The sequence below is a fragment of the Balearica regulorum genome, chromosome 27, assembly GCF_011004875.1.
Source record: "Balearica regulorum gibbericeps isolate bBalReg1 chromosome 27, bBalReg1.pri, whole genome shotgun sequence".
Taxonomy (NCBI): Eukaryota; Metazoa; Chordata; class Aves; order Gruiformes; family Gruidae; genus Balearica; species Balearica regulorum.
In genome coordinates this window covers 252,833-363,429 of record NC_046210.1, presented here as the reverse complement: position 1 = coordinate 363,429, position 110,597 = coordinate 252,833, and the positions used below count along the sequence as shown (strand labels likewise).

The 110,597-nt window shown below is 63.0% G+C and overlaps 13 protein-coding genes and 3 long non-coding RNA genes across 29 annotated transcripts; 7 read left to right on the top strand and 9 right to left on the bottom strand.

Annotated features, from left to right (window-relative positions):
* Positions 1-5,656: 5,656 nt before the first annotated feature.
* On the bottom strand, positions 5,657-6,866 carry PURB (purine rich element binding protein B). The gene has a single exon (XM_075736415.1). It carries the CDS (start codon positions 6,842-6,844, stop codon positions 5,801-5,803), a length of 1,044 nt encoding a protein of 347 aa, XP_075592530.1. The 5' UTR covers positions 6,845-6,866; the 3' UTR covers positions 5,657-5,800.
* Positions 6,867-8,400: 1,534 nt separating this feature from the next.
* Positions 8,401-9,533, bottom strand: COX5B (cytochrome c oxidase subunit 5B). Its single transcript, XM_075736633.1, has 4 exons — positions 9,368-9,533; positions 9,180-9,253; positions 8,783-8,882; positions 8,401-8,672 (listed from the first exon to the last, which is right to left on the bottom strand). The coding sequence occupies exons 1-4, from the start codon at positions 9,459-9,461 to the stop codon at positions 8,560-8,562; spliced, it is 381 nt and encodes a 126-aa protein (XP_075592748.1). The 5' UTR covers positions 9,462-9,533; the 3' UTR covers positions 8,401-8,559.
* A 1,020-nt stretch (positions 9,534-10,553) lies between these two features.
* KCNIP3 (potassium voltage-gated channel interacting protein 3) lies at positions 10,554-13,770 on the top strand. 3 transcript variants are annotated; one of them, XM_075736621.1, is made up of 8 exons: positions 10,554-10,725; positions 11,877-12,001; positions 12,105-12,174; positions 12,298-12,368; positions 12,839-12,946; positions 13,115-13,219; positions 13,342-13,404; positions 13,644-13,770. In XM_075736621.1, the coding sequence occupies exons 1-8, from the start codon at positions 10,623-10,625 to the stop codon at positions 13,689-13,691; spliced, it is 693 nt and encodes a 230-aa protein (XP_075592736.1). In that variant the 5' UTR covers positions 10,554-10,622; the 3' UTR covers positions 13,692-13,770. The 3 variants fall into 3 exon arrangements, with proteins under 3 accessions (XP_075592736.1, XP_075592734.1, XP_075592735.1); XM_075736619.1 differs by having other exon boundaries at positions 12,105-12,368; XM_075736620.1 differs by lacking the exon at positions 13,644-13,770 and having other exon boundaries at positions 13,342-13,491.
* Positions 11,508-14,650, bottom strand: LOC142598324 (uncharacterized). 3 transcript variants are annotated; one of them, XR_012832583.1, is made up of 2 exons: positions 14,501-14,650; positions 11,508-14,193 (listed from the first exon to the last, which is right to left on the bottom strand). It is a non-coding gene; the product is annotated as an uncharacterized LOC142598324 (long non-coding RNA). The 3 variants fall into 3 exon arrangements; XR_012832584.1 differs by having other exon boundaries at positions 14,505-14,636; XR_012832585.1 differs by lacking the exon at positions 14,501-14,650 and adding an exon at positions 14,340-14,448.
* Positions 14,651-14,762: 112 nt separating this feature from the next.
* On the top strand, positions 14,763-17,653 carry LOC142598322 (oxaloacetate tautomerase fahd2, mitochondrial-like). The gene is made up of 8 exons (XM_075736618.1): positions 14,763-14,840; positions 15,992-16,183; positions 16,264-16,480; positions 16,558-16,617; positions 16,721-16,880; positions 17,088-17,196; positions 17,308-17,395; positions 17,479-17,653. Exons 2-8 carry the CDS (start codon positions 15,999-16,001, stop codon positions 17,539-17,541), a joined length of 882 nt encoding a protein of 293 aa, XP_075592733.1. The 5' UTR covers positions 14,763-14,840; positions 15,992-15,998; the 3' UTR covers positions 17,542-17,653.
* LOC142598321 (glycerol-3-phosphate acyltransferase 2, mitochondrial-like) lies at positions 17,647-25,945 on the bottom strand. 4 transcript variants are annotated; one of them, XM_075736615.1, is made up of 21 exons: positions 25,851-25,945; positions 24,776-24,889; positions 24,552-24,625; positions 23,243-23,353; positions 22,639-22,767; positions 21,531-21,630; positions 21,319-21,455; positions 21,080-21,179; positions 20,688-20,894; positions 20,498-20,602; positions 20,150-20,235; positions 19,938-20,056; positions 19,589-19,722; positions 19,229-19,493; positions 18,979-19,127; positions 18,817-18,894; positions 18,544-18,672; positions 18,337-18,457; positions 18,065-18,118; positions 17,905-17,960; positions 17,647-17,816 (listed from the first exon to the last, which is right to left on the bottom strand). In XM_075736615.1, exons 2-21 carry the CDS (start codon positions 24,887-24,889, stop codon positions 17,700-17,702), a joined length of 2,385 nt encoding a protein of 794 aa, XP_075592730.1. In that variant the 5' UTR covers positions 25,851-25,945; the 3' UTR covers positions 17,647-17,699. The 4 variants fall into 4 exon arrangements, with proteins under 4 accessions (XP_075592730.1, XP_075592731.1, XP_075592728.1 ...); XM_075736616.1 differs by having other exon boundaries at positions 19,589-19,659; XM_075736613.1 differs by having other exon boundaries at positions 21,319-21,630.
* Positions 25,946-29,509: 3,564 nt separating this feature from the next.
* On the bottom strand, positions 29,510-31,214 carry ADRA2B (adrenoceptor alpha 2B). The gene has a single exon (XM_075736609.1). It carries the CDS (start codon positions 30,951-30,953, stop codon positions 29,808-29,810), a length of 1,146 nt encoding a protein of 381 aa, XP_075592724.1. The 5' UTR covers positions 30,954-31,214; the 3' UTR covers positions 29,510-29,807.
* Positions 31,215-31,643: 429 nt separating this feature from the next.
* ELMOD3 (ELMO domain containing 3) lies at positions 31,644-57,638 on the bottom strand. 3 transcript variants are annotated; one of them, XM_075736610.1, is made up of 12 exons: positions 57,635-57,638; positions 37,706-37,728; positions 37,418-37,495; positions 37,017-37,086; positions 36,652-36,714; positions 36,280-36,419; positions 35,976-36,099; positions 35,630-35,752; positions 34,638-34,768; positions 33,953-34,029; positions 33,682-33,809; positions 31,644-32,938 (listed from the first exon to the last, which is right to left on the bottom strand). In XM_075736610.1, the coding sequence occupies exons 3-12, from the start codon at positions 37,490-37,492 to the stop codon at positions 32,739-32,741; spliced, it is 1,131 nt and encodes a 376-aa protein (XP_075592725.1). In that variant the 5' UTR covers positions 37,493-37,495; positions 37,706-37,728; positions 57,635-57,638; the 3' UTR covers positions 31,644-32,738. The 3 variants fall into 3 exon arrangements, with proteins under 3 accessions (XP_075592725.1, XP_075592726.1, XP_075592727.1); XM_075736611.1 differs by having other exon boundaries at positions 36,328-36,419; XM_075736612.1 differs by lacking the exons at positions 31,644-32,938; positions 33,682-33,809; positions 33,953-34,029; positions 37,706-37,728; positions 57,635-57,638 and having other exon boundaries at positions 34,373-34,768; positions 37,418-37,544.
* Positions 37,884-45,785, top strand: RETSAT (retinol saturase). Of its 2 annotated transcripts, XR_012832582.1 has the most exons (12): positions 37,884-38,163; positions 38,494-38,676; positions 39,348-39,589; positions 39,915-40,116; positions 40,675-40,872; positions 40,971-41,090; positions 42,656-42,794; positions 42,969-43,078; positions 43,356-43,522; positions 43,856-44,015; positions 44,448-45,131; positions 45,173-45,785. XR_012832582.1 is itself a non-coding variant. In XM_075736608.1 (11 exons), the coding sequence occupies exons 1-11, from the start codon at positions 37,998-38,000 to the stop codon at positions 44,591-44,593; spliced, it is 1,833 nt and encodes a 610-aa protein (XP_075592723.1). In that variant the 5' UTR covers positions 37,884-37,997; the 3' UTR covers positions 44,594-45,785. The 2 variants fall into 2 exon arrangements, 1 of the variants encoding a protein (XP_075592723.1); XM_075736608.1 differs by having other exon boundaries at positions 44,448-45,785.
* LOC104639624 (caspase-8) lies at positions 46,547-47,097 on the top strand. Its single transcript, XM_010307756.2, has 2 exons — positions 46,547-46,784; positions 46,907-47,097. Exons 1-2 carry the CDS (start codon positions 46,583-46,585, stop codon positions 47,095-47,097), a joined length of 393 nt encoding a protein of 130 aa, XP_010306058.2. The 5' UTR covers positions 46,547-46,582.
* TGOLN2 (trans-golgi network protein 2) lies at positions 51,666-57,689 on the bottom strand. Its single transcript, XM_075736752.1, has 3 exons — positions 56,394-57,689; positions 55,600-55,683; positions 51,666-54,699 (listed from the first exon to the last, which is right to left on the bottom strand). The coding sequence occupies exons 1-3, from the start codon at positions 57,687-57,689 to the stop codon at positions 54,694-54,696; spliced, it is 1,386 nt and encodes a 461-aa protein (XP_075592867.1). The 3' UTR covers positions 51,666-54,693.
* A 911-nt stretch (positions 57,690-58,600) lies between these two features.
* On the top strand, positions 58,601-65,546 carry LOC142598282 (uncharacterized). The gene is made up of 2 exons (XR_012832557.1): positions 58,601-59,175; positions 59,976-65,546. It is a non-coding gene; the product is annotated as an uncharacterized LOC142598282 (long non-coding RNA).
* Positions 65,040-82,376, bottom strand: TCF7L1 (transcription factor 7 like 1). Of its 3 annotated transcripts, none has more exons than XM_075736452.1 (12): positions 82,089-82,376; positions 81,949-82,009; positions 80,972-81,102; positions 69,496-69,579; positions 69,155-69,326; positions 68,662-68,764; positions 67,847-67,930; positions 67,249-67,392; positions 66,998-67,157; positions 66,672-66,779; positions 66,275-66,335; positions 65,040-66,201 (listed from the first exon to the last, which is right to left on the bottom strand). In XM_075736452.1, the coding sequence occupies exons 1-12, from the start codon at positions 82,290-82,292 to the stop codon at positions 65,729-65,731; spliced, it is 1,785 nt and encodes a 594-aa protein (XP_075592567.1). In that variant the 5' UTR covers positions 82,293-82,376; the 3' UTR covers positions 65,040-65,728. The 3 variants fall into 3 exon arrangements, with proteins under 3 accessions (XP_075592567.1, XP_075592568.1, XP_075592569.1); XM_075736453.1 differs by having other exon boundaries at positions 69,194-69,326; XM_075736454.1 differs by lacking the exons at positions 80,972-81,102; positions 81,949-82,009; positions 82,089-82,376 and adding an exon at positions 70,058-70,472.
* Positions 76,032-77,353, top strand: LOC142598281 (uncharacterized). Its single transcript, XR_012832556.1, has 2 exons — positions 76,032-76,071; positions 77,248-77,353. It is a non-coding gene; the product is annotated as an uncharacterized LOC142598281 (long non-coding RNA).
* A 5,527-nt stretch (positions 82,377-87,903) lies between the features above and the next one.
* DBNL (drebrin like) lies at positions 87,904-102,294 on the top strand. Of its 2 annotated transcripts, XM_075736433.1 has the most exons (14): positions 87,904-88,032; positions 88,631-88,686; positions 91,042-91,154; positions 91,631-91,705; positions 92,110-92,256; positions 94,066-94,143; positions 94,742-94,893; positions 95,991-96,045; positions 96,685-96,759; positions 96,920-97,022; positions 98,363-98,512; positions 99,971-100,077; positions 101,434-101,539; positions 102,077-102,294. In XM_075736433.1, the coding sequence occupies exons 1-14, from the start codon at positions 87,950-87,952 to the stop codon at positions 102,214-102,216; spliced, it is 1,440 nt and encodes a 479-aa protein (XP_075592548.1). In that variant the 5' UTR covers positions 87,904-87,949; the 3' UTR covers positions 102,217-102,294. The 2 variants fall into 2 exon arrangements, with proteins under 2 accessions (XP_075592548.1, XP_075592549.1); XM_075736434.1 differs by lacking the exon at positions 98,363-98,512.
* Positions 102,295-104,212: 1,918 nt separating this feature from the next.
* Positions 104,213-108,492, bottom strand: CAPG (capping actin protein, gelsolin like). The gene is made up of 10 exons (XM_075736435.1): positions 108,359-108,492; positions 107,801-107,860; positions 107,553-107,725; positions 107,313-107,467; positions 106,886-107,047; positions 106,068-106,217; positions 105,879-105,971; positions 105,488-105,620; positions 105,322-105,410; positions 104,213-105,229 (listed from the first exon to the last, which is right to left on the bottom strand). Exons 2-10 carry the CDS (start codon positions 107,821-107,823, stop codon positions 105,164-105,166), a joined length of 1,044 nt encoding a protein of 347 aa, XP_075592550.1. The 5' UTR covers positions 107,824-107,860; positions 108,359-108,492; the 3' UTR covers positions 104,213-105,163.
* Between the last annotated feature and the right edge of the window lie 2,105 nt (positions 108,493-110,597).

The window sequence follows — 110,597 nt, the reverse complement described above, 5'->3', positions numbered from 1 at the left end:
TGCAGCTGCTGGGGGGGGGGCCCTCAGGGGGGGCCCTGCTGCGGGTGAGGAGCTGAGGGGGCCCCCAAGCCGCACCCCCCTCCCTGGCCCCACAGCTGCTCCCAGCTCCCCCCCGGAGGGAACGCTGCCTGCACCTGCCCCGCAGGCAGCAACTGCCACAGGTGCCGGCTGCGTATCTGGGGCCCCCCCAGCTGTCCCCAGTGCTCCCCCCACAGCCCCCCGGCTCCACCCGGGGGGAGCTGGAGCAGCTGCCCACCCCGGCATCCGGGGGACGTGCAGGACGGGGTCCCCGGGGACGCTGCCAGCTGCTCCCTGCGGGGCGAGGGGCCCCGGTCGGAGGGATGCAGCCCCCCCCCCCCCCGGGGACGGGGTCACGCCAGGCCCCGGCTGCCTGCAGCAGCGGCGGTGGTGCCGTGGTGCCGCGGTAAGCGGCTGCGGCTCATGCGCAGGCAGCTCCCGCTCGTGTCCTCAGATGAGCCCGTGCCCGCAGGGAGCCGCAGAGCTAAATGCGGCGCGGGCTGCGGCGCCTGCGTCACCGCACGCCGGCCGGGAGCGGGCTGCCTCGCTGCCAGGGCCGGCGTGGGACTGCCAATCCCCTGCCCGGCACGGGCCGCGCGCCACGCACACGGCTGGGAACACGCCGTGCAGCCGTGTGTGTGGTGCGCGCACCTTACACACGCCTGTGCACACACGTTACACCCGCGAACGCGCCACGCAGCCCCGTGCGTGGTGCACGCGCCTTCCCCGCGCGGCTTGCCGGACCTGTCTGCGCACGCTGGCGTGCCTGCGTGAGCCGTGACACACGCAACACGCGTGTGCCGTGCCAAACCCTCCTCCCTCCCCACAGTGCCGATCCCTTGCGCCCCCCAGGTGCTCCCCCAGCTCTGTGGCCCCCTCTGCGCCATCTGCGTGTCACCCCAGAGCCCCAGGGGGTCCCCAAGATGCCACCCCTACCACCCCGGTGCCACCGGTGAGACCCCCAGGGACGGTTGGGGACCCCCCCCCCCCAATCCCCCCGCAAGGAGCGAGACAGGGCCAGGCTGGGGGTTTTTTTTCATTCACTTTTCCGCATACTTTTTATTTGTTACAAACATACAATTCTTTAAATATAGACTTGTAAAACTCCATTTGCAAAAATCTGCTACGGTAAGGAGTGCTCGCTAGCATGAGGAGTTCGTCACGTCGGGCGTCGTCTTTGCTAGTGGTAAAATCCAGGACCTGCCTTCGGCAACCGCCGGCCGCTCCCCGGCGTCTCCCGAAGCCGCCCCGCCGGCCGCAGAGGAAGGGAGAGGGGGGGACGGAACCCCCCCCGGGCGCCGGCAGCCCCGCGCTGGGCCGCCTAAAGTGCATGGTTTGCTTTATTTTTTGTTTTTCTTTCATTAAAAAAATAAGAGGAATAAAACTTTCTTCTTTCGTCAAGGTACTTCGGGGTGAACGTTTTGGTCTCTCAGCAGACGCCGGCCGAAGCTGGTCCCAGCCCCGGCGGCTCTCGGTGGAGGATCCGGCTTTCTCCCACGCCGATGTTTACCAACCGTCCGGCACGTTTCCACCAGGCGCCGGGGACGGGTGAGCCGCCTGTGCCGGACCTGCTCTCGGCCGTTGCGTCGGCGCTGCTCCGAGGCCCCCTGCCCGCCGGTGACGCCGTGGTTTTGAGGCCTCGACACAGCCGACAAACCCCAAACGCCTACGACCGCTGGTCGCCACCACCGCGGTGAGAAGCCACCGACGCCGGTGCCGCGCTCTTCACCGGCCGGCTCGGCTCGATCTCAGATCTGTTCCGGCGCCTGGATCTCACGCCGACGCACCAACCACCAGCTCCGCTTGGCACAGGCGCCGCTGGCTCGACCGGCTCCGTGAGGAAGAGGAGGGCGACGGCGCCCGCGGCCGAGCCTCGCCCTACCAGGAACATCTCTCCGAGCATCCGCGGAGACTCCGGCGAGCCGCCGCCACGGTTCAGATTTCCCACCGGGAACCCTCTCCCGGCGAGTGCGGCGGCAAATATCTGCTGAGAGATTCCTTGTGCATCAGCTCAAGTACCGTCATCGCTCGCTCACGCTTCTTTTTTTTCTTTTTTTTTTCTACTTTTTTCTTTTTTTTCTTTTTTTTTCCAACTTTTTTCTTTTTTAAAAGAGAAGCCGGCGAGGGTTTGGTTTGGTGGGTGGTTGGTTGTTTTTTTTTCTTTTTTTCACCAACAAGAGAAACCACCGCTCTCCCCGGCACGACAGCCCCGGGAACCGGTCCCCTCCCCCCCCAGTCGTCCTCCGCCGACAGCGAGGGACCACGAGGGGATTCTCGTGCCCGTGACACCAAAATGGCTGGAAACAAGGCAGGATAATTCCAATTTTCTTCCATATTTTTCTCTTGGGGGGAAAAAAATTGAAGCGGTTTTAACTTTTAACGGAGCTGCCGACGGCTCCCGGCTCTCGGCCCGGATGTTTTGGGTATTTACATTGATTTTAGGGCGCTATACAAGATTTACAAGATTTTTTTTTTTTTTTTTTTTTTTACAGCGATAGTCGCGCTCTCAAACCGTCCCTTCTGGGGCAACAGAAATCTGGAAGCTCCAAGAATTTAGGGTATTTTTTTCCCCCCTTCTGGTTTTTTAAAAAAAAAAAAAAAAAAAAAGCAATTTGCCCGTTTTCTACAGAATCCAAACCAAAAAAAAAAAAAAAACCACAAAACCCCAACCAAATCTCATATATACACACACACACATGTGTATATACATATATATAAGGGAACAACCAAACCCGCCGCCTCAACGCCGAATTCCCCGCGCCCCGGCTGCGGGCAGGCGTTTTCGGTGACGACGAGGTCCGGGTTCCGCGGAGAGCTGCCGGCGCAGGCAGGAGCCCGGTTTCGGCGTCACCGTCATCCCGCTTTCCTCGGGAGATGCTCCGTGGCGCGAGGGGGGGGGCTCCCCGCCGGCTCCCCCCTCTCAGCAGCCCCAGCGGGCTGAACCAAAACCCCCAAAACTCACCAAAAAAAAACCCCCATCTCCCCCCTCGCAGAAACCACCCGAGCCCTCGCTCGGCCGCCCGCCTCTCCGTATCGCTCTCGCCGGCAGCTAAAACCCCCATTTTTTTTTTTCCCCGATTTTTATCTTCTTTTTCAGATGGTTTTGTGTTTTTGCTGCGAGATTTCTTCCTCCGACGCGCTCTGCTCTTCTCGCCCGTTTGCTGGAAGGTGAAACGGAGCCGCGGAAGGTTTCCGTACGGACGCATCGCTTCTCCGGCGGGAGAAAGCCTTCTAGTTGCCAAAGCAAAACGTCGTCTGCCGCAGCGGGTCCTGGTTTTAATGGTGGGTTGTTGGGTTGGTTTTTTTTTTTTTTGGCCTTATTTGCCTTTTTTTCCCTCTTCCACGTATTTCCTAGGAGGCTACCGAGAGGTGAGCCGGGCCGGCGGCGACCGCGCCGCTACCCTAGAGTAGAAAGGTAAGGCTAAATTACTGCAATTCAGCCAAAAAAAAAAAGAATATATATATATTTTGTTTTTTTATATATATATATATATATACGATCCTCTTCAAAAATAAAAGGAGAGGTACCGCCTGCGTCTTCGCAACCGGCTCCCGGCAGCCGAACGCCGGCAAGTCCATCGCCGCCGAGACGCGGGGCCGAGCGGTGGCCGCCGTCTTGCCTCCCCCCCTCCCACCCCGGCCCGATCCGGAGCCGTCCGCGGCGTTTCGTCGGTTTTTCTCCGCGGCGTTTCGTCGGTTTTTCTCCGCGGCAAAGAAGGGAAGGCGCGCCAACGCGAAACCAGAACGATGGGTGGATACAGCAGGACGTCACTGGAAAGAGCTGCCTTAGGGTACAAAATACAGTACGGACGCGGTTCGGACATCGAGATAAAAGACTATTGCTCCCGTGTGAGTGAGGAAACCCAGTCCTTTGCGACGGAGAAGAATTAAAAACGGGATAAACGGAAGAAATTCACGTTAAAAATCCCTTTAAAAAGAGCTACGGAGGCGACAAAGGGTTCGGAGGACGGACGGACGGATGGACAGACGACGTCCCCCGGGGCTCTGCTGGGTTTTGGGGGGACGGAGTCGGCGTCCCCTCGCCGAGCGAAGATGAGTCGCTGCCGGCCGTTCCTCGCTTCCCAGTAAATACGGAGCGAGCGGAGAGACGCCGGGATCCGCGACAATAAATTAAGGAGGCAGCTGAGATCGGAGGGCGGGCGTGCGCAGGCTTCCAAAAAATATAGCAGAAAAAAATTAATTTAAAGGAAAAAAAAAAAAAAAGAGTCCTAAACCTGGAGAAGCCGTTGGACAGAAAAAAAAAATAAAAGACCTGAAACTTTGGAATGGAGAGCGATGAACTCTGGTCAGTTCAGAGTTCCTGGGATAAGGTGGTTAAAAAAAAAACACCCCAAAACCTTTCTGGAAAGGGCAGGATTGACCCGATTTAGCTAAAAAAAAAACCAACCCCAAAACCCCAAAAATACCATTTGAGAGTGGAAAAATCCATTTAATATGAGAGGTGATGGCTGGAGCGACCCCGCTGGCTCCAGCGCGGCAGAGCCAGTGTGGCCAGGTGGTTAAAAAAAAAAAAAGGAAGAAAAAAAAAAAGAGGAACACCCCCCCCTTCCCAAAAAATCCCAAAAAAACCCAAGAGCCGAGGCCCCGGCTGCGGGGTGCGCAGTCCCGCCGGTGCTACCGACCCGCCGGCGCCGGTGTGAGGTACTGAGGAAAGGCGGCGCGTTGGTTTTACTAAAGAAAAACAACCAACAAAAAAAACCAACCAACCAACCAAAAAAAAAAAAAAAAAAAAAAAAAAGAGGCCAAAGGGCGGATTTTGGTGCCCAGGGGTCCCGGCCGTGCCGCTTTCGGTGCCGGCAAAACGGTAAACGGGAAGGAAACCTGGCCGGGCCTTCCCGGTACGGAGCCGGCGCTCGCCGGAGGCCGCCTTATTTGGAGAGAAGGGGAAGATCTTGCGCCCCGTCGAGTTTTCCTTGTGCTTTGTGCCCGCGTGAACCTGCCTCTCCCTGCGACCCCCCGGCTTCAGGGGCAAAAGGGGGGAAAAAAGAGTCGTAAATCATCAAAATGGAGAAAGTCCGCCTGAATTTGTAGGAACCTGCCAGCTTTGCGCCGGCTCGGGTGTGGGTTCCAGTTTGGGCGCCCGGAGTTTAGCAGTTTGCATCCCAAAAAAAAAAAAAAAACAAAACAAAAAAATAATTTGGAAAAGGGGGAAAAAAAATTTAAAAAGGGAAAATAAAGGGAAAATAAAAGAAGAGAGAACGGACGTTGGTCCAAAATGCCCCCCCGGCTCCCGACAGCTCCCGCTTGCCGACTCCGTCGCTCCCCCCCCCCCCCTCGCCCGGCTCCTCTTCTGCTGGCGAAGGTTTCGGCGCGTGGCGGCCGGCCCGGTGAGCCGCGGTGGCTACACCTCCGCGTGCGGCGTGGGCGCCGGGATGCTGGTTTCGACGGTGGTGGTGGGCACCGTGTCGGCACGGGCCGGGCTTTGGGAGAGGAGAGAGAATCCGTGCGGTGCCCCCCCCCCCACCACCCCGAAAAACGGGGAGTTCTCGGGGCTGCGCGTCCCCCACGGCGGGGGGACGGTGCTGGCGGGAGGGGGGGAGCGTGAGTGCGGAGGAGGGAGGGCCGGAGGCCGGCGGCGTCGCGGTCGGGCCGGTTTCTCTCTCTCTCTCTCTCCGGCGGCGGGGGCAGGGGGGGAACGACGGGGACTCGGGGACCCCTTCGCCCCGTTGCAAGGTGGGGGGGGGGGAGAGAGGGGGCCGGGGGGGGGGGGAAACGGGAGGGGGGAGGGGGGGCCGGCGGCGGGGTTCAGGTCGGGGGAGGCTCAGTCGTCGTCCACGTCGTCGCCGTCGGAGTCGTCGCCGGCGCCGCTGCCGCTGCCGGGACCGGGCGGTCCGGCGCGTCGGTCGTAGAGCTTGTCCCGCTGACGTTCCTGGATGTCGCGCATCTCCTCGGCGTAGCGGCAGAAGGCGCCGCCGAACTTGGCCCAGGCCTTGTAGGGGACGGTGATGGCGTTGCGGTAGGACGGCTTCACCTCGCTCACCCGCAGGAAGACGCCGTACTTGTTGCAGCCCACGTCGAAGAAGAAGCGCTTGGAGTCCACGGTGATGGAGGTGCCCTCGGGCAGCTCCCCGTAGAGCCCCCCGCCGCCCGGCCCGCCGCCCCCGGGGCCGCCCAGCTCGTCCTCCTCGCCCCCGTAGTCGTCGATCAGCTTGGCCAGGGCGTCGCGGAACTCGATCAGCCCCTGGGCCGGCAGGGCGATGGTCTGGCCGCTCTGCAGCCCGGGGGGGCCGCCCGGGAACCCCCCCGGCCCGCCGGGCCCGCGGTTGACGGTCTGGCGGATGCGGAGGAAGCGCCCGCGCTGGTTCTCCTTCAGGTCCAGGTAGTACTTGCGGTTCTCCCGCACCAGGAACTCGCTCTTGAGGGCGCGGCGGGGGCCCGGACCGGCGCCGTCCTCGCCGGGGGGGCCGGCGGCCTGGGCCAGCTGCTCGGGGCTGGAGGGCCCCAGCTGGGCGTAGTGCTCGATGAAGTCGCCCAGGTAGTCGCGGAACTCGGCGGCCACCGCCATGGAGAGCGTGAGGCGGCTCTTGGAACCGCCCGCCCCCACCTCGGCGATCTTGAGGAAGCGGCCCTTGGCGTTCTGCTTCACGTCCAGGTAGAACCGCTTGTTCTGGATGTCCAGCCGCTTCGAGGCCAGCTCCTGCGTCTCCTGCTCCGGGCCCGCCCCGCCGCCGCCGCCGCCGCTGCCGGACCCCCCGCCGGACCCGGTCCCGCCGCCGCCGCCGCCGCCTCCTCCGCGGGCGGTCGCGAACCCTCCGCTGCCGCTGCCGCTGCCGCCGCGCTCGCTGCCGCTGTCCCCGTCCGCCATCTTGTCCGCCCGCCCGCCCCGCGCCGGCCCTTCCGCGCGCGCCGCCCCGCTTCCGGCGCGCGGCCCCGCGCCCCGCCCCGCCCCTCTGCGACAGGGGTGACGTCACCGCCGCACTCCGCCGCGCCGCCGCGGGCGCCCTCCCCCCCCTCCCCCCCCCGCGTCCTCGCCGCGTCACGTGGTGCCGGGAAAGGCCCCGCCCGCCGCGTCCTCGCGCGCCCTCTGCCGCCGCCGCAGCCCCGCCCCGCGGGGATAAGCCCCGCCCACCCCCGCGCGCCGCAGCGCGGAGCCGCTCCCGGCTGTCAGTCACGGCCGCCGGCTGCTCCCATTGGCCGCGCCCGCGGAGGGGGGTGGGGGGGTGGGCGGGAGGCCCAGAGCCCCGCCCCTCCGGCCGGGGGGGTGTATGACGTCACGGCTGGCCTGGCGTCATCGATAACGTCAGCGGTGGGAGGGCACAGAGCAGGGATCAGGCAGCCCCCAGGGACCCCCCCCCCCCCCCCGGGGCCGGGCCGGGGAAGCTCCGGCTGCTCCCAGCACCTGGGGGGGCCGATGTGCCGCACGCGCGCGTGTGTGTGGGGGCACACGTGTGTGTGTGGGGGGGGGCACGTGTGTGTGGGCACACGTGTGTGTGGGGGGGCACGTGTGTGTGTGGACGTGTGTCTGTGGGCACGTGTGTGTGTCTGTGGGCACATGTGTGTGGGGGCACACGTGTGTGTGGGGGCACACGTGTGTGCCTGTGGTCACACGTGTGTGTGCGCGCACACGTGCATGTGGGCGTGGGCACGTGTGTGTGCGCACGTGTGTATGTCTGTGTGCACACATGTGTGCGGACATGTCTGTGTGGACACGTGTGTGTGCACATGCACGTCTGCGTGCTCCGAGTGCTGCTGACATCACCTGGGCAGCGTCAGAAGCCCCCAGGGAGGCGCGGGGGTGACGCGGCCGACGTCCCCAGCAGCGGGACCGCTCCCGTCATGGCGGGGGGGGGGACGGGACCCAACCCCCCCCGAGCAGCAGCGCCTGCGGGGGGTGGGACGAGGGAACCGGCGGCCGCTCGGCCTCGCCCCGACCCTGGAAGGTGCCGGAGGAGCCGGGACTGTTCCCAGGGGAGGGGGGTGACCACGGGAGGTCACGGCAGCGAGAGGCGGGGGGGGGCGCGGCCACGGGCCTGTGACAGCGCGGCGGTCACCACCTCGGCCACGCGGTGAGGCCCCCCGGGGGGACTGTGTGCGGTTGTGCCCCCCGGTGCAGACAGGCAGGCGGGTGCACAACCCCCCCCCCCCGGGCAGGGGTTTTGGTTCTGGAACCACCCAGGGGGACGCCAAGGCCCCCCCGGCTGCACCCCAGCACCCCCCAGGGCAGAAGGACGTGAAGGTGGGGTCCCCCCACCCCAAATACCGCTCCAAGGTCACGAGCACCTCCCCTCCTGCCCCCCCCCCCCCGTCCCTTCCCTGCTCATGACGACAGGAAGAGCTTTAACCTCACCCCCCGCCCCGTCCCCTCCCCTGCTGCACCCATGGGTGCTGCCCCACCCCCCCGGCGCAGACAGACTCCGGGTCTCCACACACAAACTCTTTATAGGGGACACACACAGCGGGGCGAGGGGGGGCGGCTCAGCTCGGCCCAGGGGGTGCTGGGGGGTGTCGGCGGGACCCCCGGGGGGTGCTGGGGGGGTGCTGGGGGGTCCGCGCGGTCCCGGCCCCCCCCCCCCCCCCCCCTCAGTGGGGCAACTCGTGGGGGATGAGCTTGTAGTGGGCGCCGCAGGAGGGGCAGCGCTGGGCCTCCCCCTGGTGCAGCCAGAACCAGACGACGCAGCTGTTGTCCTCTTCGCCTGGGGGGGAAGGAGGAAGAGGAGGGTGGGAGGAAGGGGGGGGGGGAAGGGGGGGGGAGGAAGAGGAGGGGGGGACACGGACACAGACGGGGGGGGCGGGGGGCACTTACAGACGCAGCCCACGATGCGCTTGGTGTTGATGGAGGGGACGAGGTTGGGGTCCTCCTTGGTCCCCGCGTAGCGCTTCGGCCGGAGGATGCTGTAGGGGTCCTGGGGGGGCGGGGGGGGACACGGGGTGAGCGGGGGGGAGGGCACGCCCCCGGAGCCGGACACCCCCCAGACCCGGACACCCCCAGACCCGGGACACCCCCAGACCCGGGACACCCCCCAGACCCGGGACACCCCCCAGACCCGGGACACCCCCCAGACCCGGGACACCCCCCAGACCCGGGACGCCCCCCAGACCCGGACACCCCCCAGACCCGGACACCCCCCAGACCCGGGACGCCCCCCAGACCCGGGACACCCCCCAGACCCGGACGCCCCCAGAGCCCGCCCCGCACTCACCAGTCCCTTGTTCATGGCCTCCAGCACCTTCCGCTCCAGCCCCGTCGCCTGCTCCTCGTCGCTGGCGAGGCCGCCTGCGGGGCACCGCGGTCAGACCGGGAGGCCTCGGCCCCGCCCCGTTCCCCGTGTGCCGCCACCACCGCCGCCCCCCTCCCCCGGTTCCCCCCCCCGGTTCCTCCCCGGCTCACCGGGCACGGCGAGGCGGCGGGCGGGCGGGGCGCGGGCGGAGGCGGCGGGCAGCAGCCGCAGGGCCGCGCTCACCCGCAGTAACCTTGAGGCCATGGCGGCGGCGGTGGCGGCGAACAGCACTTCCGGTCGCGGCGGCGGAAGCGGAAGTGTCGGCGGGGCGGGGGCGGGGCGTGCGGGTGAGCCACGCCCCTTGGGCAGTGGGCGCGCCTCGCCCCCAGCGACCAGAGCCCCGCCCTTAGCAACAGGCCCCGCCCCGGGCTGTGGAAGCCCCGCCCCTTGGCGGCTGGCCCCGCCCCTCCGAGCGGCCCCGGGGGTCCCCGGGAGCTGGGGGGGGGGGGGGGGGGGGCACCCGGGGGACACCGGGGGGGGCGGGACAGCTGGGGGTCACCCCAGAGCCAGTCACCCCCGGGTGGGACACCCCGGGGACAGGGACACCCCCCCCCCCCGGCGCAGGGACGACGTCCCCAGGGGGCTGCAGGGATGGGACCCCCGGATGTCCCTGGGGCCACCGGGACAGGGCGGCCCTGGGGGGCTGGGGACGGACGGCCCTGGGGCCTTGGGGACGAGGCCCCCCCAGGGCGGGGGGACAGGGACAGCCCCCCCCCCCCCGTCCCCTGCCTCAGTTTCCCCCAGAGCGCCCTTCCCTGAGCTGCTTACTCATGCCCGGTGACACCCCCCCGTCAGCTCGTTACCCGCCCCGGCGCTAATTGCGTCCCAGGGCCGGTTCCAAACACCCCGCACGGGGCAAGGGGGTGGGGGGGGATGGGGGGGGCCACCCCAACCAACCTATTTGTACCCCATTTTTATGTCCCACGCTGGTTTGGGCCCCCCCGTTTTTGCAGTGGAGGGAGCACCCATGGGTGGTGGTGGCTGGTGGGGAAGAGGGGCAGCGCTTTATCGGCGGGGGGGGGGGGGGGAATCTAAAAAAAAAAAAAGAGAAAATATGGGGAAAAAAAAAAAAAAATAGCACTAAGGGGGCCGGAGCGCGGGGGGGCCGTGGGCGCGTGCCAAGGGAGGAGGGCAGGACGGACGGACGGACGGACGGCGCAGGCCGGCCCCGCAGCAGCCGCCCCAGCGCTCACCGGGACGGCACCTGCCCTCCGGCACCCTCACCCCCACCCCGGGGTGCCCCGCTCTGCTTTTTTGGTTTTTTTTTGTTTTTTTTTTTCAGGGGGGGCCGGGGGGGGGGGGGTTACACACCACGACACCCAGGACACCCCGACGCTGGCTCCCCCCCCGCTCCCCGCACCGGCCATGGGCATCCAGGGCATGGAGCTGTGCGCCGTGGCCGTGGTCATCCTCCTCTTCATCGCCGTCCTCAAGCAGTTCGGCATCCTGGAGCCCATCTCCGTGGAAGGTAACCCCGCGTGCCCCCCTCCCCTTAATGTTAATTAATTGATTTATTAATTTTCAGACACCCCCCCCGCCGCATCTCAGGGTGTCCCCCCGGGGTTAAAGGACCTGTTGGGCCCGTCAATGGTCCTTGTGGGGTAAAATCTGCTCGTTTTGGGGTCGCCCCCCCTTCCCCAGGGAGGGTCTGGGGGTGCAGCCCGAGGGTTTGGGGTCGCAGCCCCCCCGCCCTTGCCGCGTCATGGCCCAGCCTTGCTCTGACCTTCCCCGAGGGGCCGGGCCGGCTCCAGCCCCCCCCCAGACACGACGCTGAGGGATGCTGGGGACCCCCCAGGCCACGTCGGGCCTGAGGGGCGACGCCGGGGGCCCCCGGGCCCCTCTTAACCTCCGAGACCCCCAAGACAGGAAGACGTGACCCCCACAGTGACCCCCAAACCTCCCCGAGGTGGGACGGCGGGGGCCTCGGAGCCTGCAATAACCCCCCCAAACGCTCCCGAGGTGGCTGCCGGGGGCCTCCGTGCCCCCAAACCCCCCGGGGACGGGACCCCGGGGCCCCCCGATCCCAACCCCGCCCCAGCCGGGCGCAAGGGGCTCGGCGCTGCCCCGGCACACCTCGGCAAAGCTGGCTTACAGGAGACGGGGGGGGTTAAACACCCCCTCCCCCAGCAGCACCCCGGGGTTCTCCCCGGCACGACGGAGCCTCTCCCCAACCCCAGCCCGGTTTTCCCGGCCTGAAGTTCCCGCTATCCCCGTCTCAGCGCTGAACGGGTCCGCGGGGGCTTCCCAAGCTGGAATTATTAATGAGCCATCATTTATTAATTACCTTCCGCCAGGCCGGGCGCGGGCGGGCGGGAGCATTAGCGGGGTCGGGGTGAGAGGTGCCTCCGGGATGCTCCGCGCCCCGGGAACGTGCTGCCGGAGGCGGGCAGGGATCCGGCGGCTCCTGGGGAAACCCTCCGGGTCGGCCGGTTTCTCCCTCAGGACGTTCGACCCAGAGCTCCCCGGTTTTCCTCCCGGCATGAAGGGAATTTGGGGTCCGGGTGGGGAAGGGGAGGGGGGTTTGGTTTTAAGCAGGGATGGATCCGGGTGGGATCAAGCGCGGGGTGATGCGGAGAGGCCGCTGGACCCACGGGGGTCTTTGCCGACGTCTCCCGGCAGACGGCGGTGATGCCGAGGTGGAGCTCTCGACCGTACGGCACCAACCCGAGGGGCTGGAGCAGCTGCTGGCGCAGACCAAGTTCACCAAGAAGGAGCTGCAATCCCTCTACCGCGGCTTCAAGAACGTGAGTGGCGGGGGGACCCTCGCCCCGGCCCCCCCACCGCGAGGGCCAGGGGGGCGGATTTCGGCAGAGCCGGGGTTCACCGAGCGCCCGCTCTCCTCCCCAGGAGTGTCCCAGCGGCCTTGTGGATGAGGACACCTTCAAGCTCATCTACTCGCAGTTCTTCCCCCAAGGCGGTGAGTCGGGGACCCCCGAGGTCGGCTTTGGGGTGCCGCATCCGGAGAAAACGCCAAATCCCGATCCGGGTGCGTGCCGGGGTGGGGGGGGGTTCACCGGCTCTCGCCTTCCTCCCCTCACAGACGCCAGCACCTACGCGCACTTCTTGTTCGACGCCTTCGACGCCGACCGCAACGGGGCTCTCTGCTTCCAGGTGAGCGTCCCGGCATCGCTTCCGCGCCCGGCTTCTCGCCGGGAAAAGCCGTGCCGGCGCCGCGCTCCTCGAGCCGCCGCCGGCTGTAAGCGTGCCCAGCAGCGTGATTCATCAGATCTTCCTCCTCACCCGCGTGCGGTCGGGGATAAAAGCTCGGCACAGCAGCGACGGCCAAAATCTCGGTCTCCTCGACGGCCGGGAGAGTTCTAGGCACTGCGGCAGGGGCGGCTGGCGGGGGGGGCCGGCGCCGGTTTTACCGTGGTGATTAAAAATAGCTACGAGCGAGAATAGAAATGGGATCAATAGGAAAAAAAATCCCACGGGCATCCCACGATCGATGGCAGTGCCGCGGCACCGTTGGAGGGGGGCAAACGGCTGAGCCGGGCAGGACACGGGTCCGTCCCCGGGGTCTGGGCGCGCCGACGATGCCCACGGGACGTCCCTGCTCACGGCCGTGGTTCTTCCGGCAGGATTTTGTCGTCGGCCTTTCCGTCCTGCTGCGGGGGACGGTGCACCAGAAGCTGAAGTGGGCTTTCAACCTCTACGATATTAATAAAGACGGCTACATCACCAAGGAGGTGACAAGGGGGGGGCGCACACGAGGACCGGGGGGAGCCGGGCAGGGTGGGAGCATCGCGGGAGACACCCAGAGAGGGCCGGTGACGGTGGAAATGGGTGCTGGGGGAGGAAGGTGCCCTCGTTGGGAGGGCTCTGTCAGCCTGCCCCCCCCTGCTGTCCCCTGCCAGGAAATGCTGGAGATCATGAAGTCCATCTACGACATGATGGGGCGCTGCACCCACCCCACCCTGAGGGACAGCGCGCCCGCCGAGCACGTGGAGCTGTTCTTCCAGGTGAGACCGTCCCGCCTTGTCCCCTCCCCGCGGCCACCAAACCCCCCCCCCGCGTGTCACGGGCCGGGGCTGTCACCGCTGTCGGGGACGTCCCCCGCTGAGCCCCTGCGGTTCCCTTGCAGAAGATGGACAGGAACGGTGACGGCGTGGTGACCTTCGAGGAGTTCCTGGAGACGTGCCAGAAGGTGAGCAGCTCCACGGGGTGGGGGGGGGGCCTTCGGCAGCACCGCCATCCTCCTCCTCACTGCCCGGCCTCCGAGTCCGAGACGTAACCCCCTGTTCCTCCTCCCGTCCCAAAACGATGTGCTGGGGGCGGGGGGAAACGAGAGAGACGGGGGGTGACAGCTCCGGTCACGCCGCGGCCAACGGAGGGAGGGGAAGAGGGCGACGGGGGGCTCTGACCTCGCTCTCCTCCCCCCCGCAGGATGATGACATCATGAGCTCCATGCAGATCTTTGAGAACGTGATCTAGAACTCAGGACTCGGCCCCGCCGGCACCTCTGCGAGCAGTCGAGGGGAACATTTTTTCTACTATTTCAGACAAAACGAGCGGTTAAAAGAAGTAAATAATCCACCTGGCTCCCGGCACTCCAGTTACAAGAGACAAGAAGAGATACGGGACGACCTTACCGGCTCGTCTGCCTGAGCCCTCCCCGGCACCGTGCCTGGCGATGCCGCCCCGCCAGCCGGACCCATTTTGGGGGGGGGGGGGGTGTGCAGAGCCCCCCCTGCAGCGAGGATCCGTCTGCCCCGGGTGGTGCAGGAGACCTCGCCGCAGCAGCACAAACCCGGAGCCTTTTTCCCGGGAAAGGGAGGGGGGTTTTTCCCGTATCGCAGCCGGGAAACGGCAGCTCCCGAAGGCCGACTGAACGCACACGAACCTCCTCCCCCGCCAGGACACACGCGTCGCTTCAGGGGACCCACAGCCACGAGAGAGGCCGCTCCCCGCAGTACGAGAAGAGAGGGTTTATTTTCTAAATAAAACAAATGGCAATGATTTAGGGATGAAACGTGCCGCCTGGGGAGCCGAGGGGGAAGCAATGGCCACGCACGGCCCAGGGGAGCCGGGGAGGGTGACCCCGAGCCCCGGGGTGGCGGCAGCAGAAGTGGCTTTGCTCACCGAAGCGGCGGGGCGCGGCCGGGAGGGTTATTTGGGTTATTTCTGCTTTTTTTCTCCTCACAAACGGGCTGGGGAGACCAGGCCGCACCTCAGCCAGGCCCCTGCCCCAGCCCCCTTCCTCCTCAGCCACCTGTCGCTCGCTCGCTCGCTCGCTCGCTCACTCACTGCGTGTTTCCGTGAAATAAAGGTGAGAAACACCCGCCTCAGCCCGGCTCGCTCCCGGCCAGGGGCTCCGCCGGCCCCGGCCTCGGCGCCGTCATGGCGGCGCTGTCATGGCGGCCGCTGCCCGTATCCTAGCAACGCCGCTGCCCCTCCCCTTCGGCGGAGGGGAGGTGTGGTCGAGCGTTCTCGGCTGCCATTGGCGGCGCCGTCGGCGAGGCCCCGCCTCCGCCGCGCTGGCATTGGTCGGCCCGAGTGAGGGGCGGGGATTCGGCGAGGGGACCTTCACGCGGGAGGCGCGCGGTCGGCGCGTGCCCGGAGGGGAGTGACGCGGCACGTGACGTAGGTGACACCGGGATCCCCCGGGACCCCCCCCCTCCCCCCCGGGATCGGGGAATCCCCCGTGTGTGTCCCCGGGAGCGGGGAGCGGATCCCCCGGGATCCCCCGGGGCTGGGGCGGAGCGGGGGGGGGGGGGGAGATAGCGGGGAGCGGGGGGGATCGGGGGGTGGCAGGGGTCAGGGGGATGGCAGGGGTCGGGGGGATCAGGGGGGTGGCAGGGGTCGGGGGGGATCACAGGGATCGGGGGATGGCAGGGATCGGGGGGATCGGGGGGATGGCAGGGGTCGGGGGGGGATCGGGGTGTCGCAGGGATTGTGGGGATCGCAGGGGTTGGGGGGGTCGCAGGGATCAGGGGGATCACAGGGATCAGGGAGTCACAGGGATCGGGGGGATTGCGGCGATCGGGGGATCGCAGGGGTGGGGGGGATTGCAGGGATCGGGGGGATCACAGGGATTGGGGGGATGGCAGGGATCGGGGGGATCATGGGGATCGCAGGGATCAGGGGGTCGCAGGGATCGGGGGGATCGGGGGGGTGGCAGGGGTCGGGGGGGATCACAGGGATCAGGGGGTCGCAGGGATCGGGGGGATTGCGGCGATCAGGGGATCGCAGGGATTGAGGGGATCACGGGGATCGGGGGATCACAGGGATCATGGGGATCGCAGGGATCGGGGGGATCATGGGGATCGCAGGGTCAGGGTGTCACAGGGATCGGGGGATCACAGGGATCGGGGGGGACTGCAGGGGTCGGGGGGGGGATCGCAGGGGTGGGGGCTGTGCAGCATTGTGGGATCCCCCGGGATCCGGCCCGCGTGGGAATTGGAGATCCGCTGCCCCCGGCCTGGGGTGCTGGGAGATCCCACCTGCCCTGGGAGCCACGCCGGGGGGCTGCTGTGTGCTGGGCTCTGCCCCCCCCGGGGGATCCGCCGTCCCTCTCCTCACCAGGGCCCGGCCCCCTCTCCCCTCCCCTCAGGATCCCTCCTGTGCCGGGATCCGGCCGCCGCGGGGTGTCAGCCCCCGGGGACCCCACCCCACGCGGGAGGGATCCAGCCCTGGGGGGAGAAGTCCCCGACCCCGAGCACCCTGGGGCGGGGGGGGCCGCGGCCGACGCCGGGATCCGCTCGAGGCGGGATCCCCGGGATCTGGTCCCGCAGGTGACAGATGCGCCTGCCGAGGGCCATGCGGCTGGTGCGGTTCCGGGGGGCCGGGGGCGGCGAGACCCGGCTGGGGCTGGAAGAGGCGGCCGGGGGGAACGTGGTGGACCTGAGCGCGGCGGAGCCGGCGCTGCCCCGCTCCATGCGCGCCTTCCTGGAGAGCGGCCAGAGCGGCCTGGCCGCCGCGCAGAGGTGGGTGTCCTCGCCTTGGCGGCACCGGCACCGCCGCCGGATCCGGCCCCCGCCGGCGCTGAGCCCCACGGGTCCCGCAGGGCGCTGGACTCGGGTCGGCACCGGCTGCCACGGGAGACCGTGCGGCTCCTGGCGCCGGTCGGGGACCCGGAGAAGGTGATCTGCGTGGGGCTCAACTACCGCGACCACTGCCTGGAGCAGGACGTCAAGATCCCCAAGGAGCCCATCATCTTCAGCAAGTTCCCCAGCGCCATCATCGGGCCCTTCGATGACATCGTGCACCCCGAGGAGAGCAGCGTGAGTACCCCCACGATCCCCCCCGTGGGGCGCAGCCCCTCCCGGCCCCCCCCCGGCACCCCGTTTTCTCCCCCCAGGAGGTGGACTGGGAGGTGGAGCTGGCCGCCGTCATCGGGAAGAAGGGGCGGCACATCGAGGTAACCCCCCCACCGACCCCCTTCTCCTTTCGGTGGGGTCTCTGCGTGTCCCCGCACCCCGGATTAACGAGCCTCTTTCCCCCCCCCTCCCCGCCCCGGCAAGGAGTCGTCGGCGCTGGATCACATCGTGGGCTTCACGGTGGCCAACGACATCAGCGCCCGGGACTGGCAGAAGAGGAACGGGAGGCAGTGGCTGCTGGGGAAAACCTTCGACACCTTCTGTCCCCTGGGGCCGGCTCTGGTCACCAAGGAGGCGGTGGCAGGTGGGGACGGGACGGGGACGGGACGGGGATGGGATGGGGGGTCTTTCCTGGCCCCCCAGGAGGCAGCAAGCGCCGAATTTGCCCAGAACCATCCGTGTTTTTCCCCCGAGGTGTGTGTGTGGGGGGTACTCACAGCAGTGGGGGTCCCACCTATCCCCCCCCCACCCCTGCCACCTGCGGCGTGACACGTCCCCTCTGTCCCCGCAGACGTCCACAACCTGAGCATCCGCTGCAGCGTCAACGGGCGGCTGATGCAGGACAGCAGCACCAGCCAGCTCATCTTCAGACTGCCCAAACTCATCGCCTGGCTCTCCCGGTACGCGGCGGGGGGGGGGGGGGGGTCTGTGACGGTGGCACTGCTCCCCAGGGGATGGGGGGGCAGGGGGGGCACGGCTGACACGTCCCGTCCCCCCACATCCCCGCTCAGGTTCGTCACTCTGGTCCCTGGGGACGTCTTGCTGACGGGAACGCCTCCTGGCGTGGGGGCCTTTCAGAAGCCCCCCGTGTTTCTTAAGGTGAGGAAAAGGGGGGGGCTGGGGTGGCAGAGCGGGGACGAGGCGAGCGGGGGGCTGCCAGCATCTCCCTGCCCCCCCCGCAGAGAGGAGACGTGGTGCAGTGCGAGATCCAGGAGCTGGGCACCATCCGCAACAAGGTGGTGTGACGACGGAGACGCCAAATCTCGCCCCGATTCGGCTGCCTTACCCCCCCCATTCCCTCCCCGCCCCCCCTCCCCCCACCGTGGGGTTCAATAAATCCACGAGCCGGGTCAGGTACCTGCTCCCCCCCCGTTTATCGGCACGGCGGCGACCCTGCCGGCGGCTATGGCTGGGCGAACTGCTGGATGAAGGCTTCCAGCTTCCTCCGGCTCGCGCCGGAGCGGAAAGGCTGGGCGAGGTGGAGCAGGGGGCCGGCGGGGGTCCGCACCTCCTCCAGCACCTGGGCAGGGGGGACACAGGATTGTCACCGGGGCGGGGGGGGAAGAGCTCGGGGCCGGCGGGGGCTGGCAGAGCCCGGCCACGCTTACCCCCATCTCCTTGAAGGTCTGGAGTGAGCTCAGGGCCAGGCTCCGGTTCGGCTGCTCTGCAGGGAGAGAAATCCCGGCGGGAGCACCCACAGCACGGTTCGGGGGGGGTGCTGCCCCCAAAGCAGGGCGGACGCCCCGTCCTTCCCCCACTCTGACTCACCGAAACCGTCCTCCTCGGCCAGGAATTGCAGCAGGGCCTCCACGTAGGCTGCCTCTGCGGGGGAAGGAGGGGGGGGGTCAAACCCCAATGCCCCCCGGCTCCTGGCGGGGGCACAGCCCCTCCCTGGTCTGGGTGCAGAGCCAGGGCTGCCAAGGAGCTTCGGCCGTGCCTCAGTTTCCCCAAAAGCCAAGCCGAGGGGGGCCTGGGGTGGCTGGAGAAGCGGTTGCACACCCTGGGGGTGGGGGGACGGGGCGGGGGTGGGGGGGTCCTACCGTGCTGGGGCCAGCCGGGTCGCTCCAGGAACGCCGCGGCTCTGGCGTACGTCCTCAGCACGGGGCTCAGGAGCCGGCAGAGGAAGAGGAGGAAGCCGGGCGAGCCCTGGGGCTCACTGAGCTGCACAAGGGAAGCCGGAGTTTGGTGAGACCCTCCTCAGCCCGGCGCGGGGGCGGCGGGGACGCGGCGGGGGCCACCGCGCGTACCTTGAAGCAGCGCTTGGGGACCTCGTCCTCGCTGCCGCTGTCGCTGTCGGTGAAGTCCACACCGGCCCAGGGCCGGCCCTTGCAGAAGGGCCGTGGGGCCAAGTCGCAGACCCAGCGCTCGCTCTCCGGCTGCGGGGACAAGCCGGGTGCCGCGTCACCTTTGACGTCACCCGCACGGGGACCCCGCTCCCTCATCCCCTTCCCGTCCAGGATCGGAGGTCACAGTAAGGGCTGAGCCACCCCGAGGGGGTCCCGGGGTGGGGGGGCACCCACCTCTTCAGCCTCCAGCAGCCCGCACAGGAGGAGCTTGTCCACGATGTCCCGGCTCCGGCAGTCGAGGGGCTGGCAGGGCTGGGAAGAGGAGGATCGGGGCAGGCAGCGGCGACGGGCCACCTCCACGCGACGGCAGTGCCACGCCGTGCCACCCGCCCCTACCTGGAGCCCCAGCAGGTTTGGGGGCAGCAGCCGGAGCAGCTCCAGGGTCTTGCGGTGCAGCTCGTCCTGACTGAGCACGATGCCGGAGGGTCCGACGGTCGCCCCCAGGAAGGGCAGCATCTCCATCAGCAAGGCACGGATGGCGCAGGCTGCCGGGAAGAGCCGTCACCGATCCCCTCCAGTGTCACCGATCCCCTCCAGTGTCACCGATCCCCTCCAGTGTCACCGATCCCCATGTTTTGCTCCTCACCTCCCACTGCCTCGCTGGCAAAGACGGGCAGGATGGCAGCGCTGTGGTGGTCCAGCTCCCTCAGAGCCTCCGCCGAGGCCTCGGGGACCACCAGGACGTCACCGACGGGCGAGAGGCGGTAGAGGGTGAGGCGAGCGCCGAGCAGGACGAGGCTGTGCTGCACCAGGGCACGCAGCTGCCCGGAGAAGCCGACGTCGCGCTGGCGCAGCAGGATCTCCTCCAGCAGCCAGGCAAAGTCCAGCATCAGCCGGGAGAGGAAGACGCCCTGGAGGAAGAGGAAGATGAGCCGATTGCGGGGCGGGGGAAGCTCTGGAGGCCTTGCTCCAAAGGAACAGAAACCTGGACACCCCCGTGTCTCACCTCCCGGTGCTTGTGCAGCAGCAATGCGGACGTGATCCCCACGGCCATGACGGCAGAGCAGGCGACGCCGTCTGCGAGAGAGGGGGAGGCGCTCGTTCGCCGTCGGGGGTGCTCGCCCCCCGCCCCGAGCCCCTCTGCACGAGATGGGGCTGGGGGGGGGGGGGAAGGCAGCAGCGGTGACATCCCAAGGGACGTCACACAGCGGGTGCTTCGCCCACCCCCCCACCCCCCAGCACGCCAAAATAACCGGTAACGGCACACGGGGGGAGCGCGGGCGGCCCACAGCCCCACATGGACGGGCAGAGGGATGGCGGGAGGACGGATCCCCCCTGCCCCGCAGCCCCCTCACCGCTCAGGCAGTGCAGGCCCAGCGCGGTCACCAGCATCTCCTCCTCCTCCTCTGCACCGGCGGCCGTGGCGGGGCCGGGCCCCCAAACCTCCGCCCTGTCGCTGCCCGGCTGAACGGGGCTGGAGGGAAACGGGGCGAAACGGGTGAGACGGCGCGGCCGGGGGGCAGGCGTCGGAGGCGAGACGCTGCCCCGGGGCTCGGTGCCTCCTTACCACGTGCCGAGGATGGCGGGCAGCAGCAGCTCCTCCGGCCGTTTCCCCATGCGGCTCTGCCTGACGAGGGTTTTGGCCGCAAATTCCTGGGAAGGACAAAGGGTGCTCGCGGCCCTCGGGTGCCCAGGGCCCACACGTGCCACCCCATTGCCCCAGCGACCCCCCTGGCTTCCCCTAGAGACGGGTTCACCGGATCTCCTGGAGAACACCAGATCCCCGCCGCCACCCCAAACCCCTCCGTCCCGCCCGCAGGGGTTTGCGCGGCCGCGAACGTCACGGCAATAACCCCCCCCCAGGGCCGGGCCGGATCCCCAGAGAGCCCCTGGCTAGACCCCCCCGCCGCCGTACCTGTAAGGAGAAGGGCTGGGCGAAGTCCACGCGGGCGCAGCCGAGGTTTTGGCGTACGGCCCGGCACGCCGCCCAGAGACAGGCGCCGAGGGTCCGAGCCCCGCGCTGGGAGGAGAGGGGATCGAGGCGGTTAACGGGGCGACGGAGGCGAGGGACGCGCCCGGCGATTTGGGTGCTGCTGCGTCCTCACCGTTCCTTCCCGGTGCGAACCGCCGGGGACCAGGTCGTAGGCGATGCCCACGGGGACCAGGAGCACGTCGGGGACGGCGCCGTCCCGCACGGCTCGGTACACCAGGGTCAGCCACTGCCGGGCAGGGGCAGAGAGGCGCAGGGCGACGGGGGGCTCTTCCAGGAAGATGAGCAGAGGCTGCCGGCTCCTCAGCACCTCCTCGACGTACTGCTGGGACAGACGGGGTCGGGCTGGGGGGACCCGGGGATGCACGGGAGCCGCCGGCACCCATCACGCAACCGAAAGGCTCGGCCAGCCCGTGGTCGAGACCAGCCCCACACACCGTTGCCGAGCACTTTCGGGGGGGTGGGGGGGATGTTTCATCCCTCCCGACACCCCGGGCTGGACCTTACCGCGGCCAGGACAGCCCCTGGGAGCCCTTCAGCCCGGCTGCTTGGCGTTTGCTCCGTCCTCGAAGGCAGGAAAATCCCTCCCAGGCGGCCGAGCAAGGCTCTGCGGGGGAGAGAAGACACCACGGGCGCCCACCTTGCGTGGGGCCACGTCCCGTGTGTGTGTCCCCCCACTTCCCCGGTTCCCCGCCACGGCTCAGGGGCTTTGCGAGTGCCCCGGGCCAGCGTGCGCTGCGCCTTACCGGAGGCGAGGGCTGCAGGGCTGGTCGCCCACCGTCACCCTGGGCACCCCCAGCCCCTGGGAGAAGAGGAGGAAGGACAGGAGCAGCCCATCCAGCTGGGATTTGTGCATCGAGAGGAAAACCAGCGGCACGCCGGACTGCAAGGAAAGCGGCCGGGGCTGAGCCGGCGGCGAGGCGCGGGGGGGGCCCAGAGCGGCCGCTGGGTTCCCTACCGTCCTGGCAGCCCCCAGCACCGTCTCCAGCTGCCCTCGGTGGAGCTGCACGCTGAGGAAGAGGCGGCCGAGGAGCTTGAGCAGAGCCCAGTTGCACAGCCTGCGGGAAAAGCAGCAAGTTAGCAATGCCGCGGGGGCCGGGGTGCCCCCAAAGCTCCCCCCCCACCCCCCCAGGAGACCTCAGCCAAGCCACCCTTCCCTGCCTCAGTTTCCCCAGCCAAAGCAGCAAAAGGGGGTTGCGTGAGAGCTCGACTCAAAATGTCACTTCTCAGCTCCCGTAAAGCAAATAAACAGCTTTAGTATAACTTAAGTTAAGGCATTAAAGGCTGGATGTGACAAGCCCACCTCCGTCTCCCCCCCACCACCCCGGCAACAAAAGCCGGAGTCAATTAGCCCTCCATCTCTCCATCTCCCCGTCCTCCCGCACACGCTGTTTACGGGAAGGATCCGAAGGCTTTTATCCCCTGGGTAATTTCTTCCCTTTAAATACTTCAGAGTGCTCAGAGGGTTCTTTTATTACAGCTCAATCAGACGAGCAATTAGGCTACGATGCAACCTTTAATTGCCAATTTCTCAATGACAGGAGGGGGGAAAAAAAAATGAGAAGAAGGGGGAGAGAGAGAGAAAGGAAAAAGTTCCCTTTTGCTTCGCTTTGCTTTCCACCCTCCCAGGTGGGGTTTTTTGGGGGTTTGGGTTTTTTTCCTCCCTCTCTTCTCTGCTCCCGTGTCAGATTCCAGCTCCCTGGAAGAAACTGGGGGGGAAAATCCATCCCCCGGGAGCTGCGCGGGACCCCAAGGGTGCAGCCCCGGGCTCTCCGCACACGTGTCCCCCAAAAGATCCCTGTGCACCCCCGAAGGGATCCTGTGCACCCCCCAAAAGATCCCTGTGCACCCCCCAAGGGATCCCTCGTGGGAGCCAGGCACGGAGCCTCCGCTCAAATCCCACCCGAAGGGGCCGAACGCCTAAATTATGAGCGCGAGAGACCCGGAGCGGAGGAGAGGGACTGGGAATCCCCCAGCCAGGACCCGGGATCCCTCACGGAGGAGGGGGGGGATGCCCGTGCGGGGGGTGCGCACCCCCAAACCCGCCCCGCAGCGGGAGCGCGGACCTGAGCAGGAGAAGGGAGAGCGGCGCCTGGATCTCTGACAGGACCTCGAGCGCTTTCTCCTTCCACCGCCGGTGGGATTCGCCGTCCCCCCTCGAGCCGCGGGACCGGCCGGTGGCGACACCCCGTACCCTGCGAGGGGGGTGGGAAGCGCAAGGCAGAGCGAGGGGTTAAAAAAAACCCCCAACCAAACCCCCAAACCCCACCGTTCTGTGGGAGACCGACTGCGATGCACCGGCCGCCAGCCTCGCGCTGGGTAATTAACGGTGACGACGATTTCGGTGACGGTTGCCTGACGAGGCCACGTCACCCCGGCCGCCGCGTGCTCGGGATGGGGGCGAAGCCGGAGAGCCGGGACAGAGCCCGCAGCCGGGAGAGCCGGTTCCCCGCCGAACCGCGGCACCGGCCCCTTTCCGGTGGCTGGTTTTTGGGAAAAGCGCGGCAGCGAGGGGAAGCCGACACCTTTCCGTCACGGACCAGCGCGTCCCTCGCTCCGACCACGGGCGGAATCCCGCGGGATGGGCAAACGATGACACGGGTCCTGCCGGGGAGGGTCAGGGTGTGGGGGGGGGGAGCCCCGGAGAGCCCCTCGGCTGCTCCCACCTACCTCCTGCTGCAGCAGATCCTCGCCGGGAGATCTCCGGGGGTGTCGGCGGGAACTTTCCAGCCCCAGACGGCGAGGAAACCGCAGACCCTTCGGACCAGCCATCCCCGGTACCTTGGGCAGGGAGACAAGACAGCGACGTCCCGCCGGTTAGAGGGTTTTTCGGGGCGCTCAGCCTCCTTCAAACTGGTTGTTGGCAAGAATTGGAGGGGTTTTTTTTCCCCCGTTTTACAGCTGGGAAAACGGAGGCGTAAGCAGAGCCATGCTCCGGGCCATCGCGGCATCGCTCCTCACGCGGGGAGGAAACCTGCAATCGCCAGAAACGCGCCACGAAGGTCCCAAATCGGCGACTTTTCCAAATCTGTCCCCAAATCGGAGCTCGGCGGCACCCGAAAGGGACGGGACCGAGGTTTTAGATATCGCAGAGCGCGCGGGCAACCCAGGGAGGGACATGGGAGGTTCAGGCCTTCGTCGTTCCGCTCGTGACCTCGGCCGCCCATCGCCGGGTTCTTTTTTAGCCACCCCGCAGGGCCCGAGCCGTTGCGAGCGGCGATGAATTATTCAAAAGGTTTGAAAGCCGGAGCTGGGATATTTCAAGCTGAATGGGAGTATAATGACCCAATTTGGAAAAATAAAACGCAAAATTGCTAAGCCACCGGGGAACGCTCTGAAAAGGGAGAGGAACCGAAGGAGCCCGGCACCTCCGGAATTAAAAAATAAATAAGTAAGTATCAGGCATTTGGCAAGGAAACGGCTCCCGGGCTCCACGTGGGCTCCTCGGATGGAGGAAAAGGCTGGTTGAGGTCCGGAGCTGCGACCCGTGGGGAGGAGGACGGGCGGGAGGGGTTTGGGGAAGAAACGGGCCGTTCCTGCTCTGCCCCGCGGCCGGGAGCCAGCCTTGCTCCGAGTTCGGTGCGCGCGAGCTCGTCCCTGCGCCGAAGGCGGAAAGCAGAAGGAAAACACCCCCGGTCCTCCCCGGCCAAGCTCTTCCCGACGGCATCGAGATATCAAGTTTTGTTTAAAAAATTAAAAACCCCAAACAAACCAACCCCAAATCCTCGACGCCGCGGCCGACTTCACCCCAAACCCTCTCCCCTCCGCTTTTATTAACGCTCCGCGCTCGGGGATGCGTCTTCCAGCCTTTCCAAATACAATTAACCCGACTCCTTTTGGCGCTAATTAAGGAGAAAGGCTGATGGAGAGGCATCCCCGCGCCCCGACTGCCGGGGGGATTTGGACAGAAAGGGGAATAAAATATCGGGGGGAGGGGGAAAACGTGGTTCGCCCGACGGTTTCCCGGCACAGAGCTCACCGCGTGTCCTCCTCCGTCACCCGGACGGCGTCGCGGAAGCCGAGGGAGGAGAGGTGCTGGTGGTGGAAACCATCCTGGAAGGAGAAAACCGGCTCGGTTCGTACGGCAGTGGCGGGTCGGATTTTTAATTGGGAAGGGGGGTGAGGGGGGGGGTTGGCTGCCCCTGGGCCCAAACCCTCTTCCCAAGCAGGTTTGGGGAACCCCGGAGCTTCCTGCGCTCTTACCCAGCTCTTCGGGGTGCAGGTCTGGCAGCAACGCCCCGATAACGGACGGTATTTGCCCAGAAAAGGGATGAAAATTTCCAGTTTCTGCCCCGAATCGCAGACCCAGGTTTTCATCTGAGGGGAGAAAGGGGGATGGGGGACGGGGTGGGGGGGCTGGCACAAACCCTGGAAATACCCAATATCGGGGAATGCTCCCCAAAACGCACTCGGGAGGAGAAACGCTACTGGGGAGAGAAATAAAACAAATTTATCTGGGATCGAAGGGGCGGATTGAGGCGTGTTCCCCCCCCCAGCCCCGAGGGGACGTGGCCGAGCCCCTCTCCTCGCTTCAGGCCTTGGCGGGGAAGGGACCCGCTCCCCGCTCCTCGGCGGGGGAACGGATGGCTCAGCGTCGAAAGAGAGGGGGGAAAAAATATTATTATTACAAAAAACCCACCCCCACCCCAAACCCCAACCCAGCAGCCAACGCGCCAAAAGCCCTCGGGAACACGAATTTATTCCTCGCCACCGAGCTCCGGTGCGGCTGCGAATCGCTTTTCCTCCCACGCCCTCCCCCCCTCACCCCCCCCCGGGGAGGAGATGCCGATCCCTGCCCCAAAACCCCCCAGTTTGCCCCAAAACGCCGACAGCCCAGCACCCACCCCCCCCCCCCCCCAAATATCGAACTTGGGGGCACCCAGCATCGCCCACCCGTGCTGGGAGAGGGGGTGCTTGTAGGAGAGACACCCCCCCCTCCCCGCAAGGTCTCAGCACCCCCCAGGTGTGGGGCAGGGTTTAAGGGGTTTTACCCCCCCACACCCCAAAAAAAAAAAAAAAAAGAAAAAAAGAGATGGGGGGAGGAAAGCAAAGCCAGCTTGGGTCTGAAATGCTGCCGGGGGGGAAGGAAGAGCGGGGGGGGGCAGGGAAGGAGACCCCTGTGGGGGTGGGACCCCCCCGTGGGACCCCCCGGCGCTGTGGGTGGGTGCACAGGGGGGGACTTCGGGGCGGGGGGGGGGGGCAAGGGGGTCCCCCCGTGTCTGGGGAGCAGAGCATCCCCCCCCGCGCCCATCCTTGCCCCGGGGGGGGGGTCACGTACCTCGGGGACGGGCTGTCACGGGTGGGGGGGGGGGCGGCGCTGGCAGCCCCCGCGTGGGGCCGGGGGTGGGGGGTGCTGGGGGGTCCTGCAAAAAAGACAAGAAAGAGGCGGGACCTCTGACTGGGGGAGGGCCCGGAGGGCGCAGTGGCACAGGGCCCCCCCGTCAGCCCCCCCGTCAGCCCCCCCGTGGGTCCCCACGGCCGGGGGCAGCGCAACCCCCCCCCCCCCCCCACCGCTCACCCGCCGCAGGCCCGGCCGCCTGGCCACGCCCCTTCCCTGGCCACGCCCCTTCCCAGGCCACGCCCCTTCCCAGGCCACGCCCCTTCCCAGGCCACGCCCACCACCCAAAAGCCACGCCCCTTTCAAAAAGCCATGCCTCCTTCAAAAAAGCCACACCCACTTCCTCGTAGCCACGCCCCTTCACAGAAAGCCACTCCCCCTTCCCAGAAGCCACGCCCACCTCCCAAAGCCACGCGCCCCTCTCGCCCCGCCCCCTGCCCCAGGCCCCGCCCCCATCACCCCAACCCCCTCCGGGGAGCGGTGGGGGGAGCCCGGATGGGTGAATCTGCCCGAACCCACCCAAAAAAAAAAAAAATAAAATAAAAAGAAAGAAAAAAGGCACCGCCGGGCCCCTGCGGGGGGGGGGTGCGATGGGGGGGAGAAAAAGGGGAAAAACGACGGGAAGGGGAAAAGGGAAAAAAAGAGAGGAGAGAGGAAAAAGGGGGAAAAGACATGAACATGGGGGGGGGGGAAGAACCCCCATTTATTTACCGGGGGGGGGGATGGGGGTGCGGTGGCACCGGGGGTGTCCGGGGCGGTTTGGCCGGATCCTGCTGCCCTGAGCCCGGCTGCTCCCAGAACAGGCCCGACGCGTGTACGGCTGGGCCGCACGGCTGCCCGGCTGCTGCTCGCCCGTCTCTGCCGGTCTCTTCTGCCTTTTTCTGCCTTTTTCTGCCTTTTTCTGCCTTTTCCTGCCTTTTTCTGCCTTTTCCTGCCTTTTCCTGCCGTTCTCCGCCTTTCCCGGGGGACACACTCACACCGCCCCCCCGACAACAGCAAAGCACCTTCCCGCCGACGTCACCCCGAGACCCCTTCAAACATCACCCAAACGGGCAGATTTCGGGCAACCCAACCCATTTTTTTTTTTTTTTTCTCTTTTTTAGTTCCATTTTTAAATATTTGAAGCGTAAAGCGGCCGCCGTGCCCCCCCCCCACCCCGCCGTGGCCATGGTTACCGTATCTTCCCTTCCCCGCCGTTTATTGCTCTGCCATTAACCCAAAAACACAAACAAAAAGCTTTCGCAGCCGTTCCCAGCTCCTTATTTTTAAATATTTGCCCGGGAACGCGCATTCCCCCTTCCCCCCGTGAAGAAATAACACCCCCACCCCCCCCCGCTGCCTTCCCGCCTGACCTTCCGTCGCTGGTGAAAGTGGCCAAATTTTGTCAAAACCCTAAAAATAAAATAAAAGATCGCAGGAGGGATCATCCCAGGCGCCGAGGGGTTTGGCCCGTCCATCGTGTTTTTGCGATATTTCCTCCCATAACTAACCGGCGTTAATTAAAAGCCCCTCGCCAGGGGTGGGGGGGGGGTAAACCCTGGAACAGCCCCAGCTCAAGCAGGCTGAGCCCTGGCAAGAACTCGTTGCACCTCACAGCAGCATCCAAGCTCCCTGCGAGGATTTCCCGCACCAGTTTGAGGCAGCGTTTTCGTACTGGTCCCAGTTTGGATCCTGAGCATCCCCACACCCCCCCCAGCTCAAACCCAGAGCCCGGGGGAGGACGTCAGCAATTAATATTTCTGCTTAATTAACCTCCCCCTCCTGCCGCTTCCCCAGCGGTGATAACGCCGGGGCCGGCGGGTCAACGGCACGACGGCTTCACCGTGGGGGTCAGCGCCGGAAGGGAAAGAAACCCTTTTGAAACCCATTTTTAACCCATTTTAACCCATTTTAACCTATTTTAACTTATTTTGCAGCAAAAAGCTCACCCCGCTTGAATTTCCGCAGCCGTATTTTTGCAGCAAACCTGATTCCACTGAATATGCGGGGCGGGGGGGGGGGGGGGGGGGGGAAATTAAGGAATTGCCATGGCAACCCGGGGGCTGTTTTGGGGGGAATTAGTGGGGGGTGGAAGGGGGGGGGAAGGTCGGGGGGGGCAGAGCCGGCAGCGCTGGGGGGGCCGGGGGGGGATCGGGGCCCTGCCCAGCCCCACAGAACGATGCCCAGCCCCACAGGACCGCGCTGAGCCTCCCCCCAGCCCCACAGGGCCATATCCAGCCCCACAGGACCGCGCTGAGCCCCTCCCCAGCCCCATTGCCAGCCCCATGGGGCCATATCCAGCCCCACAGGACCATTCCCAGCCCCACAACGAGACCACATCCAGCCCCACATTCCCCCCTGCCTGACGTGGGGTGCGCAGTGGTCGGCGCGGGCGCAGCCGTGGGGCAGAGGGGCCGCGGCGGGACGTGGCGGGGGAGGCCGGGAGCGGGTCCAGCCACCCCGGGGCCTGGCTGGCGGGGGTCCAGCGGCTCGGCGTGCGCAGCCCCGCGGCCCTGGCCCCGTTCGCACGACCTCTCCCACCCCGAGCATCCTCCCAGCGCGCCGGGAAGGGCCAACGGCCGCCAGCCGTGCCGGGCTCCGCGGGGAGGCCGGGGGGGGAGGCTGGGAAAGGGCTTCCCAAAAGCCCGGCTGGTTCTGCGGGGGGGGGGGCTGGAGGTGAAACCCCACGGTGGGGCAGGAGGTGGGGCTGGCTCCGCCACCGCAGAAGCGAGCTGTCCCCGGTCATGTCCCCCGGCGATGGGGAGCACCGGTGTGGGGGGTGGGACCCCAGTGCGAGGTGTGATATACTGGTGGGGGGCACCAGACACTGGTGGGGGGCACCAGACACTGGTGGGGGGCATCGTGCACCATCCCGACTCGCCACGTACCAGTTGTGGGTCACAGTTTCCCGGTGAGGGGGGGTCACCGCCCACCGGCGTGGGGCACCGTGCGCCACGGTGAGTCGTGGCACAGCAGCGTGAGTCACCACGCAGCGGTGTGGGTCACGACGTGCCGTCATGAATCATGACCCGGCAGTGTGGGTCGCGATACCCTGCTGTGGGTCGCGATACACCGTCACGAACCACAATACACCAGCGTGGGTCACAACGCTCTGTCGTGACCCACGGTTACACCCGTGTGGGTCACAACACCCCAGCGTGGGTCACAACCCACAAACCCCCCGACATGCCTCACCCTCACCCCGGCGGCAGCACAACCCTATACGAGACACCTGGGAACCCCGACCCCACTGGGGTCCCCCGACGCCGGGCTCCGTCCCCGTCCCCCATCGGGTTGAACGTCCTCGGGGCCGGCAGCTGCAGAGAGTTATTCTTTGGGGTTGTTTAGGGTTTTTTTGGTTTTTTTTTCATTATTATTATTTATTCCTTCCCGGGTGCTGCCATAAATAACCGCCCCCTCCCAGACATCGTGTTCCCGCTCTGCCGGCACACATTCCTCCCGGCCGCGCTGCCGGCCGTCACGGGCCGCGGCTCTTGTCCCCAACGGTCCCCTGGGAGCTGGGGGGGGGGGGGGTGGACACACACCCCGGCCCCCCCCTCACCCCCCCTTTGACAAAAAGTGACATTTTTTCTTATTACAAAATATCTTTTATTGTTAAAAGGCTGCGGCGCTGGGGGGAGGGTCTGCCGGGATGTCACCGAGTTTGGGGACGGGGGTTGTGGTGCGGTGGCATGTGCCCCCCCCCCCCCCCCCCCCGCCAAGGCCCCCAGGGAAATCTGGCAGCGAGAGAAGGCAGCGGGCGGGCAGGTGGCCGGGGGAAAACCCATCGTCACTTCGGGGGGCTTCAAAGCCCCCCCCCGCCCCCCCCCGAACCCGAGGGATGCTCCAGGCAGCGAGCGCAGCCAGGAGGAAGAGGAGGAGGAGGAGGAGGAGGAGGAAGGGAGCGGCCAGAGCCCCTCACCAGGGTGTCGGGGCTCGGCGGCGGCAGAGGAGGCGTCGGAAAGCCTTGCGGAAGTCCTGGTTGAAGACGGTGTAGATGACGGGGTTGAGGGAGCTGTTGCAGTACCCGATCCAGAAGAAGAACTGGAAGACGCCGTCGGGGACCTTGCAGCGCCGGGGGCAGAGGGCACCCAGGCTGTAGAGGAAGAAGAAGGGGAACCAGCAGAGGACGAAGACGCCGATGACCACGGCCAAGACGAAGGTGAAACGTTTCTCCCGGTTGACCTGAGTCTTCCTCCTCCAAGGGTTCAACGCTGGCGGCCGATGCGCCAACACCACCCGCCCCGTCCCGGTGGCCAAGGTGTCCCTGGGGCGTCCCCCGGACTGCGGGGACGCCCCCGCCCCGGCGCCGGGGGACGTCGGGGGCTCCTCTGGGCTCAGCAGCGAGGTCCTGTCTGCCGGCGGGCAGGTCCCCGGGGGGTCCGCGGCGGTCGGGGGGGTGACGTTTGGCGGCACTGATCCCGGCGGTTTGGAGCCGGAGGGGTGGGAGCGGTGGCGGCGTTTGGCGATCAGGTAGATGCGCAGGTAGACGAGGATCATGATGAGACACGGGGCGAAGAAGGAGCCGACGCTGGAGGAGAGGACGTACCAGGCCTCCTCGTTGAGCTTGCACTGCGGCCGCCCCCCCGCCGCCGCCTTCTTCTCCCCTTTGTAGACCAAGGGCGGGAGGGAGATGACGGCGGCGATGGTCCAGACGATGAGGATGCTGCACTTGATGCGCCGCGGCGTCCGCTTGGCGTTGTACTCGATGGCGCGGCTGACCGACCAGTAACGGTCCAGGCTGATGGCGCAGAGGTGGACGATGGAGGAGGTGCAGAAGAGCACGTCCAAAGCCAGGTAGATCTCGCACCACGTCTTCTCGAAGTACCAGTAGCCCAGGAGCTCGTTGGCCAAGGAGAAGGGGATGATGAGGGTGGCCACCAAGATGTCGGCGGCCGCCAGCGACACCAAGAAGAGGTTTTGGGGCGCCCGCAGCGAGCGGCTGCTCAGCACGGCCAGGATCACCAGCACGTTGCCCGTGATGGTGAACAGCACCAGGAAGGTGATGGCGGCGGCGATGGCGGCGGTGGCTTGTACCGAGTAACCGCCCTCGGGGCCCTCCATGGTCCCGCCGGCTGCGGGGTCCGGCCGACGGTGCTCAGCGGCACCCCGGGGCGCGGGGGGACGAGGCCGCAGGGTGCTGGGGGACGCCGGTGTCCCCCGTCATGCTGCCCGCTGGTCCCTGCCCTGCCCGCACCCCTGCCCTGTGCTGCCCGCGGTCCCTGCTGCTGCCGGCACACCTACGCCGCGCTGCCTGTACCTCTGCCCGCAACCCTACCCTGCGGTGCCTGCCCCCTGCCCGCAGCCCCTCGTGCTGCCTGCACCCCTGCCCTGCCTGCACCCCTGCCCTGCCTTCCCCTGCCCTGCCCTGCCCGCCCCCCTCTGCTGCCGGGCGCTGCCTGCTCCCTGCCCTCCGCTGCCCCGCGCTGCCCGTGCCCGTCCCTGCCTGCTGCTGCCGGTACCGCTGCCGGTCTCTGCGCTGCCGGCGCCGCCTCCGCCGGGTTTTGACGGGGCGCGGGTGGGGGCTGAGCCGCCTCCCCCGCCCCCGGGGCGGAACCGGGCGGGGGGGGGGGGGGGGGGGACGGAGACGGGACGGACACGACGGGGCCGGGCTCCGCTCCCCCCCCCCCCATCCGAGCGGCCACACCGGGCCCGGGCCCAGCCTCTTCCAGGCCCGGAGCCCCCCCAACCCCCCCAAGACGTTTTACCCCCCCCCCAACCGCTCTACACAATAATTCAGCATCAGCAGAAAGAAAAAACCCGGCACCGGCTCCGGTTTTCCCATTTATTGGGGTGTTTTTTCAGCCGGGGGAAGCAGTTCCAGCCCCGCGGGGAAGGCGATGGCCTTTTCGGAGGGATAACGGCACCGCTGCACGGCTCCGGCGGCACGCCAGCTCCTCGCTTCCCCTGTCCAAACACACCTTTTATCTCCAGATCGGGGGGTTCGGGGCTTTTTTCTTTTTTTTTCCCCTCTTTTGAGGGCTGAAGATGTTTTTTGGAGCAGTTCTAAGGGCAGAATCCCTCTCCTCTCACCCAGCCGCAAAAAACCCCCTCAGAAGCAAATCCAAGTCTAAAATCACCATTAAGCATTTTTTCCTCCTTGTAGTAACTTATTTGGGCGCTGACAGGGCCCAGGGGAGCTGACGGGGGCTCCCCAAACCTTGAGGGATCAGCTCCCCCCCCCACTGCCCCAGCACAGGGCTGCACTGCTGCTCGTATCCCACTGCCGACACCAAATTAAGGTGCCGCAGCCTGAGCCGAGGGGTTTTAACCACCCCCCCCCCCACCCCCCGGTGCTGCCGGGGCCGTGATTTGGACCCAGGAGCCCTGTCACCGTGCCCCGGCTCTGCTCGCAGCGTCACTAAACCTTCCGGCCGGGGGTAAAGGCAGACGGGAGCCCGGATTCGGGACAGACAGATGGACTATCCCAGCCTGAGGCTGGCGGCTCATAAAAATCCACCCGCTCTGTCACGTTTTCCTCCTTCGCTTCGGGAGATTTTGGCCTGGAGAGGGTCAAAACCTGCGGCTCGCTCCAGCGGCGCTGAGCAATGCCAACACCACAGCCTGGACACTTGCGGGGCGAGAGGGGGGAAGGATGGAGCCACATTTCTGGGGATTTAGGGCAAAAAAAAAAAAAAAATCTACCCTCGACGGTGTCCCGGGCTCCTGACCGCCCCTCAGCTCGGTCCCAGACGCTTCTCGCTGCGTTTCTCAGGGCAGCGGCCGCCTCCCCTCGCTCTGCGTCCACCACCGCGACCCGCACGGCCCTTCCCGAGCCCCCGAACCGCCGGCGACGGCGGCCAGGCATCCTCCGAGAGCTGAGCTCCCTGCGGAGCGTCTCCCTCCCTCTCAGATCAGCCGGGATTCTCCTTCCAGCTCAACCCGCAGCTCACAAACGCCCGTGAAGTTGATTTCCTCGCCGGCCCGGCTGCCGTCGGCGGAGGGAGGGGACGGTGGCTGAAAGCCGTCTGCCACGGGGCTTCGGTTCACGTAGGCCTCCAGGGATTTCAGGAGCTGCTTCGGTTTCTTTTTGGCGGATAATTCCAGCTCTGGGGAGGTCAGAGGGGAAAACATGAAGATAGAGAGGGAGGTCCGGACGGTGTCGGGGATGCAGCACGCTCCCGGGGTAAGGTTTTGACCCGTATGTTATTCCCGGAGTCCCAACGTATCCCATCGGAAAGGGCAGGGTTACGTTTTGCTTGGCATGAGCCAAAACCCCCAGCCGAGCTCGGCCTCAGCCTGAGCCCCCCCCAAGTTGAAGCGGAGCCCGGCTGTGACAGCTGGACCCGGTTTTAAGAGGGAGCCATTAGCGCGGCGCATCCGAGCGGCTCTGTTGACATCAGTCTCCTCCGGAGTAAATAACCCCGCCGGTTAATTTAGTGCTCGCTGCGAAAAGCAGGCTGTCGGCGACTCCGCTTACACCCCGCGCCATAAACAGGGCTTACGCAACGGCGCCGTGTGACGTGAGCGAGCCTGGGGAGCCCGAAACGGCCCCGTTTGTCACCCACCTCGTGTCCCGCCACCAGGACACGGCACCCCTCGTCTTTAAGATTTGAGATGCAAAATGGGGGAAAAAACAAGACCCCACGGGGTACTCGGGTAGTTTAAGATTGTGGAAAAATCTCGGTGTGAAGATTAAACGACAAACGATCGGGGGCTTTCCGGGCATGACGTCCCTCGGGGTTGGGCTCAGCAGGACACGAACGTGCTGAGAACACACCGGGTTTGTGCTCTGGGCCTCGGGTTATTTTCCTCGGCTGGGAAAGGAGGGGGAAAGCGTGGGGAAACGCACCCTTCAGGAGGAAGCCGGAGTCAGCGATGGTCTTGTGCTGCCGTTTCCAGACGCGGTAGAGCTGCAGAAAGGCTGCCGCGTACAGGTCGTTGAGCACGGCGATGACTTGCTGCCTGCGGTTGCACTCCCTGAAACGGGCGGAGAGGGGCTCAGCCCAGGGAACTGCCGGGGTGGGACCCCGCTCAGCGGGAAACAGCGAGGGGTGTTGTTTGAACCCCCAAAAACCAGCCCCCAGCCCGGCTGCGGAGCTGTCGGCCGTGCCAGACCTCACCTGGAGAGTCGTTCCTCCCTCAGGGCCTGGAGGACGATGCGGGTGATGTTCACAGACATGATGCAGAAGGGGAAATTCTGTGAGAGAAGGAGCGTTACGGCAGCTCAGCTGCGGAAAGGCTCCTCTCCTGCGGCACAGATACCTCCGGCCCTTTCACGCCGCATCCGCGCAGCCCCAAACCCGTGGGATGGCGGCTGCAGGCAGGAGAACCACGTAGCAGGGTGATAACGAACCACGTAGCAGGGCGATAATTCTACGGATACAGGCTTAGATGAATGCTGTGGGTCACGCTGAAGTTATATCCAGGCTTAAACCCAACCAGATCTAAAACTAAACCGCCCAGTTTAAGGAGACAGGCTCCACTCACTCCCATTTTCATGCTGCGCTTCCTCCAGTCCTTTTAACCCACACAAGCTCAGCTCTACGCCAGGATCCCGGCAGCAAATCTCTGCTCTCCACCGGGCCGCTAAAAATCTCATTCCCACACCAACACCTAGAGCTTGGCTCCAGCCTCGGGTTGGGGCTCCTCAGCTCTTTGGGGAGCTCCCCTCTTCCGTCCTCTCACCAGCAAAAAAAAAATAATCAAGCCCTTCCGCCGAAGGGAAGGGTTTTGTGCTTCCTGTTCCCCAAGGGTTACAAAGAAATGGGCAGACACCGCCGCAGGGAAGACGGTGGAAGGACGTGCCTGGGTTTCGTGCTGGGATAAGGTGAAAATCTCCTGAGCCAGAGGCAGCGTCTGAGCGTCCATGACGAAGAACAGCATCTGCATCAAGGCCAGCATCCCTGTCCCTCGCAGGTCGGTCCCGGGATCCGCACCTGGAAGGGCAGGACGGCCCGGTGAGCGAGGGCCAGCCCGGAGTCATGCTCTGGTCACTGCCGGTGATGCCCTGAGCAGAGGAACCCCAGGGAATCACATCCCGAGGGAAAGCTTTCGGGGGATTTCCCTAATCGGAGCCAAACGGGTGCCGGCACCTCTTTGACGTGGGTGCAAACCCACGTGCCTGCTCCCGCGCCTTCTCCAGGAATGAGCAGCTTTAAGCCCGACCTACCCAGGGCACATTCAGCTGCTAAACTAACTCTAAAACCAGCTGCATCCTCCACAGGACAGCAGAGTGGGAGCCGTTCCCCTCCTGCCCAGGGTTCTCAGGCTTCATTAAAACCCGGCCTATTTAACTCACGAGTCACCCAGCCCGAGAACTCCTGCGAGGCCACACATGACACCGCTAATCACGCTGTTTTTCTCACGCAGCCGAGGCTGAAAGCAACCCGCGACACAACCTTAGCGACAGAGCCCTGACCTGCGCTTCGTTAATAAACCAGTTCTCTGGAGATGGCTCATTAGCTGCAGAGATCGTTTGCTAATGACGAGCATTAATGGCCTGGGCAAAGCGGTTACACCAACTACTTCTTGTTATGCCCACGCCAGCTGGACGCCGGCAACCGTGGCAGCAGGGACCGGTGTTTTCTGGCCAACCAGTCCAGGTGTTGGTTTAATGGTGGACTCGGTGATCGTTAAGGGTCTTTTCCAACCTTAACGATTCTAAGAAACAGCGGCAGAGACTGCGGTTGCGTGAAGGGAGAGGGAACGAGCAGCAAAACCTTTGCGCCACCTCTGGATCCCAGCTCCGGAGGAGGGAACGGGACCAGCGCGATCTCTCTCGGTAAAGTCTCTCCTACCTTGAAAGCCGAGCTCTTCCCAGTGCGCCCCGTAGCGCGGGCAGCCCAACCTGGAGCGGGTCAGCTTCTTGTAAATGGTCTGCAGGATTCTCATGTGTACTCTCTCGTTATCATCCAGACCACCTGGAGGAAAAAAAAACATACCATGGTACCCAACAACCACCCCTCGGCACCCAAAACCCACCGCTCGCTCCCCCCCAAAAAGCGAGTACATCCGTGGTGCGGAGCAAAGGAGATGGAGAACGCGTCCTTCGGGACAAGCAGCTGCCATGGGACAAGCGGGCAGAGCCCCCGCCACAGCCCGAGCGCCCCAGGAAGCTCGGGGCAGGATAAAGGGGACACTCACACTGCGCCATGGCCAGGGCCAGCTCCCGCTCTCCCTGCAGCTGCGGCTGGAGCCGGGGAGGGCCGAAGAGGAAGTGAACCAGAGCAGCCAGGCCTCGCCTGCGCACCGTCGCCCGGACCTTCTTCTGCCGAGGAGAAAACACGCGGAGAAGGGATCAGGGGATTCCCACGGGGAATTGGGGAGGAGAAGAACCCATGGGCGAGCCAGGAGGGACGGGATCGTGCGAAGAGCCAAGCTGAGGGAAGGCAGAAGGGAAAGAGGGGAGCGCCGTGCTTCTCTGGCTGCGCTCCCCTCTCCTACTTACTAAAACTACACCCCGAGAGGGGGCCAGAGCGCGGGGCCCTGCCCGTACCCTGCACTCGGAGAGGTCAGCTGTCTGGAAGTACTGCAGCGCTTCGTTGAAGGAGATTGGGGGGGCGGCAGCGAGCGATGTCCCCCCCAGCCCTGCAGGGAGGCAGAGAACAGCGTCACCCCCCTCCCAGCACGAGCCCTGCCCGCTGCTCTGGCTTCCCAGTGCCGAAACGAGCCCCCACCTTGCACCAGAGGGTGAAGACTTGGGGGGGCTGGGGGAAGGCAGCGAGTCTCCCGCCCCCTCCCTCTCCCTCCAGACGTTCAGCCCAGCTCTCTCCTCCCCCCAGCTGCACACCCACCCCGGCATCGCTGGCCTCAGCCGTACCCGACTGGATCTCTTCCAGAGCCTCCCATTCCTCCCGGGCTCGCCGCAGCTCCTCATTGCTCTCTACCAAAAGAGAGGCGCGCAGGGGGTTAGAGCGCGCTGGGAGACCCGGCGGGTGTTTGCTCCCTTCCCCCAGCGCTGCTCAGGACAGCTCGGGGCAGGATTTCCCCTTCTCTGGGGAACCCTCACCCCCCCCGAAATGCTGCGAGGTTTCTCCTTGGGAAATTTGGGAGGCAGCAAGGCGAAGGCTTTGCCGGGCAGGTTTGCCTGTGAGCCCAGCGTTGGGTTTCTCGGGCTCCCTCCCAGCTCCGCAGGCGTTTCCCCCACCAGGAGATCGATGCAAAGGAAGCAAAGGAGAAGCTTACCAGGGCCCGCGGGCTGCCCCGCTCCCCACACGAGAGCCTGCAGGAGTCCGTTCTGTCTCAAGGCTGAGATCTACGGGGGGGACAGAGAGACACAACCATCGCCCACCAGAACAGACCCGGAAAACCAACCGCTCCCCAAAATCCTGAGGTTTTCCCTCAGGGGACCGACCCCGTCCGCAGCTCGCGGGCTCAGGACCGTGCCCAGCCGGCCGGGGGGGGGGGGGTGTGAGGGGGGCTGGGCCCCCTTTGGGCACGTTACCGGCTCAGCTAACGGAAACACCGTTTTATACGGACTAAAACAAGGCGATAAAGGGGGGGGGGGGGGCGGCGTTTGACACCGGGGGGCGCTGCCCGGAGGCGGGGGGGGGGGGGGGGGGGCACGTCCAGGGCCTGACACGCACGGGGAGGGACTTGCCGGGCGGGGGGAAACGCTGCCGCTCCTCAGGCCGCTCCGAGCCCCCGGCTCCTCCGCTCATGCCCTGCGGGGAAGAACGCGGCCTCCCCCCCGCCCCGGGAGCCGCGACAGAGCCTCAGTGGCGGGGCTCAGCCCGCGGCCTACCCCTACCCGCAGCCCCGGGACGCCCCTTCCCGCCGCCCAGCTGACCCTGACCCACACCCTGACCCCCCCCGTTCCCGGCCGCCCCCCCCCCGCCCCACCGGGCCGCTCTGCCCTTTGACCGCGCGCCCACCGGAAGCGGCGGCGGCGCCTCCCGGCCCGGGACACACACCCCTCCCTCCGCCACGCAGTGCGCAGGCGCGGCCGCGCTGCATGCCGGGAGCTGTAGTCCGCCCCCCCGCCGCGCCCCTCCAGCACACGGGACTACAACGCCCGGCAGGCACCGCGCGGGGCGGCCGACGGCGGCGCCGAAGGGTCAAACCGCGGGGAACGCGGCCGCCCGCCGGGGCGGAGCGGGGCGGGGCAGCGGTACCAGCCCCCGGTCCCGTCCCCCCCCCCCCGCCCCGCCAGACCGACCCGGCGCCATGTGGCCGTACGCCCTGCTCGTCCTCGTCCTCTTCGTCCTCCTCGTCCTCGCCCGGCTCCTGCGGGGCACAGACGGCGGCCCCAGCCCCTTCGCCGCCGATACCCGGCGCCCGCCCGCCCCGCTCGTCACCGACAAGGCTGTCCGCAGGGCGGTCGTCAAGACAGGTACCGGGCTCCCCCGCTCCGCTCGCCGGCAGCTTTTACCCCCACCCACCCCTTTCCCCGGTGGGACACCCCCGTCCCTGGGCTCTGCCGGGGGGGGGGGGGGGGGGGGGGGGGGGGGCATCACCCCCGGGTGCAGCATGACCCCCCGGTGCGGCATCACCCCCCCCCCGCACAGCATCACCCCCCCAGTGCATCACCCCCCCCCCGGTGCAGCATCACCCCCCAGCACGGTTTCCGGGGTGACCTGCGGGGTACCGTGCCCGCACCCAGGGGGGTGCCACATCCCACCACTGAAGATGCCCCCCCCCCCCCTTTCCTCCCCCCCCCCAGTTTTCTCTGCAGATAAAGTCCCCGAGGGGCTCGATGCCATCGTGGTGGGCAGCGGCATCGGGGGCCTGGCTGCGGCCGCGCTGCTGGCCAAGGCGGGCAGGCGGGTGCTGGTGCTGGAGCAGCACGGGAAGCTGGGGGGCTGCTGCCACACCTTCACCGAGAAGGGCTTCGAGTTCGACACCGGTAACGGCCCCCCCACGGCATTTCGGGTCCCAAATTCAGCCCTGGCTCAAAGCAAGGAGGAGGGGGGGGGGGTGTGTGTGTGGGGGGCTCAGCCACAGGGTGAGGGGGTGCCCGCCGTGGGGATCGCACCCAAAAACCCCCGTGGGGATCCAGAGCGCCCGCCCCCAGTTACACAAGCGCTTTTTCCGCATGAGCAACGTGGTATCGCATACCTTCCCTCGCCCCAAAATCCTCCTGCGGAAGGTGCTGCCGGTCACACCCTGTCACCGTAACACCAAAAAAACCCCTAAAATTCCCCCAAATCCAGCTCAGATCCTACACGATTCCCCGTGCAGGGGATGTCATCTCGGGGCACGTCGCCCCTGCCAAACTCCTTCCAACAAGACGAAGTCCAGCTCTGTACGTCCCACGAGCTGCACGGGATTAATTATTTACAGCAATATGGGGGGGGGAGGAAATAGCAACATGTAACAAAATTCCTAAAACTTGCTTAAACCCACAACTTTCACTTAAAGCGGGAGGCAGGCGTTTCCCAACTTTTCCCTCCGTATGGAGCTGCTGGGTGAGGGTGGAGAAATAAGAGGAGGGTTCTGTATAACCCAGGGTGTGGAAATCAAACAAACAAACAAACAAAAAAAATCACCAAAATAAACCAAAAATCCACCTTCCAGGTATCCACTACGTGGGGCAGATGCAGGAGGGCTCCATCGTCCGCTTCACGGTGGACCAGCTGACGGAGGGACAGCTGGAGTGGGCTCAGCTGCCGGCCGTCTACGACACCGTGGTTTTGGGGGAACCCGGCAGCGGCAGGACGTACCGCATCTATTCGGGGAAGGAGGAATATTTCCAGGGCTTGAAGGAGCAGTTTCCCGGGGAGGAGGCTGCTATCGATGAGTTCCAGCGGCTGGTGAAGGTAGAGAGGGCTTCGGCTGCACCGCAGGGAGGGGACGGGGCGGGGAGCGTTTCGGTTCTGGTTCCTCCGTGGAGTCACACGGGGAGAGGAAATTCCCCCCGACACCCAGATACTGGACAACCGCCCAGAATAACGGCGTTGCACAACCTGCCCCCGCTCTCCTTATTCACAGCTCCCCGCGTTTAAGAGACGCCGTCACCTCTCTGTCAGCCAAGCTGTAAATTTAAGGGGAAAAAGATGCTTTTGAGCATCATCCGAGCCCAGCCCGGGGTTGTCCGCAGCCTCCCCGGCGGCGGGTGCTCAGCAACAGCCTCCCCTCCCGCAGAGCGTCAGCAGAGGGACCGTGCTGGTGGGCTTCTTGAAAATGATCCCGCGCGTGCTGGCCGGGCTGCTGTGCCGCTCGGGGCTGCTGCCGCGGCTCAGCCCCTTCTGCCGCCTGGCGTCGCGCAGCCTGAAGGAGGTGGTGGACGGTCTCACCGCCAACCCTGAGCTCAGGGCCATCTTCAGCTACATCTTCCCCACCTACGGTAGGTAGCCAGGAGGCTCCAGGGCACCGTGGAGGGGAAGTTTAACCCTTTAGAAAGAAAAATACCCGAGCAAACACCTTTTTTTCTCTGCTTTTCTAAGGGCGATAGCTGTCGCGGGTGAGGGATGCTGTGTACGGATGCTCCGCCAGCGTCCTTGTCCCCACGTCCCCGTTGCTGACCTTCATCTCCCTTCGGCTTCGTGGCGCGGCAGCGTCGTTCCTCTCGCGCACGGGAACATCTGCCCACCCTTAACCTCACGCTGGCACCCACCGCCCCGGCCTCGCCGCTACCCTTCCCCTTCCCTTCCTGCCGTCCACCCCGGGGATTTGCCCCCAGTGACTCGGCGGGTGCAGCCCAAGTTGCGAAAGCGCCAACGGGCTTTGCCGCAGCCACCCACGCCCTCCTGGCTCCTCTGGGTACCGATGACCCCTTTCTCACCCGCATCTGTCCTTCCTTACAGCGTCACGTGCAGCCGAGGACAGGGCATTTGTCATCCTAAAACACTTCGGGATAAGCCACAAAACCACAATTTGGCACCAACTCTGCCCCTTTTTTCAGGTGTGGTCCCCTCCAAGGCCAGCTTCTCCATGCACAGCATCCTGGTGAACCACTTCCTCCACGGCGCGTGGTACCCCAAAGGCGGGGCCGGGGAAATCGCCTTCCACATCATTCCCGTTATCCGAAAAACCGGAGGCAACGTGTTGGGAAAGGCGCCGGTGCAGACGATCCTGCTGGACTCCCAGGGCAAAGCCTGCGGTGAGTGCCGGCGCAGGACAGGGCACGCGCGGCTGTTCCCCGCGGCGGCGTTGTTTTTAACGGGAGCCGTTCCTCCCCGCCTCGCCTTTCCCTTCCAGGCGTGAGCGTCAAGAAAGGCCAAGATTTGGTGAATATCTTCGCTCCCGTCATCATTTCGGATGCTGGGCTCTTCAACACCTACAAACGGCTCCTGCCGGCGGAGGCGCGAGCGTTGCCTGGTAAAACACGGCACCGTCGGGTTTCAGCGGGGTTACGGCGTTAATCCCCCTGCCGGCCACACCAAAAAGCGGCTTTTTATAATTATTTCTCAGACATCAGCAAAAACCCCCGTGGCTCGTGATTCGCGGCATTCAAAACACCATCCCTGGCCATACGTTTCTTTGCAGGGTTTTTAATCGAGCCTAAATTAGTTGGCTGGAATTAGCAAATCCCAGAACCCCAGACTGGTGGGGGTTGGCAGGGACCTCTGGAGATCATCCAGTCCAACCCCCTGCCAGAGCAGGATCACCCAGAGCAGGCTGCACAGGATCACATCCAGGCGGGTTTGGAATCTCTCCGGAGAAGGAGACTCCACAACCTCTCTGGGCAGCCTGTCCCAGGGCTCGGTCACCCGCAGAGGGACGAAGTTTTTCCTCACATTCAGGTGGAACTTCCCGTGTTCCAGTTTGTGCCCGTTGCCCCTTGTCCTGTCACTGGGCACCACTGAGAAGAGTCTGGCCCCTTCCTCTAGACACCCATCCTTTAGATAGTGATAAGCGTTGATGAGATCCCCTCTCAGCCTTCTCTTCTCCAGACTAACCAGCCCAGCTCTCTCAGCCTGTCCTCATGAGGGACGCTCCAGGCCCCTCCTCATCCATGGGCTCTGCCATTCAGCTGGTTCTCAACCCACCTCACTGTCCACTCATCCAACCCCCTCTTCCTAGGCTTGCCTATGAGGATGTTATGGGAGACGGTGTCAAAAGCCTCCCTGAAGTCAAGGTAGACAACATCCACTGCTCTCCCATCATCCACCCAGCTGGTCATGCCATCATAGAAGGCCATCAGATTGGTCAGGCGTGATTTCCCCTTGGTGAATCCATGTTGACCACTCCCAATAACCTTCTCCTCCACATGCTCACTGATGACCCCCAGAGTGAACTGTTCCATCACCTGTCCAGGGATGGGGCTGAGGCTGACTGGCCTGCAGTTTCCTGGGTCCTCCTCCTTGCTGTTTTTGAAGACCAGAGTGACACTGGCTTTCCTCCGGTCCTCAGACACCTCTCCTGTTCTCCATCACCCTGGTTTGCTGCTTGATTTCCCTAAAAAACACAACATAGTGCCCCAAAACTTGTGAAAGTTGGTGAAACATCCACTTGAAGTTGGGTTTAGCACTGCCACAAAATCTCCTTGCTGCTTTGGAAGGGGCACAGTTGGGGGAAAGGGTACGCGGGCAGGCGAGAGCTTTTTGGTCAACAACACGGTCCTGGTCTACAACCATTCAATATTTGCAGAGCAGGAGTGCGTTTGAATCCAAGAAAGTCATTAAACAGAGCGAAAGCTCAAGCCAAGGGTACCCTCAAGCGTCCCCTATAGGAAATTGCAGCGCCGCTGCCTACCTTACAGTTTGCAGGAGTTGCTGTCCCACCCCTTGAGCACACACGGGATGTTTTGAGATAAATCAGTTTTACAAACCAACATGGGAGCAATGTAGATATGAGTGGGGCTCATTCTAGGAGAAGCCACTTCTCTGTAGCTGAGGATCCCAGGAAAACCTAGTTTTCCTCTTCTTCCCTCTGTATCACAGAGATCCAATCTCAGCTTCGCATGGCGACACACGGCGAAGGGGGTTTCACCGTCTTCGTAGGTCTTAATGGCTCAAAGGAAGAGCTGGGGCTGGAGCCCACCAACTACTTCATGTACCGAGGAAACGATCTAGATGAAATGTAGGTTTGGCTTCACTTTAGATGTGCTTCGTTAAACATAAGGAGATGAATTCCTGGGTGGTGACTCGGAAAACGCTCTTGGCAGATCCTCACTACATGGGGATTTGGACGTAGCGAGTATTCACAGAAAGGTTTGCATCAAAACCCACCTCAAACCCTCATATCTCTCTGCAGAATGAATCACTACCTGGCTTCTTCCAGAGAAGAAGCTGCCAAGAACATCCCTCTTCTGTTTGTCACCTGCCCGTCAGCCAAGGACCCCACCTGGGAAATGAGGCACCCAGGTAAAGGCTGAAACCCAACACAGACGTTTGGGAGCACCCTGAAAACTCTTGGTGGGTTTCGGTTTGTTTGATGACTGCAAACAAAGAGTTTCTCCCAAAATAGCCGTGGTCAAAGCTGCTGAGCAGGTTGCTCATGGAAAGTGGTCTTCAAGATCACTGGGTGAAGGATATGGGACCACAAAGACCCGGGGCCATCCCAGGTGTTTGCAGGGGGAGGGCTGGGTTTGTGGCAGCGAAATGGTGGCATGAGGGCAGCCTCAACCTTGTCCTACTGCAGGTAAATCCACGCTGGCCATTGTCACCTTCGCCAAATACGAGTGGTTTGAGGAGTGGAAGGACAAGCAGGTCAATAAGCGGGGAGATGATTACGAGGAGCTGAAGATGACTTTCGTGGATAACATCATGCAGGCTGTCTTCAAGCTCTACCCTCGTATAGAGGACAGGGTGAGGAAACTTGGGATCCTCCAGCTCCTCTCCTGGCTCCTGTCCACCCAGCCCTGTCCTGCAAACATAGGAGCTGGGGCTGGGTCAGCTGGACATGAGGTCCAGCTGGGCAGTATGGCACCAACCCATTGCCACTGCCTCCCGACCGCACATGATGCAACAAGAGGATGATGGTCCTCCAGGACCATCCCGGGACCAAACTTGGCCAGAACCACCACCCAAGGGTCTGCAAGAAAACCTGTCCTGGCCCCCACCCCACAAAAACAGCTTTCTACAGCATGAGACGCCCCACGCCACTGTGCCTACCCCACGTTGTCCTCTCCTCCCCTGCAGATCGAGTACATCTCCGGAGGAACGCCCCTCACCAACCAGCACTACATCGCCAGCCCCAAGGGGGAGATCTACGGCATCGACCACGGCATCACCCGCCTGCAACCCGAAGCCATTGCCGCCATTAGGGCACAGACCGCCGTCCCCAACCTCTACCTGACAGGTACCGCGGCCACCAGCCAGGCACCAGGTTCTCAGATGAGGACACCTCTGGGGAAGGAGGATATGGGGGGGGGGGGGAACAAACACCCTTCGATCCTGCAGTGATGCGTCGCGGTGTGATAGAGGAGCTGCTGGAGCACGTCAAAGTGGAGTTGCGTGGTCCCAACAGGAGGAGGAAAGGGTCGTGCCTCCTCCAGCTCCTGGACGTGGTGTCCCTGCCCAGTGCCCATTTATTTTAGCTGGGCAGGATGAGGCCCTTTCCCTGCTGGGGAGGGAGATGGGGTCAAAAAGGGAGAGGTGGTGTGGGTTCAAAGCCATGGGCTGGTGTGGGGGAAGGCGGTCGGGGATGGTGATGCCCCGTGGGGGACGGAGAGCACGGGCTGCTCAGCAGGGACCACGGCCGCTGCCATCGCCACCTCCTGCTCTCTTCCAGGGCAGGATTTGTGCATGGGAGGCTTCATGGGAGCCCTGCAAGGAGCCCTCATCTGTGCCAGCGCCGTCCTCAAGCGCAACCTCTACATTGACGTGGCACAGCTGAAAAAGCGCACACAGGCCACCAACACCAAGAAGGGAGACTAACGCCTGCTGTCCCACCGGGCAGGACCCCCCTTCCCCTCCCAGCCCACCAGATCACCGCGGTACCTTATTTTCTGCTGTAAAACACCCGTAGTTCATCCTTCTCTAACGCAAAGCCAAAGGTCACAGCCCAGGAAAACGCCATTCCCAGTTTCCAGCCAGCTTGCCTTGGACCTTACCCACCTAGAGCTCACCTCCTCCCACCACAACATCCACCGCTGATCCCCGGCCACCCCTTTTGAGGGCAAAACCCTTCTCCCAGCATAGGGAAGAGGGGCTCCAAGAGAGAGGAGTCAAGGCAATCCCAAAAACCAGGCTGCACCAGAGCGCACAAAACCCAACAGCTTCCACCAGCAACACGTGGGGTCGCTTGATCCCCCACTGGCATCCGACAGCCGCCTGGACCATCGGATGAGCATCAACCTTCACCTGCATCGCCCAGACCCACTGGGTCAAGGGGAGCGAGCCCCACGGGGACGCTTTTCCCTTTTCAGACGGCAACTTTGGCACCAAGTTGGGCTCACAAAGCTTCAGCGGGCTCGTAAAGCTCCGCACGGGACTTGGCAGCCCTGGGGGTGACAGAGGCAGCAGCTCCTCTCCGAGATGGGACCGTGCACGGGCTTGTCCGGGCAGCGTCAGGCAGGTTTTGTAAAGCCCCACCAGCCACTGGACGGGCACCGGCTGCGTTTAAGCAAGAGGAAATCATGCCAAGCTAAGCCCCGTTGCTGCATTTTAATGAAGACGCCCAGGAAAGGCTCATGGACACTGGCCTTTGGGAAAGAGCCGGCTCCTGGCTCAAACGGGGTGGTGGAGTGAGCGGGGCCTTCTGGCATGCCAAGGCCAAGCGGGATTGATTTAAGCCTGGTTTAAAGCTATTTAAGAGCAACGGCGCTTGCTAGCTGTATGGTGCTATAAATGCCGTGCCTAGATGCGGTGGTGTAGCAGGACCGGTGTGCTCTGCAGCAATGCAGCCCCTTGACCCTGCGACGCTACCGATATTTTGGTGCTGCTCTACCCCCCTCCCATCACCCAGAGATGTGCGATGCCGCAAACACCCACTCCTTTAGCAATAAAAATAAGCTTAGCCTTTCTGTCTGCTGGGAAAAGCTTGGGAAGACAATCAAAGCCCTCCGGGCCTTCCCTGGGGAAGGGAAGCACATGAGACCATAAATAAATAAAATCATCATCACCACCACCATCTCGTGATTTCGCGCCTTGTGACGTGGGATCAGCAGGGCTGGGGTTAGCACGGCGCAGGAGGGCTGCTTTTCGACACTCCAGGTTGGCAAGTTTGGGAAGGGAAGGAGAAGGGATGCAGCAAAGACCCATCCTCAGGAGTGTGTGGCTGGGGGTCGTCCTGCACCAGCACAGACTGCTTTTGGGGAGGAATAATCACGCACGTGCCATAAATGGGTCAAATCGGCCTCCCCGGGAGCGGGAAGGGTTAGGCAATAAGCTACGCTGGCTGAAAAGCCCTGCTAGGAACGGGAATGGCCAACGATGGGAAGCAGGACCTGCTGGGCTCTTTGGGGGGAATAAAGGCAGGGAGGGGTTGCCCGGCTGCTCCTGGGGTTTCCTGCAACACCGGCATTTCCATCCCCCAGCCTTCTCCAACTCCCCACCGTCCCCTTGGAGAAAAAAAACTGGTTTTTTTTCCCCTGGTTCCCCGCTCCCCACAGATGCCCCACGTGCTCCAGCCCAGCCCTCCGGCAGCCGGCAATGCCCGCTGAGCCCAGGGGCGAGCCACAGCTCTCTCCTGCCCCCGTGACTCATGCCCAGGTGCCATCTCGCTCCCTCGGCAGGTGACAGGGCATTGTCGTGCCTTGCCCTTGACAATCAGCCACACTGGTGCTGAGTCAGCCAGCGGAGCAGGATACGCTCTCCTGGACTTCCCGAAGGAGCACTCGGGGCTCACCCCAAGACAAGCCCGAGCTCCCTGCCGGCACAGTGGGGGTTTGGAGACCACGTACCCATCCGAGGGGACGTCCCAGCATGTCCCAGGCAAGGCAAAACCGGGCTCTCATCATCGTCAACACCGATTTCTGCAGCAGCAACAGCGATGGGGCGTTCGGGACCCGGAGAGGAGCCAAGAGAGAAGCGGAGAAACTTTCCAAGACACTCTCACGCCTCAACTACAAGGTGAAGCTGATGCATAACAAGACAGCCAAGGAAATAGAGGACCTTTACCAGGAAGGTACGCAACCCTGCCACCCCTAAACCCCCTCCTCGTCTGCCCCCCAGCCCAGCTCCCTCCCATTTCCCACCCTTCAGACCGAGTCGGTGCCCGAAGGCATCGGTGTGGCCATGCCGTTGCAGAGTGCTGCTGCGAGCACGGGGAGTACTTTGTGAGCATCATCTCCAGCCACGGAAAGGAGGGCGTCATATTCGGTTATGACTCGGAGCCGGTTAAGCTGACCCGGATTTTCCAGATTTTATCCTCAGAAAAGTGCCCGGTGCTCAGTAAAATACCCAAAATCTTCTTTATCCAGGTAACAGCCGCCAGATGATAACCTCATCCCTTTTTTGCTAAGTTTGTACAGAATTAGACCGGCAAAAACACGAGGCTTAAGGTTGCTGCCGGTGTAAGCCTGTTTGAATTGTGGATTTTGCTACATCCACGAGAGCTCGATCCTTTCATCACTCCCCAGCTTCCCACCACACCTCTCTCATCCCTCTTTTTTCATGCTTTCACCAATTTTGAGGTTTCTTTGCTCACTGAAAACACTCCTCTCCCAGCCTGTTGACACCCATACACATGTTCCTTCTTGGGAAACAGCCCCAGTCTTTTCCCAGTGTCTCCAGACAGGAACATTTCTCCCGGTGGTTTGCGCTTGGGCTGAAACCAAATTGTTTGCCATGATATGTGACGTTACGGGGATCAAATATTCCTCCTGGACACCACTGGGATATAGATGAATTGGTAAAACCTGCCTTCAGATCCCATCACCGTCACATTTGGGCACAGCGAACTCCTGGGGTAGGGCTGGGAGAAGCCCAGTTGTGAAGTGGTGATGCATCAGGGGGGAAAAAAAAAAAATTTAAGCCCACAGCTGGATCCCAAGCAGTGAAGCAAGGGCAGCATGAACGTGCTCTTGCAGGAAAGGAGCCCTGGAAGCATGTTTTAATGCTGAGCCGACAGGGAGGATCAGACCACTGAGCAAACAAATAATCCAGCAACTGGACGGATACCAGCAGATAACGTGAGCTCTGCAACCATTATGCAAATATACAGAAAACTTTTCACCAGAAAGCAAGTATAAATCACTCACGGCGTTCATTTCCTTCTGGTAAAAGGCTTGGCCGCTGTTCCGGGAGCGGTGACAGCTGGGGATCTCTCTCAGGCCAACAAACCCAGAGGCTGCTCTGTGCACCTCGATCAGTGGGCAAAGCTCGTCCTTGCAGAGCAAACGCCGCAGGGCTGAGGGTGCCAGAGCCTGGGCTGCGTCCCCTCGGCATCACCACGGCTCTCAGCAGCCTCCGTCCACCTCTCCGGGCTGTTCAGCACCAGGGTGTTGCAACCCCTTCACAGGCATCTCTGTGGGCCGCGTCCCGAGCGAGGATTTACTGCTGGCATTTGGCAGGGAGTTTGGATGGGGAGAGGTGAGGGGACGCTCCGATCTCCCTTAATCCTGGGACACGTCCACCGCTGCCGCTCGGTCTGGTCCCAACCGACACGTTCCGGCAGAGGTGGCTCCGGGTAGGGTGAAACGTGCCCTTGCAGCAGCCTCAGCCGCCCCAGTGCCCCTCCAACGCCTTCCAACACCAGCCCGGTGCTCCGTCCCTGCAAGAAAGACCAAACCACACAGAATAAAGGACCGTGCAGGTGCCTGCGGGCTGCGCTCCAAGGGGAATCTCCACCAGCCCTTTCCCAAAGGACTTTGCATTTCCAGGTGTATTTCTGGGTTTGCAGGTGCAGCACCACATTTACCGCAGAGGGGTAAATGCAAAGAGAAAGGGAACCAGGCTCATGAGAAGTGTGCAGGGAAGAGAGGAGGGAGCCCCGTCCCCAGGCTCGTTGGGAGGAGAGGCTTGGCCAAGCAACGGATGAGAAGGGAAGAGAATGGAGAGGGAGAGGAATCCTGGGGCTGTAGGACTTGGGGAACGGGAGCTGCTCTGCACCACAGGGCGGGTTGCAGGCTCAGCTTACAGGAGGTTCGGGTCCACAGGGAGCCCCCAAAGACCCCAGAAGTTTTAGGCTCACCCCAGGGAGAGTGGGAGCAGGGAGAAGCTCGTGACAGCCGTTCTGCCCGCAGGCTTGCCGGGGGCAAGAATTCGACCGGGGGGTGGTTGTGGAGTGTGACAGCAGGGAGCCTGAGCCAGACTGCCTCTCGGACTACGTCTCCATCCCTCCCCAAACCGTCGTGATGTTCGCCTGCAGCCCAGGTAAGGGACAGCCCCCTCCAGTGACATTTCTCTCAAAAACCCCACCAGCACGGGGCCATGGCGCAGCCAACATCGTTCTCCTTCCTTTGCACTCCGCAGGCTACGTGGCCTTCCTCAACATCTTCGGATCCATGTTCCTCCAGGCCCTGCTCAAGGTCCTGGAGGGAGAGGAACGTCACCTGGCCCTCAACCGCCTCATGACCCGCATTAACTGGCACGTGGCCTTTTGCTGCCAGGCCAGGGGCACCTACGAGGGATGCAAAGAGATGCCCTGCTTCGTCACCAACCTGCTGCAGGAGGTCTTCCCCTTCTCCGCACCCATTGTGGAGGCAGCGGACGGTGTTTGAGAGCAGCCAGCTCTGCAGAAAAGCCTGAGGGGCCAAGAGCAGCAGCTTGGTTGCAAGAAGTTCCCCATCACGCATGGAGAAAACAGGACAAGTTACAAGAAAACTAACAGAAAATCCCTCAGGAAAGGTGAGCGGTTCAGCTGGGGATGTGCCGGAGCTACCCAGGGGGAGATTTTAACAAGCCAAGCGCAGCCAGGGCAAATCTTACCACGGGACCTTCCGCAGAGCGGAAAGATCTGATTTAAGCACACGACGGCGCTGCGACACCCAAATACCCTACAGCAGCAGCCCCATGCCACGGCTACCCGCAGCTCTGGAGCGGGACGTAAACCCGCTTCTCCCCAATTTTCTTACACCAAAAGCTGCAACCTTCCAAATGCAAATCTCACCCATTTTGGTTTTTTATTAAACTAAACAAATCTGCACAGGCCACCGACTTTTGTCTTACAGAGGCAAAGCTGATGTGTTTACTTGGCTGGTGCCCTACCCACAAGGAAAATACCACTGCCCCAGTGTAAAGATCACCTCATGTTCGAGCTGTTTGTTCACGAGGCTGTTTAAAAAAATAATACTAAAAAACAATACTAAAATACAGGGTGGTTGGCAGGATTTGCGGGTCGGTGGGTTAACTTGGGGCCTGGAGAGGAGGTCAGGAAGTGGATTTAGGAGCGTTTGCTCAGGGTAGTTCTCAGAGTTCCCGATGAATAAATGGGTCTTTGTGAGTTTCCTTCATACGTCAGCAAGGGGAGAGGGGAAATGCTCCGGCCGGGATGTGAGCAGAGAGGAGGGACGGGACACCTCACGGACCTGATGTTTCTGCTCAAGGTCCTCCCCTGCCGTTGTCTGTTTGGTACCAAGAATAAGCACAAAAGCCACGTCAATAAAAACACCTGAACGGCTCCTGCGGGGGATGCAGGGACATCCCCGCTCTGCGTCACGGGGGACCAGGCCTCAGACGGCCGCAAGAGGAGGGAGGGGTGGGAGGGGTGAAGACCTCCACCAAAGCGTGCCAAGTTTCACCCCGCACTCACGCACGAAGCTCAGGCATTAAACCGCCACCGCCTCTGCCCCAGGGGCCTCTCGGATAAACTCTGGTATTTCTCAGCGTAGCCCCAAGCAATTCAGCTCCGATAAGCAGAGCCCAACCCAGCTGGCAGATAATTTTCCTTTCATTTAGAATTTTTTCCACTCCTGGACTTTGCCACCCTGACACAACCCACGCTCAGCACTCACCGTGTCCTGGCACGCGTGACGGGATGCTCACGCCGCTGCTTCTCTCCCTTGAGGGACCTGCAGGGTTGCTCCTTCCCCACTGCGTTCGCTCTACCTGTAGGAATAAAATAGTTTTGAGCACTCTCAAATCAGGGTGGAAGCGGGCAAGGGGTTCAAAGAGCTCTGGGAACACAATTCAGTTCTTGTTTCTTCGAGAAATCACCCTAAAGACACGCAGCAGAGCGGAGCTTTGCTCTCCTCAGGGAAAGACTTGGACGAGCGCTGAATCCGACAACCCCACGCGCAGATGAACGGCGAGTTTTCATTTTAATCTCCCACTTCCACCGTTTTTCCCTCCCCCAAGCTCTCAGCAACCCCCTCAACAGGACAACAAGTGGCCCTCCCTTTTTCCTAGCCCATCCTCTGCACTCACTGCCAGGCAGCTGGTGTCCAGCCAAGTCGGAGGAGAGTGCAGGAGGGTGGATTTTCTCCTTTTTAGGGAAAAAGCGGGGGGAAAGCAGAAAGTTTCTTCCATTTTACTGCAGGAAGCAGCAGCAGACGCTACCCAGAAGTGCCCTCACGTTGATCATGGTGCCTTCTCTTCCCCCTGCCACGGCTGGTCAGGCAGCAGCATCCCACGCAGGCTGCTCTCGCCGTGGGGTAACAGCGCCGGTACCGCTGGGCTCTCTCCTTCCCAGTCTCTGCCGCTGAGAGAAGACAGGCTGTACTGGGACGCAGGCTGCGTCCTGCTCGGAGCCTCCCTGGGGGTGAAAGAAGAAAATACGAGAGGAGAGATCCCCAGCTGAGCTCTGTTAAAAGCAGTTTATCTTATGTCTGAAAACCCCGCTTACGACCACGTACGAAGGTACCGAGTCGCTCAAGGGGAACGGGATTGCCGATACAGGGTGAAGCCGACTGGAAACTTTTCAAATCCGCTCTTGGCTGAAACCTGTCTCGGCTCCTTCCGGCTGCAGGGTTAGTTGGTCACGAGTTTGCACGTGCAAATTGAGCAGACAAAGCTTTTTTTTTTGTTACCCAAAGAGGAACTAACCTGCACCGTTGTTGCCAGGTTTCAAAGGAGACCATGCAAAGAACACAAAAAAAAAAAAAAAAAAGAGGTGACATCTCAGTGCTTTTTTTTTTTTTAAATCCATTTATTGACTTTACCGCACAGAAAAAAAAAAGTACAAAGAAATATAAAAATTCTGATCCTTCAAAGCAAGTTGCATTTCACTGCAGCAGAAAACAAACCATTTGCTGATTCAAACCGACAAGGCAGCTGGCCTAAAAGTAGTAACATTTGGCAAAAAACCCAATGTACCAACAGATACCATCCGTTCAAAAACGTGCTGTGTCCAAAGGGAAGAGGTTATGTGCACCTTGACCCGTTTGAAACACATTGCATAAATTTAAATACCATAAAAATCAACTGTGGGGTAGGAGGAGATTTAGGGAGGAGTCCCCCCGATTTAGCCTGGCGCGAGCTCTGCGCTTCCTGGGCACCAAGCAAACCAACAGCTCCCGCCGGGATGTGGTACATCCTCGTTAACCTGACAAACGAGCTCACGCTCGGTCCAACCTGACGATCGAGACAGTCGAGGTATGACCGAGGGTCCCGCTCTCACTCGGGACTCTGGCGCTTTGGCTTGCCGTGAATAACTAACTGCCTGGGTGGGATTTCCAACACAACGCAGAATGGCGGAGGATGGAAAGTCATCTGAAAAAGCTGGTGGGATAGAAAAGCAAGCAGACGGTGGGGAAGAAAAAAAAAATAGCCTTTGTGAAATATTTTTCAATTTAAAAAAAAAAAACGGACAAAGCAGGAAAACAGCACGCGTGCTCTTCAAATTCAGGAAGGAGCAGCTCGGCAGCGCACGGTGTTTCACATGTCAGAGTACGGTTTCTTCCCCCCCACTGTCATTAGACAAAAGCTGCCACCTCCCACCCCGCATCCTGTCCATAAATCAGCGAGCCCCTGACTTATCCTATGGGATCTCTGAAACAGCGGAGTCTTGTTGCAGGAGTTCCCACCCTTTTCAGAAGGCACATTTCCCCCCAGGGTTGTGTTCCCAGACTCGTTTTCCTTTCTCTTCCCTCCACCTCACACTCCCGTTCTCTAAAATAGCTTCTGAAAGTACTTTTAGAATCAGAAAAGTTTACTACGGAAAGCTTGAAAGCTATTTAAAGCCAAGAGGGACTTTCTTCCGCTCTTTGTGCTTGCTAACAGCCAGGGGAAAAAAAAAAAAAAAAAGAAAAAGAAAAAAAAAGAGGATTTTTCTTTTATTCTTTTAGGAGAGGGTCAAGCCCCTTCTCCCCTCTTACACGGCAAATGAGCCATTAGGAAGAAAAATAAAACACAGCTGTAGCTTTCATGTCCAGACAAGGAAATGTCTTTGCCCTTGTCAAATGTGACTATCTTTAGCAGCCACAGGGCAGATTACCAATTATTCACAACCTCGGGAAGGCCGGAAAAAGGCCGGCCTCATCCCATGAGTCGCTTTCGCAGCCAGCTGGAGGGAAGTTAATCCGACCGCGATTCTTCCTGTGCAGTCGGCCAGTGCACGGAGAGGGTGACTCACGTACGGCTGGCACCAGCTTCGGGCGCAGACGGGTACCTGTGCAAAGAGCTCTAGATGCCTCATACCCATTTTTTTTTACACCCGTATTGGAAAAAACAAAAGCATGAGCCAGGCAGGCACTTCATGCCCTCTTCAGAAACGTCCCATCTCAAACAAACATCTTTGGAGTTGAACTACAAAAATAAAACCAACTTTGCAGCTGTAACTTGTGAATCACCGTGTTTTGCAGCCTTAAATACAAGCAGAACATCCCAGGCCTTCGTGTAAGTGCTCACAGTAATACCAAAGTGACATTTGGCTACACAAAACCTCCGAAGCCGGGCCCGGCAGAGCCTAGGAGGAGCGGGGAAGAGGTTGTGCCAGCGATACCACAAGCCCTTTCACACGCTGGTCGCCTGCTCCGGAGGAGACCCCAGGGAGAAGACGTCCCGTGGTGACGCGCAGGCAGAAGAGACAGCGCCACAACCATTTCCCAAGGCGCTTGGCGCTCCGCAGGCACGGCGCTGCCCAGGGGACGAGCAGCCACCTCGGCTCTCAACCGGGCAAGAAAGCGGCACTTCTCCAGGAAGAGCTGGTAGCCAGCTCCACAGCCGATGGAGGCTGACTGCTCCAGGGCCTCAATACGGCATTTTTGAGGAAGAAACCTGAAGGGCGGCAAGTTTCATTCATCCCAAACGCTTCAGGATTACCGTACATTTTACGTTACCACGTAACTACGTTTTACAAGGGGGAGGAAAGCAATCTTCCCAGGAAAAGTCTGCTACAACTCTGCCGCGACAATTTGGCACGAAGCTTTTCTACGCCTAACCTGCCCTCCTTCACATCAAACCGCAACCATCGCCTTTAGTGCAAACACCCGAACGCCGGGGATCGTGAGGGAAAAGACCCGCGCGGAGCAGAAGATGTGCGTGAGGAAGTTTAAGCTACAACCCAGGGGTCAAGGACAGCTCCAGCGTTTCCAAAGATGAGCACGAAAGAGAGAATCTAGATGATAAACTCTAACGACGTCTTCGTCACAAAGAGGAAAAAAAATCGAATCAGAGTCCTTGGCGGATCATTTCCAAAGGAGTGCAATCGGTCACGCTCCGAACTTTAGCGTCCAAATACAATGGACAGAGGAGGAGAACGTCTGTCTCTCAAGCAAGACTGTGCTGGTTACAAAGGCAGCTCTATGACTCGGGAAGGGGAAGAGTCAGATGGCTCATTTCGCAGGCAGATATTTTTTTTTCCCTCCAAAAGGAGACGTCAGTACAGTAGATGGCAAATTCCATTTCATTTGGACACAAAAGTTCTGTCAAATGCTGGGGACCGGCTTCTCCCGGGTTGCAGGCGAGAAGCCAGACGCCCAACCGGAAAACGGGTTCATCGTCAGGGAAAGAGAAACGCATTTCGAGGAAGTGGGAGGTTTAACGTTACCAAGGTGCAGGTGCAAAACGAAAAGCATTTCCTCGTCTTCCTCTTGTCTGAAACCTGAACACGGCAGCAGAGCTACAACTCGGAGCGCTACAGCAGGGGAGTTGGTGGGCATCCCAGCGTTCCCGTTGCCAGCCGTTGTTATTCCACTGACCATCTGAGGAGGAATCTATATCTGGGAAGGCAAAAAAGAATTCGGTTCAAACAATTTGAAAGCTCAGCGTTGCTTTTCTAGTCTGACAAAGCATTGGGGAGCTGAGTGTCTCTGATGAGCTTTCAAATAAAAACCAAGCTCTAACTGCGCCTCAGGGACAAGTCCGGGAATTCCTGGCAAGGGAAACAAATTCCCAAAATATTGGGGAGACTAAACAGGGACTGGAAGATCATCTGGGTAGCACTCAGATGGCTTTCCCAGCAAGACATGGCTGCAATTCAGGGAGAGACCTGAGCTCCACTCCCGACGGTGCACTGCACTGTTGCAGAGCCGACGACGAGCTGGCTGACGCTGCCTGGAGTTTTCCACGCAAAATCCCTAACGGCGTTTGAAAACGGCCATCGTCACGGTCCCCCAAACGCTGACGGCCTTCTGAAAGACTAAGTTTCAGCCGAACTTCTTCAGCTTTTAAAATTTTTTTCTTTCCTTGTCTCCTCCTCTTCCCATTGCAGAAAATAACTACAGACACACCTGACTTCAAGGACAGCAGGTGAAAAAAAAGTTTCAAGGGGAAGAAGGAAGACTTTTCCCCAAATCCTACCCTTTGAAGAAGTCATTCGAGTCAGTGACAAACTATTCTTAAGCACACCGGAGCTCAAGACTCACGAACTCCTGCTCTGCATTAGCTCTGCCATTGTCTTCCAGCATTATTGCTTCCACTTTCTGGCAAAACCCTGTTTCCAGACCAAGAGTGGGGGTTTTTTGCTAAAAAAATCTACTTTCCGATACCAACCAAGCGACCATTTCTCAACGTGAAAAGCCAATATATCACATTTCCGGCACGCACCAGGCACCGCAGCCCCTTCTCCCAGCCTGCCCACCTCCCGGCGTGAGGCAGTGCCTGTTTCAGGTAGATCTCACCTTTTGATCCAGTCTCTGATAATCGCCAGATTTAGGCCGTCGACCACTTTTCGATCTTTTCCCTTCCAGAGCAAAAGCAATGATCTTTGGAGAGAGAAATGGGAACATGGTGAGCGGGACAGAAGCGACCGAATAAACTTTTTCTGACTTCAAGCAGAGGCGCTGTCTAACGGGCCAAAGACCAGCTTCACTTCCCTCCTCCTAGTGACCATATTTCATTTGAAAAAGCACTTGAAACAACTAAAAGTCAATATTTAAACCCAGCTGAGATCAAAAGCAGGTGATAATGAAGTTTGCCTAACATGCAGAAAACAAGAAGAATTTGTTTTCATTCTCCTACCTCAAAAATAGCTTTACAGGAGGGAAAAAAAAACCAGCAAAAGATAATTACATCATTTGAGCTGCATCCCCCCCCATGCAAGACAACCCGCTACAGAAAACTCATTGTCAGCGAGAAAACGCAGTGTAACTTCATAGCTCTTTTCCTTTTCACCTCTCTCAGCTGAAAATAACCACCAGAGCTGAGGCCACCCAGTTTCTGCAGAGATCCGACCCCCTTCCAAGTTACAACACCCCCTCTGCTCCTCCCAAAGCCGTTGGGACCGAGGCTCGACTTAACGTTAACCAAACCCACGCCACGCAGCAGGTATTGGCGAGAAACAAAAGTCAAGGCAAGGGGAACGGTCATCAACCGAGCAGGTCCCAGTCTGCAGCGGTGACCGGCGAGAGGAAAGGAAGCTCCCAAACCGCAGGGGAGATGTCGAGAGAACTGGGTAAGGAGCACAGCTGCTCACCTTGCGCTTGTTGTGATACGCTACGTATAAGGCGGCAACGATAATAGCTGTGGTGACCAGATAGGCGAAGAAGTGGCTGCTCTCCGACTGGTCCCTGGGGGAAGAAGGAACGCTCTTCTCTCTCTCCTTATTTGAGGAGGAGGCATTGCTGCCATCTTTAGCCCTTTCATCCTTCTCCTCTCTGGAGCCACCCTCATCTTCGGAAAAGCTGTCGCCCACAGCAGCAGAGGAAGTTGATTGTGGCGATACATTTTTATCTCTCGACGAGTCCATTTGATTACCCTGGTTCTTGGTCTGGTTATCGCCGTTACTGCCCGAGTTCTTGGTCTGGTTATCGCCGTTACTGCCCGAGTTCTCATCCTGGTTCTTGCCCTTGTTCTGGTTCTCACTGTTGTTGTCCTGGTGGTTGTCCCGGTTCTCGGTGTTGCTCTCCTGGTGGTTGTCCCGGTTCTCGGTGTTGCTCTCCTGGTGGTTGTCCCGGTTCTCGGTGTTGCTCTCCTGGTGGTTGTCCCGGTTCTCGGTGTTGCTCTCCTGGTGGTTGTCCCGGTTCTCGGTGTTGCTCTCCTGGCGGTTGCCATTGTCATCCTGGTGGTCGCTGTTGCCATTGCTGTCCTGGTGGTTTTTCCAGTTCTTGTCATTGCTGTCTGGGTTCTTGTTGTCCTTGTCCTGGTTTGTGTTGTTGTTGCCCTGGTTGTTGCTGCTATCCTGCTTGTCCTTGTCCTGGCTGTCCTGGTTGTGGTCCTCGTTCTTCTTGTCGCTATCCTGCTTGTCCTTGTCACTGCTGTCCTGCTTGTGGTCCTCGTTCTTCTTGTCGCTATCCTGCTTGTGGTCCTCGTTCTTCTTGTCGCTATCCTGCTTGTCCTTGTCACTGCTGTCCTGCTTGTGGTCCTCATTCTTCTTCTCGCTATCCTGCTTGTCTTTGTCACTGCTGTCCTGGTTGCCACCGCCCTGGTTATCGGGGCTGCCACCGCCCTGGTTATCAGGGCTGTTACTCTGCTCGCTGGTCTCCTTACCAGCGCCACCATTTTGTTGGTCAGTCTGGTGACCTGTGTCGTTGCCTTGGCCGCCCTGGCCATCAATCTGCTGCTTCATGCTGCTACTGTTGCCAGACGTATCCGTGCTGCGCTGGTTTGGTCTGTTACTCGTTTCAGAATGCTTCTCTTCATTCTTTTTGGATTCATCTGGCTGCTCGTTCCCTTTGGACCCCTGGACAGATCCCCCACCGCCTGCCGAAGTGCCGGAGCCCGTCCGCTCTGTCCTCTGCACCTCATCTGCCACCAAACACACAGAGGTCATGGTCCCCACCTGGCTCGCACAGCTCCCCCGCCAACGCGGCCCCTCCGCTGCCAAAAGCGGAAGGAAACTCCCCGGGCGGGAGCCGGCAGGGCGGAACCGCGGGGGGCACACGGGACACGCACAAACCCGGCGGCAGGGCCCACCCCGACCCAAGCGCCCGTGTCAGACCCGCCCCGCACGGCAAGCGCTGCCCCGGCTTCGCTACTGCCCGTGCCCGGCACTGCCGAGCGCCCAGCCCACCCCTCCCCCTCAGCGACCTCACCCCGGGGCCCCCCGGCCGCGGCCCTCCCCGCCGGCTCCGCCCAGCACCCCCGCCCCGGGCCCCCTGCCCTCCCCCTGGGGCCACAGCCCCCTCTCACAGCCTTCCCCCACCCCGGGGCCCATCCCAGCCGCCCTCCGCCGGCCTCTCACCCTGGGCCCGGGCGGCGGCGCAGAGCGCCAGGAGCAGCAGGAGCAGCCGCAGCGGCATGGCGGCCCGAACGAAACGGCCCGCTGCGCCACCGGCCGGCTTCCGCTTCCGCTTCCGGAAAGACAGGTGCTACTTCCGGGAGGAGATCTCGCGAGAGCGGGGAGGCGGTGGGCGGGAACGAGAACGGTCGCGCGGGGGTGGGGGAGTGAGAGACAAGGGAAGGGGCGGGGCTGAGGGGATTGGGGCGGGGCTTGAGGGGATTGGGGCGGGGCTTGGGTAGAACGGGGGCGGGGCTTGCTAAGCCGCTGAGGGGCGGGGCTTGTGGCGAGACAGGGGCGGGGTTAGGGAGGGAGAGGCGGGGCCTGTGGGAATTGGGGCGTGGCTTGTGGGGAATCGGGGTGGGGCTTAGGGAGAAGGCGGGCATTGCTCAAATTGGGTGGGGTTATGCAAATGAAGGGCGGGGCTTAACGGTCCCTGGCACGTGGCAGCCCCCCCCCCCCAGGCCTTGCCAGGGCTCGGCTGCCTCGGTGAAACTGCTCCATCTTTGGGGTAAAAGCAGCATTTTCAGGGAAAACCTGCCATTTTGGGGTCACTTTCCAGGCCTTGAGAAACCAGTGCTGGGACTAGGTGAGCAGCGGCCCAAAACGGGGTTGTTGAGATGCTCTTTGAGGGCCGGGCCTTCTCCCCGCCGCATTCGGCCCAGTTCGATCGGTGCCCGGACCCTGTGGCTGCCGCCGTCTCGTGGGGGAGGAAACAGGCCATGGCGGGGGGGCGACGGGCGAGAAATCAGGGCGAATTTCCCTTCTTTTGGTTCAGGACCACTTCCTGAAAGCGCTCCTGAGGACCACGGCCACATCGGGGGAGCGTGGCCACACCGGCTCTGATAACCTTTTATTTTTCTTTTTGGCCAGGCCAGACACGTCCTGTTCAACTACAGGTCTTCCCACCAGCAGCAGAAAAATCAGCTTTTGGCTCTCCATGGGCACTGAGGACTATTTGCTCCTTTCCTCTGTAGATAATTTATCTATTGAAGACCGTTATGTCTTCCTTCTTCTAACTGAATGTCCATCTTTTCTGGTAGGTTGTGTCCTTGCTCTCTTCTGGGCTTTCTCCAGGGATTCCACACCTTGAAGGATGCTGCCCAAAACTGGGGACGATCCTGCAGCTTGGTCAGCAGAACAAACATAAGGATTTCATCATGACATTGATAATCCTACCTATCTCCAACCTCCTGCTCTGCTGCCTGAAATATAAACCGATCTGTACTTGATGCAGATAAAATCAAAACGTAGAAAGAGCCCCAAAGCTGCCTGTCATCCTTCTACCATGGTCTGGAGCCCATAGCTGACCTCCTTGGGTGGATTTGATGTCCTCAGGTCCACGAACTGCAACCCTACTGCTGCGAGGCAAGGTGGCTGTGGCACTGGGTGTCCTTGAGGTGTGATTGATGTCATCTGTGGGTTTCTTCCGGCCGTACGTCACCTGCTGTGTCCGAAAGCTGTCCCCACTCGCTGTCCGAGACTTTCTCAGAGGGTTTGCCTCCTGCTGTGTTCCTTTTCCAGCAGATGTCTGCTGAGCCTTGGCTTTTGGGGGGATCCTGGTAAAACAAAGAGCTCCAGATGTTCTTCCTGCATCTTCCTCACGTTTGTTACCTTGCACAGGTCTGTCTCTCTCTGTTTAGGGACGTCGGCCTGGGGGTACATCATTCTTCGTAGAGTTTTATCTCCAGCTTTTTCTCTGCCTGTCCTTTCCAAACCAACTAGACCTCTGATATCAGTTTTCCAGACAAATCAATTATACCGTCAAGTCTCTGTAATTTAGTTTATTAGTAACAATCTCAATCTGTCCTCCCCATCATCTCACTTCTTTCCTTTTAGATCGATGGATTTGCCTTCATCTCCGCCCAGGATGAACTTCCTTGGTGGTTAATCACTCCAGACCATGCGTGCTTCCCGCTATTGCTCGGTGTCACCAGAGCTGTCTCATCCATAATGTGGCATCCTGCAGCGCTGAGTGCTGAAAGACAAGCAGCGAAGTCTCACGTGTCTCCAGAAGGAATCGCAATAACATCACGAATTTGTTAGCTGCTCCAGTCAGCCCCTGTAGCGCTAAAACACAGAAAAATATCACAACATCATGCAACATGCAAACTAAATGAGTCCTGTGCAATGATAATACTTTGGGGAATAATCCTGACTTGGCCTCAGAGCATGATGGATTATGCGGTTAATTTTTCTTCTTTTTTTTTCCCAATCCTCTATTCAATTCAATACATTCCAATAATCCTAGCAGCTCGGTTCTGCCCATGCCTGCCTTTCTAAGGAGACAGAAGAACAGTTGGCCCAATGCTTTTGTTGAGATTTAAAACAGACAAGCGAGGCTATTTCTCATGCCCAGCCAGTTCGGCTTTCACTCACACCCCTGGAAGTCAAGAGTAACTGAACGGAGGCCAAGTTCCTCTGGATTTACAACAATGCATCTGGGAACAGAATTCTGCCCAAAATACCCAGTACGAGGCTGACATCAGCTCAGCGCCTGGTGGCTCACACCAGGCTCGTTTTCCTTCAACAGTTTTCTTGGCTAAAATGTGATAAACAGGACCAGCGACCTCACCTAACCTCCGTGCGGCTGCACCTTCCCCATGCACCCCCAGGAAGAGGAAGCGACCATCGATGTGGATGACAAGGAAGTTGCTTCTGGCTTCAGCAGGATTATGCGGATGTAGACTGGTGGGAGGAAAAGGAGGAGGATTGAGGATTATTATCTCTGTCCACTGGAAAGCAGGAGGAGGAAATTCTCTTTCAGTCCCACCCAGCTGCTTCCCAATGCGATGGCAGCTGCTGGTCCTTATTGGGTGAAAAACAACTCCTTTACGTTCAAACTTCAGTGAGGTTTTGGTGGTTTTCCTAGACTGGTACTGTCTCTTCTCATGAAGCCTTGTGGGACCTCACTTTTTGGGGATGACTCTTTCTGTGAATAGCTGCGATGGCCAAGAACAGGCTGGATGCACAAATCTGGTCTTTGATTTAGCACCAACCAAGGCAGTTTAGTGTCGCCTCCCAAGGTCTGGTGACAAGCCTGCGCTTGGAGATAATAAAGTCCTCACCTTGTCAGAAGTGTCTGCATCCCCCATCCTGTCCCTTTCCCCCAAGGGCTAATCTGGTCAGGATAAAGGATCAAAAGGAGAAACAATTAGCAAATGGAAGAATTTAATGATGCTAATTAAAATGTATTAAGTGTAGCCACTGCCTCTGCACCAGCTGCTTTGGCAGAAGCCTGGAGTCCGCAGAGTGCCAGCCTTACCCCGGCGCGGAGCGGGGAAACAGGACATCTGGTGCGCCCTCCCCCCGGCCCCTTGCAAAAAAACAGGTTCGAGGAAACCTTCGTTTCATTTGCTGCTGCTGCTCGCCGGGTTCATGGCGGAGCCCCTAATTAGCTCCATCTCTGCAGGAGACCCCTGGGACCTCATTAGGCATTTCAATTAGTGAATAGCCAGAGCTGCGGAGGGAGAGGGGGCTGGGGCTGTTTGATCAAGATGGCTGCAATTAAGCAAGCGGACGGAGGTGACAGAAGTAACCCCGCTTCCAAAAAAAAGTGGGGCAAGCACCAAGCTGGCTCCCAGATGCTACCCGCGCACCAGAGCAAGCTCTCCCAGCAGTTGGCTCTTGATAACCTCTTAACGAGACATTTGCCAGCTCCTGGCTATAAAACCCCACAATAGCTGCAGCAAATTTAGGGCTCGGCTCGTCACAAAAATGTCACCTTTTAATCAAGGTTTTAAACTTTTTCTTGCTGTACGTCACGTTTCTGGACAGGGATGCACTCACAGGCACATCCTCCCCTCTCCCCGTGCCTGGTGTTGCTTATTTGCACTTTCTATGTGGACCTCCACTGTTGGAGATGACAGCAACCCCCAAACGAGCAGGCCCACCTCATGGCTTAGGCCGCACGCTGTGTTCATACCGTCTTGACCTGCGCATGCAAACGGCAACATCTGCCACAGCTGGGAGAGCAACGGGGATCCCGCCACTGGCACGACATCTCCTGTCCCAGCTGTTTCGTGCCTCTCAGCAAAGGCAGAATCCATCCGTCGCACCTCTCCTTGCTCTTTACACCATGCTAACCCTTCCTTCTGCCACCGACTCTCCGTGGCATACCATTTCATTCCTTCCCTGACCTTTTCCCCTTCATTGGATGTGTTTGGGATGCACCCTATGAAAAACAAAGTCGTCTACAAAGAAGGACCAAGGAGACTGCAGTGGCAGACGCCTCATTTTCTCAGGAGACCAAAGGAAAAATCAAGAATCTTTGGCAGCAAAATTGTGGTTTTTGTTGCAAGTCTGAAAAGTGAACCCTTGTAATGGGCCCCCAGAATCTCCATGCACGGCTGTCCTCTGCACCCTGGGCTGCCTGGCTCCATTTCAGCTCCTAGGTCTGAGGATATGTTAAGCATCGTGAGAAATGTAGTCTAAAACTTGTCCAAAAAAGAGGAGAGGGGCTACCCGACCTCCATGCCACAATAGCCCAAACACACTGGATATTCAGTTTTTTTCTAATAAAGACAACCCCCAGAATTCTCCTCTTGTTAAAGCACGTCCCAGAGGACAAGAAAACCCTGCAAAGGAATCAGTTTTCCATTGATAACCAGTCTGAATGCAACATTTTCATCTAGCCGTATCACCGCAAGCATGAAGGTACCACGATCAGCCTGGTTCAACTAAGAGAGCTTCAGCATGTTCGTTTGAGACCAGAGCAACACGTAACTGGTCTTGCCCTCTTCTCCAGGAGGAGCGAAGCCAAGAGGGCTTTGGTGGCCAGTTGCTTCTCTTCGAGCAGGGGATAATCCAAGCCTATCTCAGTTTGGGAGCACTGCGAAAGCATCGGAACAGATGTTCCTTTTCTGTATGGGAAAATGCCGAGTAAAACAAAGAAATATTCTCCTGCTGAAGTCCAACATCTGTTTGAAGCTGTCTGGCTCCGGTTCAGACTTTAATTCTTGTGACAGGTCTCTTCATGCCTTTAATTTCCCATGAAATCTAATTCAAGAAGTTGTTTGTCTGCAGCCTGCTCCTGGTGTTGGGGAGAGCGAGGCTGCATGCGATCCAGACGTTCCTCACAGAAAACCAGTTTCTTGGAACAGCCTTTCTAAAAAAAGCTATGTTTTGCCTCTTTTCAAATGACGGCCACGCACGTTTTCAGCGACACTCTAATCCTCTCAGTCCTGGATCTCGCACAACCGCACGACACGCTATCGGGATGCCATTAATTAAAGCGTCGTGGCTGGTCCTCTTGGGTGCTGTTGTGGAGGAATCATGCTCTCTCCCAGCATTTACAAATTTGTTCTTTGAAAGCAAGAACTTTAAACAATTTTGTGTGTGAATGGAAACGCCTACTGAGTTCAGGGCTGTCTTGGGTGCGACAGTGAATAAAGATGCTCCAGGCATTTGCTCGTACTCAAAGGCTTTGGTGGTGGCCACCAAGAAACTGGTATGCAGGAGCTGGTTCTTCTGCGGGCTCCTCTCGCTGCTCAGGGCTCTTGACTAGCCGGGACCCCTTAGAGCAATGATTTTGGGAGCTACCACCCAGCTGGGATGCTCTGAACTGCGAACTTAAGCTGTCGCTTCCAGTCCAGAAGATGATCCTCAGCTGGATGGGAGAAGCTGGAGGTACCGTCGCTGTTTGCAGAAGTCATCTGGAGCTTTCACAAGGTTACAGGAGCCAGTGTTTGCCCCAAATGTGTCCCTGTACTTTTTTTTGGTAGTTCTGCCCAGCTCTGATGTGGAAATAGGAATCCTCAAGTCCAGGTGTCAGTCGCTGGGGTTACAGATGCCAGCGTCACCCTGTGGCATGCACTTGTCTCGCACAGCATCTGGTAAACGCAGACGCCGTCTTCCTTAAGGACAAGACACAGAAATGGTCCCTTTTCCCCTCTACCTGCAGATGGACATCTGCTGCTGCTCCAGTTTGCTAAAAGTACTTCCCCGGTGGCTTCTCACCCCAGCTCGGCACTGGAAAGGAAAAGAGAAATGTCACAACAGGAGGTGAAGGTGTCGTTTATTCCACCAAATGAGCAAAAGCACCCACCAGAGCTGGAGGGCCAGCACCCACAGGAAAGGCTCAGCCCAACACTGATAGTGATGGTTTGGACGTTGCTCACCGCCATGGACTGATGCCCGAGGACACCGTGGTCCCCACAACGCAGCACTGGTGCGGGTAGAGAGGAGCCAGGCTGGATCCTGCAAAATGGAAATTGGCCAAGAAATTCAGAAAGGGGACAGAAATGGGACTATAAACACCACGAATCACCTTTGGGCAGGCGCAGCTCAGAATTAAATCTGCAACAGAAAACAAAATTGTGATTTTCAATGGGAAAACTTTGAGACAGCTTTTTTTTTTCCTGTTAAAAATATAGTGAGACAGAAGAGTCTTGATTAACCCAAGTGTTGAACTGACCAAGAACTTAAGATTGGTTGAAAAATCCACGGGGTGACCCTTGTGTGCAGGTCCTTTTTCATCCTAATCTGTCTTTTCATTCCTGGTTTGGAAGAAGCAGGCACAGAACATCATCCTGCAGTTCCTGGCTGTGAGATACACACCAGTAACTCACGCTCCTCAGCTCCTCAGGCACACCCTGAACTGGTGTACTTAATCCCCCGCATCCTGCTGCCCGTATCTTTCCAGCAAACCGTACCCTGCCTGCTCGCTCCATCACAGGTTTCTGATGGACACCCCAAAATCACCCTCTGCCCATCGGTGGAGACGTCTGGGTGAAACTCTCAGGCTGGGGCCGTGCCTGGCCCCCTGCCCCGCTCGGGGGGCTGGACCGGAGCTCCATCCCGAGACGCATCCCGGGGCACGGTGACACTCGAGCGCTGGTGGGGAGAAGATGGCGATGGGCAAGGGGCGAGCGCTTCCCCCACTGACCATGCTCACGCAGCAAGTTGCAGCTGTAGTTTTATTTCCTTTTGTGAAAAATAACAGGGATTCAAGGGGAAACACCCCACCCCACCCAGGGCTCAGCCCCGGATCCTGCCCACCCCGGCACGACCGCAGGAAGGAGCAGGGCCGCCGGCGCAGCATCCTCAGGGCAGGATCTGGCTCCTCGCCAGGACGGAGCGAAGGCATTCACCGTAGCTGGGAGCAGAGCCGCAGGACGGGAGGACTCAGGAGCATCCGGAGGCACCGGGGTCGGCAGCCGACATTTCTGCTGTTGCCTCCGGGATGGAGCGCCGCCTCCAGCTCAACGCCCACCGCGTTTGGTGCCGACGTGCCCGTGCATGGGAGCGCCGGGCCGTCGGCGTCACCACACCCTGCAGCAGCAACGGGCACTCAGCTCGCGCCCACGGTCAGCTCACAGGAGATTTCCATCGTCGGCAGCTTGTGGAGGGTTTCTTTTCTTTTCTTTTTTTTTTTCCTTTTTTTTTTAATAAAAACGGTCTTTAGGTCAACTGCTGGCAGCAGCTCTGAGCAGAAAGCCCCTTCCTCCAGAGTCTGCTTACAAAAGAGTTCAGAAAGGGTCAAATATTGACCAATAATGGTTTTGGCTGCATTTGAATCTTGATTGTGGCTTCTGCAATGTACAGCAGGGAGGGGATGGACGGGACGGGACGAGGGAGGACAAGTTTTTCCCTTAGTCAGCAGGTTTAGTGACCAGGGAAAGGGGCTGCGTTTGCAGCACGGCCAGGGCAGCCTGTGGGGACGGGATGGCGGCCGCGAAGGACGGAGGCGAGGACAGGAGAGCCGTGGAGGGCACCGAGGTGAAGGGGATGGGTCTGGAGAGGAGCGAGGGTGGGCTGCCGAGGCTCGAGGAGGAGGAGGAGGAGGAAGAGGAGGAAGAGGAGGAGGAAGAAGAGGCGGCTTTGCCCGAGAGGAAGGCGGCCGAATGCATGGTGAGCTGAGCCCTGGCCTCTGGCTTGGTGGTGAGCGAGAGCGGCTGAGCCTGTTCCGAGTGGGTGGCAGCCGGCGCGGCCGGGGACGCCAGGGCGGCTGACGGCGTGGCGGGCGAATCCAGCATGCTGCCGTGGGAGGACGCGGGGCTGTCGCACGGTTTCTCGGCTGGCAGGTACTGCACGCACGGCTTCTTGCTCTTGGATGCCAGGGAGCCTGCGAACGACGGAGGACGGCGTGAGCGGCCAAAAGCCGGAGGAGGGAGGAGGCTGGCGGGGGCGATACTCACTCTCCGTGTCGTGGCTTTGCTGCTGGGCCAGCTTCTCTCGCTTTCTCTTCTTTTTCTTGCCCTGGAAAATATTATAAAGTCCTTATGTGGCTTTCTGCCATTGGAGAGCCCTTGGGGGCCGCTCGATGGATGAGAAATGGAGCTGACGGCGCCCAGAGCAGCTCACGGGGACGCAGGAGCTGCCGACGGCAGCTGAGCATCTCCAGGGACTCGTCACCATCGCCCACCACCCCCAGCACCCCACACCCCCACCTCCCCGAGCACAGCACGCGACCTCCGAGCAACCTCCCACCAGCCAAACCCCCCGGGAGACGAGCCATGCGGGGACACGGCAAGGGACGAGGAAGGGAGACCGGTCTCCGTGGCCGCGGGGCTTCGCGGGGGGGGTCACACTTACGTAGTTGTCCCGCGCCGACCACGTGGGGTAGAGCTGCGAGTGCAGCTGCCGCTCTTTCCGTGCGAGCTCGTAGTACTTGGCCTGCTCTTCCCGCGACAGCGAGTGCCACTGCAGGGGGGAGAGACCACGCTGCAAACCCCAAGGACCTCCCGCCCCATTGCCACCCAGGTCCCCACCAGCTCCCTGGGACCTCCTTGGCTGGTGATGCCCCAGGAGAGGGACCGAGCTATGGGGAGAGGTGGAATAAAGGGGGGCCGAAGGCCATTTTAAGGTCACAAACGGGCAGCACGTGGGCACGAAGCCGGTGCCGAGGGAGATGCCCGTACCCGTCTGCCCAGGATCTGGTTGATGGCGGCGCTCTCCTTCAGCGTGCACTCGGCCACCACCTTGGCCCTCATCTCCTTCATGTACAACATGAAGGCATTGAGCGGCTTCTTGATGTGGGGTTTCTTCTCCTCCTCCTTCTTCACAGTGACGGGGGATTTCCTGCAACGAGCAGGATGGTGGGTCAGGACCCGCCGATGCCCTGGGGCCAAGCTCCCGTCCCTGAGGCGTCCCCTCCCCGTCCCCGACTCACGAGTTGCCTCCGGGGCTGACGCTGGGCTGGGTGGGTTCCTGCTTCACGATGGGCGAGACGATGGTCGGGTGTGGGATGCCCGAGGGGTGCAGCCCGTGGGTGGGCGGTGGGACCATGTGCGGGGAGAAACGGCTGGACATCAAACTGCAGTGGAGGGAGCGGGAGGGGAGGGCTCGTCAGCTGCCCAACAGCCCCCAGGGTTCCACCCCAAACTCCCGAGAACCTCCTGGGTTAAGAGACCACCAGCCCCAGCCCCAGTTGGGGTCTGGTTTCACACTGGATCCTGCCCCAGCTTGCAGGAGGGTAACACGGACCCAACCTAAGCGATGCCCTGAGCCCATGGGATGTTGCTTTCCAACCCCCCCCCCAAATCACCTCTGGGGACCATCTGCACCCCCCCGGGGGTATCTGCAGCAGACGAGGCCACCGCAACCTCCTGGGCTGGTCTGTGCCCCCGCAGAGCTGGGTGTCCCCGGCAGCACCCACTGCCGACCCTGCTGCGGGGCCGAGTCCCGCATCGTCCTCACGGAAGCGGCCAAAATCCCGCTGCCAGCTCCGGGACACCCAAGGAGGGTCCCTCGTCCCTGCCGAGACTCACCTGGACATGGAGGCGTTCATGGCGAGGGCGGGGTAGGGGTGCCGAAAGCCGCCGGGAGGGATGGAGTACACGGGCTGTCCTTGCCTGCGAACGCACAAGCTTTAGCAGAAAAAATATTGCTCCTCAATTCACGGGGGGCCATGGACCGTCCCTTCCGGGCCGAGCTCCATCCCACCGATCGCCAACATTTCCAGTGGTGGGGAGTCCTGCCCTCCCCAACCCCTGGGGCTCGCGGCATCCCACCAAGCTCACCCTGGGAGAAGCGGATAAAGTGGGAAGAGGAGGAGGGGCTCAGGGGGTCGTGAGGCTCAGGGGGACGTGGGGCTCAGGGGGTCGTGAGGCTCAGGGGGACATGGGGCTCAGGGGGACGTGGGGCTTGGGGTCGTGGGGTTCAGGGGGATGTGGGGTTCAGACAGATGTGGGGCTTGGGGGGATGTGGGGCTCGGGGTCATGGCATTCAGGGGGATGTGGGGCTCAGGGGGTCGTGGGGCTTGGGGTCGTGGGGTTCAGGGGGACGTGGGGTTCAGAGGGACGTGGGGTTCAGAGGGACGTGGGGCTCAGGGTCATGGCATTCAGGGGGACGTGGGGCTCAGGGGGTCGTGGGGCTTGGGGTCGTGGGGTTCAGGGGGACGTGGGGTTCAGAGGGACGTGGGGTTCAGGGTCATGGCATTCAGGGGGACGTGGGGCTCAGGGGGACGTGGGGTTCAGAGAGATGTGGGGCTCGGGGGGACGTGGGGCTCGTGGGACCTGCCCAGGGACAGGGACACGTAGGTGGGAGCGGGGCCCCCCCAGCCCAAGGTCAAGCCCGCCCTTACTGCGGCACGAGCCAGCCCAGCGGGTGCGGGATCTGGCCCACAGCTCCTGGCGACAGCGGGTAGTAGGGGGGCAGCTCGGACGGGTGCGGCGGCCGCGGGATTCCTGCGGAGGGAGGGACGAAGGGGAAATGTGTTAAAACACGGGCACGGCGGCCTCCGAGCACTTTGTCTGCCTCCGAGCACCCTCCCTTTGAGCACCCCATCTTCCTCCGAGCGCCACGTCTGCCGCTGAGCACCAGTCTCCCTCCGAGCATCCCACCCCCCTCCCAGCACCCTGAGCACAGGGAGAGGATGCTGAGACAATCAGAACGGAGACCTGGAGGGATCCCCACGTGCCCCGACCAAACCCGCGACCAGGCGAGGACCCGTCCACGGCCACCAGCTACGTCCCCTTCCCACCACCCAGGAACCAGGCTGCGAGAAGAGGGACCATCCAACGGAGAGCACCCCGTTCCCAGCACGGCACCGATACCGTCGCCATCCCTTTGCTCACCCAAACGCGTCCGACGCCGCGTCCCCGCCCCGCGCTCACCCGTCTTTGGGTCGATCTCTGGCGAGAGGTGGCCGGGCGGCGAGCCTGGCGAGAAGTGGTCGTTGCTGTAGGTGATGAGCGGCGTCAGCGGGTGCATGTGATGGGCGTGCTGTACCACCGGGACCTTGTTCGACTGCGGGGCAGCGAGGGAGAGCAGATGGGAGAGCAAAATAACGGCCATCCCCCCAACCCCCCCCCCGCCGCAGGCATCGTACCAGCATCACCGGGGGGGGGGGGGGTGGGCTGAGGTGGGGTTTTCCCCTGGGAAAGCCATCACCCCCGTGGGATTCGGCCGCTCTTACCAGGTGTGCGGGCGAGGGCGAGCGGCTGTCCTTCAGCGTGGCACCGGCGGGCACGTCCAGCAGCGGCCACTTCATCTGCAGGTACTGCAGGAGAGCCGGGCTGAGGCCCCCCGCCAGCCCCGGAACACCCCCCCGGCCCCAAAACACCCCCCCCAGCCCCAGCTGCATGCTCGGCTAGGGACACCCCAAACCGTGGAGGACACCCGTGGGCTGGTGACAAAGGGGTTTTGGGGGCACCCAGAGCTGTTTCAGCCCCACAAGCCCCTACAGACCCTGTAAATGGTGCAAAGCCCCAAATGGTGCAAAGCCCCAAATCCCAAATCCCTGCCCCAAACGGTGTAAATCCCAACCCCTGCTCGGCTCTGTCTTGCTGGGGAGCCGCGAGCCCCTGCCTCCCCTCCCCTCGACTCCCCACGCTGCCTTTCCCCACCCCGAACCCAGACTTTTGTGGACGCGGTGACGCCCGGCACAAGCCGCGATGGCCCGTGGGGCTCAGCCCCGGGCTGGTCCCCATCCGGGGGGTGCCCTCCCTGTCCCCCATCCCCAGGGCACTGGCACCAACCCCAAACTGCCGGAGCACGAGAAACCAGCCCCATATCGCAGCGAGGAGCGGGGGGGAGGCAAACATGGGGCTTTTTTGGGGGCTTTTCCCTCTCCCTGCCTTAAACCTCGCTGCGACACAGGGGTTTGTCTCCCTGGCGCTGGACGTAAGCAGCCCCCGAAAGAAAGGTGCTTTGTGTCGTGTTTTTCGGCGGAGAGGGGCCGGAGGCATTTCCCGGCAGACGGCGGGAGGGCGGGAGGGAGGCGCGTCCCGCGAGATGCCGGCGCTGGGGAATGTGGCCTGGACGGGCCGCAGCTGCGCGCAGGAATTTCCCCGCTGCCCCGTACAAACCTTCCTGATCCGAAGCAGCTGGAAGGAAAACCCAGCGAGGAGCCGCGGGGAGCGTTAACTCTTCCCGGGCTGGACGGACACATCCCCGCCTGCAGCCCCCCAGAGCATCCTGTATCCCCGCCTGCATCGCCTCCCGCTTTCCTCCAGCCTCCAGCAGCCCCCTGCATCTCCAGCACCCCCCTGCATCCCCTCCTGCACCCCCCTGCATCCCCTCCTGCACCCCCTAACCCTTCCGGCACCCCCCTGCATCTCCAGTACACCCCAGCATCCATTCTGCACCTCCTGCATCCCTTCCCCCATCTCCAGTATCCCCCCCATCTCCAGTATCCCCCCCATCGTCAGTATCCCCCCCCCATCTCCAGTATCCCCCCCCCCATCTCCAGTATCCCCCCCATCTCCAGTATCCCCCCCAGCATCCCCCCTTCCTGCCGGCTCTCGGCCCCGCATCCCCGGGCACCCCACACCTCCCGGCAAGCTCAACCCCACCAACACGTCCTGGCAAAGCCTGGCAAAGCCACGGCGCTGCTCATGGGGACGATCCCGCTGGCAAACCCAGGTCACCCCGTGCCGGCAGCACCGCCGGAAACCCACCGGCTGTGGCACCGCCCCGACGAAGCCACCCAACCGTTCCCACGGCCGCCTGCCCAGGGGATCCCCCAAAAACCTGCGTCACTGCCTGAACCGGGCGCCCTGCGTCCCTTCCCCATCCCGCACCCCGGTCCCCGTGCCTCCGCACGCTCTCCCCAGGGAGATTTTTGGCACCACCGGGATAATGGCGGCGAGACGGGCCCGTCAGTGCCGGGGAGCCGTAACTGGATGCGGCCCTCAGCCGCTCCTCCGGTTGCAGAGGCAGGGAGCCAGGGCGCCGCGCGCGCGCTCGGAGCACGCTTGGTATGCGAGCGGCCCGGTGACCCGCGCGGGCTCACGCCGTGACCTGCCGCACACCCTGACCCTGCGCTCCCCGGCACGGTAGGAGCCGTTTCCCGAAGCCCCGGCTTTGATGCGTCCTCCAAATCTGGGCGATCAAAGGCGCCGGGCTGCGACGGGGAAGCCCCGGGGTCTGGCTGCCGTACAACGCCGGGCCGGTTCCAAACAGCCGAGCGCCGCCGCAGCGTCGCGTGTACGGGGACAGGGTTTCGGCTAGAGACGCTCCCGGGCTGGCCGCGGCCGCACACGAGACGCCACCGCATCCCCGCGGCCGTGACGCCCGCCATGACCCAAGCGTCTCCACAGCCGTACCGCGGCGGTGCACGAGACGCCCCGAGCATCCCCATGGCCGCCCTCGGATGACGCGCGCGGTGCCCCGCCGTTTCCACCGCCGGGGCGAGATGCCGCACGTGGTGCCCCGCCGGGGCGGGAATGGGGGGGGGGGGGCCGAGAGATGCCCCCCGCGTCCCCCGACGGGCGCCTTCGGCTCCGCCTCGCCATCCCCTGCCCGCTGCCCCCATCACAAAAGGGGCTTTCTCGTCTATTCTGTAAGCGGAGAAGCCGCTGGGGGACGGCGGCTGGGGAAAGGCCGGGTATATAAAAGGCTGCTTCTCATTTTGAAGCTGTTTCGGGAGGCCGGGGAGGGGAGAGGAAGGGGGGGGGGGGACACGGACCCTTTCAAAATATACAAAGAGGGGGGGAGCTGGCGAACGGTTCAGTGGTAATGTGGAAAAATGAAGCCCCCCCCCCCTTCCCCTCGGCCCCAGCCGGGACACAGCGCCCACTGTACCACCACGTGCGGGAACCGCGCGCGAGCGGCAGATTGGAGCTATTAAAAAAAAAAAAAAGAAGAAAATAGTTGAAAATCGGTCACATTCCAGAGAGATTAGAGCAAGTTCTGGTTCCTCGTTACCAGCCACCCCCCAATTAAAAGCAGGGAGTTAACCCCTTCCCTGCCCGAGCGGCAGGACCACAATGAAGTCTCCTGTCCGTCCGTCCATCCGTCCCCTCCCCGGGGTGGGGGGAGCCCCCGCCGGCAGCCGCCCCGTGGCCCCAGCGGCCGGAGGAAGGGGGGATGGCGGTGCCGGGGCGGCGGGGGGGGGGGTCGTGCCGCGTGGCGGCGGCGGCGTTTTGCCTCCGCGCTCGGGGAGGAGGCGCAAACGCCGTGGGATCCCCTAATGCCCAATTAGGGCTTTAATGAGCGGATTTCCTCTCCTCTTCCGTGCACGGGGCTCGATCCCGACTGAGACGTTTTCCCTGGAAAAGTCCTGGCCGGTGGCAGGGCCGGCGCGTCCCAGCGTCACACGCCTGGCACTGCGCGTCCCGGCGTTGCGCGTCCCGGCAGCGTTTATCACGGGGTTGTGCGTCCCGGGATTGCGCGTCACGGTGTTGCGTCTCCCAGTCCCGCTGTGGCATCTCCTGTCACGTGTCCCGGCACCGCATGGCCCAGGATCGCGTATTCCGGTGTTGCGTGTCCCGGCATCGCACGTCCCAGGATTGCGCATCCTGGCATTGCGCATCCCAGCAGCGTTTATCACGGTGCTGCGTCTCCCAGTATCGCGCGTCCCAGCATCCCACGCCCTGGGATGGCGCATCCCGGCGTTGCCCATCCTGGCATCCCATCTCCAGGCGTTGCCCGCCCTCCTGACATCACACATCCCAACGTCGCGTGTCCTGACATGGCACATCCCGACGTCGCACATCTTGACATCACGCATCCTGATATGGCACATCCCGACGTCGCACGTCCCGATGTCGCACGTCCCGACGTCACACTTCCCGACGTCGCACGTCCTGACGTCGCACGTCCCAACATCGCACATCCTGACGTCGCACGTCCCGACATCACACTTCCCGACGTCGCACTTCCCGACGTCGCACGTCCTGACATCGCACGTCCCGACATCGCACGTCCCGACATCGCACGTCCCAGGGTCGCAGCGCGCTCCTCTCCGCCAGGCTCGAAGGCTCAGGCTCGGAAGCCGCTGGCCTCTCATTTTGGGAGAAAAAAGGTCCGTTTGGGACCCAAGCTGCCATTTCCCCGGGTAACACGCGACCCGCGGGCGCCGGGGACAGAAAGCCTCCGCGCCCCCTTCGCCTGCCCGCGCCGCAGCCCGGAGACGACCCTGCGGAGAAGATCCACGCGATGCGAGCTGGAAGCGCCCCACGCCCCCGCGTCCGGCCCTCCCGCCCCCCCCACACTGGGGCAGGTGCTGGGGGACGGTGACCCCAAATCCCCCATTCCCCCCCCCCCCCGCCTTTTTCCAGCCCGAATTCCTGGGGCTTTGCAAAGCCTCCGGGCTCGGCAAGCCAGAACGCGGCCCCGCCGCAGCCCCCGCCGAGCCCCCCCAGCCCCCCTCGCTCCCGGCCTGTTGACACAGCTGCGGGATAACCGACAGCTCGCCCTTCCCCCTCCCGCCTCCGCTCCGGCCCTTTTTCCCCAAAATCCATCCCAAAACCGCGTCGGGGGGAGAGGGGAAAGGGCGAGCATCGGGGGGGGGGGCAAACGGGGTTTGCGGGATCTTTAACGGAACCCCCGAAAATCTTTGGCCGGGTGGTGGATGCACCGGTCCCGCAGCTTCCCAAGCAGCATCGCCAGCTTGTTTGGGTTAAAACCAACCAAATTTTGGCTCAGAGAGAGATGCGATTTTTGAGGGAAACGGGGTTTTCTACAGCATCTTATTTGATCAAAGTTTGTGCCTGGGAGCAAAAAGCTGGAAATGGCTCCAACGTTCCCCGGCCCCCGGAGCCACGAAGCCGAGGGATGCTGCCAAGGAGGTTCTGGTGCAAAGTGAGGTGGGGGGGGGCTGCAGGTGCTGAGCCCCAAAAAGGGGGGAAAGGGGGGAAAGGGGGGGGGGGAGAAAGAGGGAAGGAGGGGGGAAAGAAGGGGGGAAGGAAGGGGGGGAAAGGGGGGGAAGGGGGTGAGTGGGACAGTGGAGGATGGGGGGGAAGCAGGGGGAAAGAGTGGGGGGAAATTGGGGGGTGCAAAGGGGGGGCAGGGAGCTCCTCCTGGAAGGCAATGGTGGGCTGGGGCACGCGGGTCCCACCGAGGGGCAGAGGGAAGCGCAGGGCCGGTCACGGAGCAGCCGGGGTCTGTCCCCGCGGAGCTGAACTGCCGGCGGGGACGGGCAGAAACGGAAAGGGGGGGGGCCGGGTTCTCGCCGCCCCGCGCCGGGCATCGGGCGTCCTTCCAGCTCCAATAAATCACCTTCGTACCAAAGAAAAAGCCGGGGGGGCGGGGGGGAAAACCGAACAGCATCCCGGCCCCGCACGGCCCATCGCCCGTCCCGCGTCCCCGCTGCGTTCCGCTTCCCCGCGGATAATTAGGGAGGGAGAAATCCCAATTACAGCCGGGATTTACAGCCCAAGAAACAAGCTGTAAATCCTCACACCCCCCCCCACCCCGCTCCCCGCATCGCTCCCCTCCGAGCTGCTTCCCAGTCAAATAATCTCCTCCAGATGTTGGCCGCCAACGCCAGGACGGCAGTTTCCAGCGGTGACGAGACTTTTTGGGGGGTCTCCTGCGTCCCCGCATCCCCCCCCAAGGCAAACCCCAAAAATTTATTTCTTTTCCCATCGGGGTTTTTAAAGGGCTGCAAAGCGGCAACGTGGGGGCGCGATGCTGCGTCTCGGGTTGTCCCCGCAGCTGCCCACGTCCCCTCCCGGCATTTCTGGGGTGACACGAGGCAGGGAAAGGCCGTCCCAGGTGGGGACGTCGATTTGGGGTGGGAACGGACGCAGCGCTGGGGAGTTTGCAACCCCTCGAGAAAGGATGCTCGACCGTTCCCGCGACGCAGCCCAAAGCCCTCAGCCGGCGGCACACGGACACTGGCACGATGCCGGTGGGAAATGCCAACGGCACCGGGGATGGCAAACCCGAAAAAAAGGCTGGGAGACAGAAAATAAGGCTAAACCCCCCCATTTGGGATGAACCTGGGGAGGCGGCGCTCAAAGCCGACCTTCTCTCGAGCCACAGATCCCCGTGTCGCCGTGCCAGGGATGCTGGGCGGCATCCGCTGAGCCGCGGAGCGGAGGAAGGCGGCCAGAGGAAAAGCGGGACGGGAGGGATGGAAGGAAACGGGATGAGGCTCGCGGGGGCTGGAGCACCGCCAGGACACTGGCCAAGCCGGCTCCTGGGCAGCCCACAGGGCACAACCTCGTCCCAAAGCAACCTCCACGCGTCGACGTCCTGAGCATCCCTTGCCCGTGGGTGCCCCGAGCATCCCTCGCCCACGCCCCCAGCCACCAAAAAAGAAACGAACGGCACAAGCTGGGACCCCCCGACCCCCAGCGGTTCCCTCCCCGCTCCCCAAACCTGGCGGCAACAAGTTTTCCCCGCTGCCCCGAGGCTTTTGTCTGCAGCTTTCAGCTCCCGTCCATCACGCTCAATGGCTCCATTCATCCCGGATTCAGGCGGCGGCTGCATCCGCGCCGGGGTGGGGGGATCCCAGCGGGTGCAAAGGGCTCATCCCTGCCCCGGCGAAAAAAAATCCCACCAGCTCCGAAGCCCCCCAGGAGCATCCTTGGGTCTCGGGGGGATGCGACACGTGACGCCCAGCTGGGGAAGGTCTTTTAACAGACTTTTGCACGCGTAAAATGTTTAAGATCCCATCCACGGTACGGGGAGGATGGAAGAAGTCACTGGGAGCCACGGTGCCGCAGAGGTTGGAGGTGAAGAGGGTGCCGTGCCCCCGCCGGCCGCAACCCCCCCGCGTTTGGGGTGACACCCCCGGAGATGCATCTCTGCATCCTGCCAGGTGACGCTGCGCCCAGGCTCGGGGGAGCACCAAGGGGGTCCTGTCCCCCCCAACAGCACCCATGGGACACTGGGGATGTGGGGCATCCTGTCCCCCCCAGCAGCACCCATGGGACACCGGGGGAGGATGGGGGGGTCCTGTCCCCCCCAGCAGCACCCATGGGACATGGGGGGGGGGCTGTCCTGTCCCCCCCAGCAGCATCCATGGGACATGGGGGGAGGATGGGGGCTGTCCTGTCCCCCCCAGCAGCACCCATGGGACACCGGGGGAGGATGGGGGGTCCTCTATCCCCAGCAGCACCCATAGGACACTGGGGGGAGGGGGGGGCTGTCCTGTCCCCCCCAGCAGCACCCATGGGACACCAGCTAAGCGGGCGTCACAGCCTGCCCACCTGCCCCGTCCTCTGCCACGGCTCCGCGCAGGATTCCCGGGGTACACGCACAGGGGGACATCGCTGCCAAAAAAACCACCCAAAAAAGACGCAAACCACGAAGCCGCACATCACAGTCATCACCCCTTCCTCCTCCTCCTCCCTGGGGTACCTTCACGCATCCCCTTGTCCCCCCAAAACACCCTCAAACCCCGATACGAGACGGGACACGGCAGGAGCCCAACACCACCCCCCCCCCGCCCTTAACCCTCCTCTTCCTCCGGCCGGGATGCGCCGGGCGCTTCTCTCCGGGTTCCTCTTTCCCCCGCTCCCGCCAGCGACTTCAAGGAAGAAAAACTAATGAAAAGCAGCTGCTCGGAATACCAGAAAGATGATGAATGCGCGTTAAGTCCCCTTAACAAAACCAGGTCTTATGAGAGTCGCCCGGAGCACTTACTTCATTGCTTTAATTTGGGAATCGTGTTGGAAAAGGGAGGGAGGAGGGAGAAGTTGGGGGGGGGGTTAGTGGAAACCTCCTGTAGGTCTCATTTAGCCCAAAAAAAAGAAAAAAAAAAAGAAAAAGAAAAAAAAACACCCAGGGTAATTAGCCGAATAGCATAATTAAGGAGGAGATATAAAGGGGCCATTGTGTGCGAAGGCTCAACAGGATCACCTCGGAGCGGGGAAACTGAGGCACGGGGAGGGTTCGCCGCTGGGAGGGGATGCGATCAACCCGGCAGCTGCACGGGGCAAGCTGAAGAAGCCGAAAAGTGCTAAAAAGTCCTTTTCTTCTTAATATTTTCCAGGTGGGGAAGGAAGCCCGCACTGCTGGGGGGGGGGGGTGTGTGCGTGTGTGTAAATCCCAAATAAACCAGCAAATCCCAAGGAGGAGCCCAGAGCTCGGCCGGCGAAGGACGAACCGCCGCAGTTAGAGGATGCCGAGCGAGCCCCCGCAGCCGAAAAAAAAATCCTCCCGCCCTCCCCTCCATCCCAACACCTCCATCCCGCATCCCAACGAGCGCACGCCAAAACCCTCCCCGCTCAGCCGGAGCCGCCGCCGGAGCCTCCGGCAAGACCCGCCCGGTTTTCGGAGCAACCCTTTTTCTTGCCAAAAATCTGTATTTTAATCATTTTTCTTGGCAGCCGCACGTTTAAGAGGATATATTTTCTTTTGCAGACAGATACGCCTCTGTATTGCAGCCCGCGCGGGGATCGCGAGCTCATCTCGGCAACGGGGAAAAAAGCCAAAACAAGCCCAGGTTGTGGGGTTTTGGTTTTGTTTTTTTTTTTTTTCCTCATTTATTTTGGGACCGCGACCCGCCGATGTGCATTAATTATGCCGGCGTGCATTAATTACGCCGGCGCGGCATCGGCGCGGGGCGCGGGGAGCTGTTTGGGTGCCTCGGTTGAATTTCCACGCCTGAGGAAGGTTGGGGTTTATTTAAATACTCGCCTCCAGACTCGAATTCCTGGGGTTAAACCGGGGTTTTTTTTGGGGGGTGGGGGGGAGAAACGACGATCCCGTGCGAGGTTTTTCTCATCCGCCAACACACGGTGTCTCCTGCGCCTCGCCGGCGGTGCCGTGCCCGGTTTGGGGATCCCATCCCTTCCCCGACGCCGGGGTGCAGAGGGGCCTCCTGGGGAGCAATTTTGCCCCGGAACGGATCCGGTTTGTTCCAGACTCGGGATAAAAGACGCCGGCTCCAAACGATCCCGACGGGATGGATCTGGCGCGGCGGTGACGGGGGGTTTGCATCCGTCCAGCTCGCGGTGCCGGCGCTCGCCCGGAGCTTTTCCTTTCCATCCCACTGGGGTTCCCACCCCCCCAACACACCTCCCCGGTTTTGGGAATCGCAGCTCCGATGCTCCCAGGGAACCGCACCGAGCCTCGGGCGTCCCCGATTCCCAATTCATCCATTGGGAAAACCAGGCTAAGACCCTGCTCCGAACGGCACTGCCATCCTTACACCCCACCAAATTCCTCCACCGGCTTGGAGGAGCCGTAAAAATACCACCCTGGGCAGAAACCACCAGAAAATTGATATCGGGGCAGGGGGGACACCCCAAAATTCAGGGTCCTGTTCAGAAATAACAGGGGCGATACGGGAGCAAAGGGAATTAACCCAGCGACAGGGCAGGAGCATCCCGTCGCTTCGGTGCCGGAGACGACTCTCCCGGTTCGGGGTGCGTGAAGGCGTCGCTTTCCCAGAGTTATCAATATTTTCCAGGTTTATAAATATTTCGGAGCAGAGAGATGCAAGAGCGCTGGCTTGCCTGCCCGTTACTCCAAAAAAAAAAAAAAAAATTAAAAAAAAAGAATTCTCCTGGGGTTTTGCCATTGCCGGGTCCGACACCTGCATCCATGGACGCGTCCGTCCCCAGCGTCCCCGGCTGCCTCCTCGGAGCATCTCGCGGGCACAGAAATTATTTGGGGTTTGGTTGGTTTTTCTTCCCCCCCCCCCCCAAAAAAATCTTCCTTTTTTCATGCGGCAGAGTCGCACGGTTGGAGCCGCAGCACCGCGGCTGAGGGATGGCAAGGATGCCACAGCCCCCAGGCTGGCCGGATCCTGCGGATCAGCTCGTTTCCCCCAACGGATAGAAGGGGGGGGAAAAAAAAAAAAGAAGGAAATAGGAGAAGGAAAAAAAAAAAGCTCCCAGGGCTGCTCGGTGGCCTCCCGCCTCCTACCACCGCTGCGCTTCACGTGTCGGGTCTTGCCTCGAAGCCTCCCGGGACGAGGGCGGGCGGCGGATTTGTCGGTGCAGAGCTCGGCGCCCTCGGGCGATGCTGCCGTGCCGGGATGCTGCGCCCGGTCGGATCCGGTACGGGATGGAGGATGCTGTGCCTGGCCGGACCCAGCCCGGGCTCGCTAGCATGACGATGTCCCGGGATCCGGGGGATCCCTGCGGCACTGCTCCGACGGGAGCTCATGGAAAGTGGGGGGTTGCTCGCCAGCGCAGAGCTCAGACGCTTTCATTGCACGAGTGGCCGCAGGATACGGCCGGGCCTCATCCTACCCCGGTGGCGCAGCAAAATTCGGCTCCAAGAGCCCTCCTGGTCGCATCGAGATGTGACACCCGCAAAATCCTCCCGCTTTGCCCCCACCGTGACGCCCCGTGCTCGCTCAGCACCCAGCTCTGCACAGAAACACCCCGATCCGGCAGGATTCGGCCCCGATCCGGGGCTCTCCCATCCCCGCTCATCCCTCCAGCCCTTCTCCAGACCCAACATCCTCAGCCGGGTCCAAAACCAGGATGCAACATCAGGCCCTGTTAATTAATTAAGCCACCTTTCTGGGATTCATTAAATCATCGTTAGTGGCCGTTTTCTACGAATCCCAACCCCAGCCCCTTTTAATTATTCCTTATTCCTCGTCGGTATTTGGGATCGTGGCCAGTTGCGCATCATCTCCAAAACGTAGTAGTACCCAAAGTGACAAATTGGGAATATACCCTTTATCCGGCACCCGGCCGCCGGCCAAACACGGCGATATTGATATAACCCAGCGGCCGCCGGGGCCCCCCCCGCCCTCCCCAGCCCGGGATTTACGCTCGACGGCCATTCAAACCGGTCGCTTCCAATAAAACAAAAGCAAGAAACCCCCCAAAATACAGAAAACTCTCCACGTGACGCCACCGGAAAGCAGAATCCCGACCGGCGAGCCCGTGCCGGGGATTTTAAGCCCTTTTAATTGCAGCAGCTTTTGCCATCTTATATATATTCCATATGGTAACGCCGCTCCTATAGAGCCGGAGCAAACAACGTGCTTAAAACCCTCAGGTGTCACCACCGCCGCTCCGGAGGGAGAAATCCACCCAGAAAAACACGAGCGTGGGGCGACGCTGCGGTGGGTACCACGGCCCAGCACCGCATCCCTCCCTGGGGTGGGGGGGCAGAGAATCCCCCCCCCCCCACATCCCCCCACCCCCAGGATGCCACCAGGGGTACCGGGAGGGGAAACTGAGGCAGGGAAGGGCCGGGGATGGAACGGGTTTGTGTTTCTAAAAGAGGTTCCGGGTGCTGGGATGGTTTGGGGGGGGTGCTGGGGGATGCTGGGGAGGTTGGGGGGGGGTCAATCCCGCTCTGCTTTACCCCCCCCCCCCCCCCCTAATGCTTTGCTCAATTTGCTTAATCAGTTTTGGAAGCCGAAGGAGGGACAGACAATGTCAGCCCATTAAGAGCTTTAAAAAGTCGAAGGGAGCCCTTTTAAATGAGAAAAGCAGCGCAGCGGCTCAGGGTCAGGTTTCGGGGCTGGGTGCCCGGGGCGAGGCCCCCCCCAAACTTCCCAACCCCCCCCTGGGGTGCACACACACACACCCACCCACCCCCCCCCCCGGAAGGGGCAAAGTGAACCAAAAATAAGGGAAATAACCCCTTTGGGTTTTTTCCTTTTGGGTTTTTTTGGGTTTTTTTAAGCGCCAGGCGGTCGCTTTCCTTCGGGACGGGGCGGGAGGCTCGGCGGGGTCCCAGCATCCCCGAAAAGGGGGTGCTGGGGGGGGGGGGGGGTGTCGGGGGGCTCGGGGGGCACTTACGGTGCGGGCGCCGCCGGGGGAGAGGGCTCCGTTGGCCAGGTAGGGGCTGCCCAGCTCGGGGAGCATCAGGAAGGGGTAGCCGGGGTAGGGGGGGCCCTTAAAAAACCCCCCATCTTGTTGTCGTCTGACCACTGGGGAGAGAAGGAAGGGGGGGGGTCAGGAGGGGGGACAAGGATGGGAGCATGGGGGGGCACGGGTAGGTCCCTCTGGGGGTGCCCAAGTGCCTTGGGGGGGTCCTTGGTTCTTCTGGAGGGTCCCCACTTGGGGGGGGGGCAGGTGGGTCCCTCTGGGGGTGCCAGAGTCCCTTTGGGGGGGTCCTCGGTTCTTCGGGGGGAGTGTTCCAGTTGCGGTGAGGGGGGCGGTCCCCGCGGGAGGGGGGTCCCAGCACCCATCCCTCCGGGGGGGTCCCCACTTGCGGGGGGGGGGGGGTGTGTCATGGGTCTGAGCCTCCCACTTGGGGGGCCCGGATAGGTCCCTCTGGGGGTGCCCAGGTCCCTTATGGGGGTGTCTGATTCTTCTCGGGGGGGGGTCCCGGTCCCCGCGGGAGGGGGGTCCCGGCCGTAGAGGGGTGGGGGTCTGGGCTGCTCTCGGGGGGACGGTCCCTGGGGGGGGGGTCCCGGTGCTGGTCACTCCCGGAAAGGCCCCAGCTGCGGGGGGGGGTCCCCGAGCCTGGCTCCTCCGGGGCGGGGGGGGGGGGGGCACCGGTCCATCCGTGGGGAAGCGGTTACCGGGGAGGGGGGGCGGGACGTGGGGCCGGGGGTCGGGACCGGTTCCTCCGGTGGGGCGGGGGCCGTTCCCCGCGGTGGGGGGAAGGACACGGGGTGGGGGGTGGGGGGGGGGGGAGCACACGGGGGGGTCCCGCCCGCAGTCGGGGGCGGAAACAAAGAAGTTGCGAAGTGTCGGATGGTCCCGGGGGGATGCGGCGGGGACCGGGACCGGGGGCCACCGGGAGCTGGGGCGGGGAGCGGAGCCGGTACCTTCTGCCAAATAGTCCCGCGGCTTCTGGAAACTTTCCCGGGGCTGCGGGGGCCGCTCCGCCTGCGGGGAGAGGGCGGTGAGCGGGGCCGGGCGGGGGGCGCCTCCCCCCACATCCCCCCCCCCATCCCCCCGGGCTCACCTCGGAGTCGGAGCCGGAGCCGGAGCCGGTGCCGGTGCCGCGGTTCTCGGTCTCGCTGACCAGGGAGGACTTGAGCTCGTCCAGGTCCCCGTGGGCCGAGCCGCGCCCCGCGCCCTTGTCCTGCTCCTCACCCTCGTCCTGGAAGGCGATGAGCTCGTCGGGGGCCCCCAGGTCGTCCCCCCCCGCCGGTTCCAGCTGCGGCATGGTGGGGGTCCGGCCCCGCCGCCCGCTCCGGCACCGCCGGGCCCCCGCCGCCGCCCGGGAGGGTCGGGAATGCGCCGGGGGGGGGGGGGGGGGGAAGGCGGAGGAGGAGCCCGGCTGCAAACCGACACCGCGGGGCAGGGCAGGGCGCTCAGCACCGCCCCGCCGCCCGCCACCGGCTCCGCCGCCCGGCCCGGCCCGGCCCCGCTCCGCTCCCGGCAGGACGGACCCCGCGCGCCCACGGGGCGCCCACGGGGCGGCAGCCGGCGGCGTGTCCCCGCCACGTCCAGGGCCCCCGTCCCGCGCGGGGCCCCCATCCCGTCCGGGTACCCCCCATCCCGTCCGGGTACCCTCATCCCGCCCAGGGCCCCCCATCCCGCCCAGGGCCCCCCATCCCATCCAGGGCCCCCCACCCCATCCAGGGCCCCCCATCCCGTCTGGGCCCCCCATCCTGCCCAGGGCCCCCCATCCCATCCGGGTTCCCCCCATCCCGTCCGGGTACCCTCATCCCGCCCAGGGCCCCCCATCCCATCCAGGGCCCCCCCATCACATCTGGGCCCCCCATCCCGTCCGGGTACCCCCATCCTGTCCGGGTACCCCCATCCTGCCCAGGGCCCCCCATCCCATCCAAGGCCCCCCCATCCCGTCCAGGTTCCCCCCATCCCGTCCGGGTACCCTCATCCCGCCCAGGGCCCCCCATCCCGCCCAGGGCCCCCCATCCCATCCAGGGCCCCCCATCCCATCTGGGCCCCCCATCCTGCCCAGGGCCCCCCATCCCGTCCGGGTTCCCTCCATCCTGCCCAGGGCCCCCCATCCCATCTGGGTCCCCCCATCCCATCCAGGTCCCATCCCCGTCCCCCCCCCAGTCTCATCCGGTGTCCTTCCATCCCATTCAGGGTCCCCCCATCCCACCCAGGGTCCCCCCATTTCACCCAGGGTCCCTCCATCCCATCCAGAGTACCCCCATCTCACCCGGGGCATCACTCCCCATCTGGGTGTCCCCAACCCACCCAGGGTGACCCTGTCCCTCCAGGGTGGCCCCATCCCACGGAGATGGCCCCGTCCTACCCGTGTGTCCCACCAGACCTGGGTGTCCCCAATCTGCCGAGGTGTCCCCATCCCACCGGGGTGTCCCCAGCACCCACATCAGTGGGTGCTCAGGGAGGGGTCCCCGTCCTGCCCCACCCCAGGAGCAGGGTGTCAGGGTCCCGCCGTGGTGCCCGTTCAGCTCCGAGCCAGCTTGCAGGACAAACCTTTTGGAAAACCCTTTTCCCCCCCTTTTTGTCACAGGGTGGGCTTGTCCCCCTGCGACGGGGACACACGGGTGGGATGGGTGCTCGCCCCACCGCCCATCCCCCAAGAGGCTGCGGGCACCAAACGGGGCTTCCCCCAGCATCTCCAAGCCGTCGCCTTCATCCCATCTCATCCCACCACCCGCAGCCTGACCCTGAACCCCCATCTCCGGCCGCGCTTGCCACCTCCCCGTTTCACCAGACACCGGGGACCGTCCCCAAGTCCCGGGTCCCCGGGGCCATAAACCTCTCCCCACCCCTCCCCGCCGGGCCGGCAGCCCCTCGCTCTGCTCCACAAAGGTTCTTCAGTCGCTTTGACTGAAATACTTCATGAAAAGGCTTTTGTAACATCTAAATAACTGGTGACCCCGGTCCCCCCTGCCCAAGTTTCTCAAGGAACAGCGAGAGGCAGCTGCAGGGTATCGTGCTGGCCGGCCCTTCCCAGCTCCCAGTCCTCCAGATGTTTTATTACCCTGCTTTTAATTAACATTTCCATCCATGTGCTGAATGGGGAGTTCACATCTGCCCCTTCCCGGGCGGCTTCTCGCTCCGTCTGTAGGGGTAGATGCGGCGGCAGGAGCCGTCCCGCGCCGAGTCCGGATGTGTCCGAGGTGGGCTGCGCGAGCCCTAGGCTGCTAAAAAATATAAATAATCACTTCAAGCGTTATTTTTTGCTACATTCTCCCGGCCAGGATGATAAATAACGCATGACGCGAGTCCACGGAGGAGCGAGGAGGTGGCCGGTTTGTGGCATGGGACGCGCGGAGGGTGATTGTCCCGCGCCACCCGGGTGACCCCCAGCTTTGCAGGACCCTGAGTGAAAAAAAAAACCAAAAGCCCACGGGAGCCGGCGGTGCTGCAGCTCTGGGGTCTTTCCCGGCATTTTCTCTACGTCCTACAAACCCAGGAGAGCCTCTACGGCGGGTTTGAAGGTCGGCGTCGAAAGGCAACCGCTGCTCCGGAGGCAAAACCTCACGGCAACTCGTTTCCCAAGGTGTTCCCAAGGTCCCCCTGCTCTGTTAAGGGATTAATTATCATAATTAAGAGCATCCCGGCTGGGCAGGAGGGTGGGAGGCCCATGAGATGGAGGAGACGGAGGTGGGATGGGGAAGTCCACGAGACGGAGGAGACGATGGCGGGGCGGGAGCCCTCCGAAACCGTCTCACGCGATGTTTTGCCGCTGCGCAGCCCAAACCCGAAAAGCAATTACGGGCGCTTACGTGTGCCCCTGGGTCAGATCCCATCACCCGGCCTTTGCCCCGGCACGTCCCGGCGGTAAAAGCTTCGGGATCCCGGCAGCTGGGGCTGGAGAAGGGAGCGGAGGGTGGGAGACCCAGGGGGTGGCACCTCGGCGGAACGAGTCTCCGGAGCGGGGACGGCGAGGAGGAGCGGGGGGGACGCTGCCGCGGACGGAGGGGTTGGAAAGGAGCCTGGCCAGCGAGGTGCCGCAGCGGGGGGGGGTAAGGTGGGACCCTCGGACACCCCGGGACCCTCGGACACCCTGGGACCCTCGGACACCCCGGGACCCTCGAACACCCTGGGACCCTCGGACACCCTGGGACCCTCGAACACCCCGGGACCCTCGGACACCCCGGGACCCTCAGCAGCCCCATGACCTGCAGTCACTGCGGGACCCTCGAGCACCCCAGGACGCTCAGCTGCCCCCGGACCCTTGACCACCCCATTCATCACCTCCCACCCCCTCCCACCTCCGCACACCCCCCTCCCCGTGGGGGGGGACACCCACGGGACGCACCCCCCACCCCCTCCACCCTCTCCCCAGACGAAGCCTGAAGCCCCAAGGAGACAAATCCCGGCACCCGCACCGGGGACAAACGGGGGGTCCCGGGGGGGGCTTATTAAACCCAACCGCACCCCCCCGGGGGGCCGGGGCAGCGGGACCTCGGCCCCCGGTTATTTTGCCAGCGGACGACGGTGGTGGCTCACGGGGGGGGGTTCCCCCCGCCGCCCCCCGAGGCCGGAGGGATGGGGATGAAACGCTGCCAGATATTTTGGGGAGACCCCCCCTGCCTCCGCGTCCCTCCTGCTGGTCCCACTTTGGGGTGACCCCGAATGCGGAGGAAGGCTCAGAGGAAGAGCTCGGAGTGAAGCCTGCTATGGGGCAGGAAAAGGGGGGGGGGGGGGGTTTGCAGCTGGGAGGGCCACCCCAAAAATCCCCTGAGCACCCCAGTCTGTGTTTGGGGGGGCAGCACGGCCCCAGGCAGAGGTTCGGGGCTGGGCTGGGGGGGGGGGGGTGAACCATCCCCAAATGGCCCGTTGGCACGTGCAGGGGCCATCAGCCCTGCAGCCCGGTGCACCCCCCCCCCCCCCCGCCACCTCCCGGCCCCCAACCCCCCCCCTGGGGTTTCCTGTGCCCCAGTGGTGGCTGGACAGTGGGGGGGGGGGGGGGCGGCCCGTGTCCCCCCCGAATTTGCAAAGTAAATGGGGGGGGGGGTGTGTCTCTGTGCCCTGCTCCGAGCAGGGAAACTGAGGCACGGAGCGGGGTACGGCGGGGCTGGAGGTGGCATCGGGGGGGGCACCGGCCTCCACACCTCCGAGAGGGAGGGCCACGGGGGGGTGAACCCCCATCCCGGCAGCAGCACCCCCTGCCCGCGTGGGGCATCCCCCCCCCCAGGCCGTGCCCCCCCCACCGGGTAACACCCCCCCCCCGGGTAACCCCCCCACCGGGTAACACCCCCCCCCCCCAGGCCGGGCCCCCCCCCCCCGGTAACCCCCCCCCGCCGTGCCCCCCCCCCGGGTAACCCCCCCCCCCCAGGCCGTGTCCCCCCCCCCCCCGATAACCCCCCCCAGGCCGTGCCCCCCCACCGGGTAACACCCCCCCCCCGGGTAACCCCCCCCCCCGGGTAACCCCCCCCCCCAGGCCGTGCCCCCCCACCGGGTACCCCCCCCCCGGGTAACCCCCCCCCCGCCGTGCCCCCCCAGCCCAGCCGGCTCCCCCCCACCCCAGGGTCCCCGTGGGACGAGGCCACCGCGCCCGGGGGACGGTCTCATCCCCACGGGGGGGGTTTGACCCCACAGCAGAAAAAAGGGCAATTTGGGTTCGGCGCGTTGACCCCCCCTTCCCCTTCCCACGGCACCTAATTTTGGGGGTGACTTCTCTGGGGGCAGAGAGGGACACACCCCCCCCCCAGCATGGGAAAATCTTTGTCCTGCAAAAATAACCCCCTTTCTGAACCCCAACCTCATGCCTCTCCCCCGCCCCAAAACAAAAAGCAGAATTTTGATGATTTTGGGTAAAATCGAGGTGCGTTCGCACCCCAAAAAGCTCCAGGCTCAAGCTCAGCAGCACCCTGAGACCCCCCCAGGTCCCCCGCGCTCCTGGCGTTGGGAAACGGGGGGAACGCGCAGAAATCCAGGTTGTCTCGGCCCGGGGGCGAGGGGGGCACGGCTGCCTTTGGGGGGGCTCTGCCGGACCCCTGGGACGGGAAGGGGCACGTGGGGGTGTTCGCTGGGTGTCCCGGGGTGCGGGATGTGGGGTCGCGCTGTGGGGACCCCCAAGGCTGTGCCGGGAGCGGGGGGACCCCAAAGGCGGCCATGGGGACAAGGGGTCCCCAGGAGCCAGCTGGGATGAGGGACCCCCCCAATAAAATGGGATGGGGAACCCCCAAAAACCACCGTGGCATGGGGGACCCCGGGAGCACCCCGGGAGGGGGAACCCCACAAACCGCCCCGGGCCGGGGGTCCCCAGGAGCCATCAGGGCTGGGGGTCCCCCAGAGTTGCCCCCCCCCCGCCCCGGGCCGGGGGTCCCCAGGAGCCATCAGGGCCAGGGGTCCCCCAGAGTTGCCCCCCCCCGCCCCGGGCCGGGGGTCCCCAGGAGCCATCAGGGCCAGGGGTCCCCCAGAGTTGCCCCCCCCCCGCCCCGGGCCGGGGGTCCCCAGGAGCCGCCACCCCCCCCCCCCCGGGGTCCCCGGGACCTGGGCGGGGCACTGGGGGGCGTGGCCAATCTGGGGCGTGGCCTGGCGGTTCGGGGGCGGGGACTTCCCGAGGCGGGGCGGGGTAATCTAGAGACGTCACGGGGCGGGGGGTGTGGCGTAGCGGTTTGGGGGCGTGGCGTGAAGGAGCGGGGGCGTGGTATTTTGGGGGCGTGGCGTGGCGCGGGGCTGGGGGCGTGGCTGGTTCCGGGGCGGGGCGGGGCCGGTAGTGCCGGCGGGGGCGGGGCGGGGCCTAATGGAGGCGGGGCCTAGTGGGAACGGGGCCCGGTGGGGGGCGGGGCCCGGTGGGGGCGGGGCCTCGGTGGGGGCGGGGCCTCGGTGGGGGCGGGGCCCGGTGGGGGCGGGCCCGGTGGGGGCGGGGCCCGGTGGGGCGGTGGCGGCGCGGGGCGGGGCGGGCCGGGAGCAGGCGCTGCCATGGCGCTGAACCTCAGCAAGAACGGGCGGGCGCTGCAGGAGGCCTACGGGCGGGTGGTGGCGGCGGGGAGCCCCACCGACTGGTGAGGGGGCGGGGGTACCGGGGGGGGGGGTGAAAGGGAAGCCGGGATGGCTGGGGGTGCCGGGGGGGGGGTGTATAGGAGGGATCTGAGGGGAGGGGGGGTCCCCAGGGGAGCTGGGGGGGGATCGGGAGGGTGGGGGGTCCCTGGGGAGCTCAGGGGGGGTCAGGGGGGTGGGGGGTCCCTGGGGAGCTCAGGGGGGATCAGGGGGGTGGGGGGTCCCTGGGGAGCTCAGGGGGATCAGGGGGGTGGGGGGTCCCTGGGGAGCTGAGGGGGGGTGGGGGGTCCCCGGGGAGCTCAGGGGGGGTGGGGAGCCCCTAGGGGAGCTCAGGGGGATCAGGGGGGTGGGGGGTCCCTGGGGAGCTCAGGAGGTATCGGAGGTGGGGAGGAGGGGGGGGGCCCTGTGCAGCTCTGTGCATTGGGGTATCAGGGCTGTGTGGACCCTCTGGGTGGGTGCCCTGAGCACGGGGGAGGTTTTGGGGTGCAGAGGGCGTGGGGGCGTGCAGCGGAGTTGGCGCAGGAGCTGCTGACGGGCTGTGAGGTTTGGGGCCGGCGTTTCCCACCGGGCTGGATAAACCTTCTGCCTCTGGCTTTATCGTAGGGCTCTGTTCACCTATGAGGGCAACAGCAACGACCTGCGCGTGGCCGGCTCCGGAGGTGAGCGTCCTGGGGACCGTCCGTCCCCCCCGCCATCGCCCGGCGCCGCCGGCCGAGCCCGGGGCTGTTTGCAGGGCTCAGCTCACGAGGTCTGGCCGGGGTTTGCCGCTCGGTGCTTCTGGTGGCATCCGGAACGGCTCCGGCGGTGGGAAACGGTGCTCGCTCCCTCGCCCCTCCACGTCGCGGGGCGCCGGGGTGTCTGGTGCAGTTTCGGAGCGAGGGAAATGGAGAAGAGTCTCGGTGGCAGGCGGGAGAGGCGCAGGCGCGGCTCTGCCTTCTCCTTTCATTTTCCTCTTTTCCCGAGGATCCGAAATTTGGGTCCTCATCCCTCTTTGCAGTCCTGAAGTAGTTTAGATCCCAGCCGGCCGCAGCGGAGATGAAAGAGGGACCACAAAGCGCTTCAAAGCCGGCTTTCCCAGCCTGCCTCTTCTTTCTTTGGTCCCCTCCTTCCTGGGACTTTTTATTTTCTATCCGGCTGCCGGTTCCCACACAAACGCTTCTTGATGCAAAGCTAAAGCTGGTAGAAGGTGACGCATCCAGGCAGGTTTCTCCGCTCTCTAGATTTGCATCTTCCAGCGCTCGGCTGTATTCCCTCGCCGGCCGCCTTTCTCATTTGCAAGGGTTTCTCGCAAACCACAAAGCTCTCGGTGACCGCGGTCAGGTGAGACGTTTCTGGGCAGCTTTGCGGGGTCCGGCGTTGCGGGTGGTTTGGTGCTGGAGCCTTTTGTTCAGCAAAAGCTCTTAGCGAGCTGCAGACGAGGGCTGCGGGGAGCCTCGGGGAGGCTGCGGAGGATGCGACGGCCTGAGCGCCGAATCTGCCCTAGAATGGCCGCGGGGAACCGCCGGCGGGGCCGAGACGCAGATTTGCGGCTGTCGAAGAGTTGGGGTTGTACGGAAGAGGGAGCCGAATTTAGGGCTCACGCAGACGCTAGCTGCTCGGTGAGTTCTGGGGGGGAATTAAAACTCCCGGGTGGTTTTTATGCTGGACCCCGCTTAGCTGGATGTGACATAACTCGGCCGCTCCCTGTTCGTGGAGCCCCGGGCTCTCCGCAGAGCTCCGCTGCTCCCGGCTCTTCCCTTCGTGTCCTTCCATCCCCGCCGCCACGTTAATCATCAACCCGACAAACACGCAGCCCCGGGACCCTCCCGATGCCCGACGAGGGCCCCCCCCGCCCCGTCCACCGACCGGCTTCACTCTTCCAGCCTTAAACTTTTTTTCTGCCGGGCTTGGAAACCAGCGTGCCAAATTTAGAGCCAAAGCGTAAATATTTAATAGCGGAGAAGAAAACGATCTCGGGTCCTGCTGCAGTGCAGAGCAAAACAGACTCGCCTGTGCAGTTGGTGCCGGTGTTAGACGGTTTGATGGCTCGTTTTCCACTTTTCAGGGGTCAGACAAACCAAAGTAGGAGGAACCGTGGTCTGTGGGAATTTTTTTGAAATGAGAGCACATGGTTTTGCATTTTTCCCTCCTTTTCTGGTAGGTTTTTGGCATACGCCTCTAGCAGGAGCGACACAGCGGCTCGTGGGGCAACATAGCACTTTCCGTTGCTCGCCCGTCTTGCACGATGGGGTTTTTCCCCTCTGTGCAGAGGCGGGCTCTCCTCCTCCATCCCCGAGCCCGTCGCCGAGAGCGGCCCCTGCAAAGACCTGCGCGGAGGGGCCCTGCGGGTTTAACACCAGCGAGCAAAGCGCGAGGGCAGGAGTTTCCTCCTACGGTTGGCGAGCGTGACCGTACCCTGCGCCAGCGTCTCGGTTTCTTCTCTACTTCCCGTTTGACGAGGCAGGGCTCGTCACGGCCGCCGCCGCGGGACGGGAGCGAGGCGTAGCCAGTTCCGCTGCCGCCCCTCGGGACCTTTCTGATCTTCGTCGAGGTGTTTTCCGGCAATGGAGGCGTTTGCCAGTCACCTCGCGGCGTGGTTTTGTGTAGGAACCTGTGGGCAGAGTTTGCAGCTGCCCGCTCTGGTTAAAGCCTCTAATTAGTCCGGGGCACGCGAGCATCTCCTTTCCCTTCTCTGCCGTCACGTAACTCACGTTATGGATGCGGGATCTTTCCGTACGTGGAGCCGCGCTTGTCGCAGCGAAGGTCTGAGGAAGAGGAACTCCGGCAGCGAAGGCTGCTGGGGATGGGTGAGAGCGGGCTGGGACTCTGCTCCTGCGCAAACGAGCAGGTAACGGAAGGACGAGGGCAAACAGGAGGGCTCTGAGGTACCCCCAGCGCAGGACAATGCCAAATCCGACAGGAATCGTTTCTGGGAAATAAAGAGCCAGGAGGCCGCAACCCCGGCAGGCTCGGCCGTTCCCACCGCGCGTCGCGGTCTGCTCGTCTCACGCCCTCTCCTTTCTCTCCCGGCACAGACGGGGGCCTCGAGGAGATGGTGGAGGAGCTCAACAGCGGGAAGGTGATGTACGCCTTCTGCAGGGTGAAGGATCCCAACTCCGGCCTGCCCAAATACGTCCTCATCAACTGGGTGAGCGGGGACCTGGTGGAAATGAATGGTGCTCTTTTTTTTTTTTTTTTTTCCTCTCTGGAATCGTAGCTGCCGCACGCTTGTTGGCATCCCCTCCGGCAAGGTGCCATACCAAGGATGTGCCGTGCCCGCCATGTGAACAGGGGCCGGGAGGATTCGCTTCCTTGTCGCATCCCTTTGTCGCTCGCCCGGCTGGCAGCGCCGCTGCCGGTGAACGGCTCTGAACCCGCCTAGGCCGGGTTGAATGAAGCGTTCGAGGGTCGGCAGGAGCCTGGAGCCATCGCGGTGCGGCCGTTGTCCCTGGGCAGGGGGCTCGCCGTGTCCCTCTGAGCAGCGCTTGCTGCGGAGCGGGGTCTTTTCCCCTGCCGTAAGCCCCCGCCGAGGATTTTGCGGGCTTAGGTCAAGGTGCTGCTGCTGTAAAACCAGCCTGGGGTGGGACTCTGCGGTAAGCGGGTACCTGTGGTTTCTCTCTGCAGACTGGCGAAGGTGTGAATGACGTGAGAAAAGGAGCCTGCGCCAACCACGTCAGCACCGTCGCAAACTTCCTAAAGGTCCGGTCCTCTTTTCCTTGCGTCCTCCCCGGATCGGTGGGCCCCGGGCTTAGGGAGCCTGCGGTGCACGGTGCAGGCAGGACCCCAGGAGCGGCTGGGGAACGTCCCCGCCGCTCAATGCTCCCGGCGTCGTGGGACCCAGGGGCTGATTCGCGACACAAACCTCTCGCAGTTGAAAAATAGCTCTGGAGACTGCAGAGGAGGCAAAGCAAGCCTCTCGCTGAGCGTTTGCCTTCCCAGCGTTGCCTTAGAGTGGCCGGTGACCTCCCTTTGTCGCCTGAGCCCTTCTCCTTCCCGTGGGAGCTGCGGGAGCGTAGACGGGACCTGGCGAAGCCACGTGGTGGTGGGTTTAGGGGCTTCTAGAGTCGCCTTCTCACTCCCGCGCCGGCTTTCTCCCTGCTCAGGGGGCTCACGTCACCATCAACGCTCGTGCGGAGGAGGACGTGGAGCCTGAACTCATCATGGAGAAGGTTGCCAAGGCCTCCGGGGCCAACTACAACTTCCACAAGGAGAGCAGCAAGTTCCAGGACTCGGGCCCTCAAGCTCCCGTGGTGAGTTTGCACCGTGGGGGGGGAATTTCTGGTCCCCCTGGGCTCGCAGTCGGGCAGGGGCAGAGTCCGGGACCGCCGTCGCCCTGCAGCGGAAGGGGTTCCCCATGCTGAGCATCACCGACGGTTTTACCCAGGGCCGGTCCTTCTCTCCGGCTCGTTACGGAGCAAATCAGGGCAAGAGCAGGGGGCGGTGGCAGAGCCGGGATGTCCTTGCAGCAAACGGCCGAAGCTCTCTTCTCCGTAGGCCGAACCATTTTTTTAAGCAGGACTGATTCCCCCCGGTTCTGTTCAGGTTTTTAGAGACATAAAAGCTCCAGCCTCTCAAAGCGCAGAGGATCTGCGGGGCCTGGGGCTTCTCCCAGGCTGTGGCGCAGCCGGGGGACAGGGAACGCGACGTGTCGGTGCAGCGGCGTCTTCACCTGCTTGCAAACGCAAGCCGAGGCTTCCCCCGGCGCTGCGAAGCGTCGAGGTCAGAGATTTCAGCAACTTCCTTTCCGTCTACGTGGAAATGTTCTGTAGGAAGGTGGGGGGGGTTTTTTTGGTTTTTTTTTTTTTTTTTCAACACACACGCCAGGCAAGCGAGGTTTGTGAGCTGTGCAAAGGAGAAGCTCAGCTGCACGCACCCTCCAGCTCTGCATCGCTCGACCCCGCTCTGAGATGTGGTGAAGAGCAACCCTGAGCGGTGCAGGACCCTCGCTGTCCCCCCCCCCCGACCCTGCGTCACTGCGGGGTTCCCACGTCTCCTGGTCACTTCTTTGCTGGCTGCTCCAGCCGGGGCTCTGCGGGCCGCCAGCTTTGTGCTTGAGGCACGATGAAAAACAGGTTGGAAGTCCCTGTTTTTGGTGGCAACGCGCATTGTCGGGCCTCAGCCTGAGTTTGCGGCAAAGCATCGGGTTATAGTAACTCCTAAAAGGTCACAGACCGCTGAACGCGGGACTGGGCCGGTTTTGTTATATTCTATCACTAAGCGTCTCTTTTTTTTTCTAATTCTTCATGCTAAATACCTTCCGCTGACCCTTTCCGCCCTGCTGGCCCTTGGCTGTGTGGGGCTGGGTGTCCTCTGCCACCGAAGGCAGAGAGGGTCTGGCCGCTCCCGTGGCAGCGGGAGGAAGCTCTCAGAAAGCCACGGGGACACAACCGTGTCCTGGGCTGCACCACCCGCAGCGTGAGCAGCAGGTCGAGGGGGGTTCTGCCCCTCTGCTCCGCTCTGGTGAGACCCCCCTGCAGTGCTGCATCCAGCTTGGGGGTCCCCAGCAGAAGAAGGACATGGAGCTGTTGGAGGGAGTCCAGAGGAGGCCACGGAGATGATGCGAGGGCTGGAGCACCTCTGCTATGGAGACAGGCTGAGAGAGTTGGGCTGGTTCAGCCTGGAGAAGAGAAGGCTGCGGGGAGACCTTAGAGCCCCTTCCAGTCCCTGCAGGGGCTCCAGGAAAGCTGGAGAGGGGCTGGTGCCAAGGGCAGGGAGTGACAGGACAAGGGGAATGGCCTGAAGCTGCAGGAGGGGAGATGGAGATGGGATGGGAGGCAGCAATCCTTCCCTGTGAGGGTGGTGAGGCCCTGGCACAGGGTGCCCAGAGAAGCTGTGGCTGCCCCTGGCTCCCTGGCAGTGTTCAAGGCCGGGTTGGATGGGGCTTTGGTCAACCTGGGCTAGTGGAGGGTGTCCCTGCCCATGGCAGGGGTGGCACTGGGTGGGCTGTGGGGTCCCTGCCCACCCAAACCAGGCCGGGACTCTGATTTCTGCAGAGGAATACAAACCCTGAGATTGCTCAGTGACTCCTGCTCACACGTGCCGCCTTCTGCCTCCCCCAGGGCTCGGTCTACCAGAAGACGAATGCAATGTCCGAAATCAAGAGAGTCAATAAAGATAATTTCTGGGCCAAAGCTGAGGTGAGTGCTGCCGGTTCTCTGCAGCAGCCAGGCATGAGTAGGACGAGGCATTTAGATTTAGCTGGAGATTTCTCTCTGTCCACACCTTCCCCCTCTAACTTTCCCCTCCCGGTGAGGGAGCCAGACCTCTGGCAAAGGGGATGGACGCGTCGGAAAGCGGCCCGGAGCCGCGCCGGTGGGAGAGATCCTGCTGCCTCCAGGTGCCAGGGGAGGAGGAAAATGGTCTTGAAGAACAAGATGTTTTTTTAGCTCATCTTAATTTGGCTCCAGGGTGCTGGGGTGGGCGCAGGGGCAGAGGCCTGGGCTGCAGCCCAGGCAAACTCCCGTCGGGGTGAAGGCAGCTCTCCGAGGCCGAACGGCAGGACAAGCCTGCTCCGTGTTCGCTTCCCATTCGGGTCACTTTCCAGCGGGGTTTTACGGTGATTTGGCAATAGCACCTGAACCTTCAGGCTGCGGAAACGTGACGGGTGCCGTGCGCCCCGGGAGCTGCCAGGAGATCCACCATGCTGGCTGGGGGCTCGGCGCAGCGTGCGAGGAGCTGGGGGGTTCTCGGAGCTGGCAGCGTTAACCCCACGGCTTGACGCGCGTCTCCCATTAGAAAGATGAAGAAAACCGACGGCTGGAGGAGAAGAGGAGAGCGGAGGAGGAACGGCAACGGCTAGAGAGAGAACGTCGGGAGCGGGAGCTGCAGGAAGCGGCGGGGCGAGAACAGAGATATAAAGCGAGATCCAACGAAATCGAAGCCCAGAAGTGAGTCCATGCCGCTGGCGAGTGTTTGTAACGATGCCCGGAGCCCGTCCCGCTCTCCGGGACCTCTTGGCTTTGCTCTCGGTGGGGCCGTGTGCCCTCGTCACCACCTCTTTGAGCTGCTGTCCCCGCTCCAGCCCCTGCGCTGCCGGCCACGGGTTAAGCAGATCGTGTCCGCGCGTTCCCTGCCGCCGCAATCGCTGCGATTCCAGGAAACCTTTAAGGCAGCAGATGCGGAGGGGATCTGCCTCAGCTTGCGCTGGGGCAGGCTCGGCCCGGCCGCCCCCACGGCACGCTGCCCTCGGGCACCGCGATCCGCAGGTCCGATCCTCCCGACAGCCCCCGTGCAACCCGAACGTTGGTCCGCTCCTGCCGACGTGCAAATGGGTTGCGTTCGCCTTCGCTCGCCTTCCCGGAGCGGTGGCGGAGGTTTGGCCCGGCTGATCCGGCTGCTCCGTGGGCTCCTCCGGCTGGGCGTCCCCCAGCAAACCCCTGGGGTGGGCAGAGCGTCTTCTCCCCGGCCAAACCGCCGCCAAGCTCGGCTGCTCGCCCAGCATCACCCGGGGGTCTCCCCGCTCGCGGGTCCTGCCCCAGGACCAAGCCCCCCCCCCGCCCCCCCTTGCAGGGGGCTTCTGGAACACATCGCTGAAACCTGCGGCTGCCGGCGGCGCGTGCGGGGACGGGCATTGTGCTCTCCCTGCTGATTTCCTTCCTCCCCGGGCCCGGCATGACCCCAGGGAGCCTTGTTCGGTGGTGGAGCTCACTTCTGCGAGCAGCGGCGGGCACTGCCTTCCTGTTTTGAGCTCCGATGGGGAAGTCTGCCCGGCCCCTCCGTGCCTGATGCTCTTGTCCATGCCCCTGAAGGAAGAGACTTCCCCGGTTTGGTCCCGCTGTTTGAAGCAGCTCCCGCTGCTCTGCCCCTCTCTCCTTGCTCTTGCCCCCTGTGCGGCTCCAGGGGTGGGTCCGGACTGAGGGGGAACATCCTTCCTTTGCTCTTCCCCGTGTAGCCGCAGCAGGGTGAGGGTCCAGAGCAGCCTTGCGTAGAGCAACCCGCTCGTCCTGCCCATTCGTTAACCCCGACTTGTCATTTGTCGCCGCAGGAGACTCCAGCAGCAGCAGGAGGCGGAGGACAGGGACAAGGAGCAGCAGCAATGGGTGAGCTCCGGCGGTGTTCCCCACGGAGAGGTTCCTTCACGCGTCCCCCACGACAGAGAGGACGGAGTGCCGTGGCGCGGGCAGAGGCGGGAGGGGGATGGAGGAGCACCCCAGGCATCCCCGGGCACTGTCACGGCACGTGGGGGACGTGGAACGACCCACGGACACGCTCTGGCAGGAGAGGTGCCGTGGGCTGGTCCTCCAGGTCTCTCGCTCCATCCTCGATTTCGTTGGATGGGCTTCGATTTCGCTGGATCTCGCCTTATATCTCTGCCCACATGCTCCTGACACGCTGCTCCGACCGCAGCCTCCGGGCAAAGCGGAATTTAAAACTCTTTCTCGGGAAGGACCTGGGGACGCTGGAGGAACCCAAGCCCTTATCCTCAGCCTGGCAAACCTCCCAAATCCAGGGGGATCCCTCCATCGCCGTGTCTCTTCCCTGTTCCCGTTTCTCTGGTCCTGGGGGCTGGCTGGGGAACGGGGGGGGCTGGCTGGGGAACGGGGGGGGCTGGCTGGGGAAGGGGGGGGCTGGCTGGGGAACAGGGGGGGCTGCCTGGGGAAGGGGGGGGGCTGGCTGGGGAACGGGGGGGCTGGCTTGGCGCCCGCCGGGGCTGTAGCAGCCCCCCTCTTGTGTTGCAGAAGGAGCAAGCGGAGGAGTACGAGGCCAGGCAGCGGAAAGGCTTCAAGAGAAGCGAATCGGTGGAGAAAGCCCAGGTACGGTGCCAGGAGCCCGAGCGCTTCGCCCGGGGGGGGCGGGGGGTGCCTCTGCTCGGCTCCTCGCCTCGTGCAGCGGTGGCGGGCGGGGGGGGGGTGCTCCCCGTGCCGGGGCTGTCGTGCCTTGACCGCGGGGTTTGGGGGCTCCTCGCCTTCGCAGGAGGCCGCGTCGCTGATAGCGCAGAGGGCGGTGAACCCCCGGGACATCTTCAAGCAGAGGGAGAAGTCGGTGCCGGCAGACGCGGTGACAGCTTCCCAGCCAGGTACGGCGCAGGCTGCGGCGCTCGCGGCGGGTCGGGCAGCGGGAGCCAGTTCCCGTTCCCCGCAGAGCGTGCTGCCGACGGCGGGGGGGAGGGGGGAGCACGCGTTGGGGACGGGCGAGGGGCACGTGAGGCCGCGGTTCCCGCCGAGCACGGGTAGCACTCATCACACCCGGCGCGCTCTGTCTCACGCCCGGCTCGTGCGACGTTTTTCACGGCGAGGCTCTTTCTGCGCCGGGTTTTAACAGCCGAGAAGTTTTCCATACTTAAGACTCCGCTTCTGAAGCTTAAATTTCATTCTTTTTAATGAAAACTAAATACATTAATACCAGAAAGGGACCGCTGTCAGAATCTATCCCGACTGCCGTAAATTCCACCCAATTTTTTGCACCGGTTGGGCCCTTTAGAAAAGACCGAGCTGATCTATCAGATAGAAACCAGGAAGCTGTGAAAACCAAAGCTGAAACTGCAGCCGAGGAAGTCGCTGAGGACACGTGGTATCCCTGGATGAACGTCTCCTCCTCGGCTCGACCCCTTTGAAAGTAGCTCGAATTAATTTGGAACAAGCACTTTTATTTTGCGATGTTTTGCATAGGCAAGCCATCAGTGGCGCGGGATGGAATCCCACGGTGGGAAAATGTCTGTCTGGTTGTTCAAACATCCCGGGGGGGAGGCCGATTTTTCTGAGGGTTTTTCCCCGTTTGTGTTAGTATTTGATGTTTTTCAGTGGAGGAAGGGAAGAGAAATGCCCTGGCACGGGTAAAACCCACGGGCTGAGGGTACGCTGGCAAGTCTTGGTGCTTATTCACCGCCAGTGCTGGGTAGGGCTTGCCCCGTAACTCTCCTGCTTCGCTTTTGTTTGCGTTGGGAGGCAGAGATGGGGCAGATAACAGCAAATAGTCCTTCTGCCGGAGGAAAGGGCGCTGGCAGCAGCCGGTTTGAACCGTGCCTCTCCCAGTTGCTGCTCCCAATGTCTGTGAGATCCAGGGTGCTCCGAAAATCACCGCAGAGAGCCTGGAGAGCAGGATCTGGGTGCCAGTGTCCTCCAGCTACTCTTCCTCCCCCAAATTATGTCTTTTTTTTTTTTTTTTTTTCTTTCTCTTTGCTTGGCTGCAGCCACTGCTGTAACCAGTAGACAAACTCATTTTCCGCAACCGGGATTAGAGCTGGAAAATCCTGCTTAGGAGGATAACCCAGCAGTGGGCTCCTAAGGCAAAAAGCATCCGACAACACCCTTCCGTGACTAACTCCTCTGATTCCTGGGGAGTCTCGGGGCTGTGGCCGTGCGGCTGGAAGCCTCCGTGCGTGCCCGGCTCCTGCAGCGCGTTTGGCTCTTTTTCTAGGGAAGCTTCGCAGCCCTTTCCTGCAGAAGGAGGTGAACTCTGTGCCGAATCCTGCTTCTCCCGTCTCTCCTGCCCGGGATGCTCCCCAAACCTCCTTCGCCCCCTCCTCTGCTTGGGGGACGCCTCCGGCCTCGCCGGTACCCGCAGCAGGTGCGTGGCTTTGCTTCCTCGCCTCACCAAAGCTTTTTCACCTCTCCTCGCCAAACGGGTCCCCAAAACCGGGCTCCGAGTTTCTGTTTCATCATTCCCGTCCCTCGGCAGAGCACGAGCGGATCTTTAGACTGGAAACCTGCGGGGTTTGTCTCCGGCCGGAGGGGCCGGCGAGGGCTGAGCATGATGCTGAGCCTGGGGAAGGAGGAGGGTTATTGCTGCCTGGTGCAAAGGTCCCGTGTTTCCTCCTCAGGCTGAGCAGAGGGCTCAGCGGCTGGGGGGGGGCGAGGACGTCTGAAATTCAGCCACGTGCACCCCAGAGTCCCCCTCCCCACCTCCTGCTGCAGGGGCTCTGGGGTTGGCGCGCAGACCTTCCCAAAATACCTTCGAGACCCAGCAAAGGAGGCTTCCCCCCACCGTGGGGGGCAGCAGCCACCCCCGGCAGGCAGACAGGGCTGAGTTTCGCCCTCCCAGTAAAGACCAGAGGATCCCCGCCTGTCCCCATCTGCCCGGGCATCGCCGCCCTCGGTGGGGAGAGGGAGCTGGGCTGCGAAGAGCCGTCTCTGCGTGCGGTGGGATGGTCTGTCCCCTTTCGGGTGGTTTGGGTGGGAAGAGCGAGCCCGGAGGAGGGCTGGCTGTCTCCGGAGGGGCTCCCCGGGGCTGGCGCGGGGCTGTGGCCTTGTCCTCGAAGGGCTGTGTAGCTTCACGTCCCTGCTGCCTTGTCCCCAGCTCACCGGGCTCCTCGCTGCCCTGTCCCGAGGCTGCTCCGGAGTTTTGCGTCAGGCAGATGGGAGCTGGGAAAGAACCTCCAAGCTGCCTTTCCCCAAATAGCCCAAAATGTACCTGGTTAAAACCCAAACCCTTGGAGCGAGTGGGTTCCGCAAAATGCTTCACCCAGAAATAGATTTTTCTTTGGTGAAGCAAAACCGGCGGTTGTTTCAGAGCGACTTGTGTTTTCGCTCCTGTCCACCCCAGTGATGGGGGATCCGGGGACGAGCTGGGGGATCCGGGGACGAGCTGGGGGGTCCGGGGACGAGCTGGGGATCCAGGGACGAGCTGGGGGGTCCAGGGACGAGCTGGGGATGCAGGGACGGCCGAGCTCCGGCGGTCCCCAGGCTGCAGTCACCACTAGATGCTGCTCTCGGCCAAGGTCTCCTTCCCCAGCCGGTTTGGTGCTCGCCAGAGGAGCAGCTTGGAAATGGTTCATCTTGAGCAAGTTTATTCCTTTCCCCGTCAGAGATCCCGGATCTCTCCCTTGTTCTTTTCATCGTTCCCCAAACCCCTGCTCGCCCCGTGGCTGGACACGTCCCCTCTGTGGGACAGGAGAGCCGGGGACGTCCGGCTCACAGCAGGAGTTTGGTGGCACTTCAGCCTGGAGCAGGAGTCGGATGAGCAAGGGGACAGGGAGAGGTTTTGGTGGCGGATATCGTGGTGAGAAACCGCGTGCTTCTTTTGCAGGACGAGACTCCGGGTACAATTCAAGCGTCCCGGCTTCCCACGCGGAAGAAGCGAATCTGTACGAGGAGCCACCGGACTCCTCGGCCATCTACGAGGAACCCCCTCAGGTTGGTGCATGGGGGGATAAAGGACCCTGGGGGGGGTGAAGGGCACCCGAGAGCCGGCTGGGGTCCTCGTGCGAGAGCGCACGGCAGCATCTCATCTTTTAGGATGAGCCTTGAACCCTCTCACGGCCGTCGCTTCTCTTTGGGTACAAACACTCGGGTGCTCGGAGCTAAAATCAGCGGGGAACCGGGGAACCCCGGAGCTGGCGCAGGCTCGGGCCGCGTATGCGCAGCGAGGGGATGCTGCAGCTGCATCTTCCCGGTGCCGACGGCGAGAGACGCTGGTGCTGAGCCCCCGTCCCACACCCTGGGGCTGCTCCGGCTGGTGTCACCGTCCCCAGTGATGGGGGGGGGGCAAGGGCAGAGCCTCTCGCCAGCCACTCTGCCAAAACACTTTCTCCTCCTCCTGCTTCTTTGCACGTCCAAAACCAGCGGAGCCGACGAAGCCCAGCTATTCTTGGCACGTCCGTCAGATTCTCCAGCGTCTAATAGCGGGGTTGTGTCATGCTGCAGTATTTCCCTTGGAGATGTGGTGGCCGTTTGGTTTCCTCTCCTCTATCCATCCATCTTGCTCCCCCTCTTCCCGCCCCAAAACCAGAAGCATTTCAAACATACTTAATTTTCTCGTTCTGGAATTTGTCTGGAAGTGGCCAGCTGGCTCAGAAGGAGCGGGAGATGGGCTGAGCGATGGCCTCAGCCTTTCTGTACGAAAGGAAAGGAAAAAGCAGCCAGCTCGGGTCTCGTCATAGTAACGAGAGAGAAAAGCCTGGAAAACTGGAGTTGGAGCTTAAACGGGCTTAACCGTGGGGGCGATGAACCGCTGTCTGCAGCGGAGATCCCGAGGGATCGGCTTCAGGAGGGGCTGTCTGCTGCCGGCCTCCAGTGATTCTGGTTGTGCCGCTGGCTGCCGGGCCGGAGGCACCGCAGGACCGGCGCTGGTTTGCGAGCCCAACCGGAGAGCTGGCCGCCTTCGCTCTTCGGCACAAAGCTGGTTTGCACGCTCGTCTCCTTCCTCTCCTGGCAGAGACGCGTGGAGCCCCCCGAGCCGGTGTTTTTATTCCGGGGGGGGGGGGCACCTGGCACCTCCTGCACGCAGTTCTCCGAGGCTTGGGGGGGGCTGATCTAAATCTCCGGGTGTCACACGGTGTTGCACTCCTCCCTCCCACCGTTTTCTCCTGCAATTCCCGGTGTGCAACACCTCCCCGTCCACCTGGGAAACAAAGCGGAGCTGCGAGAAGCAGAGCGGGACGACGTGCGCCCCGTGCGTTGGGGCAGCGGGACCCCGGACCCCAGAGCCTCGTGCCCAGCACGGCGTCGTTCACGCTGGTAACTCCTTTTCTGCCTCTCTCCCTCCTGAAGGAACAAGCTGACGATGCCAAATACGACTACGCGGCGGAGTACCAGCAGCCGCCGGACCTGACGGGGAAGGGGCTCTGTGCACGGGCGCTCTACGACTACCAGGCTGGTGAGACCCGCGGAGCTCTGCCTTCCCCCCCGCGCCGCGGCGGCTTTGCTGGGCCCAGCCCGTTCCCTGGTCCGGAGGCGTCACTCGTGACGCTGGGCGATCCCGCGGCCGGGTGCTGGGCAGAGCATCTTCCACCCAAACTGGAGCTGGAAAAGGAAGGCAGGAAGCTGGTGGCTTCTCCTTTTCCCCTAACGTCTATTTCTCGCTCTCTTTGCTGCCTTCCCTCCCCTGGCTGCTGCCTCGGCGCCGGTTTTACCCAAATATTCACGTTTTATAATTCTCGGGACCCCTGGCCCTGAGCTGCCCCTGTTTCCCCCAGCTATAAAACCCGAAGTCTGCCCTGAGGAGCGGCTGTCGAGGGCTTTGGGCTGCGGCAGGACGCAGCCCCAGGGAAGCTGCCTGCGTGGCAGAGCGACGGGGTGTCCGGCGGGGGGGGCTGGGTGCCCAGCACGGCGTGTCGAGGCAGGCGAGGGGCTTGGGGGGGCGGGGGGGGGTCCGGTTGGTTTTAACCCCCTCCCTCGCTCCGTCTCATTCCAGCTGACGACACCGAGATCTCGTTTGACCCGGAGAACATCATCACCAACATCGAGATGATCGACGAAGGCTGGTGGCGCGGTTACGGTCCCGACGGCCACTTCGGCATGTTCCCTGCTAATTATGTGGAACTGATAGAGTAGGGGGGCTGCCGGGGGCCGCAGGGACCAGAGCTGCTCCGTCCCCCCGGGAGCACTTGGCTCCTGCCCGATTCTTCCAAACGATGTGTGGCTTTTAGTTCTTCTTTTTTCTTTTTTTTTTCTTTTCTTCTCTCCAAGTGAAGTGCCATTGCCCTGCTCCCTCGGCAGCGGGGCTGACCCGGGCGCTGCTCTCCTCCGCCCTCTCCCGTCCCCCCCCCCCGTAGCTGCCCCTTGGTCGGGGTGAGGGTCCCATCCCGAGCCCCTGCAGTGCTGGTCTCCCCGTCCTGCCCCTGCTTTGGAGCGTGAATTCTCTTCCAGAGCTGAAGGAGGGGATGACAAATCCCTTTCGCGGCATTTTCAGGGAACAAGTTGCTTCTCCCCCCACCTCCCCGCTCCCTCCGACCCTGTGGCCTCGGAACCGGCGTAGCCATGTTGGAGAAACCGCTTGCCCCACTTGGGCTCGCTGGCGAAGCTCATCACGTTGAATTCAGCATCTCATGGGGTCTGACATCGCCCGGAGAGCCGAAATGGGGCTCCGCAGCCTCGCCGCCGCCCCCCCCGAGCACCCCAGAGCTGCCAGCCGGGGCTGCCACCAGCGTCCCCGGGTTTTCCTCCCCGCTGTCCCCGCCGGAGCGGTTCTCTCTGCCCTAAACCGTGCTTTGGGGGACTTAAATCGTGCGTGAGCGAGCTCCCCCGCGGAGGAGACCCAACGAGGCCAAACTGGGCTGTTTGGGTTTATTTTTTAGCAAAACCCGTGAGCGTGGGATCCCTTCCCCCCCCCCATCCCTGCCCCCAAATTCACTGTGAACAAGGAAGAGCCTGGCCCCGCTCCCACCTTCCCCGTGTTGAGTTTCTCCCCTCGCTGTTGCTTTAGAAGTAGAAGGAGACGATGGGGTTTGGAGACACCGGGGGGGGTGTCCCGGCTCGCTCCCCCTCCCACCGGCGCTGGGGGACGTGGCGGCTGCTCCGAGCCCGTTCCCTGGGGTCCCGTGGGCTCCTTGGCCCCCCGCTCGCTCCCATTCCGTCCCCATCCCTCCCGGCAACAATAAAAGGGCTTTTCTTTGGTGATGGACAAAGCGGGATCTGGCTGTGCGGGAATTGGGGTGAAACGCTGGTGTTTTGGCACAGGGGTGGGCAGAGCTCGCGTATTGCTATCATCGGCCGCGAGCGCTAACGAGAAATCTTTTAATAAGGGGAAGCGGAGCCGGGCATGGGAATCGCTGTGTGTTTTCCAACAAGTCGGAAACCACAGGCGTGTCGTGACCGAGCTTGTGCTCCAGAGAGGAGAGTGAAGGCAGGGATAATTAGATAAATAATTAGCCCCAGCGCTAATTTATTTGAGTCTAATGAGGGAGGGAGGTTCGGCCAGAAAAGCAGCCGGAGGCAGCGGCCGGCAGAAGTGAGCAGGCAGCGACGGGGGTCCCAGGGTCTGGATGGCGCCGGGCGTGTGGGGGCTTCAGGGTGTTTTGGGGACACTGAGGACATGGGGGTGCTGGGACAGGTGACAGCGGGGGGGTGCAGGGACACCGGGATGAGGGAACCCCGGGGGTGAGGGATGCTGTGGGTTTGGGGGCACGAGGGACTCGGGTGGTTTAGGGATGTGGGGACACCAGGGCCACTGGGGACCCAGGGCTGGCAGCCAGGCAGGTGCCACGGGCCCTCTCCCACCTCTCCCAGCCATGTTGGGGCTGGGGTGCTCACGCAAGGACCAGGGCTCCCCAGTCACCTTGGCACCCACGGGTGCTGTCAGGCCCTGGGGACGTCGTACGGCAGTGGGCATCACCCCATGGGGCAGAGGCCTGGTGCACTCGTGACACAGCTGGTGCCGCAGGATGCCGTGTTGGGTGGCACCACGCCGGGGTGCTGGGGTCATCTTCCTGCTGCCACCACGGCCCCCGTGCCGCCGTAGCCCTGCCCTGCGTCCCCTGTCCCCAGCCCTGCCCGCGTGTCCCCCTGTCCCCAGGGCTGGCGCCGCACCCAGAGCAGCGAGACGCGGGACTCGGCACCGAGCCTTTATTCGCCGGGGCCTGGGCGCAGGATGGGGGACACATGTGGGCACGGTGCAGCCACAGTGGGCACGGCGTGGGCATGGGCACGGCGTGGGCAAGAAGATGACGTGGGCACGGGGACAGTGTGGGCATGAGCAGGGGGTCGGTGAGGGCACGGAGGTGGCAGCGGTGAGAGTGGGGAGACAGTGTGGGCACAGAGGTGTGGGCAGCGGCTTGGGGATGGGGGTGACGTGGGCAAAGGTGTGGGATGGGGATGGAGATGGGATTGGGATGGGGATGGGATGGGGATGGGGATGGGATGGGATGGGATGGGGATGGGATGGGGATGGAGATGGGATTGGGATGGGGATGGGATGGGGATGGGGATGGGATGGGGATGGGGATGGGATGGGGATGGGATTGGGATGGGGATGGGATGGGGATGGGATGGGGATGGGGATGGGATGGGATGGGATGGGGATGGGATGGGGATGGGGATGGGATGGGATGGGATGGGGATGGGATGGGGATGGGGATGGGATGGGGATGGGATGGGGATGGGATGGGATGGGATGGGATGGGGATGGTGATGGGATGGGATGGGATGGGGATGGGGATGGGATGGGGATGGGATGGGATGGGATGGGATGGGATTGGGATGGGGATGGGATGGGATTGGGATGGGGATGGGATGGGGATGGGATGGGGATGGGGATGGGATGGGATGGGATGGGGATGGGATGGGGATGGGGATGGGATGGGATGGGATGGGGATGGGATGGGGATGGGGATGGGATGGGATGGGATGTGGATGACATGGGCATGGGATGGGCAAAGGCACAGGGATGGGGGTGTCACGGGGATGGCTGAGCAGGGTGCAGGCATTAGCAGGGAGCTGGCACAGCTGGCACAAGCCTGGTGACACCCTGGGCTGGGCACTGGCACCGCGGGCACCCGCTCCCTCACTTCCAGCTGGTGAAGAACTGCTTGAAGAGGGGCGTCTCGTGGCCCTGGGGCAGGATTTCCACCTGCCGGGACAGGGACAGGGGGTGGATGACGATGGGGACAGGGTGACGTCTCCCGTGCCAGCCCCCGGGCACCCCTTGCCGCCTGCACCCACCTGTGTCCGGGGCGAGTGGCCCATGCGGGCGATGACCTCCTCGGCCACTTTCAGGGCCGCCTGGCGCTCCTGCTCATTGGCCTTGCGCCCTGCGGATGGGGTTGTCAGAGCCACGCTGGGGGGTGGCCCCTGTCCCCACGTCCGTCCCGTTCCCGTCCCCAGGCACCTTTCCAGACGTAGACCTTCCCGCCAGCACCGTTGTCCAGCACGAAGCAGTCGTCGGAGCAGAGCAGGCTCTGGCTGAAGGGGCTGCTGGCGGCCACCTGGCTCAGGTCCATGCGCCCCGTCGCGTCCGACACCTGCCCATGGATGGGGCGTCACCGCAGGGCCACCCCAGGGTCCTTCGGTGGTGCCCAGCCCCGTGTCCTCCCACACAGCCACTGCAGCATCCCCCATCCGTGCCCTGCACCAGGGCCACCACGGTGTCCCCTGGCCATGCCCAGCTTCCATGTCCCCACGTGTCCCCCGACCCGGGGCTACCACAGCATCCCCCAGCCATGCCCAGCCCCAGGGCCACCGTGGTGGCACTCAGCCGTGGTGTCCCGAGGTGACCTCGCCTTGTAGAGGATGGCTGCCCCCGCGTTTCTCTGGTCGGCCACGACGTCCTCCTCGGGGCTGCCCTCCTGCAAGGTGGGCTTGGGGCCCAGCACCTGCCAGGCGAAGAGACCAGGGGGATCACAGAGCCACCCCCGGGGACACTCGTGTCCCCCTCTCCTCCCACTGGCGACATCGGGACCCTGGCGCACCTGGAGCATCTCAGGTGGCTCCTCGCCATCCGCCACGATCTCCAGGCGAGCCTTGCCGCCCCGCTCGCCGTCCCGGATGGCTGCGGCCAGCTCCTGCGCCCTGCTGCGCTCCAGCACGTTGCACCTGGCCCCGCACCAGACGAAGAGGGTCTGGGGACAGGGAGAGGGACAGCAGTGACGGGGCCATCCCACCGCCCCCAGGCCACCATGGTGGCCCCCAACCCACCTCGCCCAGGTCGAGGACGAAGCAGTCGCTGGGGTAGGAGCTGGGCTGGGGAGATGGCTGGATGGGCAAATGGACACGCGGATGGACAGACAGACACCCAGATGGATAAATGGCTGCCCTGATGGAGGGATGGACACCTCGACAGATGGACAGACAGACTCCCCAACAATCAAACACGGCTATGGATGGGGGACGCCTATGGATGCCCCAACTGGTTGACGGGCACCCCAAGAGGCAGACACCTCCAAGGACAGACACCCCTGTGGACAGACGGACGCCCCGGACAGCTGGAAGGACAGATGACCAACCCAATGGACTGGTACTCAGAGGGACGGACAGACAGCCCAGCAGATAGGCGCCCAGGAAACCAGGCAGACATCCCTACGGAGAGCTGGATGCTCCGACAGACACCCCAAGGCATGGCACCCAGGAGGACAAACAGCCAGCCCTATAGATGGACGGGTGCCCGGTGAACAGACGGACACCCAGGAGGACAGACGGACACCCAGGAGGACACCCCACACCAGGCGAGGAGTCCGGGGGACGGGGAGAGGGACGGCGGTGGCGGGGCCACCCAGCATCCCCCACCCACCTCGCCCAGGTCGAGGATGAAGCAGTCGCCGGTGTTGAAGCTGGCCCAGCTCAGGTCCTGCTCGCTCGCCCGGATGTTCTTCTTGCCCTTCACCTGGTAGAGTTTGCGCACGGGGCCGGCGCCGGGGCGGGTGGGCTTGAACGCCGAGTCCACGCCGCCTTCCTGCCCGACGGGGGTGTTGTGTGCTTGGTGGGTGCCCAGCACCCAACAGGGATGACAAGCACCCAGCAGGGAGGCTGAGCACCCACCAGGGAGGCTGAGCACCCAGCAGAGATACTGAGCACCCAGAGGGGACGCTGAGCACACGGTAGAGGTGTTGAGCACCCAGCCAGGATGCTGAGAGGCCGGTGGGATGCTGAGCACCCAGTGGGGATGCTGAGCGCCAGGATCACCCCAAGCACCCATCAGGGACGCCCAGCACCCGTACCTGGTAGGTGATGCCGTGGGGGAAGTACTCCATGAAGACGTCGGACTCGTTGCCCTGCACCTCGCGGTGCGTCACAGGGCGCTCGCCCAGCAGCGCGTTCAGCTGGGTGGAGAGGAGGGCGCAGGCACCCTGCTCGTCCCGCGAGGAATCCCGACCTGCGGCGGCAGCCAGCGCTGAGCCCCCCGGTCCCACCACCCTCCCCCCCCCAGACTCCCCCCCCGCCCCGTCCCGGGGGCTCACCCATCCAGAGGTGGAGGTGGGCTCGCTCGTCCGGCCCGTTGTGCAGCACCAGGTAGGCGTCCCCCGAGAAGAAGACGCCCCATGTCGCCTTGGGGACCTCCACCGGCCGCAGCTTCTCCACCCGCCAGATGTGCAGCCCCGGGCGGGCGGCGTCGGGGCCGAAGGGGGAACCGCTGCGGGGCGAGGGGCGGCGTGAGCCGGGGGAGGTTTGGGGGGGGGGGAGAGGTGGTGGGGAGGGGGGGTGGTACCTTTTGGGGACCGCGGTGTACATGGCGTCGGGGAGGTGGCGGTGGAGCGGCTGGATGGACCTGCGGACGGAGGGACACCGTGAGAGGGACAGCGCAAGGAGGGGCAGGCAGGTCAAGGACACCCCAACGGGGAGGCGGACGCCCCGAGGGACAGATGGACACCCAGAAGGACAGATGGACACCCCTACATACGGGGGACACCCCAAGGGACAGATGGACACCCCGTGGATGGACACCCAGGAAGACAGACGGATGCCCCAACAGACAGACGCCCCAACGGCCTGATGTACCCCGAGATACAGCTGGACATGCGAAAGGACAGACAGACGGACACCCCGGCGGAGAGGAGGACACCTGGACGGACAGACAGACAGACAGACACCCCAGCGGGCGGGAAGTGCCCAGGACAGCCGGACAGACACCCCCAGAGCAACACACCCCGCGATGGACAGACAGACGCCCCAAAGGACACCCCGACAGACAACCAGACACCTGGACGGCCCGACAGACACCCCCCCCGCGATGGACAGCCACCCACCCAGACGGACAGAGGGACACCCGGACGGACAGAGGGACACCCGGACGGACAGCCGGACCCCCCGACAGCCCCTGGCTCAGGCGGCCGGCAGCGGGCTGCGGCAGGACGGACGGACGGACGCCCCAACAGCCGCGGGACACCCGGAAGGCGACGGCGCTGAGTCAGGCGGCAGGAAAGGGTGGGGACGGGGCGGGGGGGGAACGGGCCTGGGCCCGCGTGGGCACCCCGGGGGGGCACCTGGCCTCGAGTGGGGTCCCCCCACAGTATGGATGGGGGGCACCAAGCCCTGGGACACCCCCCCCCCCCGCTGGGACCCCCCCACCCCACTGGGACCCCCCCACTCCTGCCCCCCCCCCCGCTACCCCCACCCTCCTGGGACCCCCCACCCCCACTGGGACCCATTGTCACCCAGGGGACCCAGTGCCCCCCCGGGGGGGGGAGGGGTCCCAGCCCTCTGCCCTGCCAGGGGCTGGGGCAGGTCTGGGGGGGCTGTACTGGGAAAAGGGGGGGCTGTACTGGGGGGGAGGCTGTGCTGGGTGGGGGGACTGTACTGGGAGGGCTGTACTGGGGGGGCTGCTCCAGGAAGGCTGTACTGGGAGCTGTACTGGGGAGGTTGTACTGGGAGGGGGTTGTACTGGGATGCTGTACTGGGAAGGTGGGGCTGGCAGGGGGCTGCACTGGGAGGGCACTGTACTGGGGGAGCTGTAATGGGTGGGGAAGGCTGTACTGGGAGCTGCACTGGGAGGGGGGGCACTACTGGGGGCTGCATGGGGGGAGGGGGCTGCAGCAGAGGCTCACTGGGAAGCACTGGGAGGCACTGGGAGGCACTGGGAGGTGCAGGGCGGAGGCCCCCCCCCCCCCCCCCAGCTCCCCGCAGGCCCCAGCCGCAGCATTGCTGGGAAGTGACTCACGGCCGGGGGGGCCACGCGTGTGACGAGTGCGGGCGGCCTGAGCCCGCCACGTGGCCCCACCGGCCACCGCGCAGCCTGGGGAGCCTGCGGGGCCAGAACGGGTGGGGGGCACCCACCGCACCCCCGTAGCGCTTCGGGTGGCACCCTGGGGGGGCTGGAGGGGCCGCACGCTCCATCCTGCCCCCCCTTCCCAAGGAATGGGCAGGGCAAGGGGGGGGTGTCACGCGTGTGCGGTGCATGTGCAGTGCGTGTGTGCTGCATCCCACGTGCAGCACATGGTCCGTGTGCGCGGTACGTCCTTACACGCAGCATGTCCCGTGTGCCCCGTGTGCGGGGAGCCCGTGGGCAGTCTGCCACGCGTGTGCAGGGACTCGTGTGCAGCGTGTCCCCTGTGTGCAGTGTCTCTACGGGTGCAGTGCGTGTGCTGCTCCGTGCGATGGCGCGGGCTTCCGTGTGCTCTGTGTGTGTGCAGTGCTGCGCACAGTGAGTGTGCGGGGCGGGGGGGTGTGTGTGTGTGGGGGGGTGTGTGTGCAAGGCTGCAGTGTCAGGGCAGTGTGCGTGTGCACACGCAGTGTCTGTGTGTCCGTGCAGGGCTGCAGTGTGTGAGCACAGGCTGGCTGCACCCTGGGCCACGTGCGGGCGCAGCGCTGGTGTGCAGAGCGCAGTGTCTGTATGTGCAACACCTGCGGTGGGTGTGCAAGGGGGTGCGGCCTGTGCACGCACGGTGCACGGTGTCAGCGCGGCTGCCACAGGCGCAGTGCCAGCGCCCGTGCCGGTGCAGCGTTGGTGCCAGGCCGGTGCACCGCACGTGGTGCCGCTGCCGATGGGGTTGCACGGTGCTGGTGCAGTGCCAGCGCCGGCGCAGTGCCGGTCCCCACGCAGTGCGGGTGCCAAGCAGTGCCAGTGCAGTGCCAGTGCCGGTGCAGTGCCGGTGCAGTCACAGTGCAGTGCCAGTGCTGGTGCAGTGCCAGTCCGGTGCAGTCCTGGTGCAGTCCTGGTGCAGTGCCAGTGCCGGTGCAGTGCCGGTGCTGGTGCAGTCCTGGTGCAGTGCCAGTGCAGTGCCAGTCCCGGTGCAGTCCCGGTGCAGTGCCAGTGCCGGTGCAGTGCCGGTGCCAGTGCAGTGCCAGTGCAGTGCCAGTCCTGGTGCAGTGCCAGTCCCGTGCAGTGCCGGTGCCAGTGCCAGTGCCAGTGCCATGCAGTGTCAGTTCCGTGCAGTGCCGGTGCCAGTGCCGTGCTGTGCCGGTCTTGGTCCCGGTCCCGGTTCCGTGCAGTGCCGTGCCGTGCCGGTGCAGTGCCAGTGCCGGTGTCGTTCCCGTGCAGTGCCAGTGCCGGTGCAGTCCCGGTGCAG

Bases quoted from the DNA above. Each gene is read 5' to 3' on its own strand.
- KCNIP3 (XM_075736619.1), top strand. From the start codon at position 10,623: ATGGGCATCCAGGGCATGGAGCTGTGCGCCGTGGCCGTGGTCATCCTC. The intron at 10,726-11,876 runs GTAACCCCGCGT...GTCTCCCGGCAG, and splicing joins GGAGCCCATCTCCGTGGAAG to ACGGCGGTGATGCCGAGGTG. The intron at 13,405-13,643 runs GTGAGCAGCTCC...TCCCCCCCGCAG, and splicing joins TCCTGGAGACGTGCCAGAAG to GATGATGACATCATGAGCTC.
- ADRA2B (XM_075736609.1), bottom strand. From the start codon at position 30,953: ATGGAGGGCCCCGAGGGCGGTTACTCGGTACAAGCCACCGCCGCCATC.
- RETSAT (XM_075736608.1), top strand. From the start codon at position 37,998: ATGTGGCCGTACGCCCTGCTCGTCCTCGTCCTCTTCGTCCTCCTCGTC. The intron at 43,523-43,855 runs GTGAGGAAACTT...CCTCCCCTGCAG, and splicing joins ACCCTCGTATAGAGGACAGG to ATCGAGTACATCTCCGGAGG. The intron at 44,016-44,447 runs GTACCGCGGCCA...GCTCTCTTCCAG, and splicing joins CCCCAACCTCTACCTGACAG to GGCAGGATTTGTGCATGGGA.
- TCF7L1 (XM_075736452.1), bottom strand. From the start codon at position 82,292: ATGCCGCAGCTGGAACCGGCGGGGGGGGACGACCTGGGGGCCCCCGAC. The intron at 69,580-80,971 runs GTAAGTGCCCCC...GCTCTCCTGCAG, and splicing joins CCCCCGGCGGCGCCCGCACC to TACCTGCAGATGAAGTGGCC. The intron at 69,327-69,495 runs GTAAGAGCGGCC...GCTGCCCCGCAG, and splicing joins CGCCCTCGCCCGCACACCTG to TCGAACAAGGTCCCGGTGGT.
- CAPG (XM_075736435.1), bottom strand. From the start codon at position 107,823: ATGTACACCGCGGTCCCCAAAAG. The intron at 107,726-107,800 runs GTACCACCCCCC...CTCGCCCCGCAG, and splicing joins TACACCGCGGTCCCCAAAAG to CGGTTCCCCCTTCGGCCCCG. The intron at 105,230-105,321 runs GTGGGTGCAGGC...CTGTCCCGGCAG, and splicing joins GCCACTCGCCCCGGACACAG to GTGGAAATCCTGCCCCAGGG.
- COX5B (XM_075736633.1), bottom strand. From the start codon at position 9,461: ATGGCCTCAAGGTTACTGCGGGTGAGCGCGGCCCTGCGGCTGCTGCCC. The intron at 9,254-9,367 runs GTGAGCCGGGGA...GGTGCCCCGCAG, and splicing joins CCGCCGCCTCGCCGTGCCCG to GCGGCCTCGCCAGCGACGAG. The intron at 8,883-9,179 runs GTGAGTGCGGGG...CCGCCCCCCCAG, and splicing joins AGGCCATGAACAAGGGACTG to GACCCCTACAGCATCCTCCG.
- TGOLN2 (XM_075736752.1), bottom strand. From the start codon at position 57,689: ATGACCTCTGTGTGTTTGGTGGCAGATGAGGTGCAGAGGACAGAGCGG. The intron at 55,684-56,393 runs GTGAGCAGCTGT...CTCTCTCCAAAG, and splicing joins CGTATCACAACAAGCGCAAG to ATCATTGCTTTTGCTCTGGA.
- LOC142598321 (XM_075736613.1), bottom strand. From the start codon at position 24,889: ATGAAAACCTGGGTCTGCGATTCGGGGCAGAAACTGGAAATTTTCATC. The intron at 21,631-22,638 runs GTCCGCGCTCCC...CTTTTCCCGCAG, and splicing joins CTCTCCCTTCTCCTGCTCAG to GCTGTGCAACTGGGCTCTGC. The intron at 18,119-18,336 runs GTAGGACCCCCC...CTTCCCCCGCAG, and splicing joins ACCCGGCTGGCCCCAGCACG to AGGCAGCCTACGTGGAGGCC.
- PURB (XM_075736415.1), bottom strand. From the start codon at position 6,844: ATGGCGGACGGGGACAGCGGCAGCGAGCGCGGCGGCAGCGGCAGCGGC.
- LOC142598322 (XM_075736618.1), top strand. From the start codon at position 15,999: ATGCGCCTGCCGAGGGCCATGCGGCTGGTGCGGTTCCGGGGGGCCGGG. The intron at 16,184-16,263 runs GTGGGTGTCCTC...CGGGTCCCGCAG, and splicing joins GGCCTGGCCGCCGCGCAGAG to GGCGCTGGACTCGGGTCGGC. The intron at 16,618-16,720 runs GTAACCCCCCCA...CGCCCCGGCAAG, and splicing joins AGAAGGGGCGGCACATCGAG to GAGTCGTCGGCGCTGGATCA.
- DBNL (XM_075736433.1), top strand. From the start codon at position 87,950: ATGGCGCTGAACCTCAGCAAGAACGGGCGGGCGCTGCAGGAGGCCTAC. The intron at 88,687-91,041 runs GTGAGCGTCCTG...CTCCCGGCACAG, and splicing joins GCGCGTGGCCGGCTCCGGAG to ACGGGGGCCTCGAGGAGATG. The intron at 101,540-102,076 runs GTGAGACCCGCG...GTCTCATTCCAG, and splicing joins GCTCTACGACTACCAGGCTG to CTGACGACACCGAGATCTCG.
- ELMOD3 (XM_075736610.1), bottom strand. From the start codon at position 37,492: ATGAGCGGAGGAGCCGGGGGCTCGGAGCGGCCTGAGGAGCGGCAGCGT. The intron at 36,715-37,016 runs GTAAGCTTCTCC...CTCTTTTGGTAG, and splicing joins GGGGCAGCCCGCGGGCCCTG to AGAGCAATGAGGAGCTGCGG. The intron at 34,769-35,629 runs GTAGGAGAGACT...CTGCCCTTCCAG, and splicing joins GGAAGAGCTCGGCTTTCAAG to GTGCGGATCCCGGGACCGAC.
- LOC104639624 (XM_010307756.2), top strand. From the start codon at position 46,583: ATGTCCCAGGCAAGGCAAAACCGGGCTCTCATCATCGTCAACACCGAT. The intron at 46,785-46,906 runs GTACGCAACCCT...ATGCCGTTGCAG, and splicing joins AGAGGACCTTTACCAGGAAG to AGTGCTGCTGCGAGCACGGG.